This window comes from Bubalus kerabau, chromosome 1, assembly GCF_029407905.1.
Source record: "Bubalus kerabau isolate K-KA32 ecotype Philippines breed swamp buffalo chromosome 1, PCC_UOA_SB_1v2, whole genome shotgun sequence".
NCBI classification, from domain to species: domain Eukaryota; kingdom Metazoa; phylum Chordata; class Mammalia; order Artiodactyla; family Bovidae; genus Bubalus; species Bubalus kerabau.
Window position 1 is genome coordinate 175,440,553 of NC_073624.1, and position 115,672 is coordinate 175,556,224.

General features: G+C 51.7%; 2 protein-coding genes across 2 annotated transcripts; one reads left to right on the forward strand and one right to left on the reverse strand.

The window, feature by feature from the left end:
* The first annotated feature begins 10,773 nt into the window (after positions 1-10,773).
* CPAMD8 (C3 and PZP like alpha-2-macroglobulin domain containing 8) lies at positions 10,774-110,817 on the forward strand. Its single transcript, XM_055566499.1, has 42 exons — positions 10,774-10,865; positions 16,314-16,465; positions 18,400-18,422; positions 24,044-24,209; positions 24,287-24,339; positions 26,185-26,202; positions 26,625-26,679; positions 27,834-27,947; positions 29,495-29,579; positions 30,651-30,759; positions 33,509-33,736; positions 35,977-36,147; positions 39,011-39,139; positions 44,355-44,538; positions 45,946-46,118; positions 46,704-46,853; positions 47,227-47,388; positions 49,302-49,444; positions 53,053-53,115; positions 56,172-56,403; positions 64,269-64,422; positions 64,824-64,954; positions 70,478-70,529; positions 77,113-77,411; positions 78,025-78,250; positions 79,847-80,023; positions 84,249-84,330; positions 92,226-92,382; positions 92,512-92,586; positions 95,960-96,125; positions 97,811-97,897; positions 97,972-98,108; positions 98,512-98,667; positions 98,790-98,852; positions 99,695-99,879; positions 102,104-102,191; positions 102,831-102,905; positions 103,895-104,000; positions 104,089-104,199; positions 105,062-105,271; positions 105,793-105,910; positions 109,870-110,817. The coding sequence occupies exons 1-42, from the start codon at positions 10,774-10,776 to the stop codon at positions 109,889-109,891; spliced, it is 5,379 nt and encodes a 1,792-aa protein (XP_055422474.1). The 3' UTR covers positions 109,892-110,817.
* Positions 110,818-112,609: 1,792 nt separating this feature from the next.
* F2RL3 (F2R like thrombin or trypsin receptor 3) lies at positions 112,610-114,035 on the reverse strand. Its single transcript, XM_055566500.1, has 2 exons — positions 113,930-114,035; positions 112,610-113,643 (listed from the first exon to the last, which is right to left on the reverse strand). The coding sequence occupies exons 1-2, from the start codon at positions 114,033-114,035 to the stop codon at positions 112,610-112,612; spliced, it is 1,140 nt and encodes a 379-aa protein (XP_055422475.1).
* Between the last annotated feature and the right edge of the window lie 1,637 nt (positions 114,036-115,672).

The window sequence follows — 115,672 nt, forward strand, 5'->3', positions numbered from 1 at the left end:
TTCTCCAGGCAAGAATACTGGAGTGGGTACCATGCCCTCCTCTAGGGGATCTTCTCAACCCAGGGATCAAACCCAGGTTTCCTGCATTGCAGGTGGATTCTTTACCATCTGAGCTACCATGGAAGCCCAAGAATAGCATAGACAGCTGCCACCCGCCATGGCAAGGAATAATCTGGCCCCAAATGTCAGCAGTGCTGGGGCAGAGGAATCCAGGAATAAAGCCTTAGAGTTGCCCATACTGGCTTTCTACAGTTAGACCTTCTCTTCCGCAAGTCTAAGTGGGAGCTCTGAAAGGTTTGTTGCCCAGCACGGAGATGCTGCACCTGGACCACCGTTCTTCTCAGGAACCAGCTTCTGATCCTTCACTGGCTTTGGAAAAGCAGGTGGCTTGCAACCAAAGCCATTTTCCGACAATGGGATGCCCGTCCTGTTCTGGGCTGAGGGGCTACAGGAGATGCGAGTGGGCACATAGGGGATGTACATGAATGTACAATCAACTGAGGGCTGGACATTGTCACACTGTGCTGTCTGGTCAATCTCTTCAGTAAACCCTGTAGGGTCAGAATCTGCCCTCCAGGATGGTCCATGAAATTACCCGGCTGGTGAGTGGCAGAAGTTCAGACTAGACAGGCTTGTCCTTCTCTCTGCCTCCTGCATGTCCCACCAAATCCTGGCCAGAACTTGGGTACATTTGGTGAGATGCAAAATGTTGCTAAGCCCTATGTTGGTCTCTCTGCTCTCTCTCTTGATTCTCAAAAGTCCTTCCTCTTATCAGAGCCATTTCTCTCTCTCTCTCTTTTTGGTCACACCATGCAGCATGCAGGATCTCAGTTCCCTGACCAGGGATTGAAATCGTGTCCCCTACAGTGGAAGCACAGGGTCTTAATCACTGGACCATTGGGGAAGTCCTCATTGGAGTTTCTTAAAAACCACAACGAGATGTTCACATCCATGCTTGGCGCTCTCCCTTTGCCCCCCCCCCCACCCCAACTCTTTAGACAAAATCTGAGTTATCAGGGAAATGCAAATCAAAACCACAATGATATACCTCCTCACACCTACAGGATGGCCAGAATCAAAAAGTTTGACATTAATAAGTATTGTCAGGGGTGTGGAGAAATTGCAATCCTTGTGCACTGTTGGTGGGACTGTAAATTGGTGTGGCTGCTGTGGAAAACAGTTTGGTGGTTTCAAAAAGTGAAACAGAATTACCCCATGATCCAGCTATTTCACCACTAGGTACAGGCTCAAAGGATTGAAGACAGGTGTTAAAAAAAAACCTTGCACATGAGTGTTCATAGCCAAACTATGAACATTCACCATTTCCAGAAGGTGTAAACAACCCAAATGTTCACTAACCAGTGGATGGATAAACAAACTGTGGCATGTTCATATAGTGGAGTATTATTCAGCCATAAAAAAGAATGAAGACTTGATTCATGCTACAGCATGGATGAATCTTAAAGACATTATTCTAAGTGAAAGAAGCTACACATCAAAGGCCACATAGTCTGTGATTCCATTTATATGAAACGTCCAGAACACGCAAATCTGTTATAGGGAAAAACAAAACCTGACTTCAGGTTGGATCTGTTACTTTAACCTTTGCTTCCCATTATTTTTGTTCAGTAAAAGGATACTGTCTACACATAATGGCCTGCCTGGAGAAACCTTCCTCTCTGCCTGAATGCTAAACTGAAGTGTCTTTGTTCAGGCAAACATTCTGATTCTGTTCACCTGTGAATGGCTGGAAGAAAGAAATGAATACATCCCCTCCCCAAGCCTGGCCAGTCCAGGAGATATTTGCAAGATTAATGCCTTCCAGTACTTTGGCCACCTCATGCAAAGCGTTGACTCATTGGAAAAGACTCTGATGCTGGGAGGGATTGGGGGCAGGAGGAAAAGGGGACGACAGGGGATGAGACAGCTGGATGGCATCACCGACTCGATGGATGTGAGTCTGAGTGAACTCCGGGAGTTGGTGATGGACAGGGAGGCCTGGAGTGCTGCAATTCATGGGATCGCAAAGAGTTGGACATGACTGAGCGACTGAACTGAACTGAACTGAACTGAAATTTTACTTCCTCACTGCTTCCCCTTCTGTGTTCTGTGAAAGAAACTGGCATCCAGACCTCAGTAAGATGGTTATTTTGAGACATTAGTCTGCCATCGTCTCGATCTGCTGGTTTTCTGAATAAAGTTGTTATTACTCGCCTCAACACCTTGTCTCCCGACTTATTGGTTTATGTGTCAAGCAGAGTGATCCTGGACTAAGTAACAAAAATACAGAAATAGAAAAGCAGATTAGTGGTTGCCAACGGCTGGGGGTGTGGGGTGGGGCAGGGATGGGGTATGACTGCTTACTGCACACAGGGTCTCTTTTCAGAGTGACAAGATGTTCTGGAACTAGATAGAGGTGATGCTTATGCAGTGTTGAGAATGTACTAAATGGCAATTTAAATAGTGATCTTTATGTCTCTGGATATTGCAGATATCCACCTGGTAACAAGGCCTTAGGATAGAACAAGACTAGAGGGTCCTTTCAGGTTGGGAGGTCCCCTTGGAAAAGATGATGTTTAAGCTGAGACTTAGAGACTAGCCAGGAGGAGATGGCCACGCAGAGAGCTGGAGGAAGGGCCTGCAGTCTGTGGACACAGCCTGAGCAAATGTTGGGTGGTGGGACCTGGCCTGGTGGAAGCTGGAGCAGCAGGAGATGACCCTGGTCTTGACCTTAGTTCTGAAGGGGAGGGAATCTTTGTTTTGTTAATGCGTGCGGGCAGAAAGAGGACAGAGAAAAGCCTAGCTAGACTTGCCATGGTGCCACAGGCATCCACAGTGCAGACAAAACCTACTCCCAACTTGGATGGGCTCTAGAACCTTCTAGGGGAGCACAGGGTGGCAAAGGGAACTGGGAGAGGGCGAGCGGGAAGCCTTCTCAGGCCACAAGGTTCAATGGGACCCTCTTCTCTGCAGGAATGCTCATTGAATCCTAGCACCCCTCTTGGGCTGCAGCTCATGACTGACCCACAATTCATGACTGACCCAATATTTCAGCCGTCATCATTAGCCAGGATGAGATACTGCTGCTGGCATGAGGCCCACATTCTCCAGATTCCAGATTTTGGAAGGAGACCCAGAAGTGGGTGCACAGGGGAGAGGAGCCCAGAAACAGCTCTGGTTTCCTGGGTGTGGTCCCTGAACAAGACCCAGAGCTGAGCTTTCTGCACACACCATAGTCTTGCTTAGTCCTAGCAGCATGTAGGAGGGTGGGGTTATGACTATCTCTGTGTGATGGACAAGGAAAACCAAGTCCAGATTGATCAGCACTGCCCCAGATGTGGAGCTGGGTTGGGACTCCTAGGACTGACTCCAAGCCCCCACCCAGACCCAGCCCTTCACTTGCTGTGATCTGGACTCTGACGCTATCAGAATGACCCAGTGGGGCCAAACCTAACTTAGGCCAAGGAAGTGACGAACTGGACTTAGGCACAGACTTCAACTTATATAGCTATTATTCCCTTCCTAGGCAGTGCCTAAGAAGTCACTTTAGATTATTTGCTGACAGGTCCCTATATTAGGATACATAGGATCCGCCTATAATTCATGTCCACCCAGAATCTCAGAATACGATCTTATTTGAGTCATAAATCCAAATGCATTTGGGTCTTTGCAAATGTAATTAATTAAGATGAGGTCATACTGGATTAGGGTGGGCCCTCGATCCAACAGGGCTAGTGCTCTTGTGAGAAGAGAAGAGAAATCTGGAGACTTCCCATTGGCTTCCCCAGGTGGTGCAGTGGTAAAGAATCTGCCTGCCAGTGCAAGAGACAAGAGACTCAGGTTCAGTCACTGGGTTGGGAAGATCCCCTGGAGGAGAAAACGGCAATCCACTCTAGTATTCTTGCCTGGAAAATTCCATGGCCACAGGAGCCTGGCAGGCTTCAGTCCGTGGGGTGGCGAAGAGTCGGACATGACTAAAGCAACTTAGCGTAGCACAGCAAATGCACAATAAGATACAAAAAGGCTACAAACCGATTGCCTCTTCTGAGGTGCCCGGGGCAAAAGCAGAGTACTGCGCATGATCCCTGCACCCAGCACCAAGAAGGGGGTGGGCAGCCACCTGAGCTACACCTCCTGCCCAACCTACTGATCTGCCCCCACCCCCACCCCATTTAAGGAACTATCTCAACTCCCATCTCGGAGAGTGAGCAAAGGCATCAGTTTCTTTCTTCTTAAAAAAAATTTTTTTTTTAATATTTATTTATTTGTCTTCATTGGGTCTTAGTTGCTGCACTCAGGATCTTTCTTTGCAGTACATGGACTCTCTAGCTGAGGCACATGGGCTTAGTTGCCCCAGTGCATGTGGGATCCTAGCTCCCCAACCAGGGATTGAACCTGCATCCCCTGCATTGCAAGGTGGATTCTTAACCACTGGACAACCAAGGAAATTTCAGCACCTGTTTCCTGTTCTCACTTCCTTGTACTGCAGTCTTGCCTGAATTTCTGGCCTCTTATCAATTTCTATTGATTTAAGAGTCCAAAGGGATTCCCAGACGGCACTGGGAAGGAACCCATCTGCCAATGCAGAAGACGTGAGAGATGCGGGTTTGATCCCTAGGATGGAAGGTCCCCTGGAGGGAGGGTATGGCAACCCATTCCAATATTCTTGCCTGGAGAATCCCACCGACAGAGGAGCCTGGTGGGCTATAGTCCATAGGGTCACAAAAAGCTGAACACGACTGAAGTGACTGAGCACACACACCAAAGAGTCCAAGGACCCTGGTATGGAACAACTGGAGCAATATATCAACAAGCCAAGGTACACCAAAGATTGCCAACAGCCACTAAGATCTGGGAGAGAGGCAAGGAATATATTCTCCTTAGTTTTCAGAAGGAACCAACCATGCCAACACTTATTTTCAGATTTCAGACCGCCAGAACTGTGAGGGCACAAGTTCTTGTTGTTTAAGCCACCTGGTCTGTGGTCTTATATTACAGCAGCTACAGGATACTAATAAAGACCCCAGAAGTGGTTGTTGCGTTTGCAAACAGCATTCACTTCTGCCGTGGACTGGAACTGCAAATAACAACTGGAAAGCCCTCTGCCAACGTGCCTCTGCCCCCTACACTGCTGTGAAATTGCTTGGACGTTTTCAAGATGCAAAAGAGCAGGACATGACATGCACATAAGCAGCGTCAGAGGGAGCTGGCTTTGGGGAATCTGCATCGCAGAAATCACGTCCTTAGCGTTTGCCTTGACCTCTGCTGAGCCCTGGACTGAGCTTAGCTAGGTGCGTGAAATCCACCTTCTCGTTACTGATCTTTATTAATTCAACTGCAAAGTGGAATTGAGCTGTTTTGGGCTTCTGTGAGATGATGGAAATAGAGTCAGAGAGGGAGGGAGAAAAAGAAAGCCAAGACCTGCCAGCGTGGGCATTCCCAAAGCACATTGTTTGCTTTTCAGAAATATATACGCAAACGAGTATATTTGCGTGTGTTTCCATATGCCCTCATTGCTCTATTGAGCTGTCATTGACACGCCATCAAATTTACTTGTTTTCAGCATACAGATCAACGTTCTTCATAAACTTACAGATTTTACATCATGACAATCCAGTTTTAAAATATCTTTTCATACACTTGTCTGCCATTTGTATATCTTTTTAGGGATCCTTCCTCAAAGTTCGCCCTGGGAGGGAGCTCACACTAACCAGATGGAGAGGCCTCTGCTTCTCTGTCGAGCCAGCACCCCTAGTCCTCACACGCTGGGGGCACAGCAGACACAGGGTGAATGACATCACACAGGTGCGGGAAGATCCCCCCAGTACCCTTCCCTCCCCTCCAGGCTCCTGCTCCCCAGGCAGCGGGAGGTGAACGTGCTGGGGTCTTGCTGAAATCGCCTTCCTGCGTCCCTCTCCCTGGTTACTCTTCTCTCCTGACCCCATACCCGATCTTCCCTGATATGTGGGAATCACCCATGACCCCTCCTTCCTTTATCGGTTCGTCCTTCATCCCCTGCATGGACACACAGGCTGCTTCTCACTTTTCACCGCCCCTGAATAACACAACTGTGAAAGCTCTTGGCCAGATCACCTTGAAGCATCTGTGTCCTTCCAGCAGGGTCAAGGGTCACATGCAGTTTCAGCTTCATTAACATCACTGGCCACACCACTGGTGATGACCTGGCTGTGTCCTCCTGGGCAGCAAATGTCGCTCACCACAGCCCTGTTCCCCCTCTGGCTTGGAGGGACTGGCCATTCGGTGCTGATCCCCTATCTTCTGCCAGCGGTGAGCTCATCAGATGCCATGTCCCGACTGCTGGGTGCTCGGTGGCCCCAGGACCTGCTGGCTTTCTGGAAGAACAAAACACTTCTTACAATTGGACTATCTATCTTGTCCTCCCACCCACACCCAGACCCAGACTGCCACGCCACTCATCACTGGTGCGCTGGGACCTATTTAACGATCTCTTCCAGTGGGGTAAATGCAGCCTGTTCTGCCCTGACACATGCTTGAAAATGACCACGTTCTTCACACCAACCACAGGGCTCATGGGAAAAAGGAGGCAGGACAGCACCCTCAAAAACCGTTACCAGCGACGCATTGAGAAAAGATAGGGACTTACTGATAGCACCGTTGCACACACACTAAATGGCTACGAAATGACATGCATTACGGCGCATACAGCACTTAACCTTGGAAAAGATCTGAGGTTTGCGCGTGCATGTGATGTGGGAAGGCTGCAGACTGTGGGTCGCTGTGCAGTACTAGGAAGAGGTTTTCTGAAATGAAACTGGGGCTGGGCAGGGTGGCTCCTAACAGCTCAGGCAGTGTAGATGTGGAGGGTCTGTGTCTGTGTGTGTGTGTGTGTGGGGGGGGTTTGTATATTCCCAGGTGGCTGTGGCCAGCGTGGTGCTATTTCCTGAATTCACTCCAGGTTTCTCACAGACCAAATCCTGCATTAGCAATACCACATTCCATCAAATTATGTTCAAATCTTTCCCTTATGCATCCATTGTGTTGGAACAAATTTTTGTTTTCAAAACAAGCTTTAGGGCAGAATTGGCTGTACTCCCCCCACGGCCAGCTTCAAGCTGCCAGGAGGAAGTCACTACGTGGGAAGAGACATGTCATCATTAGAGAGTCTTTTCACCAACAGATTCAGAGGTCAAGGATACTCCCAAGAGCACAAAGAATAGGATGATGTAGTGAAATAATGAAGAACCGATAACTTTTGCACACATTGCTTTTATTTTTAATATGGATTTTTAATAGAAAGTTGGTATAACTTAATTTTTAGTAGTTGTTATTGTTCAGTCTCTCTGTTGTGTCCCCCTCTTTGCAAACCCAGGGACTGCAGCACGCTTGGGTCTGTTACCCAGTGGCTCACACAAGTGCTGGAAATGTGTCAGTGTGGGACTCTTCGCAGTGCCCCACTGCAGCTCACGGGGGCAGGGAGGCTGTCACATGTGTGTGCTGATGCCCACTCCCAGCCAGAGGCCCAGCATCCAGCAGCGAATGGTGCTCAGGGCCCAGAGGAGTCAGACAGGAAAGCGGGTTCACTGGGATAATAAGATCATGGCTTCTGTACTGGGCACCACAGAGCGATGTTGAGGGCTGGATGTTGAGGCACAGTGGTCTGCTGTTTGCTTCCTATTCACCCCATTAGTGAAGGGAGGATTGCTGTTGTTGTTCAGTCACTAAGTCGTGTCCAGCTCTTTGTGACCCCATGGACTGCAGCATGCCAGGCTTCCCTGTCCTTCACTATCCCCCAGAGTTTGCTCAAATTCATATCCATTGAGTCAATGATGCTATCTAACCATCTCATCCTCTACTGCCCTCTTCTCCTTTTGCCTTCAATCTTTCCCAGCATCAGGGTCTTTTCCAATAAGTTGGTTATTCTCACCAGGTGGCCAAAGTAGTGGGGCTTCAGCTTCAGCATCAGTCCTTCCAATGAATATTCAGGGTTGATTTCCTTTAAGATTGACTGGTTTGATGGCCTTGCTGTCCAAGGGGCTCTCAAGAGTCTTCTCCAGCACCACAATTCGAAAGCATCAATTCTTTGGTGCTCAGCCTTCTTTCTATGTTCCAACTCTCACAACTGTACATGACTACTGGAAAAACCACAGCTTTGACTATATGGACCTTTGTCGGCAAAGTGATGTCTCTGCTGACAGAGGATGCCTCATGCTAAATAGTGCAAGACAGCCAAACACGAAACACCCAACACTGAACAGGTGAGACGGAGAGCAGTCTGTTAGTTATGTATATTCACAGCTCTGGGCGGGGTGGGGGCAAGACACAGCCGGTCATGCAGGACCCACACTTGGGAGCTGAGTGGACCGCCAGAGGCTGTGGGAGGCAGGCTTTGTAGTAACCAGAGGGCGGGGTGCCCCTGCTTCCCGCAGGAGGGCATAATCAGCTTATCTTAATAATAGAAAGTGAGGGGATTCCGTGGCGGTCCAGTGGTTAGGACTCTGCACTTTCACTGCTGTGGGCATATTCCCTGATCGGGAACCTAAGATCCTAAAAGTCAGGTGGTGTGGCCAAAAAAAAAAAGAGAAAAAACTAAGAAAGAGAGATCTGCTAGCTAAGATTGGGTGGCGGGCAGCTGGTTTGGCTACCAGGGAAAGCAGCCAGGTGGGGTATAGCCTCTCTTGCCAAGTGGAGGCCAGATACAGCAAGAGCAGTGAACTCAGCTAGGCTTTTGGGGACCTGCATAGGCAGTTCCTCAAATCTGAGGCCTTATGGGACAGGCAGTCTGGGAAGGAGGGATGGTAGAGGTACCCTTGAAGGTGGAAGGAGGAAAGGCAGCTATGGGATGCCATGAGGAAGAACACCCCAGGAAGAAGGGGCAGCTGGCACCTAGGCTGGGTGGGGTGGTGGTGATAGTGAGTTTAGGGTCCATGGAACCCCGGAGGCGTGTGTGACCAGAGCCCAGTGGAGGAGGGAGCAAACGGAGGGGCAGGAGGCTGGCCTTGAGACTGGGGAGTGGAGCCTGGTTTATGGAGGAGAAAGGGAAGGCGTGGGCTTCCCCGGATGTCGCAGTGCTAGAGAATCCGCCTGCAATGCAGGAGTCACAGGAGACTCTGGTTCAATCTCTGGGTCAGGAAGATCCCCTGGAGGAGGGCATGACTACCCTGCTCCAGTATCCTTGCCTGGGAAATCCCAGGGACAGAAGAGCCTTGCAGGCTACAGTCCATAGGGTCGCAAAGAGTCAGACAGGACTGAAGTGTCTTAGCACGCGCGAGGAGAGGTGTGGAGGGGTGGGCAGATGTGAATTAAAAGGATTTCACTAGACAGCCCTGCTTGGTGCCAGCGTGGCTGGGACAGGAGGTGGGCAACTCCTCCTGGTCTCTCAGCATTGCTGCTGCCCTTGTTGCCCTCCGGTCCATTGCGGCCCCCGCACAGCCCCTTCCCGTCTGCAGCAGCAGGTCCTATCTCTCCTGAAGCCCCCACTGCCCACCCCCTTGGTGCTCACCAGGTGACCAGGGCTTGTGGAATGGACTGGTGGGAGAGACTGCCTGGAGGACCCACTATGCCTGGGGGGCAGGGAGGGTGCAAGGGAAGTTTCTGGAAGCAGCAGGAGTCAGGCAGGCAAAAGCAGAGACAGAGGTAAAGAGTTTAATAAAGGCAAGCAGTGGAGGTCAGCACAGGGTGGCACAGGGCACCTAGGAACTAGGGTGAGGTGGGAGCCATCAGGGCAACCCCCGGTTTGGACTTCTTGGCCTCGATAAGCCTCGAGAGCCTGGAGGATTTGGGGCAGGAGGGCCATGTGGTCAGTTCTAGAGTACTAGAAGTAAGGTCCTGACAGCCGCAGGAGTCCCCCTTCGAGAGACCGCCTGGAAAAGTTGGCCGGCCTTGGGTATGGTATGAAAGGGAAGTGCCCCAGGCAGAGGGAACTGCAACAGTGAGGGCAACCTGGGAGGGGCAGGAGGGGGCACCCTGCTCTCAGAGAGCGAGGGGGTCCCCCTCACCCCCGCTGCTTGCCAGAGGGGAAAGTGAGGCCCAGAGAGGCAGGGGCCTGGCCTAGGGCATCTGTGGATGGAGGAGGTGGGGAAAGGACCAACAGTCTTATGTCTGGAGGCAGCTGCGGGTCTGGAAGATTCGTCCCTTGGCCCGCTTCAGTTTCCCCAAAGAGCTCAGCCCCTCCTGTGTGCACACTGAACAGGTTGCCCGGTCAAGGCAGGTGCAGGTGCGGGGCCCTGCAGGGTGTGGGGTGCAAGCGGCGCGGAGACACGGCGGCCCCCGGGTGGGGCAGGGCGGGGCTGGTCCCTGGGGTCGGGGAATGCGGGACGGCAATAGAAAGGGAGAGATCCAGGGAGGGGCGCGTCCGGAGAGAGAACGGGGCTGAGTTGGGGGGTGCGAAGAGGAGGACAGGTCAGGTCCGATGAAGGGGACAGATTGGGCCAGGTCTTGGGGTGCATCCGTGCAGAGGGCGGGGCGGGTCCCAGGAGAGACTGGGGGCGAGTCGGTGGGTGGGCAGATGGGTCCGGAGAGGGGGCGGGGCCGGAGACTGGGAGGGGGTGAGCGGGGCGGGTCCGGGCAGGGGCGGGCCTGGGGACGAGGCGGGTCCGGGGAGGGGGCTGGTCGCCGGCTGCCCCAGCCTGGCCGGGCGCTGAGTGGGGGCGCATGGCGCCAGGCGCACGGCGCGGGGGCTGCGAACAAAGGGCCCCCGGCGGCAAAGCGGGGACGGCCGCGCTCGGACCCCGGCCCTGGCCTGGCCCCGGCCAGGCCCCCTCCCCCGGCGCGGCGCCCCCGCAGAGCGGGAAAATGTGGGGCGCCCAGCTCGGGCCGCTGCTCCGGCTCTTGCTGCTGCTGCTGTCGCCGCGGAACGGCGTGCGCGCTGAGCAGCCCCAGGCCCCGTGAGTAGCCCCGGGGCGAGAGAAGGCTGGCTGCCTTCTCGGGGTGGGGGACGCGGGGTCTGGCTCAGAGAGGTTCAGCGACCTGTCCAAGGCCACACAGCCTCCGAGCTGGGCGGGACCTGAGTCTTGACCTCCCCCTAGCCCCACGAGTAGGACTGGAAAAAGGGCAGCCTGAGACTTCAGAAGCGCCCCCGGGAAGGTCCTGGGACCCCCCAGAGCTAAGGCGGGGAGGCCACCCCTATCTCACCTCGCCCTCTTGGTGTGACCAGGGCTGGCTTCTTGGGTGGCGATTTCAAGTTATCCGTGGCTTGAAGGTAAGAGGTGCGTGTCTTGGCTGAGAAATGGAAGGAGAGACCTACCGTTCGTTTTCCTTGGGAGGGCGTGGCGCTGGGGGAGGAAGTGTTTGTTTTGCTTCCACATTTTTCTTGAAGTTTACTTACAGAGCTTCTGGTGAGCTGACACAGTGAGGAGGGGAATTCACTAGCTGCTAAGGAGAATTGCCCATGAGTTGGCTTCACAGGAAATAGTCCCAGACCTGCCGAGTTTGGGTGAGCCCTGCGGGAGGTTGTGGGCTCAGGGAGCCTGCCTCCAGCTGCCCAGGCTCAGTCTTTAGTCCAGCCCTGCCTTTATGAGCCTTGTTCAAACAGCCCTTGTATAGGAGTTCCCAGAAAACAGGTCAACAGTGAGCCGAGGTGGGCGGGGGCACCTCCAGTGCTCCTCCTCTGATTCAAGGCTTTGAAAAGTAAGACACCGAACTGCAATTCGAGCCTTGGGATTACCTCCCCTGGGCCCCGTGAAATTGGAACCCAGCAAACTTTTGACCTGATGCTTTCAAAGCTTGCTCCCTTAGGATAGCCGTTTCCAGCTGAGGGGTGATTTTTGTCTCCCGGGGGTCATTCAGCAATGTCCAGGGGTATTTTGGGTTGTCACATCAAGAGGGAGGGCTTCCCTAGTACCTGCCTGAGTCAGTAAAGAATCAGCCTGAAACGCAGGAATGTGCGTGCGTGCCAAGTCGCTTCAGTCCTATTCAACTCTTGGTGACCCCATGGACTGCTGCCCACCAGCCTCCTCTGTCCATGGGGATTCTCCAGGTGAGAATACCGGAGTCGGTTGCCATGCCCTCCTCCAGGGACTCTTCCCAGCCCAGACATGGAACCCGCATCTCTTATGTCTGCTGTATTAGGCAAGCAGGTTCTTTACTGCTAGCACCACCTGGGAGACCCAGGTTCAGTCCCTGGGTGAGGAAGATCCCCTGGAGAAGGAAATGGCTACCCACTCCAGTATTCTTGCCTGGGAAATCACATGGACAGGGGAGCCTGGCGGGCCACAGTCCATGGGGTTGCAAGAGTCGAATGCAACTTAGTGACTAAACCACCACCACCACCATCTAGAGGGAAGTATGCTGTTGGACTTTACTGGGTTGAAGGCAGGGATGTTACCATGTACAGGACAGCCCTCCACCGCAAAGCATGACCCTGCCCTCCATGAGAGACCCCGCCTTCTAAGGACCAAGTTCAAAGTCCCCGAGTTGCAGAGCTTTAAACCACCTGGTCCCATCACTTTATGGGAAATAGATGGGGAAACAGTGGAAACAGTGGCAGACTTTATTTTTTTGGGCTCCAAAATCACTGCAGATGGTGACTGCAGCCATGAAATTAAAAGACACTTACTCCTTGGAAGGAAAGTTATGACCAACCTAGACAGCAGAGATAATACTTTGCCAACAAAGGTCCGTCTAGTCAAGGCTATGGTTTTTCCAGTAGTCATGATGGATGTGAGAGTTGGACTGTGAAGAAAGCTGTGTGCCAAAGAATTGATGCTTTTGGACTGTGGTGTTGGAGAAGACTCTTGCGAGTCCCTTGGACTGCAAGGAGATCCAACCAGTCCATTCTAAAGGAGATCAGTCCTGGGTGTTCTTTGGAAGGACTGATGCTAAAGCTGAAACTCCAGTACTTTGGCCACCTCATGCCAAAAGTTGACTCATTGGAAAAGACTCTGATGCTAGGAGGGATTGGGGGCAGGAGGAGAAGGGGATGACAGAGGATGAGATGGCTGGATGGCATCACTGACTCAATGGACGTGAGTTTGAATGAACTCTGGGAGTTGGTGATGGACAGGGAGGCCTGGCGTGCTGCGATTCATGGAGTCGCAAAGTCAGACACAGCTGAGCGACTGAACTGAACTGAACTGAAATCATTCTCAGGAATGTTCGCCTCTGACTAAAGTTTCCCTGGGGGGGAGGGGGGCAGGTCTTACCTACTGTGAGAGGAATGGAGCCTCGTGGGAGACATGCAATGACCAACCTGGGGTTCCAGATTAATTCTGGATATAAGCCAGAGCTGTGACCCACCAGCCTGAAGGATCCCATTTTAGGAATAGCCTCAGCTACCTGCTTCTCTGATCCATGTGATTTTTGTGAGGAATGCCTGGTGCCAGAGAAGGCGATGGCACCCCACTCCAGTACTCTTGCCTGGAAAATCCCATGGATGGAGGAGCCTGGTGGGCTGCAGTCCATGGGGTCGCTAAGAGTCAGACATGACTGAGCGACTTCCCTTTCACTTTCATGCATTGGAGAAGGAAATGGCAACCCACTCCAGTGTTCTTGCCTGGAGAATCCCAGGGATGCGGGAGCCTGGTGGGCTGCCATCTATGGGGTTGCACAGAATCAGACACGACTGAAGCGACTTAGCAGCAGCAGCACTGTCTGGTGCCAGAAAGCTCCGTGGGTTTGCATACTGTTGTAAGACCCGTACTGTCTACACTTTGCCAAATGCCACCTTTCTCAGGATGGGACCTTCCAAGAGCAACGGATGAGAAGCCAGGATCAGCCCAGCTGTCAGGGCATATCAGGGAGATAGGGATCGACCAGCAAACACTTTATCAGTTGCAACTCCTGAGGTGCAGGGAAAGTTAATCTAGTTCCATCAGGTTCTTTGTACCTTTGGGTGAAGATGCTAACTCAGATCTGGATAAGGGCTTTAGAAGTGTGCAAGGAGAGACTTTCCTGGTGGTCCAGTGGCTACGAGTCCATGTTCCCAACGCAGGGGGCCTGGGTTTGATTCCTGGTCATGGAACTAGATCCTGAGTGCCACAATTAAGACCCAGCACAGCCAAATAGATAATAAACATTTAAAAAAAGAAGTCGCAAGGAAAATGAACAGGCAAATTGCTCAAGTGCTCTTCCACACTCAGCAGGTGCTGTGTGAGAGGGTCTGGGAGTCCTCTGGGAGCTGGACTTACTCTGTCCTGAAGGTGGCGGTATTCCCAGATGGCAGTGGGATAGGACACACAGGTGACGGTCCGCATTGGAGTTAGATTGTCCACAGCACGTCCCTGGGGTGACTGTGTGCTCCAGACGGTACATAACTGTACCGTACTCAGGATCGTAACTCAGGACCATCGCGTGCCCTTGTGCACTGCTGAGGCCAGACCCCACACAAGGGACTCCAGGGTCACTGCACCCACTGGTTAGTGCTGGAACCAGATGCTGCCCATCACATATGAAGCCAGGGTCTTCCCAGGCTCGCTCGAGACAGCCCCTGTCCATCCCAGTATTGCTGCACGCTCTGTGCGGTGCTGGAGTCAGATAGGACATATGGGATGTGGGGTCATTACACATGACCGTTGGTGCTGGATCTGGACGAAACATCCATGAAACCCAGGGGCACTGCATGCTCCAGCTGGCGCAGTTCCATCCACAGGATCACGGCATGCTCTGTCCACAGCTGAGGCCAAACACTGCACACAGGAGCCCAGCCATTGCAGGTACTTCTTGGTGCTGAGGTCAAACAGATCATGGGACCCCAGGATTATCACTAGGTCCATCCACGCTGGGCAGTGCACCCATGAAACTAGGGTCTTTGCACACACTTTTCGGTGCTGGAGTCCTATAGTACATGGTGTGTTTCCACGGACCTCATAGCGTGTGGTATGTGAAAGAGTTTGCTCAGTCATGTCCAACTCTTTGCCACCCTATGGCCTGTAGCCCGCTGGGCTCCTCTGTTCATGGAATTCTTCAGACAAGAATACTGGAGTGGGTTGCCATGCCCTCCTCCAGGGGATCTTCCCCGTCCAGGGATCAAACCCAGGTCTCTTGCATTGCAGGCAGATTCCTTACTGTCTGAGCTACCAGGGAAGCCCGTGTGGTGTGTGGTAAGAGTCTAAATGCCTCTTTCTGTGTGTGGACCTGAGGTTTTTTCCCAAAAAGGATTTTGAGAAATAAAAAATCTCCCGTGATCTCAATGTTTGGCTCACTGTTTTTCCCTTTTCCTGTTTCCTTCTGGTACCTGTGGGGTTTTTTATTTTTGTTTTTTAATTTATATTGGCGTATAGCTGCTTACCAGCAGGCAGGAACATCATTGCAACATGCAGGTTTTTCTAGTTGTGGCAAATGGCAGGTTTCTCTAATTAGTTGCCCCAGGACATGTGGGATCTTAGTTCCCCAGCCAGGGATCGAATCCACGTTCCCTGCATTGGAAGGCAGATTGTTAATCACTGGATCACCAGGTGAGTCCCTGCTGCCTGTAGTTCTGCACCGTTGGGATTGTGCTGCCAGGATCTCAGCATTTGCCATTGCATCATGAGCGGGTCATGTGGTTTTGGATGAGCCTTTGTGATTTTCCAGCGAATGCTGCAAAGTAACAGGAGGTGGGGAGGACCTGGGTCTCCAAGTCAGGTGCGGCTGTGTGATCTGGTGGGTGTTCCTTCTCCTTCTGCAACATTAGCTTTCCCGTCTGGAAAACAGGATAAGGACACCTTTCTTCCAGAAACGTCTTCGGTCAAACTGAGGACTTTTCAGGAAGGGAGAACTGTTTTGATTTCACTGGTCACAGTGCTTTTCCTGTTTCAGGCCGCTTAGTTTGTGTTCAGGGTCTTATTCTTATACTAGTTTAACACTAATTTTGTGTTGCAAGTGGCTCCTTGCTTCTTTCCACTACGTTCTAGAGCTGCCTGGTTTTGTATCCTAATCTCTCACTGACCCAGGCACGTGATTTGGCTTCTCTGGGGCTTAATTTCTGACTCTGTAAATGGGAGATGTTACCACTTCTCATGGGGTGGTTTGGACCCTGTGGGATCCTGCCAGTTACCGAGCTTCCGGGCGAGAGTATTTTAGTTTGTGGGTGCGGCATGCATAAAGGTCCTGGGGCAGAAGCAGCTGAGAAAAACAGTCCAGAGGCTAAGATGTCGAGATCAAAGAGGGAGTATGGTGCTAGGTAGATCCAGAGAAACTGGATTCTTACCTACTAGGGGAGACTTCAGAGGTGAACAAGCCTTAAGGAGTTCACAGGTTGGTAGGGGACACAGACCCATAAAGTGACGGTGCCATTAGGGTGTGGTCAGGCTTAGGCGGGAGTCCACCCAGGTTGCACCCTCATTCAGCCAGGTGACCCTGAGGCTAGGAATGTGTCATAAGCCTTTGGCCTTCACTGATGTTCTCCTCTTCTGCAGGGGCTATTTGATCGCCGCACCCTCCGTCTTCCGCTCCGGAGTGGAGGAAGCCATCAGTGTGACCATCTTTAACTCCCCCAGGGAACTCATGGTCCAGGCTCAGCTGGTGGCCCTGGGCAAGGCGGTGGCGCAGAGCCAAGGAGCCATCCAGGGTAGGTCCCTGGGGTGCCTGACCAGGCCTTCTTCTCCCTCTGCAGAGTGGTCTTAAGGGATCAGGCAGTGTTGGCTTCTTCCCACTCCACCCCTGGGACACCGTCAGGGGAAGGAGGGCAGGTTTTCTTCTCCCCACTTTACAGATGGAGAGAGAGTAAGGAAGGCCCAGGAAGGGCAGTCCCCTGTCCAGTCTGGAAAATCAGGGTGCTTGTTCCTCAGCAGCTCAGGTTCAGTGGGTGCCCATCTGAGTAGAGTTGGGCACCCTTTCAAGTCAGCTTTGGCTGGAGGTGGAAAGGGGGCTCAGAGGGAACCTGTGACCTTTTCAGACCTTTTTTTGAGCTTCTAGCACCCCTGAGGTGTTGGATTCAGACCTGGGCTCACAGCCAGCCTGCCACTGACTTGAGTTTAGGCCCCTTAGTCAGTCGCTCCTCCACTTTCCTCCATAAACAGCAGATAACAGCGGAGCTGGCCTCCTGGACAGAGGTGTGGTGAGCAGGTTCCAGCCTCAGGGCCTAAAGTCTAGCTGAGCAGGTAACTCATTCGTCATACAGAATGAGGTGCGGCCACAGGAGATACCGGGAGAGGATGTCAGGTCTCCAAGGCCAATAAGGCAGCCCCTGTCCCCCAGGGGAGCAGGGAAGGAGTGCAGGCTGTCCTGACTCCAGGGGCCAATCCTGAAACCCAAGTCAGGTTGGCTTCAGCAACAGAGTGTTAGTTGCTCAGTCGTGTCTGGCTTTTTGCAACCCCATGGACTGTAGCCCACCGGGCTCTTCTGTCTGTGCAAGTCTCCAGGCAAGAATACTGGAGTGGGTTGCCATTCCCTTTTCCAGGGGATCTTCCTGACCCAGGGATCCAACCTGGGTCTCCTGCATTGCAGACAGATTCTTTACCGTGATAGCAACCAGAGGAGGCTGGTGGGCTACAGTCTATGGGATTGCAAAGAGCTGGACACAACTGAGTGACTAACACTTTATCAGCACAGAGAGTTTATGGGCTCTTCGTAACTGGAAAAGTCCTCTGGCATTAGTGATCCAGCCTCCCAGCTCCACTTCTGGATGTACCTGTGTCTCCCCAAAGCTCCGGGGGACTAGCAGTTCCAGAATCTCTGGGAAAGTTCCGGGATCCCCTCTAATTGGCCCAGATTGGGTCATGTGCTCAATCCTGAACCAATCCCTATGACCAGAGGGAAGGTCTATGCTGATTGGCCCATTTGGGGTCATGTGCTCAACTCAGACCCAATCCCTGTGACCAAGTGGACCATGCTGATTGGCCCATTTTAGACCATATGCTCAACCCTAAACAAATCGCTATGACTAAGAGGAAATCTTGTGTAGATTTGCATAGAGCCTCAGGAGAGATGAGCAGCGCCCCACTAGGAGCTGGGCAGTTGGCTTCTCCAAGAAAGCAGAGAATGGACACTGGAAGGCAAAACCAGTAGATTCCGGCTAGTCCTAGAGGCCAAAGAGCCCAGACAAGTGTCAGAGACCAAATGAGTCATTTGGGTAGAAGAGAGAGGTTGATGGGAAACTAGTTAGATGCATTGGAGTAAGGTCCACTGGGGACCTCAGACTCCTCTCTCTCCACCCTTCTCCTTGGTCCTCTCCCATGGAGTTTTCTCTTTGCTCCCTTCACAGCTTACCTTGGGCAAGGGCCGGGGTGAAGTGAATAAAGTATGCAGGCTGGCCAACCTTCCCCTGAATAGCTCGGCTTTGTCCATCTCCTCTGGTCTTCAGTACTCGCCAGCTTGGAGGAAACCTCTCATTTCTGCCAATCCCAACCCAGCCCAGGCCAGACCAGCATGACCCAGGGTGTGTGTTTGTCCACAGAAAATCCCTCTGGGTTGAGAAAACCCTTGTTTGTAAGGCTGCGTCTCAAGGAGGCAGAAAAACACAGCTCCTGATGTAACTGTTTTCATTTTATTTTCATATTTTAGATAAAGGAACCATCAAACTCAAGGTAAGCCTGTGAATTTTTAAAATCAGAAGCCCTTCTTTGGGAATAAAGAATTGAGTTGGAATGGAACAAGAGAAGTTGCATGTGTTGCGAGAAAAATCATTAATGGTGATGTTAAAAATAAATAACAAAGGGAAAGAAAGATTAGAAAAGGAGAAAACACTCCCATAATCTCATGCCTCCTACTTTTCACTTTTTTATGTTTCCCATAAATCTTTGTCCACATAAAGACATTTTCTTTCACAGTTGCGATTCAAGGGTCTATTGTGGTCTTTCCTGCTATTTTCTCTCAACATGTTGCATAAACATACTTCCATGTTTCCACATCTCTATAATTACAATTTGCCTCTTATTGTAAACAGCATCCCACTGCATCTCTTTTATATACTAATTTACTAACACCCCCCACCCTCACATACAGTTGTACATACTTAGATTTTTTTCTTGTTTTCAGGATTTTGATAATGTAATCCAAAAGTTGAGAGCATATTTGTGCATGAAGCTATATTAACCTTCTGGATGCCTGCCTTAGGCTGAACACCCCGAAAGAAGAACTATCAGATCAGGATCCAAGGCTCTTGCTGGGTCCTGTTTTGTCTTAGAAGACTCAGCAGTGCCTGTACATGGCATCATCGGCTATGCATTAGAGATCAGATTTCCTGCAGCCTTGTTGACACTGAATGTTATTATTTTAAAATTATTTGACATATCAAACTGCATGTAGGTCATTCTCTGACATGGACTTTTTAACTCGAGTCCTTGGATTTCAGGGCGATCGTAAGCCTTGAAATTGTCGGCATTTTCTGGGTTAGCTCATCCTTAACGCTTACCAGATGCTCCAAGGAGTCCCTGAAAGGATGGGCTAAATAGAGACTTGTTCTAAATTATAATGTCCCCTCCCCTGTGCCCTTCCCCAGTTATTATAACGCAGTCCTAGGCGATTTCTCTTCTGAGGTATGGGATGCATCATTAGTGTCTCATTGCCATGGGGCAGTGGTCTTCCTGCCCTATTGTCAATGTCAGAATAGAATTCTTTAGAGAAAGAGTTCCCTCCAGGTGGCGGGGGGTGATGCTTGCGATGTCGCAAGACAATTTTGGTTTTCACAATTTGGGGAGCAGGAATGGGGGTTGCTACTGGCTTCTAATGGGTAGAGACCAGGGATGCTGCTCAACATTCTAAAATGCACAGGATGGCCCCTCCACTGAGAATGAACCAGCTAGATGTCAGCATTTGGAAAACTCAGGATAAATAGGCTAGAGCCGCCCTTGCTGGCTTCCTGTGAGCAGATCTGCTTCTTTTGAATCAGCAAGTGGGGCTGTCATATCCACTGATAGATGGACTACTTAGGAAAAAAAGGAAGCCTTGTATATTTTATTTAGAGAAGTACTTTTAATAAAGCATGTGTGCGTGCTAAGTTGCTTCAGTCGTGTCCAACTCTTTGTGACTCTATGGACCGTATCCCACCAGACTCTTCCGTCCATGATGAGTCTCCAGGCAAGAATACTGGAGTATTCACGCCCTCCTCCAGGGGATCTTCCCAACCCAGGGATTGAACCCGAGTCTGTCACAACTGCTGCATTTGCAGGCGGATTCTTTGCCACTGGCGCCACCTGGGAAGCCCCTTAGTAAAGCATACTACTACTCAGAAAAAAAGAAAGAAAGCAAGGCTCTCCCGACGGGTTAAGATTATGTGCTGTCCCTGACTGCCCAACGGCACTTAAGAAGGCACTCTTCACAGGCTAGATCCTGGATGGAGGCCAGAGATGCTGCTCAACACCTTAGAGAGACAGGACGCTCCCATCCCCACCCCTGCAGAGGATGACTCAGTCCTAAACATCAGTAGTTCTGAGGTTGAGAAAGTCTGCTCTGTGGAAACACTGTCTGGGCATCAGACATGAGAGAAGCTGCTCTTGTGGGTGTTGGACCCGCCCCCTCCACCCACTCCCCCACCCACTCCCCAGCCCTGCCTGCCTTGGGGACCTGAGTGCTTCCAGGGACACATTTGTGTTACCACTGGCTACCAAGGGCAGGCCCTGCCCAGTCTGTGTCTCGTCTTCTCACCTGTGCAGTGAGGATGGCGATAAGAGGTCTTTAATGGGACTTTCAGGCAAACATGCCTAAAACCTCGTGATGTTTTATTCCAGTTTTTCAGACTCACCCATGCATCTGTGTAACCAAGACCCATTAAATCCCAAGCATGGAGTTGGACACATTCCTTGCTCTCAGCCTCCAGCCTCATTGGTGGTGGGTAAAGGGGTGGGTCAGACAGTAAGCCCCCAATTACATAAGTGTGATCACTTCAGAGACTAGCAAGTGTCCTGTTTTATTTTAAAACATGTCAGGGAAAGAGGATGCTGAGGAGTCGGAATAGAATCTAGAACCACCAGCCTCCTCTGTCCATGGAATTCTCCAGGCAAGAATACTGGAGTGGGTTGCCATTCCCTTCTCCAGGGGATCTTCCTGATTTTGTATGGCAGGAGGGCCCCTCTGAGCTGAAACTGGCAGGAAGCGACATGCAGGGGAGGGCATTCTAGGTGGAGGCAACAGCCAGTGCAAAGGTCCTGGGACAGGAAGGAAGCAAAGTAAAGCAGCCAGTGGCCTGGAGTGGAGCCAGCTAGGAGCCCCAGTAAATAGTGGGAGTCAGATCCCCAGTCTGTGGAATCAGCCATGACCCGAAGTCCTCTGCATTGGGTGGTTTCCATTTCAGAGAGGAAACCTGGTGCCTGTCACCAGCATCCATGGTGTCTGTTGAGTATTGTGTCTTTATAGTCGTGATCACCCATCTGTACTACGATGTGCTGGAAACTCAGAGGGTCCAGTGAGTCTAGTGGCTTCTCTCCCAGGATGAGTTTTGCATGCCCACGGAGTCCAGGAGTCTGGGACCCACACCCAGGGCCCCAGCGGCCTCCCTGGCCTGGAGGGTCGGGGTGCTGGGCGTTAATCTGGGTGGTGGACAGGCCTGCGGTAGAACTGGCTCCTCCACACAGCCCTCCTCAGGCTGCGGGTAGCCGGTCTCAGGGAGCCTCGTGCTTTAGCCGGACCCCAGGGCCCCCCACCTTCACCCTCAGCTGGAGGCGCAGCACCAGCTTTGTCTGGCCGTCTCCCCTGCTTGGATCTCAGCCCCAAGTCCTTGGCTGTCACTGATGCTGAAGGAGTGAATGTGAATGATGGAGGTCAGGGGTGGGGAAGGGGATCAACTCAGTTTAGAACATTCTAGAAAGACCTCTGGTGGTTGGCAGGTAGTGAAAGTGTTAGTCGCTCAGTGGTGTCCGACTCTGTGACCCCATGGACTGTAGCCCACCAGTCTCCTCTGTCCATGGAATTCTCCAGGCAAGAATACTGGAGTGGGTTGCCATTCCCTTCTCCAGGGGATCTTCCTGACCCAGAGACTGAACCTGGGTCTCCTGCATTGCAGACAGATTCTTTATTGTCTGAGCCACAGGGAAGCCTGCCACTTAAAGCTGAGATTTTAATTGGAAACGGTGGCTCTGTGGCTTTCGAGACCTGGGGCAGGTTCATTGCATGTCCCCAAGGGTCACATTTGATCCTGTCTGTTCTCAGGGGCAGCTTCTTGGTCCCTGCACCCCCAAACCACCTGGTGGCACATAGCACCCCGACGTCCCCCACCAGCTCCCTCCTACCTGTCCATGCCCACTCCCCTGGGGGGCCTGAGAATTTTCCCTCGTTGCATGAAGGTCTTTGGCTGATGCTGAGAGGTTTCCAGAAACAGAAGCAGGTAAGGATTTTGGGGTCAGAGCAAGAGGATTATCCTCAGGTTGGTCCTGAAGATCAACTGCAGTTAGGAGGGACCCCACAGTCCTGAGGTGTGCCCTCCTGAGGGTGGCAGGTGGGCAGGCAGGGAGGGTCTCTCAGATGATGTTAATAGCAGACAAGAGGGGCAGCCTGAGAAAGGCGCTGGAGGAACGCAGAAGGCCCTGCCACAGCTCGCCCTCATCCACCGGGTGGGCACACTGGCATGAGGATGGTCTGATAATTCAGCAGTCCACTTAGGGGGTTCCCAGTGATGGTGACAAGGGCCTTTTCACCCTTTGAGGGACCACACAGGGGGCTGCTGACAACCGCAAGAGGAACACCCCGCGTTTGGATGGTCTCAGGGACTGGTGGTTCGTGTGGCTCACAGTGTGGACTGCTGGCCGCTGGCTGCCCACCTGGTGGGCGCCCAGGGATTCATAGCATCGCATACACGGTGCTTGGCCTCACCCGGGGAGCCGTGACTTCCGTTCGCTTTAACCACAAAAGGGGCTTCTATAGGTTACGACTCACATGCATGGCTGTTCCGCTCATTACTTAAAAAAAAAAAAGGCAGTATGTAGGATGGCTTCCATCCCTAGAACGCTGGAAATTTTGCCCAAGAAAAATGTGAACTCCTGGACAAATCCTTAAGACTGCAGTGGAGCTTTGTTATTGTCATTGTTTTATCTGTCTAGGGGGCAAAAAAGAACTTTTTAAACCACTTTAACTGTTTATTATTTTAAAAAGGTTTTTTGTTTTTTTTTTGGCCATGCTGTGAGACTTGTGGGATCTTAGTTTCTGGACCAGAGATTGAACCCGGGCCCTTGCCAGTGACAGCACCAAGTTCTAACCACTGGACCATCAAGGAATCCCCTCTACTTTACCCATCTTAAAGCGGACAGTTCAGTGGCATTTAGCACATCACACTGTTGTGCGATCCCCGCCCCTACCTAGTTCCAGAGTAGGGAACTATTTTGTCACCCTAAAAGGAAACCCTATCACCATTAGCTTATCACCACTTCCCAGCTCCCTCCAGCCCCTGGTACCCACTGATCTGCTTTCTGTCTCTATGGATTAGCCTGTCCTGGACGTTTCATATAAATGGGATTGGATAATGCGTGTGCAGTGCTTACAGTGGACAAAGCAGAGGCACATACATTATTTATATATATGACATATAAAAAATATGTGCATGTACCATGTATGTATACATATGAAGCTTCCCAGGTGGCTCAGCGGTAAAGAATCTGCCTGCCAAAGCAGGTGACATGGGTTCCATCCCTAGGTCGGGAAGATCCCCTGGAGAAGGAAATGGCAACCCATTTCCAGGAGTCTGGTAGGTTACAGTCTATGGGGTTGCAAAGAGTCAGTATACGTGTATATGAAGGGGCTGGGGTCTCCATCGCCACCTCTTCCCAACTCACCAGCGAGGACCGTATTTGGGTAAGATGTTCTGCATTAGCTCTTACAGTAACTCCAAGGCTAATTCTACAGGGCTAAGAATATTTTTGCAAGCTTGCAGTGCCAGGAGAGAAGGTCTGTCATGTCAAGGTAGAACAGCATTTCTCATTTGATTTCTCAGTCTTGGTACTGCTGACATGTGGGGCCCGATCATTCCTTGCTGTGGGGCCATCCTCTGCAACTCAGGGTCTTGAACAGCATCCCTGACCTTCACCCACCAGACACCAGTAGCACCCGCTCCCTGCAACTATGACACCTAAAAATGTCTCCAGAAACTGCCAAGTGTTTCCTGGGGGGAACAGTTACCCCAGGTGTGCTCCCCTGACTTAGACCTCCATGCTGCTTTCTCAATACCTGGATCCCTTCCAGGGCAACACTCCCTGCCCAAAGCTTCATGCTCTGCCTGCAGGTGCCCACGGGCCTCCAGGGCCAGGCCCTCCTGAAGGTGTGGGGCCGTGACTGGCGGATGGAGGAGGGCCCCCTCTTCCACAACCAAACTTCAGTGACCGTGGACAGCCGGGGAGCCTCCGTATTCATTCAGACTGACAAGCCGGTGTACAGACCCAAGCACCGAGGTGGGCGGCCAGCACAGGCTCGGGGGGAGGGCCGGCCATGGATGGGAGCTGCCACACCCCTCTCTCCTTTCTTCCAGTGCTCATCAGCATCTTCACCGTCACCCCAGACCTGAGGCCTACCAGCGAAAAGGTGAGATCGGCTTCTAAAACCATGTGCCCGGGACTCACCCACTGGGGTCTGGCCTGGCCAGGGCCATCATCCACAACTTGCCTTTCCTCCTGCCTCTTCGAATTTCTACCTGCATTCTGGGTTTCTTCCCGGGGTTCCACATCTGCTGGGGGAGCCAGGAGGGAGGTCTGTGTGACAGAGAGAGGCCAGGGCATTAGTGGAAGTGCTTCTTCCAGAGGTCCCCACGGTGGCCAGTGGCCCTCCGTACGGGCAGCTGCCTGTGTTCCTCTGGAGGTTGGTTGAGGGCCTGAAATGGGTGAAGTCCAAGAGGGATAAATCACAGGACATTGAATTCAAAGTGCAAAGTCTCCCAGTGCCTCTGGATGCAGTATGGACACCCGCGAGCTGATGGAGCTGTATCCACGTGCACAGGGTCAGCCATGCGTGGGACCCGGCAGAGCGTGTCGTTGGGTTCAGGAGGCACAGGTGTGCAAGCAGTTGTCCTTCCCTGGAGCTGGTGTGGAGTCTTCAGTTTGGCACTGATGGGCACCAGCTGGAAGCCAGGCTCCAGGCTGGTGCTGGAGGTTCAGAGATAAAAGCGTGCATCCCAGGCCTGAAAGGAACCTGGCATCCCTAGAAACAACCCAGTTGCCACCTGCGAGGGCTGCTTGGAGGAGTTGTCCTTCTTGGGGTGCTAGGGAGGGCAGGGCTGTGATCAGGAGCAAAGAACACAGAGACCACTAAATGGGGCTCAGCCACCCTCATTGCCATTGGCAACTGCGTGAGCTTGCTGGGCGACTTAAAGGGCAGAAATGCATTCTTTCCCAGTTCTGGGGCCTAGAAGTCTAAGATCAGGGTGTGAGTAGAATTGATTCCTTCCAAGTACCATGTGATATAAGAACTGGACATAAAGAAGGCTGAGTGCAGAAGAAGTGACGTTTTCCAATTGTGGTGCTGGAGAAGACTCTTGAGAGTCCCTTGGACTGCATGGAGATCAAACCAGTCAATCCTAAAGGAAATCAACCCTGAATATTCATTGGAAGGACTGATGCTGAAGCTAAAGCTCCAATACTTTGGTCTCCTGACATGAAGAGCCAGCTCATTGCAAAAGACCCTGATGCTGGGAAAGATTGAAGAGGGCAGCAGAGGATGAGATGGTTAGATAGCATCATTGACTCAGTGGACATGAATTTGGGCAAACTCTGGGAGATAGTGAAGGACAGGGAAGCCTGGCATGCTGCAGTTCATGGGGCCGCAGAGAGTCAGACACGACTGAGTGCCTGAACAACAACAGCAAGGACCATGAGTGAAGAATCTGTTCCAGGCCTCCCTCCTAGGCTGATAACTGGACGTCTCTCTTCGTCTTTATTTTGCCCTCCCTTTATTCCCATCTGTTTCCAAATTTTCCTTTCTTATGACACAAGTCCTATTGGGTTGGGACCGATGCTTTGTCATTGTTTAGTCACTCAGTTGTGTCCTACCCTTTGTGACCCCATGGACTGTAGCCCGATAGGCTCTTCCGTGGGATTTTCCAGGCAAGAATCCTGGAGTGGGTTGCTATTTCCTTCCCCATCCAGGGGTTGAACCTACGTCTCCTGCATTGGCATGCGGATTCTTGACCACTGAGCCACCAGGAGAGCCCAGGACCTGTGCTAGGGACCTTGAAATCACCACCATCTCCAAATATAGACACGTTCTGAGAATTGAGGCTGAGGACATCACATATGAATTTGGGCAGGAGTGGGGGGCACCATTCAAGCCATTACAGCACCTGAGCCTGTCCCAAGGGATGAACACTCAGCATGTACAGAGGACTTTGGTCTTTCAGGAGGGTTTGCTTACGGCCTCTGTCTGTCTCATTTGCAGCTGGAAGCTTACATCCTGGTGAGTGTCCTGCCCCTCTGCAGCTCTGGCTTGGGGACAGCCTGCTCTCTGCAAGACCTGGTCTGTCTTTGTGCACTACTCCCCCTCCGGGTTGATCCCTGCCTGCCCCAGTGCCCCACAGGCTGAGACCGGGTCCAGCCCTGTCCCTGACTCAACCCTGGGATAAGCTAAGTGCATGTCTGCCCATCTCTTTGTCGATTTTCAAGCACCTCCCTAAATGGGGAGTCAGGATGACCTCTTCTGGCCTCTTGTCGTCAGACATGTCCCTTCTATGCCCCGAGCTTCCGTTTGCTCATCACAAATAGCTAATCTTGGGGCCTGTCTTGACACGTGTCCTGTCCTAGAGAGGGGGCTTGGAAGGTCCTCGTGCGTGCCAGGCACACTAGGGCTGTCCTGAGCTTATCGTGTGTGTCATCTTGCAGGACCCCCGAGGCTCGCGGATGATGGAATGGAGACACTTGGAGCCCCTGTGCTGTGGTGAGTCTCTCTTCTTATTCCTTCTGTGGTTTGGGGGCTGCACCTTTGGGTGGCAGATGTGATAAAGCTTCCAGGAAAATAGGATGTGCTCTGCCTCGACACCTGCCACTCTTTTCCTGGAGCATGGGACCCTCTGCCCACCTTTCTGTCTCTGGGATTCCAACTGAGGCTCCTCCCATAAATTGAGACCTTTCTGGAATATCAGGGCCTTGTTTGTTAGCACCCCTAACTTCTTCCCACTACATATCTTCCTCGTCTTCACCCTCCACCCAACACAAGATGTTTCTTTTCCAGGTAGGAGTCAGAAGGCTTTGCTTTGGCTGAGGAACTGGCTTTTTTTTTTTCCTTTCTCTATGACAGTGATCTCCTGGAGAAGGAAATGGCAACCCACTCCAGTATTCTTGCGGGGAAATCCCATGGTCAGAGGAGCCTGGCGGGCTACAGTCCATGGGGTCGTAAAACAGTCAGACACGACTGAGCAACTCAGTAGGCACGCATGCCTGTGAGCACAAGGGCCGTGTAACTGACATCTCCTTTTGTGCTTTGGCCCTAACGGAAGTGGAGTCCCATGAGAGGAGAGCTGTAGCAGGGATTTGGGGAGACTGTGAACAGTTTTGCACTTCGACCTGGGAGATGCATAAGCACGGCAGAGCCCTGAGTCCTCTGGAGTCAAATGCAGAGAATGGGCCTCCAGCCGACATGGTGGGTCCTGGTGGTTGGTGCAACGTCACGCACACCTCCAGGTCCCCTGGCCTGGCCTTGACTCCTCTCCATGTCCCTCTTCTTGATTCTGAGATGCCTGGGGAAGGCTTGTGCGACTCTCTGTCCCCGAGGGAATGACTCAGGTGGAGCAGAGTGGAGCAGCTGGGTGGCCTGTTTCCCTGGTTCATTTGGCTCATGGCCTGCACTTGGCTTTGGCCTCAGGGCTCCCCCAGGAACCCTAAGTGCGGCCTCTCCCTGCTTCCCCAACTTAGTCTATGGAGGGGGTGCTGGCTCTGCACAAACCCTTGCCAGCCTCGGGGTGGCCCTGAGCTTCCTTGAGGGGCCGTGCAGGGAGGGGGAGAGGCCAGGTCCCCAGGGCACCTCACCACCAGATGCTGGGCTCTCTGCCCATGCAACTGCCCCAGGATGAGGAGGAGTCTCTCTTCACACAGGCATCACCAACATGACCTTCCCCTTGTCTGACCAGCCGGTACTCGGAGAATGGTTTGTTTTTGTCGAAATGCAAGGCCACGTGTTCAACAGGTCCTTTGAAGTTCAGAAGTATGGTAAGTTGGAGAATCTTAGGCTCTTAAGATTTTAGACCTGGGGGAACCACAGTCCCAGTGATGACACAGATAATAAGGAAGAAGATGGCAGGAGCCTCATTTACTAGGGGCTCAGTCGGGCCAGGCATGAAGTGGAAGGCTGGGTCTTTGTCATGTCTTTTTTTAATCTATTATTTATTTATCTGTGGCTGTGCTGGGTCTTCGTTGCTGCATGCGGGCTCTTCTGTGGTTGAGATGAGCAGGGGCTACTCTCTAGTTGCGGCGCATGGGCTTCTCATTGTGGTGGCTTCACTTGTTGCTGAACACGGGCTCTAGGGCGCGTGGGCTTCAGGAGCTGCAGTACATGGGCTCCCAGGCGCTAGAGCACAGGCTCAGTAGTTGTAGCACGTGAGCTTAGTCGCTCCGCGGCATGTGGGATCTTCCTGCATCAGAGATCAAACCTGTGTCTCCTGCATTGGCAGGCGGATTCTTTACCACTGAGCCACCAGGGGAGCCCCTCTCATGTCCTCCTTATAATTTTTTTTTGGCTATGCCACATGGCATGTGGGATCTTTGTTCACCAACCAGGGATTGAAACCTCACCTCCAGCCTTTGAAGCACAGTCTTAACCACTGGACCACCAGAGAAGTCCCTATCATGACCTTTCAAAATAAATCATGGTAAAATATATGACCTCGTATAAGTAGAATCATAATATTTGTCCTTTTGTGAATATGGCATTTCATGGAGCATAATGCCTCAAGGTTCGTCCATGTTGCAGCATGTGTCAGAATGGCCTTCTTTTTTAAGCCTGTCATTTCCTTTTCTTCTTTCATCCTCATCCTGAATCTATGAGGTATCTCCATTTTACAGATGGAGTAACTGAGGCTGGGAGAGTCATTAAGGAAACTGCTCAAGGAACAAGAGCTGGGGAGTCGACCTGGGCCAGAGTCACATACTGTGGCTTCTGTGCTAAAATTCTCCCTTATGGAGGCAAGGGTTTCTCTTCCTTTCATGAAGAAGGTCTTGAAAGGAAAAGCCATAGAGGAAAGGGTTATAAATTACAAGCAACAGAAGCCTGGTACAGACTCAGTGAGGAAAAAAAAGGGATTTACAGGCTCATGTAACAAGCTCTAAGGACCAGAGTCTTCATGTTTCCTCTGTTCTGCTCCCTGGTGTCCATGTCTCTGTGGGCTGTGCAAGGTGATGAGATGGGTGGGTGTGCCCAGGGCAGCAAGGAGGGACTGTCTCCAGCCACAAGCACCCTTAGAATGCCCATAACTGGTCCAGAAGCCTGGCTACTTCTGCACCCCTGGGATGGGCTGCAATTGGCTACACTCAATGCAGATGGCCTAAAACTGATGAGATATGGTCCCCTGAGAAAAACAGCGTGTTGGTCCCTCAAAGATGGAAAATAGATGTGGCCCACAAAATCCCCAGAGAGCTGCCGATGCATGTCAGCAGTGAGGCCCTGGAGTTGTTTGCTGTCTTTACCTCCAGCACCCTTCTGGAGCCACCCCGGTGGTGGAAGGCACCCTGCCTCCTTCCTCTCTGCTCTCTCCCTTCAGTGCTGCCGAAGTTTGAGCTCCTTATTGACCCACCCGCTTATATCCGGGACCTGGACACATGTGAAACCGGCACTGTGCAAGCCAGGTGAGAAAGAGGCGGCCACTATATTCGAGCCTTTCCAACCGTGGGCCCGTCCCGCCCAGGACACCCCCGCCCGGCCTCCCAGGCATGCTTCTTCCCTAGGACTCACCCCTCCTCCCGGGCACATCCTCTCCTCCTTGGACTCGGTCTTCCCCTGTACTTGTGCCTCCCCTAGAAGAGTCCCCTCCGCAGGGCAGCCCAGCCCCCAGGACACGCCCCGCCCCTAGGACACGCCCCTCCGCAGGGCACACCCCTTCAGCAATGCCGCATTCCCCCGCAGACGGCGTCCGTGGCGCGTGGGCTGACCCCACAGGGATATTCTTGAGCGCTTGTTGTTCAGTCGCCCAGTTGTGTCCGACTCTTTGCAACCCTAATGACCAGGCTGTTGACAGAGCTCAACGTGAGGGTCAACCAGAGGATGTCAGAAGGCGCCATTCCTTTCTGTCCCCTGGGAGGGCTCTACGAGGCCCGTGTTCCCGCCCCAGGTCTGCCACCTGCCGGAGGCTGTGGCTGAGACGTCTCCCTTGAGTTTCTTCCCCGAAAAAAATACAAGGGCGCGCTGGATACACGCCCATTTTATAGTCCAGAAAATACTGTAAAAATTCTGGGCGTTTTTTTTTTTTTTTCTTTTCGATTTTGCTCCTGTCTTGCTCCTGTGTCCCAGTAAGCAGTTGTCTCCACTGCATCAGGCATGACATACATACATTTAAGTCTTTCACCTACATTCTTGAGAAGATGGTTTATTCTCATTCTCCGTGAGGAAACCGAAGCTCAAAGAAATCAGATCCCTGGTTCAAAGTTGAACTCCTTGGGCACTTAAGCCTAGCCAGGCCTTCCTGTTGCTTACCGTTCCTCGATCCTCCGTTCAGCCTTACTCCAGTGCCCCACCTCAACAGTTGTCTCACATACCCCGCTTCTTTGGGTCCAGAGTTCCTCTCGGACCCTTGGTCTCTTTTTCTGTCCAACATGAGGCTTGGTGTAGAGGATCTCAGGGCCTTTCTGAGACTGACCCCTCCCCACTATCCTCTGGGCCCCTGCTTGTGAAACTCACTACTCTTTGTCCTTTTGTTCCAGGTATACCTTTGGGAAACCTGTCTCGGGGACTTTAACCGTCAACATGACTGTGAATGGTGTGGGGTACTACAGCCAGGAGGTGGGGCGCCCCATCCTTAGGACCACCAAGGTGAGGAGCAGCAACCTTGAGCTTCACCCAATAGGTCCCTTCCCACAGCGCCTGCTCCTGGCTTCGGCTCTGTGATCACCCATTTTATTTTACTTTCCAGAACAGTTTGTATGGTGGGAATCTTCCTGGTGATAAAATTCTTACAGGCTGGACATAGAGGCTAGAACATATAAAAAAGAAATAATAAAGTTGACTTGTCCTCTGATAGGCAGACATAGCCAGTATTGCTATTTTGATGTCTTTCTTCTTAGGATGTTATTGTAGGTAAAGGAAATGTTTTATTGAGACATAATTCACATAACATGCAATTCAGATATCCATATAGAAGGTACTATTCATGCCCCTGGAGGGGACGCACAGAGGCTTAACCACTGGACCACCAGGGCAGTCCCACAAGTTATTGCTTCTTCTTGACTTTTGATGGATAATGCTAGGAACATTCATGTATATTTTTGTGTGATGTATCTCTTGGATTTGGAATTCCTGAGTTCTATGGCTTGAATTAAATATGATCACCGGAATAAGGACAAACAAAGGATTTTTATTCATAGCTTGCAGCAAGGGACTCAGCCACCATCACATGTGTTTGGCAGAGACTCAAAAGGCAGGTGGAGAAGTGGGAAAGATCTATAGTGAAAAATGGAAAAGGCTTCTGGTGCACCATGATGGGAGGCTATTGGCATGTGGAAGTCATGGGGTAATAGAAGCAGGCATCCAATGTATTTGATGAGGGCTGCATATTTGACTTTTTCCAATTGTTGCTTGGACTGCAGAGAGATCAAACCAGGCAATCCTAAAGGAAATCAACCCTGAATATTCACTGGAAAAGCTGATGCTGAAGCTGAAGCTCCAATACTTTGGCCACTTGATGTGAAGAGCCAACTCATTAGAAAAGATCATGGTGCTGGGAAAGATTGAAGGCAGGAGGAGAAGGAGACGACAGAGGACGAGATGGTTGGATGGCTCACGGAGTCAATGGACATGAGTTTGAGCAAACTCTGGGAGATGGTGAAGGACAGGGAAGCCTGGTGTGCTGCAGTCCATGGGGTTGCAAAGAGTCAGACACGACTCAGTGACTGAACAACAGCAGTTGTTTCTAAGATGGAAGTGGGGGCAAATATCAGGGAAATAGTCAGTTATTAGGTCCTGGCCATTTGGGGCTGATTGTTATAGGGGTTGTTGTTGGGTTGCTATAGAGATAGAGGTCTGACTTCTTACAAGTCTGACTTGTAGCTGGCTCTCCCACGTCTGTGGGTTCTGCATCCCAGGATTCAACCAGCCTCACACAGAAACTCTTCGAAGTTGGTTGAATCCATGGGTGTGGAACTTGTGGGTATGGAGAGCTGACTGTAATGGGTTGGCTTCCTACACTGGTGCCTGCAGATCTTGAGTCAGAGTTACTTTTTTCTATACTTGTTCAGTCGCTAAGTCATGTCCAACTCTTTGCAACCCCATAAACTGTAGCACTCCAGGTTTTCTCTGGCCTTCACTGTCTGCCAGAGTTTGCTCAAACTCATGTCCATTGAGTTGGTGATGCTCTCCAACCATCTCATCCTCTGTTGCTCCCTTCTCCTCCTGCCCTCAATCTTTCACAGGATCAGGGTCTTTTCCAATTAGTCTCCATCTGGATGTTCAATCTCTGAGTGGTGACTACATTTAATTATTTGAGGAATTCCCAGATTTTTTTTTTCTAAAGTGGCTACATGATTTCACATCCCCTTGCATGTAAAATTTCATAATCTGGTTTTTATTTTTCTTCTTCAACTTAAAATTCCACTGTGTGCGTGCCACTATGCAACATATACAAGCAGTCCTGGAGATTCTGGGGCTGAGTTCTGTCATCCCCACCTCCTCTCTGCTGCTGCTGCTAAGTCACTTTAGTCATGTCCAACTCTGTGCGACCCCATAGACGGCAGCCCACCAGGCTCCCCCGTCCCTAGGATTCTCCAGGCAAGAACACTGGAGTGGATTGCCATTTCCTTCTCCAATGCATGAAAGTGAAAAGTGAAAGTGAAGTTACTCAGTCGTGTCCGACTCCTAGCGACCCCATGGACTGCAGCCCACCAGGCCTCTCTGTCCATGGGATTTTCCAGGCAAGAGTACTGGAGTGGGTTGCCATTGCCTTCTCCGCCACCTCCACTCTACCTCCACCCAAACCAACTTCCTTGTCCCTTTGCCCCCGGGATGCGTCCTCTCTCTGTGTCACCATGGCTTCTCTTCTGTGGAGTGGACACTCTGGCCTCTCCCCTCATCTGTGCCTGGTGCTCGTGCCCTTGTTACCCTAGCCATTCTCCCTAGAAGCTGCCCCGGTAGCTCTTGTCTTAACGTTCTCTTTACTGAGTAATTCACTCCACAGCTGTTTATGGACATGGATTATTTGCCCCTGGGAGCAGTCCTGAGATAGGAGTTGATTGGGGGGGGGGGGGTTCTGTACCCTGGGCGCAGAAGGGGAACCAATGCTCCAGCGTGTGGCTGACCAGGTTCAAGTCCCCACCTTGCAGTCTGGCCCGAGGGGTTGTTTCAGCTTCTGCCCAAAGAGCCGACCTCTCTCCTCCTAGAAAACAATTCATATGTAGCCGGGGACTCAGCCTCCATGCAGTGATGCACAGCATAGAATGGATGGGTCATTGAGTGTCCCCCTGGTCCTCCAAGCAGCCAGAGGGGCACCTCTTGAGCTGTGTGTTTGTGAGTCGCCTCTCAAAGCCGCTCTGCTCCGGCTGAGCACAACCTATGTGTCTCCTACCTCCAGATCCATGGCTCCCAGGACTTCAGCATCTGTGTGAAGGACATGATTCCGGCCGACGTCCCCGAGCACTTCCGGGGCACCATCAGCATCTGGGCCATGGTGACCGCTGTGGACGGGAGCCATCAGGTGGCCTTCGACGACTCCACTCCGGTCCAGAGGCAGCTGGTGGACGTCCGGTACTCCAAGGACACGAGGAAGCAGTTTAAGCCGGGGCTGTCCTACGTGGGGAAGGTAAGCCCCAGGCATGGTGCCCAGCAGGCCCTGCCAAGGTCACAGGCTCTGTGCCGCCTCCCGCCCTAACTCCTGCCCGAGGATCACTGTGTAACCCCTGCAAGGCCCTGCAGCTGTGATGTGGTTGAAAACCAAGAACTTTTGCCGTCTTGGGATTAAGGGGCTGCTTTGCTGAGCATAGTGAGACATTTCAAACCTAGAGCACTAAACCCGATGCTATGTATCCATTTATTAAGTCAGTTCCACGATGGTATCGCCTTCCTTAATTGGGTTGATTTTATGTCTAGGTGACTTAACTACTAAGTCCATAAAAGGCAGATCCCCGTCTCTGAGACAGTCTGATTCAGCTCCCTTGTGGGGAGTGGCATTTAGAACAGGCCCCTGCCTCTCTTCCACCCACTGCACCATTTTTCTACACAGTAAAATTTGAGATGACTAGAGATTCGAGATGCTGAACTGGGGCATCTGGTTTCAAGTGGAATTTGGGGGGAAGGGAGGGCAAGACCAGTGGAGCCTTGAGTCACTCCAGGGTGACCCTTGCCTCTGCCCGGTCCCCACACCCCTCTTCCCTTTTGCATCCCATGGGTCACCCACAGGGTCCTAGAGGCCTGTCTGCATGTTGTTCCTGCTCCTCTTGCTCTGCTCTGGGACCTCCCTTCCCTCCTCCATGATGAGATCTCAGCCCCCACTCCCAGCTCTCTGTTCCATGCACAGAGGCATGGCTCATGTGCCCCTGGGTTTGAGGGTCCCAGCTAAGGCACCATACGGAATATGTATGAATGGACTTGGGGCCATCCATTCAGTGAAAGGGGAGTGTTTCACCTTCACCCAGGAAATCATCCACTCTCTGCATTAGGGGCTTCCCAGGTGGCACTAGTGGTAAAGAACCCACCTGCCTATGCAGGAGACCTAAGAGACATGAATTCAATCCCTGGGTTGGGAAGATCCCCCGAAGGAGGGCTTGGCAACCCCCTCCAATATTCTCAGCTGGAGAATCCCCATGGTCAGAGGAGCCTGGCGGGCTACAGTCCATAGGGTCGCAAAGAGTCGGACACAACTGAAGCGACTTAGCACTCATTTCATATCTGCATTAAAGAATGGAGCTGGGAATACCCTGGCAGCCCAGTGGTTAAAACTTTGCCTTCAAATGCAGGGGGTGTGGATTCAATCCCTGATTGGGGAGCTAAGATCCCACATGCCTAGTGGCCAAAACCAAAACAGAAAACAAAAACAATACTGGAACAAATTCCATAAAGACTGAAAATGGTCCACATTAAAAAAAAAAAAAAAGAATGGAACTGGTCACCCCATCACCAGATACCTGCACAGTTGAGAGGTGCTCCAGGATCATTCAGGAACCACTGACCATATTTCTTCACAACATCCATGAATTTTGAACCCCTCTCTCTGACTGCCTTTTCTACCTGTCGGAATGAGTGAGGTCTAAGAGTCACATGGAACTGTTTCCACCACACTGCTTGCGCTGTTCCTTCCTGGCTGTGGCACCAGGTAAATGGCTGGTGATTTGTGCCTTGTGACTTCTTTGCCAAGTCCAAGGTCATAAAAGCTTTCCCCTGTGTTATCTTCTAAGTATTTTGTAGTTCTAACCATTACATTTAGGTCTCTGATTCATTTCGAGTTAATTTTGGCATATGGTGTGAGGTTGGGGTTCAGCTTCATTCTTTTGCATCTGGAGACCCAGTTGTCCCAGAACCATTTGGTGTTTTCCCATCGAATGGTCTTGGCACCCTTGTCAAAAATCAATTGACTGTAATCCTTTTCTTTTGCAATGCCATGTGCCATGCGGGATTTTATTTCCCTGGCCAGGGATTGAACATGTGCCCCCTGCAGTGAGAGAGAGCAGCCCTAACCACTGAACCTGCCAGGGGAGTCCCCTTTGCCATGTTTTGATCTTTTTCGATAATCAATTGGCTATAGATGGCTGGACTTATTTCTGGACCGTCAATTCTGATTCATCAATTTTCATATCTGTCCTCACATGAGTTCCGTCAAGCGCAGCGCCTTCACCACTGCACTTTGTAGCAAGTTTTGGAATTGGATGTATGAGTTCTTGATTCTTTAACAGGATTGCTTTAGCTGTTTGGGGCCCCTTAGCATCAAATTGTCGATTGCTTCAAGGGAGCTGGCTGGGATTCTGCTGGGGAATTGGGCCGAGTCTGTAGATCAGTTTGGGGGTGTCACCAGCCTAACCACAGTGACTCCTTGGTGACCCATTCCAGGTGGAGCTGTCGTACCCGGATGGTAGCCCGGCGGAGGGAGTGACCGTCCAGATCAGGGCAGAACTGACGCCGAAGGACAACATCTACACCGTGGAGTCTGTGTCCCAGGGTGGGCTGGTGGAGTTTGAAATCCCCTCCATCCCTATGTCAGCCCAGCATGTGTGGCTGGAGGTGCGTGAGTCACCTAGACCCTTGTCATTCAGCCAGCAGACATGGGTTTGGTCCCTCCTCCAGGCCACGCTCAGGCACTGGGTCAGTCGTCCTGGGTCCTGCACCTGCCGTGAGTGAGTTCAGTCTGATGGGAGAGCTGGCCAGGGGGTCAGATAAACCAAACACCCCAGAGGAAGGCAGAACGCTGAGAAAGGGTCAGGGTGTCTGGCTCCCCCCAAGGGATCTGCCCAGGTGGACTCCTGACCAGGGGGAGGTTCAGCCAGGCTGCTTCCTGGAAGGTGGAACAACATATGCAGAGGCCCAGAGAACTGCAATCATAGTATAATTAGGTTCTGCAGTGCCCAGCTTGCCAAGCCATTGCAGGAAGAAATGGAGGAGGGAGCCGGTGGGGCTTCCCCTTACCTCAAGGGATGTTGCTTAGGGTCCACCCAGAAGGCAGTGTGGACTGAATGGTCTGATTTTTATAACCTCTCCCCACGCCAGAGGCCTTCCCAAATGGCGCAGTGGTAAAGAATCTGCCTGCCAATGCAGGAGACACAAGGCTTCAATCCCTGGGTCAAGAAGATCCCCTGGAGGAGGAATTGGCAACTCACTCCAGTATGCTTGCCTGGGAAATCCTGTGGACAGAGGAGTGTGGCTGGCTACAGTCCTTGGGGCTGCAGAATGGGACGTGACTGAACACGCACACGCACACCCCATTCCAGTGTCCATAGTTGGGGGTGGTGTCTGGGTGAGGTCACAGGTGTGCAGGTGGGAGACAATGACAGGGCTGTGGAGGCAAAATTGGCAGGACCTGGTGTCCCCTTGTCAGGGACGAGAGGAGCAGGAGTAACAGAGAGGACATCCCAGCCCTCGTCTCTATGGCTGACGGTGGGCACGGTGGCCCCACGGACACTAGGGTGGTGGAGACAGGGGCAGCTGAGAATCAGTGTGTAGGTGGGAGCTGAGGACACTTGGGATCACTGTGTCCCCTGTTGGCAGCATGTCCTTAAAGATTTTTAACAGCCAGAGATCTCCAGGCCACCAACAGTTTTAACCAACTGGCTACAAATTTGGGGTTCCAACTACCCTAGGACCTAACAAGTACAGATTTTTTAATGATTGAAAGACACCCCTTAATTTCCATTAGTCTTTTAAGAATTAGGTGGCAGCAAAACCCCCCAAGTGACTCCAAATACTAGAATTAGCAGAATAATTTTGTCTCTCATAGACATATAACCAAAAACCAGTATTTCCCAAAAATGTCACTTTAATAGAAAGACAGTCTATTTCTGTGACCAAATACTGCCTAAGACAAGGTCTTTAATTAATTGTTTTCTTAAAAAGAAGGATGAATTTTAAACTTGACTTTTAGTTGACATATATGTGTGTGTCTCTCTCTCTCCACATAATTGAAATGTAACATAGTGCAGGCATTCCGTGTAATGATTCAATATACGTATGTACTAGGAAATGACACCACAGTGTGTCCAATTGCCGTACAGTTACACTTTTTTTTTTCTTGTGATGAGAACCTGTAAGATCTGTGATCATGGTAGTGGTAAGGAACCTGGCTGCCAATGCAGGAGACAAGAGGTGCGGGTTCAGTCCCTGGGTGGGGAAGGTCCCCTGCAGGAGGAAATGGCAACCCACTCGTCTTCTTGCCTGGAGAATTCCATGGACAGAGGAGTCTGGTGGGATACAGTCCATGGGGCCAGACACACTGAGGGACTGGGCACACCAGATCTGTTCTCTTAGCAACTTTCTCTGTGTGCAAATATATTTTTTATATAGCGAAATGATACACATTAGGACCAACCAAAGAGAGAGACACACACGTATAGGACGAGAGCTGGAGGGTCTCAAATTTATAGCTTTGTGTACTGTCCCTGTGAATCTGGGACACCTCGCCCTCCCGACACACTTACAGAAAGCACTGCCCATCTGGATGCTCACTCACCTTCAGGGTCCACAGCTTTTATTGGGATTTCATTACATAGGCTTGACTGATTTGTCATTGGCCCCATGACTGAACTCAGTCTCTAGCCATCTCCCCTCTCTTGAGGTCAACTTGATACCACATCACGTGGTTCAAAGCCCCTACCCTCTAATCCCATGATCGGTCTTTCTGGCTTGGCTGTCCCCATCTTGAATTGCTCCTTAGCACACATTATCAGGACCCGCCGTGAGTAACAAAGACACTCCCATCTTTTGGGGAATCCCAGGGGCTTAGAGGCTATCTCCCAGTAATTGGGATGAAGGCAGGCCAGCTTCTTTATTCTGTGTCACACAGAGGTCTTAGACACATACCCTGCTTCTGGCATCTTCCTTATGTTAACTGCATTCTTTTGGCATTCTGAAGGCAGCAGGTTTAAACTCCCAAAGGAGCAAAAGTAGTTTAACTGCCAGTCCCTGAGGTGTTCAGAGAGGGGTCTGAGGACCCCAGGCGGAGCTGTACCCAGGGCCCCAGGGATGCAGTCCAGCATGGCTGCCCCCTCTCCTGACCGCCATCTCCCCCTGTGCTCACTTCCGAAGCAGGCTATACCCTCTGAGAAGCCCCTGGGGCTGCCGGCAAGCCCAGGACATGGGGTCCTTAATACGTGATGGAACTGCCTCTCAGTGGCCACATGGGCCACCCACCCCTGACTGAACCAGCCGCTAACACCCTGTGGCCAGTCTTTGACACTTGCTTCCTGTGGAGATGGGAGACAACGAGCTCGCCACACAGGACCCCGTTCTCTGAGAATTGGGGAGGGGCTTCTCCAGAGGGGAATGGGAGCATGAGAGGGTCTTGCTGCAGAGCAGGGCAGGTCAAAGCATCCCCAGGACCCCCCCTTCCTACACCAAGCCTCCAAGCCTTGACCGAGTACCCTGTCTTCTTCAGACCAAGGTGACGGCACTCAGCGGAAAGCCCGTGGGGGCCCAGTACCTGCCCAGCTACCTGTCCCTCAGCAGCTGGTACTCCCCCAGCCAGTGCTACCTGCAGGTGCAGCCGCCCTCCCAGCCCCTGCAGGTAAGGCTCCCAGGCGCCCCTTGCCCAGGCAGGAGGGGGCCCAGGAAGCAAGCAGCACGACGTGCCCCCAGGGGACCTGCATGCGCTGCTCCTCCCTTCTGTCTCCGCACTGGTAACCACCAGTTTTTTCTGTTTGTATGAGTGTGTTTCTGTCTTGTCATGTTCATTCATTTGTTTTAGTTTTTAGAGTCCATATATAATATAAGTGATAGGGTTTCCCTGGTGGCTCAGACAGTAGAGAATCTGCCTGCAGTGCCGGAGGCCTGGCTTAGATCTCTGGGTCGGGAAGATCCCCTGGAGGAGGGAATGGCAACCCACTCCAGTATTCTTGCCTGGAGAATCCCATGGACTGAGGAGCCTGGTGGGTTACAGTCCATGGGGTCGCAAAGAGTTGGACACGACTTAAACGACTTAGCATGCACACACGCCTGCACGCATGTTTTATAAAGCACACTGTTAACGCTCCTAATTGAGAGCACAGAGGGCTGAGCCCGGCTGCCATGGGTGGTGACAGGCTCGCCAGTACTGACTCTTGTGGAAGCCATTTGATGATGGGGCTCCCAGACCCTACCAGCCCCGTAAACCTCTGACACTCCCTACCCTAGGGGTGCTGCCGAGACCTCAGTCTTCAAGGGGTCCCTGGGATGCAGGGACTGAGGAGTTGGGGCTGCCTGTGCGCCAGGGCTGAGTGGCCCTCTGTGGGGTTATGAGAATGAGAAACTCCACTGAGATCTTGCCCAACTTGGCTGAACACGCTGTTCTGGTTTTAATGCTGTTCAACCAGCGGTGCAGAGTGGGGAGGCTGGTGTTGGCTGCCTTCCCGTGTGGACGGGAAGGAGTCCTGTGTCCCAGCTGCCGGGACCCGTGTTCCCAATAGGCAATGACTTGGCAGGGCTGCTCAGACTTCCCCCTGGGAGGGACACCTCTGTCTTGCCTGAGTCAGACCAGCAGGCGCCCACTCTCCCTGTCCCAGACTGTCATCGAGGGGCCCTGAGTGTGAATTTGAGGCAAGAGTGGCTGTGCTTGGTCCAGTCCAGGCTCTGTATCAAGGTCCTCTTCCTTTCCTCCAGCACCAAGGGATGTGCAGTGAGGAGCTGCTCTGCAAGTGGGGCCTGTCACCCCAGTTTTTCAGGGTGACTCTGATGCCACAGGTTAATTCATGAGAAGAAGAAAAAAGTTTGTGCTCTTTCCTTGTTTTTTTCCAACATCTCAAACCGGAGCAGACATTTGTTTGGGTGTCATTATAAGGAAGATGTTTACAAATTTAGAGAGAAATAGAAAAAATAGTATAATAACCATGTTCCTTCCACCTAGATTTATGAATTGATATTTTGCTCCATCCATCTACCCACCCATCCATTCACCCACCTATCCATCCATCTACTCAGCCATCTATCCATCCATCCACCCATCCACCCATCCTCTCATCTTCTCACCCATCCATTCATCCTCCCCTTCCCACCCACCCATTCATCCATCCACCCATCCATCTTCTACATACCCATCCATCTACCCATCCATTCACTCACTCATTCATCCATTTCTCTCCACTTTTTTTGGCTGCAGCATTTGAAAGTAATTTACAGATATCTTGATACTTCTCTCTTAAATTCTCCAGTCTTAAAAATAAAGACATTCTTCAACCTGATTTTCAGTCATTCTATCTAAGAAAATTGTATTAATCATGTTATTTAATTCACCGGCAATCCTCAGATTTTCAAAGGTGTCCTCAAGATATAGTGTGTGTATAGTGTGTATTCACACCCATGCTTGTCTGCATAGTCATGTGCACCCGTGTGTGAGTGTGCTTGTGTGTATTCACCTGTGTGTGTGTGTGCGCGTGCACGGATTTTATTCAGGATCCATTTATATGTTGCATTTGCTCTTCTGTGTCTGTAATCGCTCCTGAGCTGGGACCTTTTCATCACCGTGACTTCTGTAAAGAATCCAAGCCTGTGGTCTTGTAGATGATCCCACATTCTGAATGAGATTCAGGTTGAAGCGTTGTTTTGGTGATGTTACTATGGACATGCTACTTTTGTCACCTTCTATCAGGAGGCAGAGTTTTGGGCAGCCCCACCCTTGCTGAAGCTGATCTTATCCTTGGTCCCAGTCTAGTTCCTACCAGCTCTTCTGCAGGCGAGGCTAATAAATCATCTGGGTGACACTGAGGCCCCTGCCACAGTGTTCTGCCCCTCAGCAACCTTTCGCCCAATGCTTTTCTCATCTTTTTTGGAGTGGGGTGTGCCTTATGGCATGCAGGATCTTAGTTCCCCTTCCAGGGATCAAATCCACGCCTCCTGCAGTGGAAGCGCACAGTCTTAACCATTGGACTGCCAAGGAAGTCCCGCCTTTAGCATCTCTGATGATTCCTGCTGTAATCAGTTATCACTTTGGGGCTTCATGATAAAGAATCTGATTTATGCATTTATTACGATTCTTGCATCCCATTTTCACTTACCAGGTGGCGTTCCTCTGTGAAGAACTTTCTCCACCAGTATTTTAGTTGTGTGATTGTTTTTAGAGTGCCTGTCATCTTATATACTTCTAAAAAAGTATCCACTATGTTATCATCAGTTACCATCATACTTCCTTTTTTTTTCTTTTTAAATTTTGAAATAATTTTAGAGTTACAGAAGAGTTGCTCATACAGTGCAGAGTCCCTCTATCTCCTCCCTCTAGCTTCCCTTAGTGTTTTAAATTTTTTAGTGTTGTTTGCTTTTTGTTTTTGTGAGAGTCATTTATATATTTTGGACACTCCACCCTCATCAGATACATGACTCGAAAGCATTTTCTCCCATTCTGCGTGTTGTCTTTTCACTGTCCTGATAGCGTCCTTTGATGCAACAAAGATTTTTAACTTCTGGTGAAATCCAATTTATTTGTTATTTTTCTTTTGTTGCTTTGCTTTTGGTGCCTGTCTCAAAGACATCATTACCAAAGCCAAGGTCGTGAGAGTTTACCCCTATGCTTTCTTCTAAGAGTTTTATAGTTTTAGCTCTTACATTTAAGTCTTTGAATCATTTGAGTTAATTTTTTTATATGGTGTGAGGGTAGGGTTCAACTTCATTCTTTTGCATTTGGAGATCTAGTTGTTCCAGAATCATCTGCGGGAAAGACTATTCTTTCCTCATCGAATGATCTTGGCAGCCTTGTTGAGGATCAGTTTGCCATAGATGATTATTTCTGGACCCTCAGTTCTATCGTATTGATCTGTATGTCTGTTGTTTTGCCAGGACCACAGTGTCTTGCAGATGATTTTTGACATTGGCAAGTGTGAGTTTTACAGCTTTGTTCTTTTTCCAAGATTGTTTTGGTTAATGCTGGGTCCTTTGCGTTTCCATATGAATTTTAGAATCGGCCTTTGCATTTTGGCAAAAAAGGCCACTCACACTTCCTTCTAATGTTATCATCTCATGTACAAACCATGGTACAATTGTGAAAACTAAGAAATGAGCACTGGAGATGACTGTTAACTAAACTCTGGACTTTATTTTGATTTCCCTAGTTTTTCCAGGGATTCCTTTTTTTTTTTTTTTTGGTCCCGGATCCCATGCAGGATCTTGCATTGTACTTCTCTCCTCCAGTCTGATGGTTTCTCAATCTTTCCTTGTCTTTCATGACCTTGAGATTCTTGAAAGGTTCACTTTTCTTTCTGCTGTTCCAATTCCCCAAATTTGGCTGCGGGAGCACCTTTGGGCCAGCTCCTTAAACAAGTAAGTTCTTGTCTTCAGTGGGAGGTAGAATAACACTTATTAACCACTCACAGTGAACAGGTTCAGTGTTAAGAATAATATATTCATTATTACATTTATCATCTCATTGGATCCTCAGGACCTTCTCTCCAGGAGATTTAACCTTATGTTACAGATGGGGAAACTGAGGATCAGAGAGGTGAAATGATTTACTCAAGGACCCACAGCAAGAATGATACTCACCACTCACCACCCCTCCTCTGAGCATTCAGGGTGGCCCAGATGTTTGGGGAGAGTCATGAATTGTAAATCATAGAGCATAGGAGGGAACCTCTGGGGCAAAGACCCAGAGGAAGACTTCTCATGCAACTTGTTGCCTCAGCGTGGGATATGGTCATAAGCCCTTGGGGAGGTCACAGGACCTGGGAGACTTTGGTTGTAACACAAAGAATGAGGGCAGCTTAGAGGTTAAGCATGGGGCTCTGGCTTCTGCCCTTTGGGGTTTGAATCCTATTCCTACAACTCACTAATGTTGAGAATGGACCAAGCTTCAGTTTCCTGCCTCTGGAAACTTGGGGATTATGATAGAACCTGGCTCATTAGTGTCTATCCAATGAGAAGTTTCAGCCCCCTGCCAGCACTTGCACCTGTGAAGTTAGGGAATAGTCCCCAAGACCATCCCCCCACCTGACACCAATCACTGAATTCGAGGGTCCTCAAATCACCTTCAGTTTCTTTAGTCTCTAGAGGGATTCACAGCATCTCTGAAAGCTGTCATACTCACAGTTACAGTTTAGCACAGTGAATGATACAGATTGAAATCAGGCAAGGCAAGAGGATCATAAGGCAGGGGCCAGATGAGTTCTGAATGTGAACTTCCAGTTGTCCTCTCCCCACAGAGTCAAGGATAGTGTTACTTTGCCAGTAATGATGTGTGACTACATGCGTGGTGTACTGCCAACCAGGGATGCTCACCTGAGCCTCAGTGCCCAGGGTTTTTGTTGGGGGTCAGTCATATAGACATGGCTGACTACCTGCCTGGCTGGCCCCAGTCTTAATCCTTCTGTAAGTCAAACTTATATAGTGTGGCCCAAGGTCCCCACCATAAATTATATGGTTAGTATCTGGTGTGGTCCCAGACTCTAGATAAACAAAGACTCATCAGGCAGAACATTTCAAGGCCTTCAAGATCACTCCCAGGAGCAGTGGCCAGAGGCCAGACCTCTTTGGAGGCTAGGTTCAGTTACTTACTACACTGCACTCACTGAGAGCTTCCATGCCCTTATGACATTTCACCCACACCGCAGCTCCGTTTTCAGAGCATCAGCTGGGGTCGCTATGATGATGTAGTCACAGCCAGGGACAGGTACTGAGCATTCTGCTCTGAGGCCAGTGCTCCTCCCCAGCTCTCCTAGCTTCCTTGTGGCCCCAGAGTGGCCTTCTCCCTGGGGTGAGCTGTGGCATTGGTGCTGTTCTGTGGGTGCCAGGCAGGGCTCCCCATGCTTGCATGTCTCCCACAGGTTGGGGAGGATGCCTATTTCCCTGTGAAGTCCACGTGTCCCTGCAATTTCACCTTGTACTACGAGGTGGCTGCGAGGGGCAACATCGTGCTCTCAGGCCAGCAGCCTGCCCACGTCACCCAGCAGAGAAGCAAGCGAGCAGCCCTGGAGAAACCCATTCGCTTAATGCACCTTTCTGAGACAGGTGAGCTCATCCACAGGCTGGAGGTTCCTGTTCTTCCTTCTGAACCGTTGAGACTGGGATGGGCATCCCAGCAAGGCTTGGTAAGCAGAATGCATCCAGGAGGGGAGCCTGCTTCAGGGTGAAGGGCACATATGCCAGGCAAGACTGGACTAGGACCAGGAGGGTGGGCAGTGACCAGCTGCTGGAGACAGCTCCTCTTGAGGCTGCCATGGCCTGGGCGCCTGAGCAGGTCCGCACTATGCCATGCTGCCTTCTGCTAACCCCCTTCTGCTTTTGCCCAGATTGATTCCCCATCAAGGAGTCCTTCTCCCTGCTTTCCTTGATGCCACATGCTCCTCACAAGACCCATCTTCTCCCCTGGGTCTTCCCATCCCTCTCCTCTTCACAGCCTCTCTGCCCAGAGCAGGATCCCCAAACTAAGGACCATGGACACTTGCAGGTCATTCTTTGTGATGGGGGCCATGCTGTGCACGCTAGGGTGCTGAGCAACATCCCTGGTCTCCACCCGTTAGATACCAGTGGCAATCCACCTACCTGCAGTATGACAACCTAAAATGTCTCCTGATATTGCCAGTGTTTCTGGGGGTGAAAGAGACTCCTGGGTAAGAATCACTGAGATAGATGATGATAGATTCATAGACAGAACCATCAATAGATACATTGATAGATGGATCATAGAGTCACGGATGGATGAAAAAGTGAAAGTAAAGCTGAAAGTTGCTCTGTCATGTCCCTCTCTTTGTGACCCCATGGATGGATAAGTAGATAAATAGATTCATGTATAGAATCGTCAGTAGATAAATTGATAGATGGATGGACAGTCATGGATGGATGAACAGCTTCATGGATAGATAAATAGAAGCATCAATAGATAAATGGATAGATGGATGGATAGATAAAGTCACAGATGGGTGAATGGATGGTTGGATGGATAGACAGATGATAGATAGGGAGACAGGTAGAGAGTCTCTGATTCTAAGCCACTTTCTTACCCTCAGAACTACTATGTTTGGGGCCAGGTTATTCTCTGTGGAGCTGTTCTGTGCATTTTAGGGTGTTGAATAGCATCCCTGGCTCCTACCCACTAGATGCCAGTAACACCCCCAAGCTGTGACAACCAGAATTACCAAATGTCCTCTGGCAGTCAGCATTGCCCTGGTTAAGAACCACCGGCCTGATCAGTGCATTTGACACTGTGCACCCACATCGTGTTGGGTTTATCATCCTTTCTGGGTGAAATAACAGGGAACGTGAGTATCCATGGAGTGCTTGCCCTGGGCCTGGCCTGGGCTGGCACCTCCTCATGCTACACCCCATGGTAACCCCCATGGTAAAACTGGGCAACTGGGGCATCGCTGGTCCTACTGTGAGATGCTGCATTTTCATGTCTCTCCTCACTTATCTTAGAGCCTCCTCCAGCCCCAGCAGCAGAGGTCAGCGTGTGCATGACCTCTCTCCAGCTGGCCGTGACCCCCAGCATGGTCCCCCTTGGCCGCTTGCTAGTCTTCTACGTCAGAGAGAATGGAGAAGGGGTGGCTGACAGCCTCCAGTTTACTGTTGAGACCTTCTTTGAAAACCAGGTAGGGCACTGGGAACCAAACTGGGGGAGGGAGGGGAGGATAGGTAAGCGCCATTGGGGCTGGAGGCTCCAGGGTGTCGAGGCTGGGGTGGACTGTGGACAGTCATCAGTCAGACTCCAGGTGATGTGACAGGCAGGACTTGTAAGGACTGTCCTACCTTCAGGAATAAAGGAAATCTAAGTTGCATCTTGACTGGGAGATCCTCCAAAAGTCACCCAGATGGGATTGCATTCATACACACAGGAAAAGTGGGCAATCTTCTCTGTCCCTGCTGGGCTCCAGACCTCAGGGACACCACTTATGTCCCCCAAACCTGGTTCAGCCTCCTTTGCCCTCACCATGCACACTTCAGAACTGGCTGCAACATGTCCTTTGCCGCCACCTGTCTCCCCAGCCCTCCCCACCCCCATCTTCTGCACAGAATGTACCAGTTGTACCAGCCTACTTCTTGTTACCCAACCCTCCGCCCTTGTCCTCACCTGGGTAGCAAAGCCAGGCTCCTGACTCTCCTTGGAGGGTGGAAAGGGTGGGTGGGTCTGGAGAGTTTGGTCAAACTCCTGATTCTTCTGCTGTGTTCGGGTCCAGGTTTCACTGACATATTCAGCAAATGAGACCCAGCCGGGGGAAGTCGTCGACCTGCGGCTCAAGGCTGCAAAGGGCAGCTGTGTGTGTGTTGCTGCGGTTGACAAGAGCGTTTACCTGCTCAGGTCTGGGTTTCGCCTGACTCCCGCCCAGGTGAACTGGGGCCCTCGGACGCTGCATTCTGGCACCTGCAGGAGGTCTCTTCCTTTTCATTAACTGAACACAATCGATAAAAACTCAGCTTCTCTCTCTCCACTGGGTTCATTCTCAGCAGACACCACTCCTGTTGTTGCTTGGGTATAGTTGAAAGATCTTGCAGTCAAATCCAATGTGACATTGTCCGGGTCCCACCTCTTCAGCCCCAGTTTGCCCATCTTTAAAATGGGTTAATGCCCCAACTCTTGTCTCCTCTAAGATTGGTTCCCAGTGATCCATGTGAGAGGAGATTGAGATGGGAGCGTGATAGACCCATTGGGGTTGAAAAGAAACCCTCATTTGACCAGTCCCTGTTGCCCTTTGCCTGTAGGTTTTCCGGGAATTGGAAGATTATGATGTTTCTGATATCTTTGGGGTGTCCAGGGAGGATGGACCCTTCTGGTGGACTGGGCTTACGGCCCGACGACGCCGGCGCTCATCTGTCTTCCTGTGGCCCTGGGGCGTCACCAAGGATTCTGGGTTTGCCTTCGCTGTAAGGAGAGGTGGTCTTGGACCCCATCGTCCCCTTCTGGGCTCTTCTTCCTCTGAAACAAAGGGTCTCGGGGTACAGAGCTGGATCAGGGTGGAAGTTTCCAAACTCTGAATGCTGCAGAATCTTTTTGATTCTCCCCAGTGGAAGCTTGGATGCAGACCTTCCCAATTTGCAGAACAGATGAGAGCAGGATGAGTGTTCATTGATAACCTCAACTTTGTTCTGGAGCAAACTAGAACATGGTTCTGGAGCGATGACCTTGAAAGTGCTTTGGTGGAAGGAAAACCTTCACAAGGGCTTCCCAGGGGGCACTAGTGGTAAAGAACCCGCCTGCCAATGCAGGACGCATAGAGATGTGAGTGTGATCCCTGGATCGGAAAGATCTCCAGGAGGAGGAAATGGCAACTAAGTCGTTTTCTTCCCTGGGAAATCCATGGACAGAAGAGCCTGGCAGGCTACAGTCCACAGGGTTGCAGAGTCGGACAGGACAGAAGCAGCCTTAGCATGCGTGCACGCCTTCACGAGGTGTGTGGGTGCTGTGTTGTCAGGTGGCAGCCTTACCCTTGCTGACATTTATAGCTCTCATCCATCCCCTTCCTTCCTGGCTCCAGGGACCAGGGGGCTGCTGGGGGTGCAGTATCCCCAAGCGTCATTTCAGCCCACATGAGTGTTCTGGTGGTCTCCACTTGAATGCATGAGGGCACTTTTCATCCCCATTTTCAAATCATTTAAAAGGCATCCTTGGGAATTCCTTGGTGGTCCAGTGGTTGGGACTCCAAACTTTCACTGGCGAGGGCCCAGGTTTAATTCCTGGTTGGGGAACTAAGATCCTGCAAACTACATGGCACAGCCAGAAAAGGAAAAAAGACATCCTTTTCCTCCGATTTTTATTATGGAAATTTCTCAACGATATGAAAAGTTGAATAAATTAGTAAACACCTGTAGACCCACCGCCTTGGTGCCACAGTTAACATTTTGCTATATCAAATGCGTGCACGCGTGTGTGCTCAGTCACCGCAGTCGTGCCTGACTCTCTGCAGCCCTCTAGACTGTAGGTCACCAGGCTCCTCTGTCCATGGGATTCTCCAGGAAAGAATACTGGAGTGGGTTGCCATGCCCTCCTCCAGAGGATCTTCCCAACCCAGAGATCAAATGGCATCTCCTGCATTGCCGGTGGATTCTTTACTGCTGAGCTACCCGGGAAGCCCGTTAAATATATACGTATATTACAACAGTTATAATTGAAACTCACAGTCATTGGCTTTGGGTCTGGATTAGGCACTGTACCAATTGATTTTTTTTTTAAATTGAGGTGAAATCCACATAGCAGACATTTAACCCATTTAAAAAAATGTATTCTTTCTTTATTTTTTGGCTGTGCTGGGCATCACATAGGATCTTAGTTCCCTGACCAGGGTTTGAACCTGTGCCCCACTGCACTGGAAGCAGAGTCTTAAACACTGGACTGCCAGGGAAGCCACAATTAACCCATTTTAAAGTGAAGAATTCAGCGACATTTAGTACATTCACAGTGTTGTGCAAGCCAGCACCTCTATCTAGCTCCAGAACATTTTCATCACCCCAAAAGGAGATCCCGTCCCCATCAGCGGTCACACCCTATCCACCATCCCCCAGCCCTTGGCAACCACTGATCTGCCCATGGTTTTAGACAGTTCATATAAACAGAATCCTAAGAGATTTGGCCTTTTGAGCCTAGCCCACAAGCATTCTGACCCCAACTCTGTTGTGCCCTGGATGGTCACTTGGTCTCATGTCCTTCTTAGTCCGTGTCGCCAAGCCTAGAGAGAGGACTGACTCCCCCAGGGCTACGCAGCAGCCGTGTTGGGTCAGTGGCTTCTGGAGCCACCGTATCCACTTCCCCACTGTGGGGCTGGGTGTTGTCTGTTGCCTAGGAAACAGGCCTGGTGGTGATGACGGACCTGGTGAGCCTAAACCACCGGCAGGACGGCGGCTTGTACACTGATGAGGCTGTCCCCGCCTTCCAGCCCCACACAGGGAGCCTGATGGCAGCCGTGTCCTCCAGACAACCCCCCAGGTAATTGCCATTACCTTGAGCAGGGTTGTCTAAACTCACGTTGACATTTGAGGGTGGGTCATTTTCTGTGGTGGGCCCATCCTGTGTACCATAGAGTCCTGAGCGGCATCCTTGATCTTCACCCACCAGATGCCAATAACACCCCCCTTCTTCTGGGTGTGACAACCCAAACCATCTTCAGACATTGTCCAGTGTCCCCAGGGGGCCAGCAGGTGGGAGCACTAGGCACTTTAACACTCTTCTCCCCGCCCCAGTTCTCGCCCCCACCCATGTGCTTGAGGTTGGGGGTTCGGGGGTGCAGAAGAGAGAAGGTGTCATGGGGGAGTAGATCTGCCTGGGGACAGAAGAACTGGGTCAGGGTGGGTAGCTGGAGTTTGATCTTCTCATTCGGAGACTGCTTAGAAAATTCTCTCTACTGCCCTTTCTCCCTCCCACCATTTCCTCCTTCCTTTACGTCCTCTCTCCTTCCCTTTCCCCTCTGACTCTATCTTTTGGAGTTAGACACCAAAGTAATTAATTTTCAGCCCTTTTTTATTTTAACTCAAGCATTTAAGCCTTTTGAAGGTTATGAATTTTCCTCCAGAGTATTGCTTTGGCAGCATCTAAATTGTGCTAGGAAGTGTTTCCATGATTGCTGGGTTCCAAATAGGTTGTAACTTGTGGAACAGTTACCTTTTTGAGCCGTGACTTGCCCAGATATGTTTTCAGTTTTCAAATAATTTTTTAAATGACTACCTTTATGTGTTTTATAAATGTGGGTCAGATGGGCAGAGTGGCCAGTGAGCATTGTCTGTATAATATCCCTTGTGGCCTGCAAATATGGTCTGTATAATATCCATTGCCTGGTTTTTATTTTACAGACTGGCTATATAGTCAGTTTTTGTAAATGCTCACATCTACTTGAAAAGAATATCCAAGCCCCTGTCATTGGGTATAGGAGTCGCTATGTGTACTTTTGATGGTGGTACCCGAATCCTCCACATCCTCGCTCATGTTCGTTTCCTTGTCTGCTTGCTAACTAATCACTTACCGAGAGAAAAGAGTTCCCATCTCCCCCGGGGTTTGTGGCTTGGTCCCTTGTCTCATGAAAAGCGTTGTTTCCTGGGAGGTGATCTTTCGTCTTCTCTTATGTCTCTCCCTTTGTACCCCTCTTACGTTCCTCCATCACTCACTGTCTTCCTTCCCACCTTCTTTGTTCTCTCTGCCTCTCCCAGCAGCTCCTCAACTCCAGGTTGCAGCCAGCCAACTAGGGAAGGGAGAGGGTGTTCTGAAGACCTTGCCCCCTCTCTCTGTCTCTGGATGTAAGGGTGCATAAGCTGGGAAAGGGGAGGCAGGCCTTGGATGTACCCTCTCTTGCCAGCTTATCCAATGAGAGGCATAGAACCAAGTGGGCCAGGGATGGGGTCTGGTGGTCATCAATGCCTCAGTAACTGGGTCTCTGGAGACCTTGAGGGTGGCACCCAGACTCCTCAGTCCTTGCTCTGAGCCACAAGTGACCCAGAGGATCTGTCCTGGGGAGGGGGGTTGGCTATCCATGATAGTCTTCTTCTTTCAAACCCTTTCTGCCCAAATCCCAAATCCTTGGGAAGGATTGAGCCTTCCCAATCCCCTAGCCTCCTCTGCAGTGGTTCCTGGGTACCTGAACCCTCCAGCTTCTTCCTGCCTGAGTCACACATTTAGCAGGAGTGTGATAACCCCACGAGAGTCCTAGTTTTCAAACTCCACATCATGGCATGGACAGATCAGGTTCCCCCTACGGTATGCTGGAGGCACATGAAGGCATTTCCAAGATGTGGTTGAATGAGGGAGGTGGAATATTGGCCCCTGGGCATCCCTCAGCCAGATATTTCTCTGGGAACCTGGAGCCTCCCGTGTGCATGCCTCCCGAGAACTTGGCCTGGAGTGGGTCTGCAAGCAGTCTCTAAACCCCAAACCACAAAGGCAATTGTAAATTCCAGTGCAGAAAGGCATAATAAAGGCCTTAAAAAGCAAGTGTCTGTGCCTTTTTGTAATTGGATAATGCATCCTTCCTGGAGAAGGGAATGGCAACCCACTCCAGTATTCCTGCCTGGAGAATCCCGTGGACAGAGGAGCCTGGCCAGGTACAGTCCATGGGGTTGCAAAGAGTCAGACACGACTGCGTGACTAACACACACGATGCATCCTTATTCTGAAGACAAGGTATTTTTCTTAATCATATGCATGTGGTTAAACTTTTTTCAAAGAGTATGAAAGGGTGTATCCTTTCATATATACAAAGGATGTATTCCTTTTTCAAAGAGTATGAAAGGGTGTATCCTCCTTTCCCTTCTAAGAGGCAAAAACGGTTACTAATTCCTTAACTCTTCTTCTAGAAATTTTCTGTGTAAATTTGTTGTTCAGTCACTAAGTCGTGTCTGACTCTCTGCAACCCCACAGACTGCAGCACACCAGGCTGCCCTGTCCTCCACTGTCTCCTGGAGTTTGCTCAAGTTCATGTCCATTGAGTCAGTGATGCTGTCTAACCATCTTATCCTCTGCTGCCCTCTTCTCCTTTTGCCTTCAGTCTTTCCCAGCATCCAGGTCTTTTCCAATATGTATACATAGGACTTAAAAATAAACACACACAATGGGAGAATACTGTAGTCCTGTTCTCTACCTTCCCTTTTTAAGTCAACAATAAACCTTAGAGACCATTCCGTATCAGTACATGCGTGCTTACCTCACCCCTTTTCACTGACGTGTAACATTCTCTTGTGTGAATGTACTACCGTTTGGTAAACCGAATGCCCCGCTGGTGAAGGTTCTTGCTGTTAGTTAATTCCCACAGTGCTGCAGTTAACCACACTGTCTTTGCACATGTGTCTGTGGTTAATTTCAGTGTTCACCCCTCAGAGAGGCAACTGCAAGTTGAAAGGGATATGAGCACTTTTAATCTTGAGAAGATTTGCCAAATGTCAAGTAGGGCTTGGTAATATTATTTTTTTAAAGAATAGGACAGTCCCTGAGGACTGTGGGCTCTGAGGCTTCTGAGGATAAACCAAGAATGAAAGCATGTGAAAAAGAATACACACAAATGCACGCACACACACACACACACACATATAATTGAATCACTTGGTGTACATCAGAATCTAAATGTACACAGCACTGTAAATCAACTATCCTTTAGTAAAAAAAGGAACTAAGACAATGAAAGCACAGAAGTGTGGGGAAGAGTTCCATGTAGTGATGCAGAAAAACATGGCAAACCCAGGGAGGGAAATTAACAAAGGAGAGGACTCGGGGTGGTCCCTGTGGCCCTTCTTACCTTCTAAATTCAGGGTGTGAGGCACCACTCTCCTTTTAACAAGTCTCTGCCAAGCCTTCGATGCCTCACTTTTCTAGCTGTAATCAAGTAGAATATTGATTAAAATTGTGCCAGGTGAAAGAATTAACACATCAAGTCCTTGTAAAGTAGAATGCTAACCTTTCCAGGTAAGAGAAGTAAATAAACCGTGCAGCATATTAACATGTTGGGTAAGAGAATGAACATATTATAGCCTAATCAAGTAGAATGTTAACTTACCAAGTAACAGAATTAAAGTTATGGAACTTTAATCATTTCTTTTTAAAAAATTTTTTCGTAGAGCAGAGAAGAGGAAAAGGACCTTCTTCCCTGAAACATGGGTTTGGCACTGTCTCAACATCAGGTACAGTAAGATTTCTTTCCTTCGCTGCCTTTGTGGGCTGACTCAAAGGCACTCATGAAAGATTGTTCCCAGTGGGTTTGCCTGGAGCTCGGACACCAACATCTGAGTAAGCCATTGGGCATCCTTTTCTAACACATAAAACGCAAAGCTATGAAGTCAGCCCCAAATCCCAGCGCAGCCTCGGACATCTGCCCGTGAAATATGAAATGCGAGGGCTTCGTGCCTCTTACAACTCCCTCTTGGGGTAACTCTATCCACTGTGTTTATATAACGAGCTCATTAAAATGATTACAGTTCCCTGAAACACGAACTCAGTTCCACCCACCTACCCCCTCCTCACTCCTCAGGGGACTTGGGCTCCTGCCTGCCAAACGGGCTGCTTTTCTCAGCACATTTCCTTTCTACACTGTTTTCTCTTTTCGTTTGCCTTGAAGTAGCAGCGCTGTGCCAAATTCTTGCCAGTTGCAATTGGCTTTTTTCTTTCAGGGTTTAGTGTCAGAACACCAATGACACTAAGCATTTTCTTTGGATGCTTAGTGTCAGAAGGTAAGTGGTGACCTGCCCGGGGAAACCAGTTAAGCATGAAAGTTCAGACCCCAGGGGCCAGTGGGTGGGCCAGTGGGTGGACCTACTGCTGAGCTGGGCTCCCCTTCTCAGCATGCGATGCCATGGTCAGCACAGAACCAAGCACACACTCGGGGGTTTCTCAGGCTGCCCTCACTGATTGTGTCCCCATTATGGGCAATCTTCCCTGCTGGTCAGAACAGATGCTGATTTTTTTTTAAGTTTTTTTTATTATTATTTATTTTTGGCTGGGTCTTTGTTGCTGCGAGAGGGTTACTCTCTAGTTGCAGTGCAGGCTTCTCGTTGCGACAGCTTCTCTTGTTGCACAATGCAGGGTCCAGGTGCTTCGGCTCCGTAGTTGTGGTACATGAGCTTAGTTGCCCCACGGTATGTGGGATCTTCCCAAACTAGGGATCTTCCCCAAGTAGGGCTCGAACCTGTGTTCCCTGAAATTGGCAGGCAGATTCTTACCAATTGGACCACCAGGGAAGCCCAGGTTGCTGGTTATTGCATTTTGTAATGGGGTCCATATTTAAGATGTGCTGTCTGTCCATCATCAGAGATGTACAGAAAGTAGAAATGTATCTACTTTCTGTATACAGGGTGATGTTTAGGCAGAGTAGTGTTTTGGTGCCAAGAATGACACCTTGAACAAGGTAGATAGAGTCTCCTCACTCATAGAATTTATGTTTTATGCCCTTAAAGCCTTCATGCTTCAGTAGGGCCAGTGTTCTCATGGAGGGCTGGGGCCGGGGCTTGGGAGGAAGTGGAGGGACCCTTCAGGAAAGCTGGAGAGACTTCCAGGGCAGGTGGAGCCCAAGCTGAATCCCACAGGATAAACAAGAAAGGGGTAAAGGAATCCAGGAGGTGGGACCCATGTGGGCAAGAGTTGGGGCATCAGAGACGCAGAAGGGGCTAAGAGGAGGAGGCAGGGAGTGTGAAGGCCAAGTGGGCTGTGATGGTAGGTGTGGAGAGCCCCAGAGTGTTGCTGGGAGGCATATGGCATTGGAGGTGTTCTCTCTCCCTCTGTTGGCTTGAGCAAGGGTGAGTCGGAGAGTGTGGATCTGAGACTAAGGAGGAGGTTCTTGCTGGGTCCAGGCAAGGACTGGTTAGTTCTTTGTTGTTTTTTTTTCTCCTAATTTTTAAAATCTGTAAAATAACATTAATATAAAATGTACCATCGTAATTGTTTTTAGGTGTCCAGCTCAGTGGTGTTTATATCATTATGCTACCGTTACCACCACCCATCCCCAAAACGCTTCTCATCTTGCAAAACTGAAACTATGTGCCCATTAAATACTAATTCCCATCCCTGCCTCCTTCCAGGCCCTGGCATCCACTCTTCTTTTTGTCTCTGTGAATCTTACTGCTCTCGGGACGTCATATACGTGGAATCATACATTTGTCCTTGTGCGTCTGGCTCGTTTCACTTAGCATGATGTTCTCAAAGTGCATCCACATTGTAGCATGTATCGAAATTTCCTTTCTTCTTAAGGCTGAATAACATTCCACTGTATGGATGGACCTCGTTAAAAAAATTTTTTTTATGGTCTCGCTGTGCGCTTTGTGGGATCTTAGTTCCCCAACTGGGTATGGAACCTGCGCTCTCCACAGTGGAAGCGCAGAAGCCTGACCACTGGACCAGCAAGGAAGTTGCTGGATGGACCACGTTTTTTGTATCCATTTAGCCTTTGGTTGACACTTGGGTTGCTTCCACCTTTTGGTTATTATGAATAATCCTTCTTTGAATATTGGTGTGCAAATATTTCTTCAAGACCCTGTTTTCAATTCTTTGGGGTATATACCCAGAAGTGGAGTTGCTGGATCTTATGGAAATTCTGTATTTAATATTTTGAGAAATCACCATATGGTTTTCCACAGTGGTTGCACCATTTGACATTCCCACCAGCAGTGCATGAGAATTCTTTAAATGTTGAAGAGAATTTACCAGTGAAGCCATCACATCCGGTGCTTCCCTTTTTGGGGAGATTTTGATCACTGATTCGCTCTCCTTAGTCCCAGGTGCAGCTTTTGTAATGGCCTCGGCAGGCTTGAAAAATCAGACAGGGAGCAGGGCTCCACAGGAGCGTATGGGACAAGGAAGCCAGGCCAGGAAGTGTGGCTGTTCCCCGGGGTGGGTGGGTGGGTGGCTGGCTGGCACTCGGCATGCACAGAACAACTGGCTAAGACCATTTGGAGCCGATGAAAGTTCTTCCAAATGGAAGATGCTGAGCTTGAAGTGTTGCCATGGTGACACCTGTGACCATCACAGAGGCAAGGATAGATGCCCAGATGCTGCAGGGCAGTGTCCCACCCAGTGAGGCCACCTGGGTCAAGCTTCTGGGAAGGGCATGGAGAGTGCAGGTAGAGGAGAGAGGAACAGCCAGGCGTTTCCCTGAAACCCAAGGCCATGTTGCTGGATTCCTCAGCTCCCACTGGGCTGCTGCCGCACAGCCCCGGATAACAGCTCATGGTTGCCCTTCTTTCCGCAGTGATCCATCTGGTGAGGAGACACTCAGCGTGCAGGTCCCTGACTCCATCACCAGCTGGGTGGGTGAGGCGGTGGGTCTGTCCCCCGGGAGGGGCCTGGGCATTGCTGAGCCCACCCTGCTGAAGACCTTCAAGCCTTTCTTCATAGACTTCACGCTGCCCCCCTACGTGGTCCGTGGGGAACAGGCCAAGATCCCACTCAGCATCTACAACTACATGGACACCTGTGCTGAGGTACCAGAGCCGCCCTCCATATACAGCCTTTCCCATTACCAGCTGGCGGGGAGGTGGAAAGGGGGCGGCATGCTTGAGGTCAGGAGGCAGGGAGAGTTGTGGTCCTTTGGAGGGGGATGGGTTTGAGGGGCACAGTACCTGTGATGTTGGGTAGGCAGAGGGAGGTGGAGTCATCTAGGAGGGCTGTGGGGTTAGCATCTGTGATATTAGTGAAGCAGGGGCTGGATGAATCAGGTCCTGCTTTACCCGCCGTCTAAGCCTGGGCAGGTTGTGGGTGGGAGTGCATGGTGGGGTTGGAGGTTGACAGATGGGATGGAGCCTCTGTCCTTGACTCCGGGCCCCTCAGGGCTTTGGGGGGATGAGTGTCATATGTAATGACATGGAGTCAGGGGTCAGTGAACCTTCTCTGTAAAGGGCTAGATAGTAAATATTTCAGTCTTTGCCAGCCAGAGGGTCCCTGTTGCAGTTGCTCAACTTGGCCACTGTGCGGGAAGGCAGTCACAGATAACACGCCTGTGAGTGGGCCTGGCCGTGTTCCCATAAATCTTTATTTCTGGATTCTTGAAATTTGAGTTTCATTTAACTTTCATGCATCACAGAATATAATTCTTTTTCATTTATTTATTTGGCTGCGTTGGGTCTTAGTTGCCACACGCAGGGTCTTCATTGCATTATGTGGGATCTTTCATTGCAGCGGATGGACTCTATAGTTGTGGGCTTAGCTACTCCTCAGCATGTGGGATCTTAGGTCCCTGACCAGGGGTCGAACCCGCGTCCCCTGCATTGCAACATGCGTGTGTGTGTGTGTGCTCACTATGGCTGACTCTGTGACCCCATGGACTGTAGCCCGCCAGGCTCCTCTGTCCATGGAATTTCCCAGGCAAGAATACTGGAGTGGGTTGCCATTTCCTCCTCCAAGGGATCTTCCCCACCCAGGGATTGAACAAATGTCTCTGGCATCTCCTGCATTGGCAGGTGGATTCTTTCCCACTAGTGCCACCTGGAAACTCAGGTGGATTCTTAAACACTGGACCACCATTCTTTTTTTTTTTTAAGTTTCCCTACTTCATCCCAATCATTAAAAAAAAAAAAAAGTAAAAACCATTAGCTGCCTGACTTTACAGAAACAGGTAATGGATTGGATTTAGGTCGGGTTGTGGGCTTCCCAGGTGGGGCCATTGGTAACGAACCCATCTGCCAATACAGGAGACATAACAGACAGGGTTTCAACCCCTGGGTTGGGAAGATCCCTGGAAGAGGGCATGACAACCCGCTCCAGTATTCTTGCCTGGAGAATCCCCATGGACAGAGGAGCCTGTAGGCTGCAGTCCATGGGGTCACAAAGAGTCGGACTTGATTGAAGCGACTTAGCATGCACACACGTGCTGACCCCAGCACAGAAGTGAGGAATCCTGGGGGCCCCCAGAGCAGGCACTCTGAATCTCAATTTCTACTGAAAAAAACTGATTGACCTTGTCCACGTTATTCCAGCTGTTGGTGTGTCAGTTTCTACAAACGTCAAGCAGACAGGAGTCTTACAGGTGGTTAAAGGGGTAAATGGGTCAGTCCATAGAGCTGCTAAGAATGGTGATTGTGGATGTCCCACGGACCTTGTTGGTGCTATTCCAACTCTTGGGGTCCCAGGGCCTGCAGGGTGCATACGGTGGCGGGGGAGGTGACTCCTTCTCAGAGGAGGTGGAAAGGCTACCATATCACTTTCTTGTGGCCGCTGTAACAAAGTAGCAGAAACTGGGCAGCATAAAACAATGGAGATGTATTCTCTCACAGTTGTGGAGGCCGGAGTCCAAGGTCAAAGTATGGACAGGGCTGGCCTCCTCCAGAAGGAGACTCTGAGGGATGGTCTGTCCCTGATCTCTCTTCTGGCTTCTGGGAGCTGCCCACAATCCTTGGCGTTCTCTTAGCTTGTGGCAGCCTTGTTCCAGTCTCTGCCTCAGTCTTCCCATGGCCTTCTTCTCACTGTGTATCTTTACATCATCCTCCTTCTCTGCACAGACTCTGTGTCCAAATTTCCTCTTAGAAGAGCCCCTGTCTTGTTGGATTAGAAAAAGTGAAAGTGTTAGTCGCCCAGTTGTATCCAACCCTCTTCAACCCCCTGGACTGTAGCCTGCCAGGCTCCTCTGTCCATGGAATTCTTCAGGCAACAATACTGGAGTGGGTTGCCATTCTCTCCTCCAGGGGATCTTCCCAATCCAGGGATCGAACCTCGGTCTCCGCATTGCAGGCTTGATGCAATGACCTCCTTGGAACTTGATGACATCTGCTGAGACCGTAGTTCCTAATGAGGTCACATTTACAGGTACCAAGGTTAGTAATTCAACATACTTTTTAAAAAAAATTTAAATTTATTTATTTGGCTGTGCCAGATCTTAGTTGCAACATGAGGGGTCTTTCCGTTGTGGCACATGGGTTCTTTGGGCTTCCCTGGTGGCTCAGTGATAAAAAATCTGCCTGCCAATGCAGGAGACATCAGAGACTCGGGTTCTATCCATGGGTTGGGAAGATCCCCTGGAGGAGGAAATGTCAACCCACTCCAGAAATCTTGCCTAAAGAATCCCATGGACAAGGGAGCCTGGAGGGCTACAGTTCATGGGGTTGCAAAGAGTCAGACATGGCTGAGCGCACACACACATGTGGATTCTTCAGTTTTGGCATGCAGCATCTCTTAGTGCAGCGTGTGAGCTCTTAGTGCTGTGTGTGAGCTCTTAGTGGAAATCTAGTTCCCTGACCAGGGATCGAACCCAGGCCCCCTGCATTGGGAGCAGAGTCTTAGCCACTGGACCACCAGGGAAGTGCCAGGACTTCAACATATCTTACTGAAGGGACACAATTCAACCCATAACCACTACCCCAAGGAGGTGGGCTTGGTGATTTCAGACCCTGATGATGAGGAGGGGTGGCAGGCAATGTGGAGGGAGCCGTGAGGACCAGGATCAAGTGGGGGCGGGATGGGGAAGAAGCGTTTGGGGGCTGAGCCTCAGTGTGGCTGCAAGATGTCAGGGGCGCCCTCCTCCACCTCTGTAATCCTTTGTGTACCATCTCAGCCTGGACATTGGCTGGCTGGCGAGTGGGAGGAAGAGAGGGGAGGTGGGCTCCCAGGGTTAGGGGCAGCCCTCAGGGATTGGGGATTGGGGGCCCAGGCTACAGTTGGACGAGTGAGTTGGGGGCAGGGCCCGGGGTCCAGCTGGGAGCAAGCCTGCTCTCTGCAGGTCAGCATGGAGGTGGGGCTGCTGGTCTCAGCCTCACCCTAGCCAGCCCAGGGAGGCAGCTGACCTCATCCTGGCCCTACCCATCTGAATGGGGCCTCCCAAGGCTGCTGGCACATTCCCACCAAGGGCAGAGATGTGAGTTGCAGCCCCAGGCCAAGGTCACCAGAAACCAAGATTTTATCCAACCACTACCCACTTTTATCCAACCACTACCCACTTTTCTCGAAAAACAAGGCTTTCTGGAGTGATTGGAATTTGCCACCTGAAAGGTGTCAAGGCTGCTGGGGATGGAAGTCCTGAGTGGGAGGCTGGCAGAACTCCCATTCCTCAGCTACAGTTTCAGCACATCCTTGCCTCAGTGTCTCCAAAAGACCCTCTGGACTTCAGCTTGGTGTTCCATTCACTAGGCCGCTTTGTCTCCGTTTCCTTATCTGGGTGTGAGAGATCTTCTTGCCCTCCCCTCACCCTCTCTGCCAGCACAGGCTGCGCTGGGGCAGCGGGGAGGGAGCAGGTTTCAGGCTCCTTTGTGAGTCTGAGCGTAGACGCTGTTGTCAGAGCCATTTCTGAGCCTGGTCCAGAGTGGGGACGGCATTGTTCCGAGTCTCTGAGCCTTGGCTCAAAGGGTGACCTTGAACTTACATGAAATCCTTTACTCCTTTTTTCCTTTGTAAATGCTATACCTCCACCGAATAGTTAAATCAACCCAAGAACATACTGCATGGAATGCCTATAATGGCCTCGAGGCCAGTTAAGGACCCCTCCCATGCCCTCTGCCTGGCACGGCCCAGTTTTGAGGCTGGTATTTGCATTTGGCTTTCTGATGCTTATTTGACTCTATGGAATAACCACACACCATGTACTGTCACATAGAAATTTCTCCTTTCTTGGGTCTTTAATGGAAAGAAAATTCCCAATAGGAAAAAAATGGTCAGCACAGGTCTAGAAATGGAACACCCAGAGGCTACCAGAAGGAATTCCCAGGTGTAAAATGTTAGTGATTGGAATTCACTCACTCAAAAGCAGTCACCCAGGTCCCCGAGGTTTGCCAGGCTACGTGCAGGAATCTGAAGACCCGAAGCCCAGGACATGAGGTCTGCCTGAGCTCAGCCTGGACTTCGGACAGTGCTGACTCGGTTTTCTTGGGCACACATCTCTGTGTCCAGCGCTGGGTGGATGGTTTTACCCGTATTATTATCCAGTGCACAAAGGGCTGGGAAAGGAGGAACTATGATGGAACTGAAATGGTTTGATGTCATTTTGGGGCCTCTGAGGAGCTCCAGGAGCATGGTCCTTTATGTCTCAGTGCAGAAGGAATTCAGGGAGAGGTGAAGTGGTAGATATGAAGTGACTTACTAGAATAGGACACTTGTGAGGCTTACAAGCAGGCAGAGAAGAGACTGCCATGCCCCAAGGACTTACTGGGCTACAGTTTTATTATCACAGGAAAAGTGGGGAGGGGGCGAAGAAGTCTTTGTCATCCTTAAGTAAACATTATGCTTCCACCATCAGCTCCCTCTTCAGGTTGGCCAGGGGAGTTTTCTCGTCCCTACATGGTCAAGCTGGGTCCACAAATTACTGTTTTTTTATGTGTGCAGAGAGCATGCCCTGACTTGGTGAGCTCACTGGGCAGGATGTGGGTTTCACGCCACCGCTGTTCTATTGCTTGGGGGCATGCCTTGTGGTTCTGTTGCCTGGTTTTGTTGCTAAACAAGTCTGCTTGGTTTTGTGGTTAAGCAACCCTACTTTCTTGAGTAATTGTTAACTTACAGGGTCTCCCATATTTTTTCTGCTTCCAGTCCCCTAATGGGATTAACTATTTAATCACTTTGTCCTTGCTGGTATCATTCCCATTCGGGAAGCTCAGAGAAGTATTATGTTCAAGGTTCCGCAGGGACTGAGGGGCAGATCTGTGTTAGAATTAGGTGTCGGGAGTTCCCCAGTGGTCCAGTGGTTAGGACTCTATGCTTCCACTGAAGGGGGCACAAGTTTGATCCCTGGTCCAGGAACTAAGATCTCACAAGCCTATGCTGTGTGGTACAGCCAAAAAAAAAAAAAAAAATTATATGCTTACAGGGAACTAAGAAAACTCTGAAAAGGGTTGGCTTCTCTGAATGCAGAGAAGTCTCTGGGCGATGTTTAAGCTGGGCACTGGGCCTGGAAGGGCATTCCTGGAAGAGGGACCAGTATACACAAGCGACAGGCAGAAGGCAGGTTGGCCTGTCCCAAGAGCTGCCTGTGACACAGCCCGGCTGGGTTTTGGGCTCCGGTTGGGAAAGCGGGAAGGAAGGAGGAGGCTTACGCATTAGTCTGAGTGAGAACCGCTGCACCAGCGACCACGGCAGTGGCCGTGGGTGGCCCAGAGGAGGTTAAGGGAGACAGGCGAAGGGCTCAGGGCAATAAGCTGGGAGCAGGGCCCCAAGACCCAGACCTTTATTATTCATCTTTTTTTTTTTTTTTTTTTTTTGGCTGGGCGCATCTTCGTTGTTGTGTGCGGGCTTTCTCTCCTTACAGCCAGTGGGGGCGACTCTCTAACTGCAACGTGCAGGCTTCTCCCTGTGGCGGCCACTCCTGTTGCAAAGCATAGGCTCTTGGTGGGTGGGCTCAGTAGCTGTGGTACAGAGGCTAAATGCCCAGCAGCATGTGGGATCTTCCTGGACCGGGGATGGACCTAGTGCCCTTTGCATTGCAAGGCAGATTCTTAACCACTGGACCACCAGGGAAGCCTTCCTTCATCCTTTTTATGTGGTTTATCACTGGGAGGGGGCTTCCCACGACTCAGTGGTAAAGAATCTTCCTGCTAATGCAGGAGATGCAGGAGATGCAGTTCAATCCCTGGGTTGGGAAGAAGGACATGGCACCCCACTCCAGTATTCTTGCCTGGAGAATCCCAGGACAGAGGAGCCTGGCGGGCTACAGTCCCTGGGGTCTCAGAGATAAAGAGTTGGACACGACTGAGTGACTGAGCACATATGGTTAGGAGGAATAGGATTCCAGTTTCAAAAAGCTGGGATAAGTATAGGCTGGTTCCTAATCACAGGCTGGCCCCTGAGGGCCGCTCTCTCCTGGACTGCAGGCAGGCCCCCAGGTACCTATTTCAGCTCTGATCATGCCCTGGAGGCTGGCCTGTTGGCTGGAAGAAGGCATCCTTGCTGGGCAACAGGTCTGTCCACGTGTTCAATTTTAGGAACAGGAGAGCCCCATGGACAGAGGAGCCTGGTGGGTTACAGTCCATGGGGTCACAAAGAGTCAGACACGCCTGAACAACTAACACCCACACTTCCCATGTGCTGGTCTGGAGGTTCCAGGAAAACAGGCCGATCCCACCCCTCAGCCTGGACAGTTGGTTCCTCCCAGGACCCAGAAAATGGATCACATCAATACTTGATGCTTGAATTTCTTCTTACCTCCCTGGAAGAACTTTCTGGAAGAATGGCGTCTTGAGGGGGATGGGGGAGCCCCCGAAAGGACCAACCATTCTCACTCAGATCTGGCTGGACCTGCCCGTAGGCAGTATTCAAACCCTCTGTCACACGCTGCTGTAAAGCTTCCTTGTACACATTGGACTGTGTGTGTGACTTAGGTGCACTCAGGCTCAGGCATCACTCTTGCGTCTTGCTGAGATCTGGCTCTTGAATTCCTAGGAGGACGCCTGAACCCAGTAGGCACTGTGCATCTACTGGTTGGACAAGTAGATGCAGAGCAAAGAGCAAGCTGTAGATCGAGGGGTGTACACACATGTACACACAGCATGCACATAGATATGTGGTATGCACACACGCGTGTGGATACTTATGCTTGCACACATATGCAGAGATGCTTGCCTTCACACAAGTGCACTCACACGTCTGGCAGTGCCATGCCTACTAAACATGTAGATGTGCACACAGAGGTGCGTGCATGCACGGCACACACACACACACACACACGCACGTGTGTACACCAAGCTCTGTTAGGATGCAGTGGACCTCTATGGATGGAGAGAGGGTCAGAGGAAGTGCTTTGTGAGGCCTGCGTGGGGAGTGGCCTCTCTCATCCCTTGGCTGGGGAGGATTGGAGCTAGATGAGCAGCCCTTGAATCGACCTTGGTCTCCAAGGGGAGCTGGACCAGTGAGGGTATGGGGGGTTGAGGGAAGCAGGGGGCTTCCAAGGACAGTGTTGAGGAGTCAGTTCTTCTTTTTTAACATTTACTTATTTTTGGTTGTGCTGGGTCTTCATTGCTGCACGTGGACTTTCTCTAGTTGGGAAGAGCAGGGGCTACTCTCTAGTTGCAGGATGCGGTCTTCTCATGGCAGTGACCTCTCGCTGCAGAGTACAGGCTCTAGAGCTCAAGGGCTTCAATAGTTGCTGCAGGTGGGCCCAGTAATTGCAGCACGCGGGCTTAATTGCTCTGCATCATGTGGGATCTTCCCAGACCAGGAATCGAACTGGTGTCCCTTGCATTGCAAGGCAGATTCTTAACCACCGGACCACGAGGGAAGCCCGAGTAGTTGGTTCTGATAAGAAATGCAAAGGGGGTTTCTCATGGAGAGCGTGGTTTGGGGAGAAGGCTTCCAGGGTGGATGGAGTGTAGTGGGCAGTGAGGCGTGCTGGGAGGGTGTGCAGATTCTGGGTACCATGGATGCTTGCCACCCTCTCCAGGTCTACATGAAGATCTCAGTTCCCAAGGGCATCCAGTTGGTCGGACATCCTGGCAAACGCCATCTGACCAAGAAGACGTGTGTGGCCTCCGGGGAGACGGAGCCCACGTGGGTGGTTCTGTCCTTCGGCGACCTGGGTCTTAGCAACATCACAGGTGAGATTCAAGTGCTTATTGGGGCATCTCCCCTCTCCAGGACACCAAGGGGTCCAGGCGCTGAATCCAGGCATGGGGGAAGGGTCAGTAGGGCAGAACATGAGGTTGAGGGGCAAGAGAGCTACTGGAGGAGTCTGGATCAGTCCAGAGTGATCAAGAGGTAGGGGGCCACATCTGGGGGAAGCCAGGCTCTTAAAATGCCCCACCAATGTAGCATGCACTTACACATGCACACATGTGCACTCATGCATATCTATGCATTCACATATATGCACCATGCATCATGCACACAGACATGCGTGCATGCATACCTGGGAAGCCTGGGACAAGAGTGGGGGACAGAAGAGCGGCGGATGGGATCCTGTTTTGAGAACCAGCACCGAGTACTCAAATCTCCACAGCCAAAGCTCTGGCTTACAGAGAAATGAGCTGCTGCCGGGATGGGAAGTCCGTCAGACCCCCAGAGGAGAATTACGCTGACAGAAGGGTCCCCATCGGAAGAGACCACATCCGGCGCAGTGTGATGGTCGAGGTAAGCCCATGTCCTTGCTCAAGGCACTTGGCCAGGGCCTGATTGGCTCCCCAGTGAGGTGGGGACGGGGATGTGTGGGCCTTCCCCACACCAGGGCCAGGGCAGCCCCCACCAGTCCTGCTCTGGGGCCTGGGGCTGAAGGACGGTGGCAGCCATCCCCTCTCCAAGTGGCCGAACAGGCTTTGGTGCAGTGATGTGGAGCTCTCAAAGGCAGTAGGGAAGTGTCCTCCTGACCCCTGGGGTCGATCGCCATGGAGGGTGGTGTGCCTTTCTTTCCTGGCTGCCCGTTCATCATAGACAATTGTAGAGACTGTGACCCGGCATTTGGAGGGCTGTCCTTGGAATGCCCGTGCGGGAAGGATGCAGAGCCTCCAGCCAAGGGGCCTGGACTGCCACCCCCACACTCCCCACCCCCGCCTTGCCTCCCCTCTCAGCTGTGAATCTGGGATCTGCCACTTGTCCTTGGGGCTCATCGAGTGTCTTGTGATTCCCAGTCTGCTCTGAAGGATTGGGTGCTCACACTCACTCCATAGCGTCGGGGAGGTTGGAGAATGTACATGGCATCTCATCTCACAGTGCTGGGCTTGTGGGGACAACGATGCCCCATCTTTTCTGGGGCTGCTCAGATGCATTAGAGCCCAGAGCTCTGGTCAGACTCCTGTTTATTGCTGCTCGGAGAGCACGCGGCAGCCCCGCTGAAGGGCTGAAGCCCGAGTGTTGCCCCTCCCCAGTGGCCCAGCTGCAAACAGCTGCCCTCCCTCCCCTGCGGTCCTGGTGGAGCTGAGCACAAGTGTTTTCCATCAGCACCAGGAGTCACATGCGAGCTGGGCGGAACTCCCGGAGGCGGACGGATCATTGCTGCAGCTTTGTTGACATGACGTGATGGAGTCCTCAGGGACCCGTGCGTCATCAGATGAGGCATACAATCTCCTTGAGCCAACAGGAATGGGATGGCCTCGACAGGAAATGCAGAAATCCCTGGTGACCCGCTGCAAAGCCCTGTGCACACTTGAGCCACAGCCTGCCCTCCCTCTGACCTGGAGGCCTGGAGCGCTTGTCTCTTTCCTCTGCAAGAGGTATTTCTAAGATGTACAGAGAAGGATTCTCCTGTTCCTCCCACTCGCACTGCTCAGCTGTATCCAATGTCTGCAGCATCCACTGGTCCAGCTATGTACACTCAGCTCTAGGAGACGGGAGGTATGATGTAGGCATCAGAAGACCTGAAATGTTGATGCAAAAACTAAAGCATGAATTAGAGAAATAGACTGATGAAACAGGAAGTGCTGGGTGCGCGGCTTCTCCCATCTTGTCCCACCACAGAACTCTGGGTGCACGGTTCACTCGCTCTATTACACGATGGGCCCTGACCAGACGTCACATGCCACCTACCAGGTCGGAGGCCGAATACAACAGAAAGGCCATTCCTGAGAGGCACATGGTAGGGAGGAAGTGATGGCTGCACCATCACGAGCTCTGTGTCAAGTGGAAGAGGGGCCACTGCCATCCCGCCCGGAAACCCAGCTGGCTCGGGGGATTATGACCTTTAGATCTTTTGCTGGAGAGCCTTCCATCACCCCACCATGTCTCAGTGGAGTTCACAGAATCGGAAAGAAGGCCGACATAATTCAGAGCCACGAGGAGAGCCTCGCGGGCATCACAGGAGTGAAAGGGGGTCTGCCCTCTTGGCCAGAGTTGGACTCTGGAGTGACAGCCTTGAGTTTGGATGGGAACTGCTGGGCAGTTAAATGAGAGTGTGTATGGAAGGCATCTCTTGAGTTCCTGGCCTGGGTGCTACAGAAATGGGGGCTGCTCTCATCCAGGCATTTATAATGGTCAACTGGGGGATCCTGGACACAAGCCAGGGATGCTTTTTCCATTCTAGGAGATGTCCATCAGCTGATGAAGCAATAAACATGGTGCAAGGGGATACAGTTTCCCAACATCGTGGAATATTACTCGGTCATGAAAAGGAATGAAGCACCAATTTGTGCTCCAATGTAGACGAACCTTGAAAACATTATGCTGAGTGAAAGAAGCCAGACACCAAAGATTGCATAGTGTATCATCCCATGTATATGAAATATGCAGATAGATAAATCCCTAGAACAGGTAAGAATCAAGCACTGTTATGTGCTATAAGGTTGCAGAGAAGTCCTGCCAGAGATAATAAAAGTGACATTTCGCAGGGACCTTGTTTTGGAACCTGACTGGGAGCTGGCTCGAGCACAGAGGCAAAGGAGACTGGAACCCAGGATCAGCTAAAAGCCAGGGCAGCGTGAAGGCAAGAGGCTGGCACCAGAGTCCCCTCTGAGTTAAGCTGGAAGAGGAGATAGGGCTGAGTGGCCGGGAGCAGCCCCACGGGCTATTTCAAAGGCTGTGCTGGGGTGGGGGTGTGTCCAGGAGACCCTGGACGGTCAGAGGCCATGCTCAGCGCCAGAGGAAGGGTTCAGAGGCTGTCTCTGGATCTGCTTGTTCTGAACATTGAGTGTAAATGGAATCATACACTCTGTGGGCTTTCCTGTCTGGCTTCTCTCACTTAGCATGGTGTTTTTGAGGTCTGCTTACATTGTGGTGGTAGTTTAGTCACTCAGTCGTGTCTGACTCTTGCAACCCCACAGACTGTAGCCCGCCAGGCTCCTCTGTCCCATGGGGTTTCCTAGGCAAGAATCCTGGAGTGGGTTGCCCCTTCCTCCTCCAGGGGGTCTTCCCACGTCTCCTGCATTGCAGGTAGTCTCCCGCATTGCAGGCAGATTCTTTACTGCTGAGCCACCAGGGAAGCCCTATCTATAATCTACTGTTTTTCATATCCATATTAGCCCTACTGAGGACTCTCTTTCCCCACATATAACTCCTGTATTGTAGCAGGTATCAGTGCCTCATCCCTTTTCATGGTGTGTAATGTTCCACTGTATCTATTCACCCATTGGTAGACATCTGAGTTATGAATCATTTTTATGACTGTATAGCTATCAGTCATAAAATGTTTACAATGTCCATGTTTACAATGTTTACAATGTCCAATGTTTACAAGTCATGTTTACAATGGCCAGGCCCTGTCCAGGGCCAACAAGAGACTGAGCTGATAGACTGGTAAGGGGGTTGCTGAGGCCCAAGCAGAACCTTGGGGGCTCACCTTGGAGCCTGTGGCTGAGCAGATAGCCTGCAGACTCCATGTCAGGTGTGCTGGGTGTGAGATGACGGTCCAGCTGTGTCATCCACAGCTCAGTGTCATCCACAAGGGTGTGCTTGGCCTCTTGGCGCCAACCATGGGCCATTTTGCTGAAGATTTGTCAGCTACTTGCTCAGTGGGGACATCTGGTTGTGGCTTGTGTGGGTGAGGCGGGTTGATAGCAGGAAGTGGATGTGATCCAGTCAGGTGCCTCCTGGACTCATCATCCCTGGATGGATGATGCCATCTTTGCAGCATCTGCAGAGGACTGGGGGCAGGGGGTGGAGGGAGGGCAATGAGAAGATCTAACAAGAACTGACTGTTCAGTAGCACCGAGAAGACGCCAGCCCTGTCTGAAGTACACCTAGCCCTCACATCGAGGTCAATGCCTTCATCAGCTCCATCTTCAGCTCAGTTCAGTTCAGTCGCTCAGTCATGTCCGACTCTTTGCGACCCCATGGACTGCAGCACGCCAGGCTTCCCTGTCCATCACCAACTCCTGGAGCCTGCTCAAACTCATGTTCATAGAGTCGGTGATGCCATCCAACCGTCTCATCCTCTGTCGTCCCCTTCTCCTCCCACCTTCAATCTTTCCCAGCATCCGGGTCTTTTCCAATCAGTCAGTTCTTTGCATCAGGTGGCCAAAGTATTGGAGTTTCAGCTTCAGCATCAGTCCTTCCGATGATAACAAATAGAGGCCCAGGGAAGTTAAGTGAGTGGCCCTGGTCACCCAGCAAGCAGTGGGTATATTCCAGTTCTCTGGAGAAACAGAGCCAGTAGGACATAAATCTCTCTCTAGAAAGAGATTTATTATAAGCGGTTGGCTTACACGATCATGTGTGCTAAGTTGCTTCAGTTGTGTCTGACTCTTTGCCACCCCATGGACTGTAGCCCACCAGGCTCCTCTGTCCATGGGATTCTCCAGGCAAGAATACTGGAGTGGGTTGCCATGACCTTCTCCAGGGGATCTTCCCGACCCAGGGATCGAACCTGTGTCTCTTACATCTTGTGCATTGGCAGGCGGGTTCTTTACCACTAGCACCACCTGCAAAGCTTACAAGGTCATGGAGGCTGAGAAATCGATCATGGAAGCTGAGAAATCCACAGTCTGCAATTTTGAAGGCCTGAGAACCAGGAGCATCAAGGGCAGAGAAGATCGATGCCCCAACTCAAAAGCTATCTGGCAGAGAGAGAATTCATCCCTCTTCCACCTTTTGTTGTATTTGGGCCCTCAGTAGAGTATTTGGGTGTTACCCACACTGGGGAGGGCCATTTGCATCACTGTCCATCCATTCAAATCCTGGCTCCTTTAAGAGATGCCCTCACAGGCACGCCCAGAAGTAACGTTTGATCAGATGTCTGGAGTTGACAAATAAAGTGAACCATCACAGTGGGAGAAATTGGGACCCCAGGAGGCTGTCTGGCTGCAGTGGTCAAAGATCAACCCTTTAAGGTCTGGCCTCAAGTGGCCCCAGCTCACCAATCTGCTGACACCGCTAAAGGAGACCTGGAAAAGTTGGAATCCCACGGGTCAGGTGAAACCCCACAAGGCGTATCCCATTAAATTTCGAGTGCTCCCCTTTTTTAAAAACATTGTTCATTTTTGGCTGTGCTGGGTCTTTGTTGCTGCACGCGCGTGGGCTTTCTCTAGCTGCAGTGGCAGGGCTTCTCATTCGGCAGCTTCTCTCGTCGCGGTGTATGGGCTCCAGAGCGCCGGCTCAGGAGCTGTGGTGCATGGGCTTAGCTGCTCCGCCTGCATAATCTCCCCAGATCAGAGATGGAACCTGTGTCTCCTGCATTGATTGGCAGGCGGATTCTCAACCACTGGACCACGAGGGAGGTTCTTGAGTGCTCCCTTTGAAGAGAACAAGCCACCTGCCTACTGGGTGATGTCGTGGAAGGGGTGGGAGCAGGAGCACGAGGGACAGGAGACAGAGGAGGCACTAGACGGTGGGACAGAGACCCCTGTCCTTGGCAGACCTGGGTGCCCCGTTCTCAACGCTCTTAGAGGCCAGATGGGGCCTCGGATCCGCAGCCTTCGAGTCATTGTGTTCTTTACCCAGAAGCCAGGCTGGGATCTGGGTGGAAGGAGTGGTCAGGAGGGTGGGGTGGGGGTGTGAGAAGCCTGATACCTCTAGGCGTGGTTGGTGAGTTTGACTAGAGCCCGGGGAAAGGGAGTGAGCCTCAGTTTCCCCATCTGGACACAGGAGGTAGGAGACTGGGTCCATCTCCGTGCACCTGTGGCATCGTCCTGCAGGGTCCAGACTGCAGGTCCGAGTCTGCAGCCGTGGGACAGCGGCCCGTGCAGTGACTGCCTCCGCTGGTGCTCAGTTCTCCCCGTTTCTCTGTTTCAGCCTGAAGGAGCCCCCCGATCATACACCTACAGCGCTTTCTTCTGTCCCAACGGTGAGTTCCCCATGCCCACCCTGCCAAAGACTTTGGCCCTTACACCCACACTGGTGCAACTTCGTTGCTGCCAAGTGGACACCTGTCTTGCCTTGGGGCTGGGGACACCACAGCAAAGCCACTGAAATGTCCCAGCTAGGGACAAATGTAAGCCAGAGTGAGGACTGGGCTTCTGCCAGGCAGGAAGTAAGCATGTCATGATGGTTGACTGCAGGTGCCAACGAGAAAAGAGATTGCCATCAGGGGAAGGGCTGTCGAACTTGGAGTCCCGAGTGAGGAACTGATGCTCTGGGGAAGGGAGGTCTTAGAGTCACAACATGGGAAAGCTGGGAGAATGAGGATGACCCAGAACCCAGAGGTAGCAGAGGAGGATGTGGGAAATTAAGATAGGTTCCAGGAAGTGTGAGATCTGGGGTCCACCCTGATCCCCTGAAATTGACATTAAGCCTGCCCATGATCTGGAAGTGGGTACGGAATGCCCAGGGAGTGGAGTGGACAGAGAAAGACACTTCCACGCCTCTGCCTTGGTGGGGCCATGTCAGTGCTGGGACAAACGTGAGCCTGAGCTGCCTATGGGAGGGTCTGACCCTACCCCATCCAACCCCTCCTCAAAGAGCCCTCCACTTTGGAGCTTGGGCTGGGCCTGGCACTGTACACTCATCTGGCAGGTTTTGCCAAGAGGCAGAACAGAGGATCTGAGATGGCATCCCCAGGTGATGCTAACCCCTAGGTGTACCACCTCGCTGTTGCCAAGGCATTCACATCACACTCTGGACCCAGGCTTCCTTTTGACATCCCCCTCCCCTTTTTTCAGTAAATAGCAAGACATCACATATATGTTCAAATGATTTTGTAAATAATTGTATGTCTTTATTTTTGGGGACTTCCTTGTGGCTCAGCTGGTAAAGAATCCGCCTGCAATGCGAGAGACCTGGGTTCGATCCCTGGGTTGGGAAGATCCCCTGGAGAAGGGAAAGGCTACCCACTCCAGTATTCTGGCCTGGAGAATTCCATGGACAGTCCATGGGGTCACAAAGAGTCGGACACGACTGAGCAACTTTATTTTTATCTGTGCTGGGTCTCCATCGCTGAGTGGGCTTTTCTCTAGTTGTGGCGAGCAGGGGCTACCCACTCCAGTATTCTGGCCTGGAGAATTCCATGGACAGTCCGTGGGGTCACAAAGAGTCGGACACGACTGAGCAACTTTATTTTTAGCTGTGCTGGGTCTCCATCGCTGAGTGGGCTTTTCTCTAGTTGTGGCGAGCAGGGGTACTCTCTAGTTGTGGTGTGCGGGCGTTTCATGGTGGTGGCCTCTCCTGCTGCGGAGCACAGGCTCTGGAGCATGGGAGCTTTAGTAGCTGCGGCTCACGGGCTCTAGAGCACAGGCTCAGTAGCTGTGGTGAAAGGTTGCTGCTGTGAGCCGTGAACCACGCCGGGATCCTTGGCCTTCCAGGGAGAGGAATTTGATCCAGGGCCAGTGGTGAGGCTGCTCAGAGCTTTTGTGTAATAAAGTTTTGTTAAAGTATAAAAGAGATAGAGAAAGCTTCTGACACAGACATCAGAAGAGGGCAGAAAGAGTGCCCCCTCGCTACTTTATAGCAAGAAGTTATATACCTATTCGCAAGCTGCTAATTAAAGAAAGGAAATGTCTCAAAACTCAGTTGCACCAGACTCCTCACCCACAACACATATTTTGAGATAACATCGGCACAAGGTGAATCATCCCGGGCCATAAAACAGTTGATATGAATCTTGAAGAAAGGCAGGTTTCCAAGCAAATACAGAGTTTCATTAACATAGCTTAAGAGAACATTTCCACGAGTAAAACATGCTGGTTTGTTGAGCCCTTATCGGTCCTGAGTCTTAGGCAGAACCGACCTGAAGAAAGACAGAGTCTAAGGTAGATACATAGTTCATTAACGCAACTTAAGGAAAACATTTTCATAAGAAAAATGCATTGGTTAGCATTTCATAACTAATGCATTCCCATTAGTTAGCTCAAGGTTTGAGTAAAGTTAAGTTCAGGTGGAACCAGGCGTCATCCTGGCAACACAGAATTTTAAAAGGAAGCTTTTAATTTTGTATGGAGAAGGAAAAAAAGTCTGACACTTGTGTATTGTTTTTTCCTGCCACTTAAGAGAGAGAAAAAACACGTCTGACACTTGCAGTCTATTTCCTCCTCTTGGGTACCACTAGCCTTCCTGCCTGTTACCGTCTCTGACGCACAGGTTAGTTGCTCCGTGGCATGAGGGATCTCCCTAGATCAGGGATCGAACCCATGTCTCCTGCATTGGCAGGTGGATTCTTTACCACTGAGCCACCAGGGAAGCTCTTAGAGAAATGCAAATTGAAACGCAGTAAGTTATCAGTGCACACCTATCCGAATGAGTAAAATAAAAAGTACAGTGATGACGTGAAAAGGTGGCCAGGATGTGGACAAGCTGGATCTTTCATACATTGCTGGTGGGAATATAAAGTGGTACAGCCACTATGGTTTCTTAGAACTGTTTGATGACTTAAAAAAACAACATGCTGTCAGCATTGACATTGACATTGAAGTCGCTCAGTCGTGTCTGACTCTTTGCGACCCCATGGACTGTGGCCTACCAGGCTCCTCCATCCATGGGATTTTCCAGGAAAGAGTACTGGAGTGGGTTGCCATTTCTTTCTCCAGGAGATCTTCCCGACCCAGGGATCGAACCCAGGTCTCCCGCACTGTAGGCAGACGCTTTACCTAAAGAGAAGGTAAAGCGTCTCTTTAGGCAATTGTACTCTTAGGCATTTTAAGAGAAACAAAGACTTACATTCATACAAAAACCTGTATACAAATGTTCATATCAGCTGGTAGCTCAGATGGTAAAGATTCCGCCTGCAGTGCAGGAGACCTGGGTTTGATCCCTGGGTTGGGAAGATCCCCTGGAGGAGGGCATGGCAAGCCACTCCAGTATTCTTGCCTGGAGAATCCCGTGGACAGAGGAGCCTGGTGGGCTACAGTCCATGGGGTCACACAGTCAGATACGACTGAGTGACTAAGCACAAGCACAGCACAAACTGAAAACAGCCTAGATGTCCTTCCGTGGGTGAGTGGTTACGCAAAGTGTGGTCTGTCCATATGCCAGAATATGAACCAGAGGTAAAAAGGAAGAGACTATTGATAATATGCAGCAACGAAAATGAAGGGGATTGAGTAAAAAAAAAAAAATCAATCCTAAAAGAATACATAAATGATTCTTTTTATAACATTGTCCAAATGACAAGATTTTAGAGATGGTGGTCATATTAGTGGTTGTTGGGGTGGGGAGAGGGGGTATGAGTATGGTGATAAAAGTGCAACAAGAGGGATCCTACACAAACAGAACTGGAGAAATCTGAATGAGATCAAGCGGTTCTAAGAGTACCAGTATCCTGGTAATGACAGTATACTAGAATTTGGCGAGATGTTACCTTTGGGGAAACTGGGTCAAAGATTTCTCTTTGTCACTTCTTAGAGTCACATATGGGCCTTCCGGTGGTGCTAGGGGTAAAGAACCTGCCTGCCAACGCACGAGTCATAAGGTTCGATCGCTGGGTCTGGAAGATCCTCTGGAGGAGGGCATGGCAACCCACTCCAGTATTTTTGCATGGAGAATTCCAGGAACAGAGGAGCCTGGAGGGCTACAGTCCATAGGTTGCAAAGAGTCGGACATGACTGAAGCAGCTTAGCATGCACACATGCAGAGTCACATATGAATCTATAATTATCTCAGTAAATTTTAAATTAAAAACATTTTTAAAAGCCAGTGCATGAGGACTTCCCGGGCAGTCCAGTGATTAGGACAGACTTCGCTTTCCAGTGCAGGGGGTTCGGCTTCCATCCCTGGGCAGAGAGCTAAGGTCCCACATGCCTTGCAGACAAGAAGCCAGAACTTATAATGGGAGCAATACTGTAACACATTCAATAAAGACTTCCAAAATCCTCCCATGATAAATCTTAAAAAATGCATGTGTACAAATACTGTATAATTCCTTTTACATGATCTCTCTAGAGCAGTCAAGATCCTAGAGACAGAAAGTAGGGTAGTGGTTTTCAGGGGCTGGGGGAGCGAAAAATGGAGATTTATTGTTTTTTGTTGTTGTTGGTTTTTTAAAATGTATTGTTTAATGGATACAGAGCTTTAGTTTTACAAGATGAGTAGAGTTCTTGGGGTGGATGCTGGTGATGTTTAAACAATGTGAATGTATTTAATGCCACTGACCTGTACACTTAAAAAAGGTTTAAGATGGCAAATTTTGCATTATGTGTGTTTTATCACAATTTTTAAAATTGGAAAAGGAAAAAGCCATACCTATGTACTAGAGAAAATTTACAAAAATAGAAATACAAAAACTGTCTCCTCTAGTTCACGTACAAAGACATTTCGTTGTATTCACTTTCCTAAGATTGATTATTTGTTTTAGCATAGTTGTGACTCATGAGGTGTATAGTTTTATGTCTTGCCTTTTTCACTTAATACATCCTCAGCACTTTTCCTTGTTATTGTATTGTTTATAAAGTCTTTATAAACAGCACTTCAAAACAGCTTCATTATGGTCCATTAAATGACTGCCCCATAATTTGATCATTACGGAACATTTTGAAACATTACTGGACATTTGCATATTGTATTTTTTATATTATAATCCACACTAAGCTGGATATATTTGTATTCAAAGTAAGATCAGAAACATTTTTAACATGTTTATTGAGGTATAATTGACATACAATAAATTCGACATATTTTAAGGGTAGTTTGATCAATGTTGAAAAACGTCTGTGAAGCCATCACCACAATTAAGGTAATGAAGGTTCTTATTAACCCTAAAGTCATGCCCCTTTGAAATTCCTCACTCCTCTCCACTCTGTCTCTAGAGAACCACTGGTCTGCTTTCTGTCTCTGTAGATCACTTTGTACTTTTTAGACTTTTGTGTAAATGGAATCATACAGAATGTTCTCCTTTTTGTCTGGCTTCTTTTACTCAACAAAAGAATTTTGAGATTTGACCATGTTGTGTGTATCAGTAATTCAGTCCTTTTAAGTCTCAGCAGGATTCCGTTGGATGTATGCATAGCACTTTTTATCTACTCATCTGTTGAGAGATATTTGAGTTAGTTCCGGTTTGGGACTATTTCACATGAGCTACTATGAAAATCTGTGCCCAAGTCTTTGTATGGGTGGTGTGTTTTCCTTTCTCTTGAGTCGATAGCTAGGCATGGAATAGCTAACGCATATAGTAAGTGTGTTTTTTAACTTGTTAAGAAGCTGTCAGACTATTTCCCAAAATGACTGTACTATTTTGCATTCCCACAGGCACTGGATAAGCCAGTTCTGCCCCATTCTTACCAACACTTAGTATGGTCTGTTTAATTTTAGTCATTCTAATAGATGTCTAGTGGTATCTCACTATGGTTTTAATTTGCATTTCCATCATGACTCACGATATTAAGCACCTTTTCATATGCTTATTTGCTATCTTTTTTTTTTTGCGGGGGTGAAGTGTCTGATTGGATCTTTTAGCTTTTTAAAAGTTGAATTGTTTATTTGTATTTGGTTTTTGAGAGTATTTAAAAATGTATTCTGGGTCTGAGTCCTTTATCAGATGAATGCTTTGCAAAAATATTTCTCCCAGTCTGTATCTTTTCATTATCTTAATAGTGTCTTTTAAAGAGCAGAAGTTTTTCATTTTAATGATGCTTATCACTTTTTCCTTTTATGGATTATTTTTTCTTGTTGTAGCTAAGAAATCTTTGCTCAATCCTACAGTTTCTTCTCAAAGTTTTATAGTTTTAGGCTTTACATTTGTAAAATAATCCATTTCAGGTTAACTCTCGGAGCCCATGCAAAGTATGGATCAGAGTTCCTTCTTCTTCATCTGAAGATTTCATTGTTCTAACATCATTTGTTGAGGACTTCTGCTGTTGAATTGATTTTGCAACTTTGTTGAAAGTCAGGTGTTTATGCATGTATGGGTCCGTTTCTGGACTCCCTCTTCTGTTTCACCGAGCATTTGTCTGTATCGACACCAATGCCACACTCCTGTGATTGCCGTAGCTTTAGAGTAAGTCTCAGTGTCAGATGTGTGAGTCCTTCTTGTTTATCAAAGTTGTTTTGACTCTTTTGGATCCTTTGAGTTTCCACATACATTTTGAAATCAGCTTTGCAATTTCTTCAAAAGACCCTGCTGGGATTTTGATTGGGATTGCGTCGAATCTTTAGATCAGTTTGGGGGAGTAATTAACATCTTCATAATATTATTTTCCCACCCACGAAGACGGTCTAGCTCTCCACTGATTTGCATCTTGGTTTCAGCAGCATTTTGCAGTTCCCGGCGTACGGGTCTTGCCCATCTTTTGTAGGATTTATCTCTGTGAGTGTTGCATCTTTTGTGCTCTATTGACAAAGAGGTCATCAAACCAGCTCCACTCCTCCGTGCTTCCCGCAGCTTCGTGGGCAGCCACACTGGGACCAGTCCCCTGAGGTCCCGATGCTCAGCTCTGGGCATGGGCAGGGGGAGGAAGGATGCTTCTGGTGCCCCCTCAACACCTCATCTCCTTCCCTCTATCCAGAGAGAGTCCACATCTCCACGCCCAACAAGTACGAGTTCCAGTATGTGCAGCGGCCACTGCGCCTCACCCGTTTCGACGTGGCCGTGCGAGCCCACAACGATGCCCGCGTGGCCTTGTCCCCAGGACCCCAGGACACAGCGGGCATGATCGAGATTGTTCTGGGGGGGCACCAGAACACCAGGTCCTGGATCTCCACCAGCAAGATGGGTGAGCCGGTGGCCAGCACACCCACAGCCAAGATCCTCTCCTGGGATGAATTCAGAACATTCTGGATCAGCTGGCACAGCGGGCTCATCCAGGCATGACTGGGTTTGCCTGGGGCGGGCATGGGAACCATCTGGTCCTCTGGCACTTGTTGCTTCCTGATCCATATGATGAGATGACAAGGCAGGAAGAGGGGGGAAAACTCAAGGCAGCCCTCAAGTTACTTACAGTCTGCCTGGCATTGCTTCCAGAACACTAGTGCGCGCTGTGGCAGAGGAGGTGCCCAGGGATCTGGGAGGCCAGGGAGAAAGGAAATGGGTATGAGCAGGTAAGATGAGGACTGTGGACACTTTGTGGGCCAAGCAAAGGAGAGAAAAGAAGTCGGTGTGAACAGCTTCCTAGAGGAGGGGTATAGCCAGGTGGTGTTTTGAAGTATGAATAGGAGTTCACCAGGCAAACTGAAGCAGAGGCTGTTTCAAGCAGGGGGAGCTACATATGCAAAGGTTCCAGGGAGCCCAGTGACTTTGGAACCTGCAGATGCCCCACTTGTGTCTCTGTTGGGTGTTCAGTGAACAGTGTGGTTTCTAGTTTCTCTCATTGCTGATGCCTTGCGAATCCCACCCCTCCCCGTGAATGTGGCCAAGGCCTCTGACCATGTCTGAACCCAGCTTCCTGCCAGCACCCAGCAGCCTTGGCCTCTTTTTCCAGGTTGGCCACGGTCCAGAGCCATCCAATGAATCTATCATCATGGCCTGGACCCTCCCCAAACCGCCAGAGGTCCAGTTCATCGGTTTCTCCACTGGCTGGGGTTCCGTGGGCGAGTTCCGCATCTGGAGGAAGGTGGAAGCAGATGAGAGCTACAGCGAAGCCTTCACCCTGGGGGTCCCGCACAGCGCCATCCCCGGGTCTGAGCGCGCCGCCGCCTCCATCATAGGTGTGTCTGCCCGGCAGCCTGGTTTGGGGAGGATGGGGGCAAGTGTCACTTCTGGTTCATTCTCATTCTGGGTTTTGCTGAGGGCACGTGCCTTTGGGGCCTTTAGCCAGACACCAACTCACCTGACCGGCAAGCAACTTCCAGTGCCTTCTCTGTGCTGGGTGCTGGGGCCAGACTCAGAGGTGACCCCAAGCCTGCCTTTTGGGGGCTCAAGTCTGGCTGAGGAGGCAGGTCCTTGCCGTCTGTGGGGTGACCCTGAGGGGTGTGTGGTGAACTTCATGAGGGCAGTGTGTCTGGGGTGATATACAAGCAGGCTGAAAGGCCAGGTGAAGTTAGCCAGGTATGGGGTGGTGGGTAGGGGCTCTGGGGGTCCAGGTGAGAGGGGCAGGACCATTTCAAATGCTTAGAGAGCTTACTGAGCAGGGATAAGAGGCTGTGGCCAGGGACTTCTTGAGCACTGGATTGTCTCCTGTAGCCCAGGCACAGGAGTGGAAAGTGGGGACTAGTGATCCATCTAGTGCCGGAAATTGGAAGGGTGGGGAGGGCGTGAAAGGCCAGGAAGAGGCAGACAGACATGAAGGAGGGGTCTTGGGTCTCTGTGCATCAGAGGATGGAAGCCCTGGGGCCCGGGGCAGGTTGGTGGTTGTCACCGGATCGGAGGATGCTGGAGTTTATGATTTTTGAAGCATGAAATCAATTCAGATGTGGCCTTGGGGATGAGTGGCCCAGCTTGAGGTGATGGGCATAGGGGAGAAGACAGATGGGCAGGGATGGAGAGGAGATGCAGGCAGGTAACTCTGTGCCAGCCAGTGCCGTCAGCGCAGTGGGATGGACGTGTAAGAAGAACTGGAAAGCCCAGAGAAAGGCGGCGAGAAAGTAGCCAGCCAGGCCCCGCCACAGGAGGAGGCTGCAGGAGCAGCAGCAGCCTCGGGAGGGTAGAGGAAGGGAGGTGCAGTCAGCAGGGAGTCCAGAAAGTGTATCAGCAATATTTGGGGGCGTAAAGGCCAGGGAGAGGGTGGCAGAGTACGGAAGCGATGAGAGCACAGTAAGTCAGAAATAACAGGAGAAAAGAACTTTCAAAAACACACCAACAATACCACACGTATAAGAGAACTGTATGAAAAACCCCAATACTCATGGTTAAAGAGAAAACCACATTTCACATTGGAAGTTAGAAAAAAATATGTAGAATGGAGTCAAATGACTGGATTGACATCTTAACGTTTGTGGGATACAGCCAAAGTTGTGCTAAAAGGAAAATGTATAGTCTCAATTGCACCTATTTAAAAATCTAGAAAGGAAAAAGCATTTACTAATAATAACATAATGAAAAGGTAGAAAGAACACCTGAGTTACAACTAAAGAACATGGAGGGAAGCATGTAAGATAGTGCCTGCAAGTGTCCACCAAGGCCAAGAGATCGAGCAGGCTGGATGGGCAAGGATGCCTCCCAGTCTCCAAGGGCAGCACTGGCAGTCAGATAATGGGAGGCTGGCGTTGGGCCATGGGTGGGCTCCCTCTGAGGAAAGTTGTCCCTAGAACAATGCCAGGGCATTGAATGAGGCCAGTCCTCAGCCCATTCTTCCTTCCCACCAGGAGACGTCATGGGGCCAACTCTGAACCATCTCAGCAACCTCCTCCGGCTTCCCTTTGGCTGCGGAGAGCAGAATATGATTCATTTTGCACCTAATGTCTTTGTCTTGAAGTATCTCCAGAAAACCCGGCAGCTCAGCCCTGAGGTGGAGAGGGAGACCACCGACCACCTGGTGCAAGGTACTGGGGTGCAGTAGCCTCGGCCGCACTGGGCGCAGCCCACATGCCACGTGCAGAGGATGGGGAAGAAGGCAAAGGCGTTGAAAGAGGCCGATCTGGGTGGCCTGATCTGGCCCCTGTCAGTCGGAGCCTGGCCTCTGCACCTGTTAGGAAACCGATCTGATTGCTGGTAATCAGCCATGGGGAGAGGAACAGCATCTTCTAAAAATGTAAATTTTTCTGAACAACCAGAGCAATATAATAGCATTATAAAAACATTTGGGGAAAGAAAATAAATCCCTATAAGCTTCCCATCATGCTGGCTCTGTGTTGACCCCTCTACCCTCCAGGAGCACAGGTTAGCTTTGCCATTCTTGCTGTCTCATAACACAGCATCCTGTGGCATGCCTCCCCTCACCCTGTCCTGTGTGCGTAAGATTCATCCACTGGGCTTTGGGCAGCAGTTGTCCATTCATCTCCATTACTGTGTGGAGACAGCAGTGGGCGTGTCTGCAGATGGGCTTTGGAGCAATTTGCAATTCAGGGCTTTTAGAACAGTATTGTCGGTAATTGTCCTCTTTGCATACTTGGTGAAAACTCATCCAGATTTCTGTGGGGTGAAACCGTTGGGTCTTAGGATGGGTTCAGTTTGTAATCACTTTGGGAGGCTACATTGCTTTTTTGTCACATGCATCAATGGAACACAACGTACTGAACTCTCCTCTTGCTTCCAGTTTTATTTATTTATTTATTTAATTTCCAGTTTTTTCCCCCTAAATAATGCAGCATTGAACATCTTCAGAAGTAAACCACCAGTACTGAACTTCAGAAATAAAGCCCCATTGAACTTCTTTAGAAATGAATAACACAGCACTGGGCATCTTCACAGATAAATAACACAACAGTGAGCATCTTCATAGATAAATAACACAGCACTGGACATCTTCCATTGCCATGAATCAAGTCCTTAGGGCAAGGCACAGTCCTGTTTGGGGGTGGGGTACAGGGCCTCGGTGGGCCCTGAATTACCCTCTGCACGTCTGAGCCTCGCAGGGAGGGGAAGAGGGGAGGCTGGAGATAGGGTCCCAGCTCTGTCAGAGATTCCCATTCTGTGTCCCTGGGTAGGACCTGCTCCTTCCCAGATAACAAGGGAGTTAGTCAGTTGATACCAAAATTCTGGGGCCTCCTGGGCTCTGCTTCTAGCCTTACACTGGAGCCAACGTGAAAGGAAAGCATGGAGGAGGCTGAACCTAGCTCTGAAGCTGGCATCTGCCTCGTGCCAGGCATGTGCAGCTCCATTCACGCTGCCCTGAGTTTCCCTCCTTGCAGCCCCTGTGCTAATGGTCCTCGTTTCCCAGATGAGCAAAGTGAGCCTCCTGGGAGTGATCAGATCAGATCAGATCAGATCAGTCGCTCAGTCGTGTCCGACTCTTTGCGACCCCATGAATCGCAGCACGCCAGGCCTCCCTGTCCATCACCAACTCCCAGAGTTCACTGAGACTCATGTCCATCGAGTCAGTGATGCCATCCAGCCATCTCATCCTCTGTCGTCCCCTTCTCCTCTTGCCCACAATCCCTCCCAGCATCAGAGTCTTTTCCAATGAGTCAACTCTTCGCATGAGGTGGCCAAAGTACTGGAGTTTCAGCTTTAGCATCATTCCTTCCTGGGAGTGAAGAGGCGCCCAAGACCTCACAGGGGCCAGTTGTGGGGGCTTCTCAGACCCCAGGCTCTTCTGGACTGGGGCACAAGGGGCAGGCAGGGCACTAGACCCAAGCCAGAGAGAGACGAGAAACCACCGTCACGATCACGGAAATTTACCGAAAAGGATTCAAGAATGCCTGGCTCAGATGATGCTGGCCCCTGTGAGATGGGGAAACAGAGGCATGTGAAAATCTCAATTCCTAAGACAAATCTGGAGTCCCTGTCTCCTGGCCTGTGGTGGTTTCCCGTTATTATGTTCCAAAGGCAGTCCTGATGATCTAGAACCATCTGTCCTCATGGATGAGAAAGGAAAAACTTACAATGAAAAATGTATAGCTCTCTGAGGGACTTCCCTGTTGGTCCAGTAGTTAAAGCTGTGCACTTCCACTGCAGGGGCATGGGTTCAGTTCCTGGTTGGGGAACTAAGATCCCACATGCTGTATGGGGCACAGCCAAAAAAATAAAATAAACGTGCAACTCTCAGATGGAAAGAGAAGTCAGAGGTTGCCATGGGCTGAAGGTCTGGCTTTGTGAAGGCTGACTACAGACTACCCGGAACCTTAAGTCTGCTTGATCCATGGTGGAGGGGGAGGGGCAGGGCTCAAGTTGGGCGGGTTGTGAAAGTCTAGGATGTGGGTGAGCCCTGGCCTCCCAAGGCCAGGCACACCTCAGTGAACCCATCCGGACTCAGGTCCTTGAGTGCCATCCAGAGCGTGATGACCTATCGGGGTGAGTGGCAGCCTGGACCTCCCCTCTACCCAGACAGCCAGATCTGGTGCCCAACAGCTTTCAGACTCAACAAGCCCCAAATCGACCCCCACCCCCTGGTTTTCCTCCAAATCTCTGGTGTTAGTTCCCTTGGGCTGCCGTAACAAAGTACCGCAAACTGAGTTGGGTAGATCCACAGGACTTTATTCTGTCCACTTGAAAAGTATTCACAGCCTTAAAGTTGAGAGTTATGTTTTACTTGGTGGGAATTTTTAGGACTTCAGGCCCAGGAAACAGCATCTCCAGTAATCCTGAGAGAGCGGCTCCTAGAGGGGAGGCGCCAGGTTACATAGAAGTTTTACAACAAAGGGCGGCTAGTCTGAACATCAAAAGATTATTGGTAAAGTAAACCAGATATTCTAAGTTAAGGAATTTAGCGCTTTTTTCTGCATGGGACGATGCAAGAGTTTGGGCTCACGGAAATCATTCCTTTGACGTGCGCCTCCACTCTTTGGGGCCAGTATCCCGTTTTGCACATCCCGAGCTCCCTTGGGGCTCACTGCAGGGAGCGGTGGCAGTCTGACGGTAGACTCGATCTAGATGGCAAGTGTTCTCCTTCCTGAGTGCCCCCAGGGCTCACCAGCTCATATTAGAGGGCTGCAGTGGCTGGTGACCGTGGCATCCTTGTTACTGATAAGGCAGGAAATATTCCGCATCTCAGTTCCCTCATGACTCAGGAGGCTGGAGGACTAAAATCGAGGTGTCAACAATGTTGACTCTGTCAGGAGGCTCTGGGGGAGCGACTGTCCCAGGACTCTGTTCTGGCGGGATTCTGGTGACGCCTGCTCACACATCACCGCCTCCATCGTCACAAGCCCTTCCGAGTCTGTCGTTTCCCTCTCTTCTCTAAGGACACCAGTCATTGGGTTTAGGGCCCAGCCTGATTCAGAAATGTAATTCCATCTGTACAGACCCTCATTCCCCATAAGGTCACATTTTGAGGTTCCAGGTGGACGTGATTGGGGGGATACTATCCACCCCCGTGTGAGCTCCTGCTCCCTCTTCCCCGGGCTCCATGGACATAGATCGGTGCGTCCTGCTGATCAGGCCGCTGCATTTAGCGGCCTCTGCATTCTTCCTTTTTTCCTTCACATCTTGTTCAGTTAAGGTAGCTCTGACTATATTGCAGAACCCCTCCCTGCCCATCGCCACCCCCAGTCCAAGCCCGTGGTCATGGTCGCCTAGACTGTCCCCACCTCCCCAGTGTCTGCTTCCTCTCCAGACCCGGCAATCCACCCACTGCCTCTGCCCCCTCACCCCCTCCTCTCATGCCCCCTGCTGCCCTCACAATAAGACCAACTGCCTGGCCCTCTTTTGGAGGCCCCAGCCCCGCTGACTTTCTACCTTCTTGTCCTCCTCAATCCCCTGCTGATCTGAGCAAACCAAGCTCTGGCTCCAGGGGATAGAGCAACAACCTCTTCAGGCCCTGGGGTGGGTGACGGTATGTGGCAAAGGGCCCTGCCTGGAGATAATGCATTTCACCATCCCACCCCACCAGGCATGGCTGAAGGCCAGTGTGTTACCAGGAGTCATAAAGGGGTGATATCAAGAAACAAAAGAGGAATAAAGTAGAGGTTTCAATCTCTCTAGCTGTGTATGTGGGATAGTTTCAAGGACCCCAGCTGTGTTGTGAGACAGTTTCAAGGACCTCAGAGGTGGACATGGGGCAGTTTCAGGGACCCCCCCCATGTGGGTGTAGTATTAGTTTGGGGGTCCCGGGGTAGAATGTTGGCCAGCCAGCCATTCACCAGGGTGCTGTCCCCTCTTGCCCCACAGGCTACCAGAGACAGTTGACCTACAAGCACCAGGATGGCTCCTATAGTGCTTTTGGAGAGCGGGACGAGTCGGGGAGTATGTGGTGAGTCCTGTTGTTGTTGCCTCGGTGCCCAGGAACTGAACTCCTGCTCTCTGGCTCCTTGTGGATGAGTCCTCGGTTCTCTGAGCCTCCTCAGAGGCCACTGGACCCAGGCACGGCTACTGAGGTTCCTCCACGTGAAGCCACAGCCTCACATCCAGCACAGCATAGCCAGGACCCCTGGGGCTTGATCCTGTCGACTGACAAAGTACATGCAACCTAAAGGTTGAGAGTTATGTTTTATTTGGCAGAAACTTTTAGGACTTCAGGCCCGGGAGAGAACTGCTCCATGGAGGCAAGGGGAGGAGCCGGGTTATATAGAAGTTTTGTAACAAAGGGCAGGTGTCTGAACATCAAAAGACTATTACTAATTAAAGAAAACCAAATAACCCAAGTTAAGGGATTTAGTGCTTTTCTGTGTATGGGAAGATACAGGAATCTGGGCTCACTGAGACAGTTTCTTTCACATGCACCTCAGCTACCTGGGGCCAGCGCCAGCATCCTGTGTTCCCACATCCTGAGCTTTCGTTCCTCGGGGCTCACCGTAGGGAGTGGCTACAGTCTGATGGCTGCTAGATGGCCGCTGTTCTTCTCCTTCCTGAGTTCCCGAGGGCTCACCAGCCCACACTGGGAGGGCTGCAGTGGCTGATGACTGTGGCATCCTTGTTTACCGATATGGCAGGAAATATTCGACTTCTCAGTCCCTAGGGTGATGGGCTTCCCTTGTGGCTCAGCTGGTAAAGAATCTGCCTGGGTTCGATCCCTGGGTTGAGAAGATCCCCTGCAGAAGGGAACGGCTACCTGCTCCAGTATTCTGGCCTGGAGAATTCCATGGACTCTATAGTCCGTGGGGTCACAAAGAGTTGGACACAGCTGAGAGACTGTCACTTCACTTTCACTTCAGGGTGCTGAAGAGTCTGTGTGGAATATGGAGGCAGCCATGGTCCTAGCCCCTGGGGGTTAGAGGTTTGGTTTGGATGGGGAGTTCTGCCTGGCCTGCGTGTGGTGGAGCTGGAAGCAGTGGCTGTTACTGTTACTCCTGCTGTTGTTGTTGCCTCGGTTCCCAGGAACTGAACCCTTGCTCTCTGGCCCCTTGTGGATGAGTCCTGGGTTCTCTGAGCCTCCTCAGAGGCCACTGGACCCAGGAATGGGGTGACCCTGAGCAGGAGGGGATGGACTGGAAGAGGCCAGACCACTGCCTTGAGGCTGGGTTGGAGAGTTCAGGAGGAGCATTCTGGGGTCAGATTTCCCTTGTGAGTGGCTTCCTCTGGCTTTCAGGGTCAGCCAGGGCAGGGAGGACCTGCGTACACCTATGTCTTATTCCCTAGGAGTTCTTGGCATCATCAGGGATTTGCCTCATCCACTTCGGGGCTTACTGAGGAAGTAGGGTGCCCCCAACTTCCTGTTTCTAGTGGGCCCTCCTTCTCAGTGCCACACCTGGGTGGCATCTGCAGCACCTGTGGACATGAAAGTGTCTGGTCCTCAAATCAACAGTGTCCACTGCACAGCAGCAGCCCAGGGCCAGGGGCACAGGGGCACAGCTGGCTGAGCCCGCACTGCAGTGCAGAGTCACTCACTTGGCTCCAGAGGGGCCCAGCCTTGGTGACCTGCTCAGCTCCCCAGTCCCGAGAAGTCTATCCCATTTCTGTCCCAGGACCCTGCCTTGCTGACAGCGCTTGAGGCAAGGCCACAGTCATGCTCTAGCAAGCAGAGGCCCTCACCCACTCTCGGGGCTGGCTGAAGTCATTGAGTCACTCTCTGAAAGCTGGCCAAGTCCTGACAGTTCCAAGAGGCCTCCACCAGTCAGAAATAGTGAGCTGTGAGCTGTGAACGCCTTCCCACAGTTCACACACACACTGAACAAGAGAAGATGAATTCTGATGTGGTCATGGAAACGTGACACCTAGCAGTGTGCCTCTCCTCCTTGACCTTGTAAAACCTCCTCACAGATCAAAGTTGCAGGATGCACAGGACATTGGCAACAGCAATCCACGGGACATCCCCCCTGGAGCTGAGCAAACCCAGTCTCAGTCTTGTGTGAACTGTGTGACCTTAGACCAGCTGCTCAACTTTTCTGAATCTGTTTCCTCACCACACATCCCTCCCAAGACCAGGATCTAAGAGGCAGTGGGATAAGGGTGTAGGCATGCTCATTACAGTGCCAGGTACCCACTGGGATGGATGCCTTGTTAACACCACTCCCTAAATACTTAGGGCTTCCCTCATAGCTCAGTCAGTAAAGAATCTGCTTGCAGTTCAGGAGACCTGGGTTTGATTCCTGGGTTGGGAAGATCCTCTGGAGAAGGAAATAGCAACCCACTCCAGTATTCTTGCCTGGAGAATCTCATGGATAGAGGAGCCAGGCAGGCTACAGTCCATGGGGTCACAAGAGTTGGACACGACCTTAGCAACTAAACCAGCACCGCCTAAATACTTGGGTGGGAAGTCCAGGATCCAGTCCAACTTCCTTTAAACTCAGGGTCTGTGCATCCAATGTACATTCATTCATTTTTTCGTTTGTTCATTCAAGTGTTTAATATTTGCCAGGCTATTGTTCTAGTTCCAAGGGAACAAGAAAGGCATGGTCCCTGCCTCCAGGAGAGAAAGAGAGACCCTTCATGAGATATAATAGTTAGCTACTGCTGTGTAACAAGTTACCTCCAAAACATAGCCATTTAAAACAACAAATATTTATTGTCTCAGTTTTGTGGGTCAGGGATTCAGACGTGGATTAGCTAGCACTGCTGGCTTGTGATCCCTCCCAAGGCTGCAGTCATGGTATTGGCTGGGGCTGTCATTATCGAAAGGCTTGACTAGGGCTGGAGCATTTGTTTCCAAGTTGGTCCTCTCCCACGGTTGTGGACAGGGGGCCTGAGTTTCTCACTGAAGACCATTCCATAGGGCTGCTTGCATGTCCTTACAGCTGGCAGCTGACTTCCCCTGGAATAAAAATCAAAGTGAGAAAGTAAGGAGAGTGCCATATGCCTTTTATCAGCTGATTTCCTGAATCATACTGTCACTCCCACCACATTCTAGTCTTTAGAATCCAGTCACTAGGTACAGCCTACACTGTTCCACTGCTTGAAAGGAGAAGAAGCAAGGCATTTGTGGATATATTTTAAAGCTACTACATCAAGTATATAATTTCTCATATCTATAAAGCAAATAAAACTTGTTGAGGGGATAGGGTATGATGAGGTACACAATTGTATGGGGTGGTCAGGAAAGGTTTTCCAAAGGAGATGAGGGACAGCTGTATGAAAATCCAAGGGGAGAGGATTCCAGGCAGTGTGAACAGCCTGTGCAAAGGCCCTGAGGCAGCCCTGACAAGTTTGAGCCAGAGAAGGGGACCAGTGTGGCTGGCAGCACAGGCCAGGAGGAAAGTGGCCTGCCACAAGGGAGGAGAGGGTGCCAGGGCCAGACTGAGCAGGAGAGGAGTTTGGGTTTTATTCCAGAGGGAGCAAGAGGGCTTGGTGCAAAGCATGGCTGTAACCTGAGTCATGCTGGGCTATGTGCATATTGAATGAATAAACTTAATTTGTTAGGACAGTTCTAGATTCATAGAAAACTTTTAGCAGATAGAATGAGTTCCCATACTTTCCATCTTCCCTAGATGGAGTTTCCCCCAGTATTAACATCTTGCATTAATGACGTACATTTGTTATAATTGATGGGCCAGTATTGCTACATCATTGTTAACTGAGGTCTGTTGTTTACATTAGGGCTCACCCTTTGTGTCGCATAGTTTATGGGCTTGGACAAATGTACACTGTCACCTACCCACCATTAAGGTATCATACAGAATAATTTCTGCCCTAAAAACCCCACGGGCTCTGCATAGTCATCCCTCCCTACCCCCAGCCCCTGGCCACCACTGGTCCTTTTTCTAGTTCTGTAGTTTTGCCTTTTCCAGAATGTCACAGAGTTGGAATCATAGAGCATGCAGCCCTTTTCAGATTGCTTCTTTCACTTAGGAATATGCACTTAAATTTTCTCCATGTCTTATCCTGGCTTGATAGCTCATTTCTTTTTATTACTGAATAATATTCAGTTGTGAGAAGGTACCACAGTTTGTTTATCCCTGTTGGTGATTTAAGATGGAAACATAAAGAGAAGAGTGTAGCAGAACGTGAGATGCAGGAATTTCACAATTTCCAGTGCAGAGGCAACTTAAGTTCCATCTGGATCCTGCAGTGTTTGAAATGTCCCTCTGGCTGCTGTGTACAGAGCATGTGATGGGACAGGGTCGGGCTGGTGGGGGCGGTGGGAGCCATGAGGTGCCAGGCTGACACAGGGGCCTGGAGTATAAGGAAGAGGATGGATTTGGGGTATCTGGGAAAGAAAGTGACCAAGACAAGCTGATTTGTAGGCTTGGGGTACATTTTAAGGTTAATATTTCAGATTCTGACAATTTGCAGAAATAGAGCTTGGAGTCACTTGATTTTCTTTTTCTTTTTTTTTTAAGTGTGTTAAAATATACATAACATAAAATTGACCATTTTAACCATTTAAAGTGTGCAGTTCAGTGGTATTAAATAGATTCATATTGTTGTGCAGCCATTACCACCATCCTCATAACTCATTTCATCTTGTAAATCTGAAACTCTATACCTATTAAAACTCAACATTCAAAAAACTAAGATCATGGTATCCAGTCCCATCACTTCATGGCAAATAGATGGGGATACAATGGAAACAGTGACAGACTTTATTTTCTTGGGCTCCAAAATCATTGCAGATGGTGACTACATCCATGAAATTAAAAGACACTTGCTCCTTGAAAGAAAAGCTACGACCAACCTATACTGCACATTAAAAAACAGAGACATTACTTTGCCGACAAAGGTCCGTCTAGTCAAAGCTATGGTTTTCCAGTGGTCATGTATGGATGTGAGGGTTGGACCATAAAGAAAGCTGAGCACCAAAGAATTGATGCTTTTGAACTGTGGTGTTGGAGAAGACTCTTGAGAGTCCTTTGGACTACAGGGAGATCCAACAAGTCCGTCCTAAAGGAAATCAGTCCTGAATATTCATTGGAAGGACTAATGCTGAAGCTGAAGCTACAATACTTTGGCCACCTGATGCGAAGAACTGACTCGCTGGAAAAGACCCTGATGCTGGGAAAGATTGACGGCAGGAGGAGAAGGGGACGACAGAGAATGAGATGGTTGGATGGTATCACCGACTTGATGGGCATGAGTTTTGAGCAAGCTCCGGGAGTTGGTGATGGACAGGCAAGGCTGGCGTGCTGCAGTCCATGGGGTCGCAAAGAGTCAGACTCAACTGAGTAACTGAACTGATACCTATTAAACGCTAACCCCCCATTCTCACCTCCCCCCAGACCCTGGAAGCCCCATTATACTGTCTGTCTCTGATTCTGGCCACTCTAAGTGCCTCATATGAATGAAATCATACAGTACCTGCCTCTTTGTGATTGGCTTATCCCACTCAGCATCATGTCCTCAATGTTCATCCATGTGTTAGCATTTTTCAGAATTTCTTTCCTTTTCAAGGCTGAATAATGTTCTATTGTATGGATATACTGATGTTGGCAGGTGAGAGGATCTCAATCCTCATCTTTGGAGAAAGAATTACACAAAGAGAGTTTGTAAAGCAGGCATAGTTTATTGGAGCCACAGTATGTGCAAAGAAAACAAAGAAGCAGTTTATTTAGAGCAGAACCAAAGCAGAAATACACACCCAGAGAACGATGCAGGCATCCTCCTTGATGGGAAGTGTGCCAGAGAAGTGATTTAAGTCACTTACATGGGGGTAGTTTTTCCAGGTTTTTGTTTTCCTCTGGCCAGTCATGCTTCATTTCACACATCTGTCCTGACCCAGGGCCCTTCCCGATACGCACGTGAATCTTATAACCACAATGGATTCCACCGAGGGGGTCTCTGGAAGCCTGACGGAGCAGAAGTTATGGGTTAATGCCTCCTCCCTTTATGACCCCCAGGAGCTGTTTCATGCATGTGTGGCTAGGGAGGACTTCTTGACCTCAAGAATGAGAGATGTGATCTTATCTCTTTACTCCAGCAGGGCTCAGCTCCTACCACTGACTTTTTTCCTTGAAATGTCAGGAGAAAACAAGCTCCAATTTACCCAGTTTGACAGACTTCATCTGCTCAGCCCAGGGGCCCATCTGCATCCTACCTCAATACCGCATTTTCTTGTTCATTTACCTGTCAGTGGACACTGGGTTGCTTTTACAGTTAGGCTGTTGTGAATGATACTGCTAGAAGCATGGGTGTGCAGATATCTCTTTGGGACCCTGCTTTCATTTCTTTGGGATGTATACCCAGAAGTGGAATTGCCGGATCATATGATAATTCTAGGGCTTCACTGGTGGCTCAGTGGTAAAGAAACTACTTACCAGTACAGGAGACACCAGTTCCATCCCTGGGTCAGGAAGATTCCCTGGAGAAGAAAATGGCAACCCACTCCAGTATTCTTGCCTAGCGGAGGAGCCTGGTGGGCTGCAGTCCCTGAGGTTGCAAAAAAAGCAAACATCACATAGTGACTTGACAACAACAACAACATGACAATTCTATGTCCCATTTTATTTTAGGGATCACCGTATTGCTTTCCGCAGTGGCTGTACTATTTTCCATTCCCACCAGCGGTGCGCCAGGGCTCCAGTTTCCCTGCGTCCTCACCAGTACTGGCTGTCTTCTGCTGTTGTGTTTTTGTGTTTCAGTAGCCGTCCTGATGGGCGTGGAGTAGGGGAACCACTCGATTTTGAAGAGGATGGATTACTCTTTCATCTTGAGTTGGGGCATTTCCCTTGCTGACAGTTCTGGTGTTTGTCCCTCTTGGCTCCCTGGTTTCCATCCGGTGGTTCTTCCGAGTTCATTTTTTTTTCATTCATTCATCCTCCAGCCCCGTCATCTCCCATTCAGGGTGCACTAGCAACAGCTGGGCTGGGGGATGGGGCGAGCAAGGGACAGGCTGCAGAGATGAGGGTAGACACAGAGGGAGGGCCTGGGAGTCTAGAAGCAGCCAGCTCATCCAAGAGTGGCGGTGCTAAGTGCTACTGGAAGTGCTGGGAGGCTTCCTCTGAGAAGACACCCATGGGTTGAACGTTGAGAAGACTTCTCAATGAATACTGAGAGGACAACAAGTAAGACTTCATCCTGTAAAGAAAGGAAGTAGGAGCACTCTGCGTTCAGGACCTGGGTAACTGAGTGACTGAATGGGTTTGTGGGATGTTTTCAGCTGCAAACAACATAGAAATGACTGAAAAAGGAATTCTGAACATCAGTTCACACCGCAGAGCTGAGGAGTCTCCAGGACTGGCCAGCCTGGCAGCCTGGCAATGCACTTGCACCCCTGGTTCTTTCCCTTGGTCCCTGTGGACCTCCTCAGCACAGTGGCTGCTCTCCTTGTGGTAGCAAAATGGCTGCAGCTGCTCCGGGCATCACCTCATGTGCCCATTCCAAAGCCATTTGCAGACCTGGGGACTGGAATGCTCATGGCTGTGGCTGACTAGGGCTACAGAGGAGCCCAAGAGTCCAGGGTACCTGGTTGCTGGTTTTCCCTGGGATCTCTCAGCAAAACTGGGGATCTTTTGGGAAATGGTTATGGAGGAGCAACAAGGAAGGTCTTTCACACATGGTGGTGGGGGGGACTTGACAGGCTCAGAAAAAGGTGCTTCCCAGGTGGGAGGGAGTTAACAGGGAAGATAGGCTGTATCATCAGGCCCTGCTGGGTGCCCACACTTCCATCAAGTGCTCACAACAGGGCAGACTGGGCCCTCGTGTCTTACAGAGAAGGAAGCAGAGTCTTGGGTGATGTGGGGAGTGTACCACAGTCCCTCAAGGGGCACAGGGGAGGTGACTTTGTTTTGGGACAGCCCGGCCTGTGGCTCTCTCAGCCTGTACTCCATCCTGTTTCAGGCTCACGGCCTTTGTCCTAAAGTCCTTCGCCCAGGCTCGCAGCTTCATCTTCATCGACCCTCTGGAGCTGGAGGCCGCCAAGGACTGGATTGTCCAGCAGCAGCAGGCAGACGGCTCCTTCCCGGCAGTGGGCAGGATTCTGAACAAGGACATTCAGGTCAGCAGCCTCTCAGCCTCCTCCGGGAGCCCTGGCCTTGTGCTGCTTGCTCCCTGGGTTTGTCTGCAGCCAATGGGGTTGGGAGGCTGTCGCCTCTGGTTGGGGTGAGACCCGCAAATCCTCTTACAGGGTGGGATCCACGGCACAGTCCCACTGACAGCCTACGTGGTGGCCGCGCTCTTGGAAGTGGACCCAGCCTCAGAGGTAAGTGCAGGGGGCCCGGGAGATGCTGGGCTGGAGGAGCGAGCAAGCAGTTTCCCATTGCCAGCCAGGCTGGCCATCTTCTGGCCATTTTCAGCTTCTATTTTTTCCTTGCTGTCCTCCTTCTGTTCATTAATGGGACATTTTCATGCTTTCCAATGGTCACAGTTCTTGTGACCTTACCACTTCTTGTGACTTAAGCAGATGCATGAGAGATTCTGGCGGTAGTCATGAGGGGCATGCATGTGTCCCTGAGTTTGAGCCTTCCCAGGACTGTCCATATCCCCCAGCCCCCATTTGGAGAATCATTTGAGGCTCAATCATTATCCTGGACAGTGACCTGTGGACTGGCTTTAGGAAGCCCGATACAAAATGCTGGATGGAACTTCCCTGGCGGTCCTGTAGTTAAAGACTCCATGCTCCCAGTGCAGGATCTTGGGCTTGATCCTTTGTTGGGAACTAAGATCCCACATGTTGTGCAGTGCAGCCAAAAAATTAAAAAAAAAAAAAGTTTAACTTATGAATGCTTCAGGGGAGAAAGGTCTAGAACCTTTGGGGACAGTTAGTACTGGACCTAGCAGGGCTTAGATGTCCCAAGGAACTCCACAGGGTTGTTGTCACTTCTGTGAGGCTGTCCCAAGTGGGAGTGGCATGTTCCCTGCAGAGGGAGCTCCCAGGATAGACAGATCTCAGCCGCCAGGCTAGGGATTCCACCATTCCTCACATCTGTGCCAATGCTAAAACCTCTGATGATGAATTATGATTTTTGGCACTTCTCAGATCTTTCCGCTTCACAATGCAGATTTGTAACTGCTGTGTTTAGAGTTTGCTGTGACCTAAGACCCTCCATGTCCCACATGCTCTGCCCAGAGGGCCCCTCACTTGCCATGTGTTAAGAGGTTGAATTGGGTTGCCCGAAACCCCAACCCCCTAAGTCAGCTCAGGCTGCTGTCACAAAATACCACAGACCAGGGGCTTAAACAACAGACCTTTATTTCTTTTTAAAAAAGTTTTTATTGGAGTGTAGTTGCTTTACTGTGCTGCGTTAGTTTCTACTGATCAGCAAAGTGAATCAGCTATACATACACATATGCATGCGTGCTAAGTCGCTTCAGTTGTGTCTGATTCTTCGCGACCCCGTGAACTGTAGGCCGCCAGGCTCCTCTGTTCATGGGATTCTCCAGGCAAGAGTACTGGATTGGGTTGCCATGCCATCCTCCAGGGGATCTTTGTGACCCAGGGATCGAACCCACGTCTCCTGCATTGGCAGGTCGGTTCTTTACCACTAGCGCCAACTGGGAAACCCACATGTACATATATCCCCTCTTTTTTGAATTTCCTTCCCATTTAGGTTACCAGAGCATTGAGTAGAGTTCCCTGTGCTCTATAGTAGGTTCTCATTAGTTATCTGTTTTATACATAATAGTGTGTATATGTCAATCCCAGCCTCCCAATTCATCCCCCCTTTTTCCCCCTTGGTCTCCATTCATTTGTTCTCTACACTGTGTCTCTGTTTCTGCCTTGCAAATAGGTTCATCTGCACCATTTTTCTAGACTCCACATATATGTGTTAACGTACAGTATTTGCTTTTGTCTTTCTGACTTACCCCGCTTTTTGTGACAGTCTCTAGGTAAATCCACGTGTCTGCAAATGGCACACTTTTGTTCCTTTTTAAGGCTGAGTGATATTCCATTGTATATATGTACCACATCTCCTTTATCTATTCCTCTCTAAGTGGACATTTAGATTGCTTCTGTCCTAGAGAAGACATTTATTTCTGATGGTTCTAGAGACTGGAAAGTCCAAGGTCGGTGTTCTGGTTGATTCAGTCTTTTTTTTCCAGTTCTGTTGTTAATGAGGGGTCTCTTCTTGACTTGGAGTCAGTCATCTCTTCTCTCTGTGTCTTCACGTGGCCTTTTCTTGGTGTCTGACCATGAAGAGAGGTGGGATGGGGTTGAGGGGAGAGAAGGAGAGAGAGAGAGAGACCACTGTGGTCTCCCTTATAAGCAGTCTAATTGATTATAGGGGCGCCACTTTCTTGCATGTGTGTGTTAGTCCATGGAAATCTCTAGGCAAGAATACTGGAGTGGGTATTCTTCCTGACCCAGGAATTGAACCGGGGTGTCCTGCACTGCAGGCAGATTCTTTACCAGCTGAGCTACCAGGGAAGCTCCACTCTCTTGGTCTCATCTAAACCTAATAATCTCCCAAAGCACTGGCCTGTCCCCCACTACCCTCTGCCGCAACCACTGGGGGTTAAGGCTTCAAGATACAAATCTGTGAAGGGGAGCTACAGATCCAGCCCCAAGACTCCAGAATGTGGTTGTGTTTGCAGACAAGGCCTTTATAGAGGTAGTTGTGTTGAAACACAGACTTTAGGGTGGGTACTGATCCAATATGCCTGGCATCCTGGGAAAAGGAGGACATTAGGGCACAGAGACCCTCACAGAAGGAAGACACCGTGGAGATACGGGGAGAAGATGGCCAGGAGAGAGGCCTGCAGCCGATCCTCTGCTCGTGGCCCTCAGAAGGAACCGACCTTGCCAACACATTGATCTCAGACTTCTGGCCTCCAGGTCCACAAGACAAGAAATGTCTACTTTAAAACAAACAAACAGTATTTACTCATTTATTTGGCTGCACTGGGTCTTAGTTTGTGGCACACAGGATCTTCAGTCCTCTTTGCAGCCTTTGGGATCTTTAACTGCTGCATGCAGACTCTTAGCTGCAGCATGGGCCCTAGTTCCCTGACCAGGGATCGAACCCGGGCCCCCTGCATTGGGAACGCGGAGTCTCAGCCACTGGACCACCAGGGAAGTCCTTAAATTCATGAATGTTTTGACTCATTCATTTTTCCATTTAACCTATATTACTGGGCAGCTTCTCTGAACTAAGGCCATCAGTGGACAATGAACTTGGTTTCTGTCCTCCAGCCACTCACACTGTGGGGCAGGAGCATGATCAGGGTTGGTGGGCTTCTCGGAGGAGGTGACAATTGAGGTGAGGCTTGGAGGATGAGGTGATCCTGAGCTGGGAGGTCTTAGAAGCCAGCCTGATGATAGTGTGGTATGGGGCAGGGCAGCCAGGGCTCTCCCTGCTTCCTCCTGAGTGTCTCTGAGTTGAATGGTGGTGCTCAGACTTCATTTGGAAAGAGTTGGCACCAACATATTAATAAAAGAAAGGGAATGGGGGGGGGGTTTGAAAGCCGGGGCTGTAGGCAATCATACACCAGAAGTATACAAAGTGAGGGGCTGCAAGCCATCCAGTGGTTTCCCAGGCATGCCCCTGGGACTTTCGGGAGGATGGTCCGCATGGTGAAGGCTGAGCAGCCTTCCAGGGCTCCACTTCCCACCCTACTCCCACCCCACCCTGCAGGAGGAGAGGGGTGCCATTACCAAAGCCAGACACTTCCTGGAGTCCAGCGCATCCCTGGTTACGGACCCCTACAGCAGTGCCCTGACCGCCTACGCGCTGACCCTGCTCCGCAGCCCTGCAGCCCCCGCCGCTCTGCGAAAACTCCGCAGCCTGGCCATCACCCAGGGTAGGTGCCCTTGCCCACCAGCCCAGCAGACACAGGAAGCAGCTCATGGGCACGTGCTTGAAACTAAGGAGGTGTCCTTGGCTCACTCTGTTTTGTTTACTCATTTATTTGTTGTTGTTGTTTAGTTGCTAAGTCGTGTCTGACTCTTTTGCTAACCCATGGGCTGTCGCCCACCAGGCTCCTCTGTCCAGGGGATTTCCCCGGCAAGACTACTGGAGTGGCTTACCATTTCCTTCTCCAGGGGTCTTCCCCACACAGAGATTGAACCCTCCTCTCTGGCACTGGGAGGCAGATTCTTTACCACTGTGCCACCAGGGAAGTCCTGGTGTGTGTTAGTCTCTCAGTCGTGTCCGACTCTTTGCTACCTCATGGACTGTATCCCGCCAGGCTCCTCTGTCCATGGGATTCTCCAGGCAAAAATGCTGGAGTGGGTTGCCTTTCTCTTCTCCAGGGGACCTTCTTGACCCAGGGATCAAACCTGGGTCTCCTGCATTGCAGACTAATTCTTTATCGTCTGAACCACCAGGGAAGCCCTTACTCATTTATTACTCATTCATTATTGAATCTTCTAGTGACTTCATTTGATAAGGTGGCTTGAGCCTGAGCATCATTTTCTTCCCTAATGAAACAGAGGATGCTACCCCAGCCCCCAGTGGGAAGAGTGCTCAGGGATCCCTGGTAGAAGATCCCCCAGGCTTCTTAGAAACCATCCCCAGGCAGAGTGCTGGGAGGCAGGGGAGGGCTGCAGCCAGACCCCACCCTGTCCCCCGTTGCTGGGTGAGCCTCAGAAAGCCTCTTCCATCTGGTGGTGTCCATCTCCTCAACTACAAAGTGAATCCCCATTGTGTTTGGGGAGCCCCAGTCACCAAGCTGTGACTTCTTGGAATGTCTCCAAAATCAGTCCCCTCCCCCTGCCCCTTGGCCTTCCCCAGCAGCTGCACCGGGATCAAGCTTCCATCACCTTCTCTGCTTAAGAAGAAGAAAAAAAAATTATTTAAAAAGCAAAATTCTAAAACCACCCAATTGAATGATGGTGTCAATTTAGGACTAAATGCTCAAGATCTGAGGCCGGGAGGGCTGATTTTTCTGTGTTTTGAGGGCTTTTTATACCTCACATGAGCTTAGAATCCTTGGTATCTTTGGAACTAGGGAGTGACTTCCTGGGCACCAAGGGAGGATAACCCCGGGCCTGCATCAGGGCCCCAGCCAGAAGGGAGACCATTGATTAAGGATGTCTACCAGCGATGCAGGAGAGTAGCCATTGATTAGTGATGTCTGTTGGGGGTTCAGAAAAGCAGCCATGGATTGGTAATGTCTGCCAGGGCTTCCTCTGTGGGCTCAGTGGTAAAGTATCTGCCTGCAGTGCCAGAGACGCAGGAGATGTGGGTTCAATCCCTGGGTCAGGAAGATCCCCTGGAGGAGAGCATGGCAACCCACTCCAATGTTCTTGCCTGGAGAATCCCATAGACAGAGGAGGCTGGTGGGCCGCAGTCCATGGAGTCTCAAAGAGTCGGATGCGACTGAAGTGACTGAGCAGCAGCAGCAACCACGGGTGCAGGAGGGGCTGGACTTGACCCTGTAGTTGCAGATCTGAGATGTAGCCCCAAGGCCCTTACTGTCTCCGCCATCTTTCCCTGGTGCCCTCTCCCACTGGGGTCCAGCCTTGATCTGTTCTGGCCTTGCAGATGGGGTGACCCACTGGAGCTTGACGGGTTCCCGGGATGTGGACAAGGATGTGTTCCTAAGTTTCAGTGACGGGGTCTATCAGACAGGTACGGGCCACCCCACCCCCAGCGCCTGCTTTGGGCACTGGGTCCTGGGTCCCAGCCGGCCTCTTCCACTGCAGTGGTCTCGGCCGAGGTGGAAATGACAGCTTATGCCCTGCTGACCTACACCCTCCTGGGAGACGTGGCCACCGCCCTGCCTGTGGTGAAGTGGCTGTCCCAGCAGCGGAACGCCCTCGGAGGCTTCTCTTCTACTCAGGTGTGCCAGGCAGAGCCAAAGGGAGGGCTCAGGTCTGGGTGGCCTAGGCTCGGGACTCAGAGCCCTCTGGGAAGTTACCCAGTGCTTCTAGTCTTAGGATGGCTCCTTACCTGCACCTCTGGGAGCATGAAGTCCAAGAGAGGATGGGAGGATGGGAGGATGTGGCTGAGGGATGGAGGCGGCAGGCTCTGGGATAGGGACCAGCCCCTCCTTTTGTGGAGATGCGCCCCAGCTTCCTGGGGTCCCCAACTCTGTGGGTGTCTACACCAGATCTGCTCTCCGTTCCAGCCACATGAGTCCCTGGCCACAGTGAGGGTCCATGGGACCCCCAGTTTGGGCCAGACCTCTGGCACAGGTGGAGACACCTTCTGGGGCTGACTTCGGTCTCCGGCTCTGTCCCCAGGACACCTGCGTGGCTCTGCAGGCCTTGGCAGAGTACGCCATCTTGTCCTACGCGGGCGGCGTCAACCTCACCGTCTCCCTGGCCTCCACCAACTTGGACTACCAGGAGACCTTCGAGCTGCACAGGGGCAACCAGAAGCTTCTGCAGATGGCTGCGGTGCGTGTTCCCAGGACCAGGGTTGGGGGGCAGGGCAGCGAGAGTGGCCCCTCCTCGCTGCCTGTCTGTCCCTGTGTGTCTGCAGGTGGCTAGAGGGGAACCGTAGCCTCTTCTCTCCCCAGATCCCCAGCCTCCCCACAGGGCTGTTTGTGAGCGCCAAGGGTGAAGGCTGCTGTCTGATGCAGGTGAGGCTTCGGGGAAAGGGGAGTGCTCCCAGGGGACACTGGAGGGCTCAGTACCCGGCCAGGCTGAGTGGGGTGGCTGTGTGTGTGAGAACCACCCTGAGACAGCCTGTCAGCCCCCTGAGATGTCACCCACTCTGGAGAAGGAAATGGCAACCCACTCCAGTATTGTTGCCTGGAGGATCCCATGGACAGAGGAGCCTGGCAGGCTACAGTCCATGGGCTAGCAAAAGAGTCAGACACGACTGAGTGACTAAACCACACCACCCCTGCCCAAAGCAGAACCCAAGGTAGATGGCACTGTGTCCCCTTGGGTGAAACTGCATCTGATTCTCATTTTGGTGGTCTCTGACCCTGAGCTCCACCCTCCACCGTGGGACTTGCCTGGTGGCTCAAGTTTACTCTCCCAGCCAAGTCTGAATGCAGATGCCCAGCCCGGACTCAGCCTGGCCCTCCCTGAGGCCCCTGAGTCTGCAGGCTCAGGATTTAGTTGTGTTCTGGGTGGGGCAGACTGGTCTCCTGAGCTTTGGCCTGTGGTCAGAGGGCAAGTCAGCCAGGAGACCCTTGTAGCCTCAACTTCTCCATCTGAGAAATGGAGCCCAGACAACACAGTAGATAATAGGAGAGGGAGCCCGGTTTGCAGACACACCTGGGCTTGAGACATGGAAGAATGGGATGATGGTTGTACCTACACCATCAGGATTAAAGAGAATGACGACCATGCCCAGGACTGTCTCCAGTATCACTGACGTCATCGCTCTAGCTGTCCCCCACCTTCTCCTGCCCCTGTCTTTCCCCTCTCCACCCCCACGGCCCCTAAGCCTCTGTCCTCCCCCATCCCCCAGATTGATGTCACCTACAATGTGCCCGACCCGGTGGCCAAGCCATCCTTCCAGCTGCTTGTGAACCTCCAGGAGCCTGAGGCTGAGCAGCAGCGACCCCCTTCACCTGCCTCCTCAGCTGATGATGATGACCCAGCAGCTGACCAGCACCACCAGGAGTACCAGGTGACCCTGGAGGTGTGCACCAGGTAAGGCCTCCTGCCCCGCTGGCTGGCACCCCTACCTGGGTGATGTTCTGTAGAGTGATGCTCTCAGCTAGGAACGTCTGGGGGACTCACCTGGCCCCATAGATGTTTCCCCGACTAGAGCCAAAGTTGTGGCTGACCAGCCCCCGTGCTCCTTATTCTAATTACAAGACACACCTCAGCAACACCCATCAGGAAGCTATGAAGGACAAGATTTCTTACTCACAGGTCCTGGAGGGTACTTGACCCTCCTGGAGGTCACACAGTGAGGTCACCGGTAGAGAGATAGAGAGAAGTCATGAAACTGCAGTTCTACCTTTATTGAAATCTGAGGGGAGGGGTGTGCCTAGGGTTTTGTGGATTCACTCTTTATTGGTGAATTTAAAATATAAGAACAGTAATTGAGGTGCAGGAAGGGGAAGGCAGGGTGACCCAAATAGTCAGTTATTTAAATAACTCAGGGCTATTTTAGCCATCCCACATACTTTATGCAGAATCTTTACTCCCTGACCAGGGATCGAACCTGTGCCCCCTGCAGTGGAAGCGCAGAGTCTTAACCATTGAGCCATCAGGGAAGTCCCTACCCAGGGCTTTCTGAAAGAGAGATATTCATGGGTGGGGGCAGCCTGTTTCCTTATTGGTTGTTGTGTTAGTAGCTGTCAATATCTTTATTCAAGATTAATGTCTTTGAAATGGATCCCTTTGCAATCAAAGGCTTATACTACAGATGATTTCTGAAATGAATGAAATAAATGGAAGTGCTTCTGAATGGGTGCAGCAGACTCCAGTGGCAGATGGGGCTGGGAGGCACGGCTGTTTGTGGCCCTTACATGACCCACCCGTCCCAGGTGTGACCCTAGAACCAGTTCACAGAGGGTCCTCGGGAGGTGGGGGTGCACGCAGCTGCCCACAAAGGATGCTCATTGCCATGGCAATGATGGGGGAGCCCAAAGGTGGTTGGTAGCCATGGAGCTGAAACCCATCAGAGCTGCCCAGGCACCTTCCTTAACCTTAACCCTTAACCCTCACAAGTCCAAGGTCGCCCCCAACTTGGGAGGTTCTGAAGAACAAGCCCAACTGGGCCCAAGCCCTAGAGTAGCAGGTCTCTGCTACCATTTCTGGTTCGCAGTGAGACTTGGGGTGGTACCACTCAGCAGGGCTGTGACCACCATCCAATTGGGTGGAGGAACAAGAAGCAGCTGGACTGGCCCTGGCACATCCTCTGGGGACACCTCTGTTCCTTTCTCAGATGGGAAGAAACTAACCGTGTGCCAGCCAGGTATGGCATCTCTTAGGCCCCAGCTCCACAGAAGCCTCCTCTGCCCATCCCAGGGGTTTTGGTCATCCCATCCCCTTGTGCCCACGGTCTGCAGGGCCCTCACTGAATACCAGCCTCCCTGTCACCAGTACCCAGCACAGGGAGGGCCTGGCACGAGGCAGGCCCTAGAGGCAGATTTACCCACTGCCTCCCCCACATCACAGAAGGGGAAGCGGGGCTGGCGCTGGCGAGCAGCCTGGGCTCCCTTGGCCCCACAGAGCCGTTTCCCACACCGGAGGTACATGGTGGTTGTCGTTCAGTCGCTCAGTCGTGTCTGACTCTTTGTGACCCTATGGATTGTAGCCAACCAGGATTTTCTGTCCATGGGATTCTCCGTCCATGGGATTCTCCAGGAAAGAATACTGGAGTGGGTTGACATTCCCTTCTTGAGGGGATTTTCCTGACCCAGGGATCAAACCCATACCTCCTGTGTCTCCTGCACTGGCAGGGAGAATATTTACCACCGCGCCACCCAGTCGATACCCCCCAGAATTTGCTCAAACTCCTGTCCATTGAGTCGGTGATGCCATCCAACCATCTCAACCTCTGTCACCCTCTTCTCCTCTTGCCCTTAATCTTTCCCAGCATCAGGGACTTTTCCAATGAGTTGGCTCTTTGCATCAGGTGGCCAAAGTATTGGAGCTTCAGCTTCAGCATCAGTCCTTCCAATAAATATTCAGGGTTGATTTCCTTTAGGGTTGACCTGGGTCAGGCCAAGAACACTTGGCAAGGCCTTTTCTGTATGGTTTCAGTCTTTCAACTGTGAAATGGAGTGACCAATGACCCCGCCAAGGGTGTCTGTGCAACCAGACCCAGGGCAGGCTGGAGGGCTGTGGGGACAGAGCGGACCATGCATTCCATTGAGAGGCTTGAGTTCAAGGGCCCCTCTTTGTCTCCTTTCATCGACAGGTGGCTGCATGCAGGGTCCTCCAACATGGCGGTCCTGGAGGTGCCCCTACTGTCAGGGTTCCGGGCGGACGTCGAGAGCCTGGAGCAGGTGAGGGGGCGCTGGTGGGCAGGGGCCGGGCAGGGTCTGTGGACCTGCCCTGGTTGCAGATTCCTAGCCCTTCATAAAATGGGGTTGTGCTTTTGTTTTTGCCTTACTTTCTCCCAGCAAAGTTGGTGCTCTGGCCATTTGCGGAGAGGCAGGTGGGGAGGGGTTGGGTCTCTCCCCAAGAAGGTGCTTGCACTTTGGGGATGACATGGGGTGCCAGGGAGTGCCTCCAGAGACTTGCCAGCACCCTCCACTTAAAGAGAGACCAGCCCCATTTTGCATGTGGGGGAGATGGTCACCAAGATGGGGAGCAGCCTTGCCAAGGAGGTCAGCAGTGTGGGGAGGGTGGAACACCCTGGATGGGGGTGCGGGGTGAATGGTGCAGGTGAGGCCTTGGCCTGGGACTGAGACTTGATCGGGGGAGACTGTGGCAGGGAAGTGGAGGCAGGCACTCAGGACAGTGATACCCAGCCTCCCTGGCCCAGCCCATGGGGACTTGCTGGATGCCTGTGGGCAAACTCCTCAGCCTCTGAGGCCTTGGCTCCTCATGGGTCCAGCCCACCTTGGGCCCTTGGAGATCAGAGGATGAGAGTATTGGGGTCAGAGGGGCTGGGCAGATCCTGACTCTGGCTTCCTTGCCAGCTGCTCCTTGACAAGCACGTGGCACTGAAGAGGTATGAGCTGGCTGGCCGCAGAGTGCTCTTCTACTTTGATGAGGTACTGCGGGCTGGGGTAGCGGTGGGCGGAGGCCTCCACAGCAGCCGCATTGGCGAGGGCATAGCTGCCATGGCCCGTTAATAGTTCTGGCAATGCTCTCATACCAAGAAAAAGAAACCGGAAGCGTCAATCCATGCAGAGTTGGCACGGCTGCCTGCTCTGTGCCCCAGCCAGCTTGCTTTGGTGGAAAAAGTTAGGAGGGGTGTGGAATAGTATCCAGGCATCAGAATGAAGCACTGACTTTCTGAGTCTCAAAAACACGCTGAGTTGAACAGACAGAAAGCAGATTGGTGGTTTCCAGGGTTGGGGGGATAAACAGTGGGTGCAAATGGGGATGCCGTTTCTTTTATTCTTTTTTTCTGGAGGATAAATGTTGTGTTGGTTTCTGCTGTACAAGGGAGTAAATCAGCTGTATGTATACATATATCCCCTCCCTCATGGACATCCCTCCCACCTTGCCCCCCATCCTACCCCTCTAGATCACTACAGAGAACTGAGCTGAGCTTCCCACTAGTATCTGCTGTAGACATGGTGGTGTGTTTATGTCAGTCCTGGTCTCCCAATCCGTCCAGCCCTCCTCTTCCCGCTCTGTGTCTGCATGTCCATTCTCTACATCTGCATCTCTATCCTTGCTCTGCAAACAGGTTCATCTGTACCATTTTTCTAGATGGAAAAGTTCTACAGACAGTGGTTGCACACTGTCTTGCACAATTGCAAGATTGTGAATGTACACACACACACACACAGGGAGGAAGGGCACCTGGCTTGTGAGTGTGGGAGATGAAAGACCAGCTGAGACCCTTCCCACGTGGGTGGAAGGACCCACAAAATCGAAATAAGATCGGGTTTCTATTTCACGGCTCCCGGGCACCCCGCAATCAACCAGTTCTGCATTCACACTTTGGGGCATCATAGAGCACAGAGACCGAAGCTCAGTCTCCAGCCGTAGTGGGCCCAGCCAAGCCTGAGCCTGCCCGCTGCCCCTGCAGATCCCCAGCCGGTGTTTGACGTGCGTGCAGTTCCGGGCGCTCCGGGAGCACGTCGTGGGCAGGACGTCGGCGCTGCCCATCTTGGTGTACGACTACTATGAGCCTGGTAGGCCCACGTCCGCCACCCGCAACCCCAGCTTGGTCCCTCACCCTGTCACCCATCACCTGGTCACCCTTCTCCCTTGGTTCCGCAGCCTTCGAGGCCACGCGCTTCTACAATGTCAGCGCGCGCAGCCCGCTCGCCCGGGAGCTGTGCGCGGGGCCTGCGTGCAACGAAGTGGAGCGCGCTCTGGCCCAGGGCCCCGGTGAGTGCGCGAGGCCACTGCCCCTTCCGAGCACCCGCCACCCCAACACGACCCGTGGGCCTGTGGGAGGGCTGCCCATTTGGAGGGAGTCGTCAGGCGGGGGAGCGTACAGCGTGGTAAAAGGAGGAAGGCCCGGCTCGGTCAAGGGCGTGCGTCCTGAGCCGAGGGAGTTGAAGTGCGCAGGCAGGGTGGAGGAAGCAGGGATTCGAGGGGTGGGAGTGAGCAGAGGAAGGGGGCGGGGTCCTAGCTGGATGAGGGCGGGGCCCATCGAGGTGGGGCGGGCAGTGAAGAGGTGGGGCCTGGAGGGGCGGGTGTGGGCCGTGATGAGGGGGCGGGACCCAGCCTGGTGGGGACGGCAGTGAGGAGGGGCGGGGCCTAGAGGGGTGGGTGTGGGCAGGGGTGAGGCGGCGGAGCCAAGAGAGAGTGGACAATGATGAGGGCGGGGTCTAGCGGGGTGGGCGGGACGGGCATAGAAGCCCGAGGCCCGGAAGGGAGGCCTCGCCTCCCCTCCCCCACAAGGCAGATCCAGGGAACCTAAGCCGTTAGCTCAGACTGGCGGCAGCGAAGGGCGGAGTGGAGTTACCGGGAACCCTTTTCTTTATTTTCCAAACTTCTTGAAATGAATTTAGATTGCATTTAGTTCAAAAGTTTTATTTTTAAATTTTGTTTTCATAAATACTAGGCAAATACTCGCGTGAAATTCCACCAGGTCAGGGCTCAGGGCTTCCCGGGCACTGTCTCCACTTTGTGGAGCGTGGTTCTGGCCCCTAGGGACTTCTCCATCCCAGGCCCAGGCAGAGGCGAGGGCCTAGTGGGGAGCTTGGAGTTCCCAGGCCCCTGACAGCTTCGCCTCGCCCGCCAGGCTGGTCCCCTGAAGAGCGAGGTCCCGTGGCCGTTCCGGAGGAGGGGGTGACAGTCAAGCGCTGTGGCTGCGCCCGCGCCTGCAGCATCAGCGGGGAGCCGGTGTGTGGCTCCGACGGCGTTGTCTACGCCAGCGCCTGCCACCTGCAGGAGGCCTCCTGCCGCCGCCGCGTGAGATTGGAGCCCGCGCCCCCTGGCCGCTGCGCGCTTGGTGAGGACCCACCCCACGGCCGGCCTCGGGGCTCCACCTCGTCCCGGAATGTATCACTCCATCTTCTCCATCATGCCATCTCCTCTCATCACCTCTTTGCGTCTGGGTCCGTTTGCACTGGGCTTCCTTGGTGGCTCAGCGGTAGAGTTTGCCTGCAATGCAGGAGACACGTTTTTGATCCCTGGGTGGGGAAGATCCCCTGGAGGAGGAAATGGTAACCCACTCCAGTGTTCTTGCCTGGAAAATCTCATGTTGGGCTACAGTCCATGGGGTTACAAGTCTTAGCAACAAGAACCCTTTGCATCTCCTCCGTCTTGGTCAGTCTCTCTCCAGCCCCATCCCAACTTGGTGCTTTTCTGAGTCTCCCCATCTCTGATTTCTGTGTCCTCTTCCCCACCTTGTGACCTCACCTCCTATCTGTTGCTCTGGGCCACACATCCTTCCTCAAGCCCCCTGGGCTGTTGGTCATTCAGATCCTCTCTCTCCAGTGCCTTCCCTACTGACTCAGTCCTTCCTTCCAGAGCAGCCGACACCAGCCTTGGCCTTGTACAGCTATGAGTATGACTTGGGTCCCCTGGACACCGGGCACCTGGCAGCTGGCCATGAGTTGGTGGACTTGGATAAGGAAGCAGAGGACAGGTGAGAGCTGAATCTGCCCCCAGTCTCCCTCCACTGTGGAATCCGGCAGGAAGTGGGAACTACTGATGGAGGGTCGACCTGCAAGGTTTTGGGAGATGAGGTGGATAACCTGTTCTCCCTTGACCTGCATCCACTCAATGCATATCAGAGAGCAGCCTATATGTATAAGGTGAGCTTAAGAAGCCCTCCCAAGGACTGGACCTCAGGACAGACCTGTCCCTGAGACCCACTCACCCTTTTAAATAACTTATTCATGACGCAAGGAATGTGTTTTTCAAGAGGGGCTGCTATGGAGTCTTGCAGTGGGGTTGAAATTGTACCCAACTGGCTCAGAGGGTAAAGAATCTGCCTGCAATGCAGGAGACCTGGGTTCAATCCCTGGGTCGGGAAGATCCCCTGGAGAAGGGAATGGCAACCACTCCAGTATTCTTGCCTGGAGAATCCCATGGACAGAGGAGCCTGGAAGTCTACAGCCCACGGGGTCAAGAAGAATTGGACTCGACTAAGCAAAGCAACTAAGCACACACACCTAATTAAAAAAAAAAAAAAAAGGTGGGGGGTGAAATTTATAGCCAAGGAGCACTTCCCTGGTAGCCCAGCTGGTAAAGAATCTGCCTGCAATGCAGGAGACTCTGGTTTAATTCCTGGGTCGAGAAGATCCCCTGGAGAAGGGATAGGCTATGCACTCCAGTATTCTTGGGCTTCCTTGGTGGCTCAGCTGATGAATCTGCCTGCAATGTGGGAGACCTGGGTTTGATCCCTGGGTTGGGAAGATCCCCTGGAGGAGGGCATGGCAACCCACTCTAGTATTCTTGCCTGGAGAATCCCCATGGACAGAGCAGTCGGGTAGGCTACAGTCCATGAGGTTGCAGAGAGTCAGACATGACTGAGCATAGTAAGCATAGCCAAGGAGTGGGGAAGGGGAGTCAGTAGATGGAAAATTACTGAGAGGAAACAATAGGGGGTGGAGCGGGGATAGTCTAGCTAAAGAGACTGAACCTTATTCTTGCTGATGGCAGGCCAGGTTGATTGAGAGATCATGAGAGATGGGGAGGAGCAGGGCAGGATGAAGGATCCAATCAGATATCAAGAGGGATCAATATGGAGGATATGGGTTTCTGGCTAAATTGATACATTAGCCAGATTCTTGCTCCAGCTGGACAGTGTCAAGATGAACACGGAAGCCTGGAATTTGAGACTGGGGTGACAAAGAGCTCAGAGGAGCCCAAGTGGAGTTTGGTCAGGGAGAGAATCTTTGTTCCCCTGAGGGAAGGATGGAGAAAATGTCACCAGAGAGCTCTGTGTGGGGCGGCTGGGAAGGGGCTTCCTGGAGGAGGCAAATCTTGCGGTTTGAGCCAACTCAACTCAAGTGGTTTTAAACAACAGATTGATCTATCAGCTTAGGTAAGTGCCAGGTCCTGGAGGCTGGCTGCACTGGCAAGCCTCAGAGCCCTGCCGTCCTGGGTGGTAAGGGCCTCTCCACCCCGTGCTGGTGGCAAAGGCTGGTTTATATTCTCACTCAGCAAACCAGTAGGAAAACTTTTCTACCAGCACTCGCCATAGTCCTGGAGACTTGAGGGTGTGCCATCTTGCACTAGGCACCGGGTTTGGTTCACACGCATGTAATTACTGGTGGAGCGGGTTTAGGGTTAGTGCTGCAGTGTTTTGTTTCGCTTTCCCTTCCGTGCCCTCTTCCCCCGCCTCTCCCACTTCACACACCCTACCTCTCTTTTCTCCGTCCTAATCAAATTTCTTTAAACAAAATTTTTTCATTCATTTATTTGGCGACGTTGGGTTTTAGTTACAGCTCTTTCACTGCAGAGCATGGAAGCTCTTCAAGCTCCAGTTGTGGCTTGAAGGCTCAGTAGTTGTGGCCCTCGGGCTTCAGTATTTATGGCATATGGACTAAAGAGTCCATATGTCACTAAAGAGTGATGGGTGGGGAGAAGGCGATGGCACCCCACTCCAGTACTCTTGCCTGGAAGATCCCATGGACGGAGGAGCCTGGTAGGCTGCGGTCCATGGGGTTGCGAAGAGTTGAACACGACTGGGCGACTTCACTTTCACTTTTCACTTTCATGCATTGGAGAAGGAAATGGCAACCCACTCCAGTATTCTTGCCTGGAGAATCCCCAGGATGGGGAAGCCTGGTAGGCTGCCGTCTATGGGGTCGTGCAGAGTCGGACACGACTGAAGCGACGCAGCAGCGGTGGTGGGTGATGTGTGGGCCTAGTTGCTCCGCAGCCTGTGGAATCTTAGTTCCCTAAACAGGTATCGAAGCTGTGTCCCCTGCGTTGCCAGGCAGATTCTTAACCACTGGACCACCCGGGAAGTCCACTAAATGCCCTCTTTTGGATTAATTGAATATCTTTTAGAATTCCACTTTATTCAGTTATCGTGGTAGCTCTGAGGAACCAAACTATATATATCTTTAAACTTTCCACAGCCTACTCGGTGGGAGTGTGGTAACCACTTCGCCAAAGCGTAGCAACTTGGAAGCTGGTTATGTCCGTGTGTTGACCCTCCCGTCCCTCATGCTGTAATTGCCATATGCAAAGTGGTGACTCAGTGGTAAAGAATCCACCTATCAATGCGGGAAATGCGGGTTCCATCCCTGGGTGGGGAAAATCCTCGGGAGAAGGAAATGGCAACCCACTCCACTATTCTTGCCTGGAGAATTCCACGGACAGAGAAGCCTGGAGGGCTGCAGTCCATGGGGTCGCAAAAGATTCGGACACGATTTAGCGACTGAATGACAACACCTTTAAGGTCTCCCAGGTGTTGCCCATTCTTTCCAGTGTCTTCTGAGACAGATCTGCTTTTATTTTCATTATGGAAGGGGAGATTTTTATTAAACTTGAAAATTTGAAGCCACTGTAGGCTCACAGGCAGTTGTAAGAAACAAGAGAGAGAGCTTTAGGTGCCCTTCATCCAGTTCCCCTCATTGGTAACATGGCCAAGAATTCGAGTTACAGTGTTATACCAGGAAACTGACATCAGTACAGTCTGCCCTTCTCACTCATTTCACCACATGTACGTGTACTCAGCGGCTGTTGAGTCTGCAGTTCCCGCACAAGTGAAAATGAAAGTCACTCAGTCATGTCCGACTCTTTGCCACCCCATGGACTATACAGTCCATGGAATTCTCTAGGCCAGAACACTGGAGTGGGTAGCCTTTCCCTTCTCCAGGGGATCCTCCCAACCCAGGGATCGAACCGAGGTCTGCTTCATTTCAGGCTGATTCTTTACCAGCTGAGCCACAAGAGAAGCCCAAGAACACTGGAGTGGGTAGCCTATCCCTTCTCCAGAGGATTTTCCCGACCCAGGAATCAAACCAGGGTCTCCTGCATTGCAGGCAGATTCTTGACCAGTTGAGCCATGGGGAAGCCCCTTTCAGCACTTGTAGCTTTTTGTAATCATGACTGCAGTCAAGCTCCTGGACAGCCCATCACCTCAGGGATCCCTCTAGCTGCTGTTTTATAGCCACATCCACCTTGCTTTCCCCCTAGCCATTCATCTGTCCTCCCACCCTATAATTTTGTCACTTCAGGGCTGTTGTAAACAGAATCACGGGGCACGTAACCTTTCGAGACTGGCTTTTTCTCACTCAATAGGGTGAGTGAGAAAAGTGAGCTACTCACAGCGCCATCCATGGCTGGTGTCGGATCAGTAGTTCCTGGCTTCTCATAGCCAATCGAGTTCCACGGATACGTTCTCCATTTGAACGGTGGTCCCACGCAAGCTACGCTCACTCTTACCAAAAGTGAGCACCCCATCCCACCACTGTGAGGGGCCTGGCTGGACCATGTACCCCCACCTCTGTTTCAGGGGGGTGCTCCTGTCTCAGTGGGTGGAAGCAGCCATCCTGAGGGCCCCTTGGCGGCCAGTGCGCGGGAGGGGTCCGCAGCCCCTCCCCCAAGGCCTGCAGCCCACAGGCATCTTCCCTTCTCTCCTATCAGTCAGAGTGGCTTCTCCTCCTAAAACTCCAAGCTGGAAGACGTGATCAGGCCGTGATTTCTACCTGCCGAAAGAGGGCGACAGGAGACTTGACTGTCTAGGGGCTGGTAGACCCCACCCCAGGTGACCCCTGCTTCCAGTCAAACCCGATAAGTGGACTGGCAGAGACCTGCCCTGATGGATGGTGGGCCTCCCGGGGGCCCAGCCCCCACCTCAACAGGGAGGACGGTCAGTGGGGTGGCTGGAGGCCCCTTCCCCCTCCTCCCCAGCTGCAGCTGGAACTCCAGGCGCCCCACCCCGTAGCCCACAGACTGGGTAGCTGGAGGAGCTCTCACAGCCTGACACGCTGCTCCCCAGAGAAGGGACATCTCTGGGAAGGACTTGTGGCCAAAGGCCTGTTTCTGAGGGGACACAACTCTGGCCAAGTCTCGGACACAGCGTCAGCACCTTGGAAACAAAACAGGCCCCTCTTCTCCAAAATGCAGAAGTCCCAGCCTCCCTTTGGGCCACCCAAGCTGCTGAGCCCCAGGACCCGAACCCCAAGTTGCCTCAGATCTGTCACAGCCCCTGCAGCCCCATCTAGCCTCAGGGGCCCCCTGAATGTTTGGTCTGGATGGCACCAGGCTCTGTGGGGAAGTTCTGGGCTCTAAGAAGATGCACTTTCATCTTCCTGCTTCTGGACCTCACCGCCCCTTGAACCCCTGCTCTCCTGGGGCCCCAGCTGGAGGATTGTCACCCCCACTAGCAACCTGGGGGGGTGTCCCAGCTCCGGACCAACCAAAGCCATGCGCGCAGACCTGCCTCTGAGCTGCTCCTCCCCTGTGTTGGCCTGTCTTCTCCCTCCGCGCTGGTATTTATTTCAGCCCACACAGCTCATCTCGGGACAGCATGGAGACCCTGAAGGGGCGGCCCAGCCTGGGGGTCCCCGACATGCAGTGCTGATCCCTGACCCCACCAGCCTACAAGGTTACAGTTCCCTTGGCCAAGGCCTTGTTGCCCACTTGCCATGGAGGCTGCTGGTGTAATAAAAGCTCATTTCCTTCAAGTCCCTGGCAGGCTTGAACCTCCTGTGGGCTGGGGAGGCTGAGGGGCAGCTCCAGGGGCTGAAGCCGGCTCTCATCTGGCCCTTTGCTTCCATCCCTTCATCCACAGCCCCGCCTTTCCAAGGAGGATGGGAGGAGACTTTGGAACACCTGAACCCCAAGATAATCATAAATTCAGTGCATTTGTAAATACAGGAGACGTGGGTTCCATCCTTGGGTCAGGAAGATCCCCTGGAGAAGGACATGATAACCCTCTCCAGGATTCTTGTCTGGGAAATCCCATGGACAAAGAAGCCTGGCGGGCTACAGTCCATGGGGTGGCAAAGAATGGGACACGACTGAGCGACTAAACAACAGCAACAGAGGGAGGTCTCACATACACTTTCACCCAACTTCCCCAATGGTAACATCTTGGGATGCTCCAGTACGTCATCACACCAGGTTAGTGACACGATATGCTTCATTGACGTTACTCACACGGCCCCAGGCTCCCTCTTATGTGGGCGAGCGTGTGTGTGTGTCCTGGGGCTGGTCACTCTTCCCCAGACCTGAGACAGGAACTCAATGGGGAGCCCAGAAATGGTGCCCATTCCTGCTGCCTCTGGGGATGGCTTGCTTACCCCCACAGCTGATGGCTCAGTGGCTCCCGACACCGTGCCCCGTGCTGCCCACCCGGGTGGGGAGCAGCAGGTTATGTGTGTGTGTGTGTGTGTGTGTGTGTGTGTGTCTGGGGCTGCGGTCGCCCCTCCGCACGTGGTATCCCCCAACTCAATTCAAAGCAGCCTTCAAGTGGCTGGGGGTAGGGTTTGCAGAACTGCAGCTCCCTGAGCCTGGGTGCACACCCTAAATCTTACTCCTATTGCCCACCCACCCGCTCCACTGGGGAGCTGACAGAGAGGAATCAGACCACAGGTGAGGAGCAGGAGGTGATGTCTGGTAACCAGGGTCACAGCAGGAGGCTGAACCCCGTGGCTCCCAGTGATGAGTTGCACCAGGCTTTCGGGGACTGAGGTGGGAGCCTCAGAGCCATAAAGCCCATCCCAAAGCTGGAGCCTGGCTTCTGGGGATGAGAAGGACCGCCAACAGGGCTCCCAGCCGCTTTGGCCCCCAGGGGTGTCAGGGGCCCAAGCCTCCTCTTGGGTGGGATCCTACAGCAGGTCTTAAGGCAGCATCCCTACCTTGGACTCAGTCACAAGGGAGCTGGTCAGACCCAGAAGCCTATGTTGAATCCCCGTCTTTTCCTGGGGCTTCCATAACTGAGTACCACAAACCAGGTGGCTTCAAACAACAGAAGTTTATTCTCTGGCAGTTCTGGAGGCTAGAAGTCCAAGATTAAGGTCTAGGCAGCGCTGCTCCCTCCGGGGGCTCTGAGGGAGACTACCCCAGGCTGCTCCCCTGGCTGCTTCTAGTTGCTGCCAGCAGTCTGTGGCTTGCGGCCACGTCACCCCACCTCTGCCCGAGCTGTCAAGTGGCCTTCTTTATGTGTCTCTGCATCCTCTTCTTGTAAGGACACCAGTCACATTGGATTTAGGGCCCACCCTGTACTCCAGTGTGACCTCATTCTAGCTAATCACACCTGCAAAGACCCTGTTTCCAAATAAGCTCAATTTGGGAAGTTCCCAGTGGATGTGAATCTGGAGGGGACCCTATTCAACCCAGAATGACTCCCTTCCTGTTCATCCAGCCTGTGAAGGGCCTGTCACACGAGCGAGGAGGACCGGGTCCCCGTCGCCCGGCTGCCGCCCTCCCTGGAGGCCGTGGCGGTGCCAGGTCCCCGGCGGAGCAACCCCTCCTGCACCTTGCTCCTGAACTCGGCAGACACGAAGTAATAGATGAAGGGGTCCACACAGCTGTTGAGGGTGCTGAGCGCCAGGCTGGGCACGTAGGCGGCGTACAGGTCCCCCCAGGCGTCAGGGCCTGGGTTTGAGAAGTGCAGCAGCAGCAGCACGTTGCTGGGCGCGAAGAGGGCCACGGCGGAGGCCAGCACCAGCGCGGTCAGCCGCAGCGCGTGGCCGTAGCGCCGGCCCCCCGCCGCCAGCGTGCGTAGAGTGGCCCCGTAGCTCAGCACCATGGCCAGCAGCGGCAGGAAGCAGCCGAACCCCGCCAGGCAGATGAAGGCGGGCCGCCAGTAGGAGGCCTGGGCGCCGGTGGGCAGCACGTCGTGACATAGCACGTGGTCGGAGCGTGACAGCCGGAAGGTCTGCTGCTGCAGCGCCAGGGGCAACGCCAGGGCAGCCGCCGCCAGCCAGGCTGTGACGCAGAGTCCACTGGCCAGGCGCTGGCCTCGCAGGGTGCGGGCCCGCAACGGGTGCACCACGGCCAGGTAGCGGTCCAGGCTGACAGCGGCCAGCAGCAACAGGGAGCCGTACAGGTGGCCGTAGAGCGCGGCCGTGTCCAGGCGGCAGGCGGCCTCGCCGAAGGGCCAGCGCTGGCCCCGCAGGTGGTAGGCAATCCGTGGCGGCAGCGCCAGCGCCAGCAGCAGGTCAGCGGCCGCCAGGTTCATCAGCAGCATGGTGGAGGGCAGTCGGGGCACCTGTGTGGCCAGCACCCACAGCGCCAGGCTGTTGGCAGGCAGCCCCACTGCCAGGGCCAGCCCGTAGAGCGCAGGCACCAGCCTCGTGGGCACCCAGCCCAGCAGCAAGGCCCGAGAGTTGGGAGGGAGCTCCAGGGTGTCGCTGTCATTGGCACAGGGCTGGCCGGGGAAGCTGCGGGGGTGGGGCCTCGGTGTGCTCTCTGTGGGGAGAGCGATCCAGAGGGAAGGGGATAGAAGCATCACCACCCCTAACCCCCAGCCACCCATCCCTCATCTGGTTTCCCAACTGGATGGTGCTACCTCCTGAGAAACTAGAGTGGGCCCCAGTTCTCAGGAGCCCCCGGGACAGAGCTGGACACAGACACCCCCAGCCCCCGTGGACTCCAGGCTGGGCTGGAAGACCCCCCTCCACCCCCCCGTTCGCTGTCTTTGCTGGCTCTGGGCGACCTCCCTCTCAGTCCCAAGGCAGGGCCCAAGGTCACTCACCATCGCCTTCTGCTGCGCTCCCCATGTCCTCAAAGCCGGTGGGGGTCAGGGTGTCACCCAGGCTGAACCCCAGGGCCAGAGGCCACAGCAGCAAGAGTACCCACATGTTGGTGGGGCTGGGTGCTAGCTACTCTGGGCTGTGGCCGGCTGACCTCGGGCTTCCTGCCTGGCTGGACCCCCACCCCCAACTTCCTGAGTGCCCGCGGAGGAGTTAACAGGGCCGTGTGAGATAAGCCAGCCCCTGTCCTCACGAGTGGGTGGGCGGCCCCAGGCCTGGCCTAAGAAGATCGGGCAGCTGGGGTCACTCCGGCTCTAGGTGCTCAGCCAGTGAGATGGAGGAGGAGGGGGTGTCAGGCAGCAGCCCCCACCTCCAGCCCCGGCCCAGCCCAGGAAGCCCCCGGGGGCCAAGTGGCCACTTCTTGCTGGCCGGTCACATCTCGGTTCCAGCCCTCTGGAACCACGTCCCTCCCTTTCTTGGAACCAGCCCTCTGCATGACATCCCTACCCCCCAATCAAGAGCTCTTGGCCCCTCCTGAAGCCCTCTCCTCCCAAATCCCCACCCCCAGCTCTGGCAGGCAGGACACCAGGTCGGAGGTCAGAAGAGGGGAGCGGACCCCCCCGTAAATGCCCCTGGCCCTCTGTGAGGGCTGCCGGACATCATGCTGCTTAACGCAGCACAAGCCCCCAGGCAGATGCAGAGGAAGATGGAGAGAGCAGAAAGCCTGGTGAGCCTGGGGTCTGCTGAGGATAACTATTGAGGGGGTTTTGATCTTCAGCCAGAGCCCCCAGTGCTGACCACGTACTGTCCTGGGGGTCTTAGGGGAGCCCAGCGGCGGCTCTCTCTGGGAGGGACCTGCTTCCTCTTCTCAAAGCCCCTTCTTCTCCTGTCCTGGGCCCACCCTCCACCTGGGGTCCCAGGTGTGACCAGGGGCTACGGCCGTGCCTGAGCTGGAGGGAGGCGGCCAGCTAGCCCAGAGAGCACCCCGAGCCCCCTTTCCTTCAGGCCTTCACCCCAGAGACCTCTGCACGTCCCACCCAGAGGGGAAGGTGCTCCTCTCTCCTGAATGAGATCCCCCTCCAGACCTCAGAAGGAGCTATCCCATCCTACCCTGGGGCGGACCCGCCCTAGGGGTTCTTGGTTTCTGTGTGGGCAGGGCTGGGCCACAGTGGTGGGGCAAGGTCGGGGAGCAGGGGGATCCTGTGGGAACCGTGGGGAGGAAAGAAGAAATGAACTCGGGGTTGGAGAGGGGATTGGATGAGACGGTGTCCTGGTATGGCAAGCCCTAATCTAGCCACACAGCTGGGGACACGGGGACCAGCCAGGAAATGACCAAGCAGTCCATGATGGAGTTGGTGCTGCTGGAGGCTGAGATGCCGAGGTCCTTGCCCCCAGCCCCAGGCGTGGGGGGGCGGATACTGAGGCCTGGGGAGCTTCAATGGGAGCAGGGGTCACAGCCAGGAGCCTCTCCCTCATTTCTGAGCAGTTTCCTCCAACACCAGTGACACATTCAGCCCCATGCCTGCGTCTCAACAGCACACGTGACCAGTGATGATGGGGCACTCTCACCGCACAGGAGAGCGGGGACGGGGACCCCCTGCCGCCCCTCCAGGAGACAGCAGGAAGCCTGCTCAGGGGAAGCTGGGGGCGGCGGGGGCAGCTCTTCCCCGGCCTGAGGAGAGTGGCTTGACTCAGGAGTTCCGTGTTTAGAAATTTATGGCAGATACACACGCGCAGGAAGATGT

What these genes read in the sequence shown, in the direction of transcription:
- CPAMD8 (XM_055566499.1), top strand. Translation starts at nt 10,774, where the DNA reads ATGTGGGGCGCCCAGCTCGGGCCGCTGCTCCGGCTCTTGCTGCTGCTG. An exon ending in AAGGAACCATCAAACTCAAG is followed by an intron (nt 18,423 to 24,043) that starts GTAAGCCTGTGA and finishes CTCTGCCTGCAG; the next exon opens with GTGCCCACGGGCCTCCAGGG. An exon ending in TGACGGGGTCTATCAGACAG is followed by an intron (nt 97,898 to 97,971) that starts GTACGGGCCACC and finishes CTTCCACTGCAG; the next exon opens with TGGTCTCGGCCGAGGTGGAA.
- F2RL3 (XM_055566500.1), bottom strand. Translation starts at nt 114,035, where the DNA reads ATGTGGGTACTCTTGCTGCTGTGGCCTCTGGCCCTGGGGTTCAGCCTG. An exon ending in GAGCGCAGCAGAAGGCGATG is followed by an intron (nt 113,644 to 113,929) that starts GTGAGTGACCTT and finishes CTCTCCCCACAG; the next exon opens with AGAGCACACCGAGGCCCCAC.